General features: G+C 39.0%; 1 protein-coding gene across 2 annotated transcripts; it reads right to left on the reverse strand.

The window, feature by feature from the left end:
* Window positions 1-61,224: 61,224 nt before the first annotated feature.
* Window positions 61,225-101,593, reverse strand: SLC38A4 (solute carrier family 38 member 4). 2 transcript variants are annotated; one of them, XM_049625339.1, is made up of 16 exons: window positions 101,437-101,539; window positions 90,944-91,173; window positions 86,966-87,056; window positions 86,348-86,463; window positions 83,505-83,578; window positions 82,789-82,881; window positions 77,960-78,041; window positions 77,787-77,869; window positions 77,628-77,686; window positions 76,503-76,778; window positions 76,311-76,390; window positions 74,856-74,956; window positions 72,984-73,108; window positions 67,123-67,267; window positions 65,664-65,761; window positions 61,225-64,015 (listed from the first exon to the last, which is right to left on the reverse strand). In XM_049625339.1, exons 2-16 carry the CDS (start codon window positions 91,060-91,062, stop codon window positions 63,914-63,916), a joined length of 1,644 nt encoding a protein of 547 aa, XP_049481296.1. In that variant the 5' UTR covers window positions 91,063-91,173; window positions 101,437-101,539; the 3' UTR covers window positions 61,225-63,913. The 2 variants fall into 2 exon arrangements, with proteins under 2 accessions (XP_049481296.1, XP_049481297.1); XM_049625340.1 differs by lacking the exons at window positions 61,225-64,015; window positions 65,664-65,761; window positions 67,123-67,267; window positions 72,984-73,108 and adding an exon at window positions 73,116-74,351 and having other exon boundaries at window positions 99,594-101,593.
* Window positions 101,594-144,179: the final 42,586 nt, after the last annotated feature.

The raw sequence follows: 144,179 nt of genomic DNA on the forward strand, positions 1-144,179 counted from the left end.
TATTTGAATTGCCTACGTTTGGATTTATTTTGTAATTTTTTTTAATGTTTATTTATTTTTGAGAGAGAGAGACAGAGTGCAAGCAGGGGAGGGACAGAGACAGAGGGAGACACAGAATCTGAAGTAGGCCCGCGGCTCTGAGCTGTCAGCACAGAGCCTGATGTGGGGCTCGAACCCACGAATGGTGAGATCATGACCTGAGCTGAAGTCAGATGTTTAACTGACTGAGCCACCCAGGCGCCCCTGGATTTATTTTATTTTGTATTCATGATGTCTTCTGAACCTGATGACTTTTGTCTTTATCACTTATGGAAACATTTCACAATATTTTCTCTTCTCAAATCTCCCTGCCTTCTCTTCTTGGAACCTTTCCTGGACATACTTTGTATCTTCTCATGATCACTTTTATATCTCTAACTCCTCTCTTCTATTTTCCAACTTTTAATTTCTCTCTGGTGACTTCTTTTTTAATGTCTTTAGATTTATATTCTAGGTCATGAATCTTCTTGTCAGCTATAGCTAGTCTATTGTTTAATCCAGTCTCTGAATATTTTATCTGTTCCTACACTGTTTATTTCTATAAGTTCTATTTTAAAAGTCTAATATTATTATGGTATCTTGTACATTGCTTTTATTTTGATTCATCTCCTGTTTCTTTTTAACATAGATATTTTATAGTCTTTATCTAATAATTATCTTAGCTTTCCTGAGGTCTGCCTCCTGCTTCAAGATGGCTTTTTATGCTTGAGGTTTTTAAATGTTGGCTTGTGAGCTCATTTTTGACAAGGCTGTATTTGTGGGGCTTGTATGGCCAGGATTGCGAATGGCTCCCTTCTTGCATTTGTTTCTGCTCTCAGTCTCTTGGGTTTTATCAACCCAGGGCCAGTTTTACCTCCTTATTATGCCGTTCTTCAGATTTCATTTTGTTTTCAGTTCCTATGTCTTTCTCTAGTTTTCTTGTGAATTTATGCATTTAAAAGAACATTGGTAATATTTTATCTAATATTTCAAGGATTTCACTGTGGGAAGATCCTGTCTTTTTGTTTTTTTTTTTTTTTTTTTTTAATTTATTGTCTCCCAAATAGAAGCTCCAGGATAGCTCTTTTTCTTCTAATTTTATGTTTTAGAAATAAATTAAAATCTGGGTATAGTTTTAGTAAAACTTTAACCTAGAGTGTACTTGTTATTTCTGATCCCAATTACCAACTCTACAAATTCTGTTCCTTTGTTTTACTCAGGTACCATCTTAGTTTGGCTTCCACCAAAAGTAGCCCCTGAGGCAAGCATTTGGGTACAAGTGGTTTCAGAGGTGATACCAGGAAGTGTAGTGAGGCAGTGAGACAGGGAAGAGAAGAAAAGGTAGCAAGTATATTAACAAGTGAGCTCCCACCATGGACAGCCAGGGCGTCAGCTCAATGTATAGAACATACCTTACAGTTGTCTCACCAAAGGCCAAGGAAGCTGGGGTATCTATCCAGAAACTCCCACTCCTGTTCAGATGATGATTGCTGCTGGGAACATTAACTCCCTGGCACTTTCAGCCTGCCCTGCGCATGGGCAGAGTCTACTCCTCATGCTCCTGCCCCAGGAGATCCAGATGTTTGAGATAGGAAGTCATTGGCCTATACAGGGATTGTTACAGTGAAGTGGCATCTAACTTTGAGGTGGGCTGAGGGGGGTGTGGGTGGAGCACCCACAACATCTTCTAGATCTTCTTGCATTCCACATTAAATTCATTTGATTTTATAAGCTGCAGTTTTCCCCCAAGAGTGTAACTGATAATCATTATCACCCTCCTCTATCACCATTTGAGATTTCTTCATCTTTGGTCAGAATTCTGCTGACCTAGGGAACTTGCCCAATGGAATGATCCCAGATCTTCATCCCTGAGGGTCTTTGGTTACAGTGTCCTTATCAGGCCATCATTGCTATAGATATCATCATGCAGGGAAGCACTAAGAGATGCCCCAGTGAATATTCCTCCTGCACTCCTCTTTTTTTTTTTTTTTTTTTTTTTGTAGCAGCAATCTTAGTCACTCATGATGATTGGAGTCAGTTATTCTTTTTAGTATATTAACTTCTTTTTTTCTCACTACTGGTCTATCAGTATGAGGAACCCAAATTAAACAAATGGTAAATGTAATTTTAGGTTTGATGGAAACTTTACTATGTGCTTTGGTTAAGGCATCTCATTCCCACCTTTTCAAGGAAGCAGGACCTCTAATTCATCAGAGGGTAGTGTTTTAGGGACCAGAAACGTGTTTCCCAGGTAGGTCCCTGGAATTGACGGTTAAGAAAAAAAAATTGCCCTTGGTTTCCAGACCTATCTTCTAGCTATGGAGGACAGCACAATATGATGGCATTTGGCTGAACATAGATATATCATTATCACACATGAATACCACCAATCCAGAAAGGTGTTATCTTCAAGCCAGACGCCATGTCTATTTTCCATTAGGCCAGCAGCTTCCAGGTGAAGTGCTGTCTTATAGAATCAGTGGACACATGCTCATTCTTGTACCTTATTAACCATAAATTGGGTTCTTTGATGTGAGGAGGTAGTATATTGGCTCCTTTGTTGGTACCTCAGACATTCTTTGTGCCTTCAGATAATGGTACTGGCAGAGGTACTGTGTCCTGGGAAGGCAAGCCTATTCCTAGAATGAATTATCACTCTCATATAGGAAGAATTGCTGCCCTCTCCAGGATGGAAGGATTTGATGTAATCAACTTGCTGCCATGTGGCTTGTTGGTCTTCTTCATGGGGGTCCCTTGTCAGTTTTTGCTGCTGACAGGAGGAAGGTCAGTTCTGGCGAGAGGAGGTCTGTGTGGTTGATCCTATACATTAGCCACTATCTCTGCCACCAGAGCTACTCTGTTCATGGACCCATTCATTCTGCAAGCACTGGGGAGGCCAATGAAGAAGCTGGCTGATACCCACTGTGTGAGTCATCTGCCCAACAGATTGTTCTTTACCTCCTCTGAGGCAGATGGGCACTTGGTAGACACCGACACGAAAAAGAAAAGAGAAATCTGCACACTTTATGACTGCTGCTAATAGTCTATCCACATGCTTCTTCCCCAGACTTTCTGGTCTTCAGTGTTCTTGCTTTTTCCAGATCCCTAACCAATCAACCAAGTCATTTGCAACTGCCCATGAGTTTATCCTTCTCTCAGGCCATTTACCCCTTTACACAATGTCAGTGACCAAATTAAAAGCTCTGCATGCTGGGAAGATTTCCCGCCATGCCTATCTTTCAAGGCTACACTTGAATGTGACTAATGCAGCATCAGTTTCTTTTCTGCTCATACCATCATGCATATTGAGCTGACCTGCCTGTGAACCATGCCTGAGTATTTTCCTCTTCCCCTTATCTGGTTATAACCTCTTCCCCTTATCCCCTATCTCCAACAATGCCATAGGTGTGAGCTGAGAGAGAAGCATTGATGCAGCATGCAGGTCAAGGCCAGCTGTTAACGTTTCATACTTCTGCCCTGTGGACCTGCTGCTTACGCCTGATCCCAAATATACCTGTCTCATCCAACAATTGATTTATTTTGTGCATATCTAAATTTATGACTTTATGAATCTGATAATGCCCAGTCATGATTGGAAAGCTCTGGTTTAGAGTCATCTGATGTCCTGTGGCCAGGTAATCAGTCTACCCAGTAGCATGCCTAAAGCTGCCTTTTGAATGGAGAGCATTTATCTGCTGCAGACAGCATGGACTTGCTCCAGAATTCTGAGAGGGTCTGTGCTAAGAAGTTCCCACTGGGGTCTGGCAGAGGCTCCACACAGCATCCTTATCTTTCTTCTGTCTCATAGGATCTGCTGGGTCATGTGGCCTGGGTGGCAAGAGAGTTTATATTCCAGACTGAGTGTTTTGCAGAGCTCTTTATTGCTCTGGACACCACTCAAAACTAGAATCTTCTCTAATAAAAGTGTTGGAGCTGTATTTCCCAATATGACTGATGCTGTCTCCAAAATCCAAAGAGCCCTACGAAGGGCCACGTCTCTTTCATAGTGGTAGGAAGTATAAGGTGTAATAACTTATCTTTTAGCTTAGAAGAGGTTTTCCAAACATGCCTCCAGATAATGGGACCCCTCTTACTGATTTAAAAGGCCCCTCAGTGTTTGAGGGATTTATAACTCTCTACAACCTTTGACATAAATGTATCTTTCCCAAGCATAAAAAAGAGAATTTGCCGTTTCCTGCTCACCATGTCTAACATAATGTATAGGGAATCAGCATGATATCCATTTTCATTACACCTTCGGGGACAAGATGAGTGTGTGGGGTCACTGGATCTACTGTCAGGTACTTGGGCCCTTGTCAACTGACCTCCATATGCCTCTCTCTAACAGGAAGACCATGATGGCATTTTGCCCCTTATTAGTATCAGCTCAGTTTCTATAGATAATAGCTATTGAAAGATCTGGGTGTTACCCTCCAGAGGGCTCTTTGGGGAAATATTGGGGTATAATTATTGTATATATTTAAATGGTGGCATTGCAGAGTTGTTCGTCAAAGGGACAAAGCGCTCTGGACCTGAGCACTGACTCAGGTCTGCAAACTGGATGAGGGTTCATGATTTTCCATTACTGAAGGTTGCATAAGCTTTCTTCTCACCCAGTTTTGATCTCTTTTGATTACATAAGCCAAGCAATACTCTCAATGGCTGCCCATCTGTCTCACTTCATGCTTTTTTAAGTCATCGCCATAGAACTCTGTACATCAAGGCCTAAGTTGACATTCTGGTGTTTTTTGCCATTATGGAAATTGTGTCTTCCTTGGCCCTGATGGTTGTGTTCTTTCACTAGAACTCTGATATTCCAGAATCTTCTCATCCTGTTGCTATGGGGGAACCCAGTACAGCAGCTATAGCCCTGGTCTACAGAAGTTCTGAGCCTCTCAGTGATGGTGATGCTTTCTTCCCTGGTACGGTCTATACATTATTTTGGTGAAGGAAGTGCCCTTTAAGCTCTCTCAGGAAATATTTGAAGCTAGTAAGTTCTCCGGTCTTCTAACATAAATCCATTCTAACATGTCCACTCTCTGATTCTTCTGGCAGCTTTCTCAAGCTCTGCCAAGGAAGTTCTGGCATCTTTGCCTCATTTTACTGGTAAGAAATTCAAACAGTGTAATGAGGACTGGCACTGGGTGTCCTTGCCAAGATTTAGATCCTGAGTCATGGGAGAGGGCCCCTACAATCAGTCAGTTCTCCCCTATCCCACATATACTCCAGTCCCTCAATCCAACACCCTCAAGGTCTCTTCCAATGTATGGTATCTTGCTTTATTTGATACATGTCATCCAGGCCCATTTCCTCCCACAGCAGGGGCTGTACATTCTCACTTAGGTCATAATAAACTTGATACTAACTATTGGTGTAGGATAGTTGAGGAGAGGTGAGGTTTGAATTTTGAAGACAAGAATTATCTTGCAAGGATTCTACCTCATTGCTTTCTCCTGAATTCTTGGAGTCATCCTGGTAGTGAGTCTTCTCTCTCTCCTAGTGTCCTTGACAGGGAGGTAAATCTTATATTCCAAGGCAGCGCCATTAAGTCAAGTCAGTTTATATTTCTGACCTCCTAGATTAAGACCATTAGAAACTAATCTGGTGGTTACTCCCCCTGGCTCCTGCTGGTGGATGCTAGCTAATTCTTGCAGCTTTGGGGTGGGTAAGCTGTCTTCTTCTTTATCAAGCCCATCATGTCCCCAGATGGGCTATGTTGGGATTTAACCCTGTTTATTGGCCAAAGCCACAGAAAAAAGTAGAGGTAGCTTCTGATGGGGGAATCTGTTCCCTTGTGTGGGAGAGAATCCTATAGTATCTTCCTGCTTGGAAATGCTTCCAGCTTTTAACAGGGAAAGGCAGGCCACCGCTGTAGACTTTGAGGGTTAAGGAGACTTTAAAGAGCCATTGTAGCTCTTTTTTGTATCTTCAGGGATATTCAGCCAAATGTCTTATCCTGTGTTTCGGGTCCAAGATTTTCTCAACCAGGGCCCTAATCTTGGTATAACAGACCTGTCTTGACCGAACAATCTTTTTTGAAGCTCTTCAACATTAACTCTCAGATCCCGAGTTTTATCCCAGGCTGTGTTTGCTTTCCTACTGCAGGAAAATTATATATATATATATATATATATATATATATATATATATAATTACCCTTATTCTTCTGTAGGGGATCAATGTACCCTGGTGTAACCAGCCAGTCCCATTGTCTTATATGCATTGCTTTCTACATACTTTTTAAATGATTCAAATGTGTAAATCATTGAACTGGTGAAGGCTTTATCCCCAAGTCGCCATCAGTAAAATTTTTAGCTACTGAGCCATCATCTTGTGCCAAGGTTTGTATGAGCCTCACATACCCTGTTGTGATGGTTAGTTAGTAATCAACATGACTGGGCTAAGGGACACCCAGATAGCTGGTAAAACATTGCTTTGGAGAGTGTCTGTGAAAGTTTCTGGAAGAGACTAGTAATTGAATTGAGTAAAGATCTGCCCTCACCAGTGTGGGTGGGCATCATCCAATCCACTGAGAGCTGGAATAGAACAGAAAGGTGGAGGAGGGGTGAATTCTCTCTCTTTTCTTGAGCTAGGATATCTATCTTCTCCTGCCTTTCAACATTTAGAACTCCTGGTTTTCTGGCCAATGGATTCTGGGACTAATACTGGGCCTTCTGCTACCTTCTAGGCCTTCAGTCTTGGACAGAGAGTTATACCATCTATTCCCCTGGTTGTCAAGCCCTCTGACTGGTACAAATTATAACACTGGCTTTCCTGGCTCTCCAGCTTGCAGAGGGGTAGATTGGGGGACTTCTAGCCTCCATAAATATGAGAGCCAATTTCCAAAATACATCTCCTCTTATATATAACCTATTGGTTCTATTTCTCTGGAGAACCCTAATATATACACGAATGGGATATTCTTGACCAGCTGGGTAGACACGTGATTCAGTTCTTAAACCTCATCTTACCCCCTGCTGCCTCAGACCACTTTTGGCACCAATTGATTTAATTTGGATTCTCAAGCAGGCTTTGAGACAAGGATTTGGTGGCACTGGTTTATTTGAAGGATGATCCCCAGCTTGACAAGTGAATGAGGGAGTGAGAGAGGGACAGGAGGAAAGCCAGTAAAAAGTACAGATAATGAGCAGGTTATCACTCACGAGGTGACTGAGGCTGATCCCACTGATGACCCTGAGAGACTGTAGAAGGCACCTTGCAATTATCCCATTAAAAGCAAGGGAGCTGGCATATTTATCCACTAGCTGCCCCATTGTCTTGGGCTTGCTCCTAGGGGTGTTGACTTCCCTGCTTTTCTGACTGCCCTGCATGCAGGCACAGAAGACTCTTACCCAGTGAGACACAGGATCTTGAGGAGGAAGTCACCAGTGTGTATGGAAATTGTTCCCCAAAGCTGCACATGACTTTCAGAACAAGAACACTGACCGTTCTGCTACAGGTACAAGATTTCTGTTTATCTTATTTAAAAGCACTTAGCCTTGGGGCGCCTGGGTGGCTCAGTCGGTTGAGCGTCCGACTTCAGCTCAGGTCACGAAATCGCGGTCTGTGAGTTCGAGCCCCATGTCAGGCTCTGGGCTGATGGCTCAGAGCCTGGAGCCTGCTTCCGATTCTGTGTCTCCCTCTCTCTCTGCCCCTCCCCCGTTCATGCTCTGTCTCTCTCTGTCTCAAAAATAAATAAACGTTAAAAAAAATTTTTTTTTAAATAAATAAAAGCACTTAGCCTTGTCACTCTCTCTGAGAAGTTTTCATTATTCTTTCATTTATCCAATAAATACTTATATTGAGCTCCTACTATTAGACCATGAAGCTAGCTCAATGTTTTGACCTTCTTTTGGCTTCTTTAAAATATTTTATAAGGCAGGATTGTTCTTTTTCTTGTTCTTCTAAAAAAGAATTTTTTTAAACGTTTATTTATTTTTGAGAGAAAGAGACAGAGCATGAGTGGGAGAAGGGCAGAGAGAGAGAGAGAGACACAGAACTGGAAGCAGGCTCCAGGCTCTGAGCTTTCAGCACAGAGCCTGACGCGGGGCTCGAACTCATGAGCAGTGAGATCATAACCTGAGCCAAAGTCAGGTGCTTGACCGACTGAGCCACCCAGGTACCCCTTTCTTGTTCTTAGTCCTATGAATTGTCTTTCCAATCAGTACTAACTAACAAATGACCTTGAAAGTAGATACTTTGAATTCATGTAATATTTTTATTTTTACATCTCTCTTCTGCATTATAAAACAGTGAAAACCAGATCAATGTGTTTAGTTTCCAGGCAACAAAGAAAATACCAATGAATTTAGTCAGAACATTTTGTAAAGCTGATTCTTAAAACCACTGATTTTTAAAAAAATTGATAAATGGAACCAGTTTTTAAGCATTTGTTTTTCTTGGTATTGTTTTCTACTGTAGATAAGAGGTCTTAGGAATATAAAGCACTTAATAAAGAAGTTGGATCATCAATGTTGAAAAGTTATTGAGGAGAACTAAACATTTTCATCTTCTTTGTCTCTTCAAAAAATAAAACCAACTAAAAATGTGAATGTCATGAAAGTCAAAGATAGGCTAAGAATTCATTCCAAATGAAAAGAGACGAAGGAGGTATGTAAATTAAGTGCAGAGTGGGTCCTGAAGTAGATCCCGGACAAAGAAAAAAATGCTACAGAGGAAATGATTGGGACAATCAGAGAAATATGAGTAAGGACTGACGATTAGAAAATAGTATGGCATTATGTTAAATTTCCTCGTGTTCTTAGATAATATACTCTGAATATTTAGGGGCAAAGAGAGAGAGAGAGTGATAAAACAGTTGAGACAAATGGTCACACCTAAATAGCAAAATTTGGTGATGAATATCAAAGAAGTTCTTTGTAATAGTTCTGTGAAATTTTCTGTGAATCCTAAGGTATTTCAAAATAAAAAAGCAAAAGCAACAAAACATAACAAAGATTTAAGGGTGGTACCAGAAAGGAGTCCCTTGGTGGAACTCAGAACTCAGCTGTTAAGTAAAGCTTGTGTTTCACTCATCTACTCTTCTTATTGTGGATAAATATGTTACATTATCCTGGGCTTAATGTAGCATAAAAACTAATTTAGCTTTTTTATGGTTCATGGTGATTGTAAGTTTTAGAAGTTTAAATTTAATTAGGGTAACATGTGGAAGAGCCTGACACATATTAGACTTGCACTAAATCCTAGCAGCCTTTCCTTTCTTTTGAAGCAATTCTCGACTGGATGTTGGACACATAAATGTGGTATTATCAGTAGTGATGCCTGCAAGTGATGGAGGAGAATTATACATACTGTTCAGACCCAACTCAGAAGCAATTACACCAGTGTCTATGCCCATGAAAGTGTCTCATATATGAATCTGAGTCAAGGACAGAAAAATCTTGAGGATGGCTTTTCCACGATATTGATAAGCCTACCATCATATTTCTTTTTCTGGAATAATTTCATATTTATTCCACATCTTAGAGCTAGGAGTGAAGGAAACAAAATTGTTTCTAGTGACTCTAAATGGTTTTCTTTTATATTCTGTTTTCATTTCCTTTATTTTATTTACATATTTTTAAGCCTTTTCTGAAATATAGGTTAAAACTGAAAGAAAGCAGAATCAGTATTTTCTCTCAAGGTGGAAAATAGGTTATCTGAATAAAGTGGTCCTTGTTTTCTAAATAGAGAAGCAGGAGAAATGTCCTGACAATATGTTGTTTAAGAGATGGTCTAGGAGATAATATTCAAACTTTAAAATGTTGGGAGCTTGAGGGCATTTCAAAGGTATGGCAGGGGAGACAATGGGGAGACTTAGGTTTTGCCTAGAGAATTTGGGCTCTATTTACTTCATGTAACAAGTATTTCCTAAACAGAATTTACTTTCCTTCAGTGTATTCCCTTCATTATTTCTTTTAGTAGTATGGTAAAGGCAGTGATGACATATTTATATTTCAGTTGTGAAGAAACAATTTTATGTATTTGTTTAAAAGTTTCTTAAGGTCTATATAAATATTTCTTTAAATGTTATGATGTTATGCTTTAGCCCAGAATATTCTACTTCCAGTCTGCATCAGTGACAAATTTGAATCACATTCTATTAGTTGTATGTACTTAACAAATCATTTGGTGCAATTTAGAAATAACTCTAGATATTTTTTAAGGACAATATTTATGAAACAGAATATGTAGTGTTCTGACTGGAAATGGGCAGTTGCTTGATTTGTTGGTAGCATTGTAGAGGTGAGCTCTGATTCGGCAGGTCTGAGGGTGGAGTCACATAGAGTAGACCCCATTAATATTGTCTAACTAGCATGGTCACGAGTTTAGAAATACTCCCCAGAAGAGTCTAATTTTGAATTAAGTTTGGGTAACATGGGTATATACTACAGATCTTCATATCTTTCAAAATATTTTTTGGTTGCCATATTTATATAAGATACTATGTTAGACCTGATATTTGGGAACATTTTATTAATTTAGTTCAACAAACATTAAATATCTACACTGCTGGGAAGTTTAATGTAAGACATTATGATATTCAGTACAATTATGTTCACTGAAGGGAAATAAGTCTGAATAAATTCAAATAAGTTAAAATCATACTGAGTATGGTTTCTGACCGCAGTGCAATGAAATTAGAAATTAATAACAAAAATAACTAGGAAATTCACAAGTAATGTGTAAATTAGACAATACACTACCAAACAGCTAATGAGTTAGAGAAGATATTACAAGAAAACTTAGAACATACTTTGAGATGAATGAAAATGAAAACAATGTGCTAAAACTTATAGGGTATAGCTAAAGCAGTGAGAAGAGGGAAAGTATAACTGTAGATGCCATATTATAAAAGAAAAAGAAGAAGAAAAAATACCTTAACCTGCAAATTTAAGAAACTAAAAAGAGAAGAGTAAACTAAACCCACAATGAACAGAAGGAAAAACTAAAGTTTAGAGCAAAAATAAATGAAACAGAAGAACAATAGAGAAAGGGAACAAAATCAACAAAACTAAAAATTGCTTCTTTGAAAAGATGAACCAAATGGACAAATCTTTGTCTAGACTTGCCTACATAAAAAGAAGTAAGACTCTATAAATCAGTATCAAGGGGTGCCTGGGTGGCTCAGTCGGTTAAGCGTCTGACTCTTGGTTTCAGCTCAGGTCATGATCTCACAGTTTCGTGAGTTCGAGCCTTGTGTTGGGCACTGTGCTGACAGTGAAGAGCCTGCTTGGGATTCTCCCTCTCTCTCTGTCCCTCCTCACTATCAAAACAGGAACATTCCAACCAATGGAAATAAAAATTATTATAAGGGAATAATTACATGCCTATAAATTAGTTAACAGATGAAATCAACAGATTCTTAGATACAAACTGATTCAAGAGAAATAGAAAATCTGAATAAACCTTTATTAATTAAAAAGATTGAATTAATACGCAAAAACCTTCCTACAAAGAAACACTTGGGCTCAACTGACTTCACTAGTGAATTCTACCAAATGTTTAAAGACAGTTAACAGCAAACTTCCACGAACTCTTCCAAAAACTTGGCAAGGAGGGAAAACTTCTCAACTCATTCTATGATGCTTCTATTATTCTTGTACCAAAACCTAAGAAAAGAAAACAATAGACCAATGTTTCTTTTGAAATATTGAAAATACTAGCACATCAAACATAACAATGTATAAAATGGATTATACACCATGGCCAAGTGAAATTGATCCCAGGAATGGAGGAGTGGTTCAACATATGAAAATTGATCAATGTAATATACTGAATTAATAGAAAACAGGACAGAAAACACATGATCATCTCAACAAGTGCAGAAAAAGCATTCAACACAATCCAGTACTCATTCATGATATAGTCAACAGACTAGAACTAGAAAGGAACTTTCTTTGTTTCTTTTTTTAAAGTTTTTATTTAAATCCCAGTTAGTTAATACACAGTGTAATATTAGTTTCAGGTATACAATATAATAATTCAGGACTTCCGTACAGCACCCAGTGCTAATCACAAGTTCACTCTTTATTCCCCATCACCTATTAAACCCATCCTCCCCACCTCCATTCTGGTAATCATCAGTTTGTTCTTTGTAATTAAGAGTCTTTTTCTTGGTTTGCTTCTCTCTTTCTTTTTCCCCCCTTTGCTTATTTGTTTTGTTTCTTAAATTCCACATATGAGTGAAATCATATGGTATTTGTCTTCCTCTGACTTATTTCACTTAGCATAATACTCTTTACCTCCATCCATGTTGTTACAAATGGCAAGATTTCATTTTTTATGGCTGAGTAATATTCCATTTTGTGTGTGTGTGTGTGTGTGTGTGTGTGTGTGTGTAGCCATTCATCAGTTGATGGACATTTGGTCCCTTTTTATAATTTGGCTGTTGTAGATAATGCTGCTATAAATATGTACCCCTTTGAATTAGTGTTTTTATATCCTTTGGGTAAATACCTAGTAGTGTAATTGCTGGATTGTAAGATAGTTCCATTTTTAGCTTTTTGAGGAAACTCCATACTGTTTTTCACAGTGGCTGCAATAGTTTGCATTCCTACCAACAGTGCAAAAGTGTTCCCCTTTTACCACATCCTCACCAGCACCTGTTTTTTTCTTGTGTTGATGATTTTAGCCATCCTGAGAAGTGTGAGGTGATATCTCACTGTAGTTTTGATTTGCATTTCCCTGATGATCAGCATCTTTTCATGTGTTGGTTGGCAGTCTTGAATGTCATGAGAAAGGAACTTTCTTAACATGATAAAGGGCATGTACAAAAAAACCACAGCTAACATACTTAAAGGTGAAAGATTAAAAGCCTTCCCCCTAATACAGGAACAAAACAAAGATGTCTGCTTTCATTCCTTCTATTCAACATTGTACTGAATATTCTACCAAGCGCAATTATTCAAGAAAAAGAAATAAAGGGTTCCAGATTAGAAAGGAAGAAATAAAACTATTTCTTTTCACAGATGATATTTTCTTGTATATGTAAAATGCTTATAAATCCACAAGAAAACTATTAAAGATAATAAACAAGTTAAGTAAGATTGCAGAATACAAGATCAATGTACAAAAATAAGTTGTATTTCTATACAGTGACAATGAGCAATCTGAAAATAAAATTAAAACAATTCCATTTGCAATAGTATCAAAAAGAATAAAATATTTAAAATTTAACACAAGAAGTGCAAGACTTAAATACTGAAAACTACAAAATTGTGTTGAAATAAATTAAAGAAGACCTAAATAAATGGAAAGACATACCATCTTTATGGATCAAAATGCTTAATATTGTTAAGATAATAATACTTCCAAACTCATCTACAGATTCAATGTAATTTCTTTTTAAAAAATTTTTTAAATGTTTGTTTATTTTTGAGAGAGAGAAAGAGAGAGAGAAAGCATGGGAGGGCAGAAAGAGAGAGGGAGACACAGAATTTGAAGCAGGCTCCAGGCTCTGAGCTGTCAGCACAGAGCCCAATGTAGGGCTTGAACCCACAAACTGGGAAATCATGACCTGAGCCGAAGTCAGACACTTAACCAACTGAACCACCCAAGCGTCCGAATTCAATGTAATTTCTATCAAATTCCAGCCGTCTTTTTGTTCTGTTCTGTAGAAATTGACAAGTTGTAAAATTCATATGGAAAGGGACCAAGAATAGTCAAAACAACTTTGAAAAAGAACAAAGTTTTGAAAGCTCTCAATTTCAAAATTATTACAAAGCCACAATAATCAAGATAGTGTGGTATTTGTATAAGGTTAGACATATAGATCAGTGGAATGGAATTGAGATTCTATAAATAAACACTTACATTTATGGTTAATTAATTTTTGACAAGGACATCAAGACAATTCAGTGGGGAAGGGGTGGTATTTTAACAAATGGTTATGGGACAATTGAATAAGCACATGCAAAAGAATGAAGTTGGAACCCTACCTCATACCATATATAAAAATTAACTCAAAATGAGTCACATACCTAATTTAGTGACATAAAATTATAAAACTTTTAGAAGAAAACATAAAAATAAATTTTCATGCCTTTGATTAGGCCGTGGTTTCCTACATCTGATACCCAAAGCAGGAGCAATGAGAGAAAAATTGATAAACTGGACTTCATCAAAATTAAAAAACATATGTGTTTCAAAGAATATCATTAAGAAAGTAAAAACAAACTAGTCATAGAATTGCAAATTATATATCTGATAGGACTTACATCTAAAATGTATAAAGAACTCTTTCAATTTAATAAAAAGACAACCCAATTTTATTTTATTTAAAAAAATTTTTTTTACTGTTTATTTATTTTTGAGACAGAGAGAGACAGAACATGAACAGGGGAGGGTCAGAGAGAGAGGGAGACACAGAATCTGAAACAGGCTCCGGGCTCCGAGCTGTCAGCACAGAGCCCGATGCGGGGCTCGAACCCATGGACCGCGAGATCATGACCTGGGCCAAAGTCGGACGCTCAACCGACTGAGCCACCTAGGTGCCCCAAAAGACAACCCAATTTTAAAAAGTAAGCAAAAGATTTGAATAGACATTTCCCCAAAGAAGATATACAGTTTGTTAACAAGCACATGAAAAGATGTTCAACATCATTAGTCATTAGAGAAATGCATATCTAAATCCTATGAGATACTACATTATACACATTAGAATGGTTATAATATTTTTTGGAAAAAAAAAACCCAAACAATAAAATGGAAAGCAACAAGTGTTGATGAAGATTTGGAGTAATTGGAACCCTCGTACATTACTGATGGAATCATAAAATGATTCAGCTGCTTTGTTAAATAGTTGGACAGTTCTTTGAAATGTTAAACATTGAGTTACCTTATGTCTTAAACGTCAAGTTACCATATATCTTAAACATCAAGTTACCATATATCTTTGCAATTCCAATCCTAGTTATCTTCCCAAGAAAATTGAAAACATATATCCACACAAAACTTGTATATGAATGTACATATTGGCATTTTTCCTAATAGCCAAAAAGTAGAGACAAACTTAATGCACGTTAACTAATGAATGGATAAACAAAATGTGGCATTTCCATGTGATGAATTATTTACAATAAATGGAATGAATTCTTGATACATGCCAAAATGTGGATGGGCTGTAAAAATATGCTAAGTAAAGAAGTCAGACACAAAAGGCCACATATTATATGATTCCATTTATATGGAATGTCCAAAATAGGCAAAATCATAGGGCAGAAAGTGGTTGCCAGGGTTTGAGGGGGAAGAGGGAATGAAGAATAACTGGTAATAAGTATGAGGTTTGGGGGAAGTGATAAATATGTTCTGAAATTAGATAGTGGTGGTGGTTTCACAGCTTTATGAATATACTCAAAACTATTGAATTTTACACTTTAACAGGGTGAATTTATGGCATTTGAATTACATGTAATTTTTTTAAAGCGGTACCTAGATTTTTGTTTTATTTCCTAGGAATCTTGCCCAGCTGTATAGCTTCTGGGAGAATCATTTCCCTTTTGCATAGAGAACAGAGTTAGAATAACAAGACAAACATTACCAGAAGGAATATTTCATGTCAGTACCATTCAGTCATTCAAAAAAAAATACTTAGCGATGAATTCTCTCTTGCTAGACTCTAGGGATGTACTTTAAACAAGACAGAAATGCACACTTCTCTAAATGGGTATTCAGTCAGAGAACTTCCTTCATTTGGAGTTGCCCAATACAATGGTCTCCCTCTAGAGGAGGTAAAATGTCCTCCAATCACTGAGGTGGTCAAGTGGAGGCTGTTGGGATGTTGTAGATGGAGTTCAAGTCCTGATTAAGTGTCCAAGACCTTGAAGGCCCCATTAGATCTGAAATTCTAATCCTCTGACAATCCCCATTAATGGCCAGTGGGTGCTTCTGGATTTTGGTCTTACATTTAAAAATATTTAGTGCAGAATTGGAGGCATTAAAAAGGGAATGCAGCATATCTACTGCAATTACAGCTACCTACTTTTCTCTTTCTCAGACACTGCTTGTTCCCAGTCTGCTTAATCTATGTCTAGGTTTTATTGTTTTGCTTCTGCCTGTGTAATTTGCCTACTCTGTAATATTCATTGCAGTTGTCATTGTATAAGAAAGAGAGTGGTCAGGCTGCAAGGATCTCTTCCAATGGATGTTATTGGAAGGATGTTATTTTTGAAGAAGTTTGAAGTCCAATAGACTGGACTTTAAATCATGGCTCCTACTTTTAATAAGTGAATAATCTTCCTCAAGTTATTTTATTTCCTGAGTCTCAGTGTCTTCATCTGTAAAAATATTTAACTTGCAAGTCTGTTAAAAGTTTTAAAAATTATTCAAAATCCTGGCACACAAGAATGACAGCTAGTATCATTAACAAGATTATTTTGATAGCACAAAGGTGAATTAAAAACCAAGGGTGGTCTCTCTCTCCTTTTGTTTTTTTTTACAATATTTTTTATTCAAAACATGTATCTAATTTTGAGTATAAAAACCACTCAAATTATTTTTCCTAGAATAGAAAACTAAGCGTTCAAGTATAGAAAAGTTATGTCGGACATTAGGAAGAACATTGAATCTGAATTTGGAGATTTGAGTTTTCCCTCTAACTCTAATGTAATTAATAGTGTGATCTTAAATAAGAATTTTATATTTTTGAATATCAGCTATTTCATTTCTGTAATGCAGGGTCACCCTAGGTGAACATTTTCCAACCGGGTTCTTTAATTAAGTCAATTTGCGAAACACCGAGTTGAACAAAATTAACCTTAAAAAATATACTGCAATACTTTTCAGAGCCTTTTAATGCCAACATATATTGTGATTCTCAAGTAGGGAATATAATATGCTGTGTTTCTTAAATTTACTGGAGCACTCAACCACTTTTTATAGAGCATCTCACAAGATCAATGTAGCACAGGACATATACTGGGAAATACTGCCTTACATAATATCTAAGGAAGGCACTTCAAGCTCTAATATTCTGAGGTGAGCTGCCTCCTGTACCTATGAGTTTCTAACTCAAGGGAATCTTAACCTCTCTGAATTTCAGTTTTATGTGTATAAAATGGGGACAATTGCCATCTGCTTGCCTCACAGCTTGGTGGGAAGATTAAATAATGCACTTGAAAGTGCTTTACAAACTGTAAGACACTACACAAATGCAAAGATACCTTCATATTATTATAAGAGTCTTTACAACATGAAATTTTACTAAGAATATTCAAGAGACTATAAATTTTTTTTTAAATGTTTTTATTTATTTTTGAGACAGAGAGAGACAGAGCATGAACGGGGGAGGGTCACAGAGAGAGGGAGACACAGAATCGGAAGCAGGCTCCAGGCTCTGAGCTGTCAGCACAGAGCCTGACGCAGGGCTCGAACTCACGGACTGTGAGATCATGACCTGAGCCGAAGTCAGACACTCAACCGACCAAGCCACCCAGGCGCCCCAAGAATATTCAAGAGACTATAAACCACAGAGGTATGCACATGTTTATAACGAATTTAAGACAAAGAAGTATGCATACTTTCTTTCTCTCATACCAAGGGAATTTCCTGACTATTGTTTGGGTGTGAGTTTAATTAATATGATGCATTTCATAAGTATCTGTGATTTCCCCTACGCTCAAAATGTCAACTGGTATAATTAATTAACAAGTAATTAAATTGTGAAGGCGCACTGGGCTCTGTAATTGCTGAGGGACAGAATCTCTCACAGAGATTGTGTTTCTCATGTGCTGCATTTATAGAATTTGTATCTGGGAAATAGAATGCTTATGGAAGATTGGGGAGGGGGTAAAGATGTGATACAGATATGTGACAAAGTGGAAAGAATATGTTTGGAGCCAGAAGACTGGAGTGTGGTTCTAATTATTCCAGGCACTGGCTGGGTGATGGTTGGCAATAACCCTCTGAGAATCAGAGCTTTCTTCTATAAAATTGGCTTTTTGATAAAACATTGGATAGCTATTGTGAAGAAAAAAATGAGCAAATCCTTTGTAGTTCTAATTTGCTATAATAATATTAGCTTTATGGCTTTGATAAGGTATTTAAAGGCTTTGATAAGGTACTTCAAATATGCTGAATTGATGAACAAGAAACCACCAGAAAATTCTGATCACATAAGCCTCTACCAGTTTCTTTGACCCTTTTAGCATTAAAAAGCACATGAAAATATACACCATAATTACATAAAATATATATTATGTAGAAAATATAACTACTATGATATGCAATTCAACTCCATTTAGTCTATGGAAGACTTTATGTAAATCTGCTTTTTTATATTCTTAACAAATATTTTTTTAATGTGTATTTATAGAGAGTGAGAGTGCATGTGCACATGTGAGTGGGGGGAGGGTTAGAGAGAGAGGGAGAGAGAGAATCCCAAGCAGGTTCCCACTGTCAGCACAGAGCCCGATGCAGGGCTCCATCTCATGAACCATGAGATCATGACCTGAGCTGAGATCTAGAGTCAGACACCCAGGAGCCCCTGCTTTTTTATAGTCTTGATCTTCTAATATGGGCAATCCTTTAAGAGTGATTCTACTATAATACAGATATAAAAAGAGAACATTTAAAAACCCCTAAAATTTCTAGGTAATATTCCATGCACCTCTTCCTCCTCTACCTTTAAGACACTGTATATCCACAGACAAAATAAATACTAACTTAAAAATTATAAAGTATCATCATTAATGTTTATAATATGCTATATTTTCTCATAAGCTGTTTAATCTGATTGTTGTCCCCACAGAACTAGGATTGAACTTAGCTATTTTTCTGAAAAGGAATTGGTCACCCAATATTGTAATTGGCATTACAATAACCACTTATATAAAACTACATTAGCAATTCAGCCTTGTTGTAAACCATATAACATTCTTAATTTTGGACAACTTTTTAGTACAACAAACATGAAAGTAGAGAAGTGCCTTTATGAGGTAGAAGCAAGGGATCCATGATTGTATATTTTGTTCTTTTTTCTTATAGTGAATTTCAAGATCAGTTGTTGGACTTTGAAGGGTTTGGAATCAATTTTCTCTGCAATGATGAGTACAATACATGTGAAAAAGCCATTGTGTTAGGATAGAAGCTGGCGTGGACAAATAAGGTATGGTTGATATGGTTTGTTAAGAACTAGTGTGAGCTGCCTGCTGATTGGACAGAAATCTAGAACACGAAAACAGATAAGTCTCTAAAAATGTGAGAGCCTCAGTAGCAACTTGAAAAATAGATATGACTCATTATAATTTAGAATGGGCCTATGCATCTGGATCCCTGGGTAGAGCTTCTTGTGCAATTCCAGTATTGCTAAATTATATGATCAACTGCGGGGAGAACCTAAAGATATCAATAGATCAAATAAATATCTAAAGGGTGATATATACTGGAATCCTTTCTATAGTCTTAGGCTCCAAATGTGGAGGCAACACATCACCTTATATGTGAATCCAGAAAACTTGCCATGTGTTCCTAAAATGAGGGTGATTGCAATGCAGTTCCCAAAGTTCATTAATGGAAGAGAGCTGTTTTGTAATAACAGGAGCAAATCCCTTTGGAAGATGGGTTTCTTGATGTTTCGGCGAGATTTACTTTTGTGACTTCAGGATCATGTATGTATATGCTTTCTTATTTTTGTGAACACTGTATGTTTAGACACTTATAGGAACTCCATTTATTGTTTCTTATCCAAATGACATAGTTTTGCTCATCTAATCTTCCTTTTTAGAGCAGCCCTATAATTCTTTAACTTTCTTTATAATTCTTTTTAACTTTGTGAAATCTTTCCAGCTTACTTATAAATACTTAGTAATGCTTGGGATGTTCACCTCTTTGTAAAATAGAAGAAAAAAGAGGAAATGCCATTTGCTGTTATTTTTGTCATTTTTTTTATTAAAGTGACCACAAATCCTTCACTTCACTGCAGCCACATTCTTGTAATGTGACATTGCAGATTTTCCCTTTAAAGGGCTAGTCTCTGTCCTCACCCTTTGAATATGGGTTAGTCATGTGACTTGCTTTGGCCAATGGAATATTAGCAAACCTAATGTAAACACAGACTTGAAAAATACTTGCATACGAGGGCTTGCCTTCTTGCTGGGTTTAGAACCCTGAGAGCTAACCTGCTAAAACATGGAAAAGAAGTAGAGAGGCCTACACAATGGCCTGCCAACCATCAGATGCAAGTAAAGCCCTCTAAGATGATTCAGTCACCATCAAATACACCAGCTTATCCCAGATGCATGAGAAAGTCCAGTGATGATAAAATGAACTTGCCCAGTTCAAAAGAACTGCCCAGCTGACTCACAGATGATAACTAAATAGTAAAGATTTTAAAAAGTTCACATGCCATATGACTTCTGCTATATAATAAACCATCCCCAAGTTTAGCAGCTTAACACAACAAACCTCTGTTTTCCCACAGTTTCTGTAGGTCAGGAGCCGGGCACAGCTTATCTGGGTGCCTCTGACTTGATACTGAGGTCTAGGTGTTGGGCTGAGAGTGCAGTCATCTCAAAACTCCGCTAGGGAAGAATCCACTTCTAAGCTCACTCACTTGTCTTTTGGCAAACCTCAGGTCCTCACTGGCTGTTCATAGGAGCTATCAGTTTCTTGTCACATGGGCCTCTCAACAGAGCTGCTCACAACATGGCAGCTCAGTCCCCGCCAAGGTGAGACATCCAAGTGAAAGCAAGTGAAAGAAGACCCATAAGGCAGAAGCCATAGTGTTTTTTATAACCTAATCTTAGAATTGACATTGTATGACTTCTGCAACACTCTATTTGTTAGAAGTGAGTTACTAAATCCAGCCCACATTCTAGGCAAGGGAATTACACAAGGGCATGATAACAGGAGGCAGAGGTCATTGGAAGTTATTTTTGAGGTTTCCTACTTCACATACTCTTATAAAGAGAGCAATTTTTCTGTAACCGTGGAAACAGATATCTACCATACCAATTTTGAATCCATTTAATAGATCAACTACAACTTTCTCATTAAACATACTTTTGTAAGCCCAACCATTCAGTAGGAGCCTCTTATTCCTTTGGAAAAATCAGTCAGGAGTGAATTCACTCAAATAGGCACACCTCTGAGTGGGCCAGCTAATCAACAGAAGTCTTGTCAAAGTAACCATGATTCAACAAGTGATGTCAACTCACTTCTAACTCTGAAAATCAACCAAACTTTGAAATTCATGTATCCTCCAAGTCCTTTATAAGATCAGTAGTCTGCTGATCTTTTTGTTTATTTGATTATCTTTTTGTTTATTTGATTTATCATCCTCTGAAAATCTAGTAGATGTTTTTAAGCTAAGTTTGGGTAGTAAGTCATTAAGCAGCAAAGAAAGCTAACTTACACGCTTTGGCAAATAATAGTTCTATCACAAGTCATTCTGTTTTTCATCCTCAAAGGAGTAGGATCCTGGCTTATTTGACATGGAAGTTGGAGAGTGTAGAGATTGTCAATCATTAATGGAAATGCTGGCTTGTAAAAGTGCTTGAGAGTCAAAGTTATCATGGTCATGAATTCAGATTAATTTGTGATTCAGTACATTTTACTGTGTCACTTGTATTAAAGTCCAGAATGACAGATGTCTTAAATGTTTTTGCAGGAGTCTTTTCTACTTGGCTTTTAAATGCATTCAGGAGGCTTGATCTTTTCTCTTAAAATACTAAAGATGCTGGTGTTGATCTTGTGAAGGCACATACTGTCACATAACTGCAGAATGAATTCTGAGAAACTGGTATTTGGAAGGCACATTTTAAAAGCTCTGATTTATTATTATGGTGAAATAAAGATGAATTATTAAGAAATTCTTGGAAATGGGCTGTGACTAGATTTTTTTCCCCTGCCACATTTTACAGACTTTCATGTGAAGCTTCCTCAGTGCGATAATGGTCAAAACTCGCTCCATGGTATCTTGTGCTAATTTTCCTGAAAACCAGCATGTTAAAAAAAAAATCTGAGGTCTGTCACATGCTTCTCAACAACCAGATGATCAGTAAACCCTACAAAGGAGAAATATGGCAAGAAATAGTCTGAGAAGTAAAACTGTTTTCTCCAAAGCCAATTGCATTCAATACACATTTTTTTTTAATGCTAGGTTTGATGAAGAATGGAAAGATATGATAAGCCCAAGAGTATGAGCTGAGGGTAGCAAACTGGGGAAAGCTTAGCAAGGTCTGTTTGGATTCTTCTTAGTGTCCCTGTCTTGGACATAAGGATACTCCTTTCCTTTGGGTATAGGGAGGGCACCTCTCACATGAAGATCTTATGACCTACTTCAGCGGAGAAGGGTTAGGGGGGTGGTTAGAGAGACCTCCCTGCTTCTGCCTTTTACTCAGACTCCTTCAGCTTAAAATATTCACTATGCCAGAGTGCCATATTTGGGGGTAGTGTGTTCTGAACCCTGTTATTATCTACTTCCTCTAACTTAGAAATGGCTATAAAGTCCCAGAGGTAAACAATACCTCTAAAAGTTACTTAGTCTTTGTCAATCAGCCATCTCAGAAGCTGTGTTTAATGAGGGTAGGAAACTTGTATTTTATTTTATTTTATTTTATTTTATTTTATTTTATTTTATTTTATTTTTTTCAATATATGAAATTTATTGTCAAATTGGTTTCCATACAACACCCAGTGCTCATCCCAAAAGGTGACCTCCTCAATATCCATCACCCACCCCCCCTCCCTCCCACCCCCCATCTACCCTCAGTTTGTTCTCAGTTTTTAAGAGTCTCTTATGCTTTGGCTCTCTCCCTCTCTAACCTTTTTTTTTTTTCTTTCCTTCCCCTCCCCCCTGGACTTCTGTTAAGTTTCTCAGGATCCACATAAGAGTGAAAACATATGGTATCTGTCTTTCTCTGCCTGACTTACTTCACTTAGCATAACACTTTCCAGTCCAAGGGATACAGGAGTGCTGATGCATAGGGGCACTTGTACCCCAATGTTTATAGCATCAATACACATTTAACATCTTGATGTATATGAAGAACTGGGTTGAGGGATTGGAATTGGAAATAAAACCAAGAAAGTTGAGTCTTAAATGCCATTATAAATAATTGTAAGTATAGTGTTAAAGAACACAGGAGCTTTTGAAGTAGTTTAATACAGTAATGACATAATCAGAGCTATCTTTTAGAAATATCAATCTGGCATATGTGTAGGATTAATAGTATTAGGAAGATAATGGATGGAAGGAGGCCAGATGGGAAACCACCATAGGACTTCAGGTCATGGGTTCATGTCCCTGTTTTACCACTTACTGACCGTGTAAGATGACAACTAGCAGTTGCACCTCAAGCTCTTCATCAGTAAAATGAGCCAAGCTTGATCCATATGGTCTCTAAGGTCCTTTTTAGAACTTGAAAAACCAAAGCAAAACTCTAATTCTAGGGTTCTATGAAGCAAGATTAAAGCAATGGAAGAGCTTGGGTCATTGAAAGAGCAAAAACAGCCTTGGTGAGAGTTGGTCAAGGATAAACCTTCTTTGTTTACTTCAGCCATCTCCCATTACAGAAATCACATCTACACAATAGCTGACAGATGGCCCCCAGTCTGGGCTTTAATACCTCCAGTGATAGGGAACTCACTCTTCTGAAGGCCAATACTTCGATCTACTGCTGGGCAGCTCTCATTATGTTTTCATTTGCTTTTATGTTGAGGTAAAATTTACTCATTATTATCAGGAATTATACTAACTAAATCCACTTTTTCTTGTGTGTGACCATTAAACTTGAGCTTAGTCCCTCTTGGCCAAACGTTGCAAAGTATATTTAACTGTTTTCTGAGGATGTGAGGATATGGCTTTCGGACTCTTTGCCATCTCGAATATCCAGAGCAAAGTGGGTGCAGCTTATATGAGTGTCTGAATGATGCTGCGACAGCTGATGGATTCTCCTCCTCAATCTCCCTTTCCATTGCTGTTGGAATCAGAGCACAGCTTAGACTCTCCCTTCCTGATAAAAACTTGTTCTCCAGTGTGCGGGCTCCAGGGATGGGGCTTGTGGAATGACCTAGGAATTCTTTGTGGATTGTTAACGATGAATTGGCTGGGACTGAAGGCCCCTGTTTCCCAGTGGATAGGGATGCACCTGAACCCAGCTTGAAAAGGACATAGTGGTCTCTGGACTAGTGGTGTCTTTTCCACAGCAGGAGGGAGCTGCGAATTCCTATGGACCCTCAAGGTCTCCAGGTCCTGGATAGCTAGCATTTCTCAGTACTCCCCTTATCAGCAAACACTCAAGTTCAGGTGGCTCAGCATCAGAGTCTAAAAGTGTTTGTTCCCCTCACTAATAAGTCCACTTTTAAGCTTGTAACATTAGGAAGGCAGGGGTCTCCAAACTTCCTTGGATTACACATTTCTTCCCTAAGTCTTGTACCTTATGCCTATTTTGAACTTTTGGAATTCACTCTCATCTACTTCATTATGGTTATAGTGTAAACACACACACACACACACACACACACACACACACACACCCTGGTGCAAATGAGTGATTCCCCTTCTAATTTCTTCCTTTTGTTGAGGGATTAAGGGATTAGGTCCTGGTTTCTGTTGCTGTTGTTGTTTTAAAGTTTATCTTAGAGAGAGAGAGAGAGAGAGCAAGAGAGAGCAAGAGAGTGGGAGCAAGCGAAGGGTAGAGAGAGAGGGAGAGAGATAATCCCAAGCAGGCTCCATGTTGGCAGTGCAGAGCCCAACGCGGGACTTGATCTTATGAATCTTGAGATCATGACCTGAGCCAAAATCAAGAGTTGGAAGCTTAACCAACTGAGTCACCCAGGATCCCCAGGTCCTGGTTTTTGGATATAATTTCTCTTCTCAAAGCCATGTGGATTGAATTTTTCACTTACTAGGTTTTTTGAAGACAAAAGTATTAATTCCAACCACCTGTTCCTTACTCAAGAGGCAAGACATGTTCTTAGTCCAAAGGACACAATGCTACCCCACAAATATGCCTGCCAGCTAAAGATAAGGTCTGGGGGAGGGAGGCGCAGGGGCCACCCAGGGCTTTCAGAACATCCCTCTCTGGGTGGCTCCTCCATTCAGCCTCTGGAGCACAGCCACACAGAGATCAGGAGCTGGTGCTTGTCCAGGCTGGTCTCTAATCTCTGAACCCAGGGTTCCCTTAGTTTCTTTGTGAAGGTGAGGCTTTTACTTTCTCCAAACTTGATCGATCATTCCTCAAGCTAGCCACTGGCCACTTAGTCATCTTTCCATCCAGCATGGTGCTTCTGTCACCAGCAAGCAATAAGGGGACATGTTTTCTATTGGTAGGACATTCCAGCGGTGAGGGGCAGCTGTCTATCTCCCTACAGGAGTGGAATTAGGGAACCTCATGGAGTTGAGGAGCTACAGGTATCAGGTAAAGAATAGGAAATCCTAGGGGACAGTTCATACCTATTCTTTATCATTTGTTAAGAAACCTCTATATCACCTCAACCAGGTAAAAAGGCAGAGCTGTTTCTCAGATCAGAAAGGCCCATTTATCTTATAAAAACAGATTAAATTTCCTCTGCTTGGTTAGCACTTGTAGCATGCCTCCTGGCTATGACACTTCATGATGAATATTTCAGCCTGCTAATAATAAGAGCTAGTTAGTGCTTATTGGGTATTTATTATGTGCCAGGCACATTTCTGATTGTTTCACAAATTTTAACCCTTTTAATCCACAGAACAGGAATATGGCAAAAGCACTCGTATTAACTCCATTTTATAGGTGGAGGAACAGAGGCGCAGAGAGCTGATAGCTTGCCCCAGGTCACACAGTGAATAGGTGTGGCAGAGCCAGGACTGGAACTAAACAAATGTGGCTCCCAAACCCAGGCCTAACCACCGCACCACCCTGCCTCTCCAGGTATTGCTGCCCCTTCAGTAAGGCCCGAATTTCCCTTTCCAAGTCCATCTCTTTACTTCCCACGAGTAAAACTGGCGAACATTCACCGTTTTCTCAACAACATTAATTTCCCCCACCTCTGTGTCCTCTCACGATCTTTCCTGTGCCTAAAAAGCTTATCTACATGCCCCAACCCCTGCCTGTAAATCTCATACCCATTTAGGGGAGAATCTATCTCAAAGATACTGGCAAAGAAAAAGGGAACAACATTTGCTAAGTTCCTTCTATCTTTTGGGTGCTGCACTGAGGACAGTCACATAAAAGATGTTTAGTCCTCAATCTAAATTTTTGTCATGGGATAATAAGAAAAGGCTTTGAGTTGAGTTCTCTCCTCAGCTAGTGAAGGGCAGAGCTGTGCTGTCCCCAGCACTGTGCACAGCAGTGCTGCAGACACTAAGCCTGTCCTCTCTTTTCCTGTCCCTCCCACGGAGCACTTTGTGTGTTTCTCAGGACCCTTTGCCATACCTTACAGTACAGGTGTTTGTTTACTGCCCCTATAACAAGACTTCTTACAGCAGAAATTGTGTCCTGCTCCTTTTCCTTCTTGGGGTACCCAGCCTGATCCTTTGTACCGAAGTCAATTAATAAATATTTGTATAATTGAATGACATTGAATTGAAGATCAGGGAGGCAGTCTTCATGGGGAAGACAGGCTCATGCATGCCAACCCCAACACTTCTTCCAAGTTCTGAAATAATGAGCTGTCAGTTTCCTTGAGTTGCTAAGCCTTTTGGGAAGGAAGAAGTGAACTGAAACAAGCAAGTACCTGCCTCAGTCCACCAGAAAGAGGAAGCTCCTGCTTTCAGACATGACAAATTTCCAAAATATGCAGTGTTCACTCCAATAGCGTGCATCTAGCACAACTTGAGACTACACAGGCATGTGTGAACCAGCTCAGGAACAAAGAGACATCCTAACCCCAAAGGGGCCAGAATATATGAAAACACCACAACATCAACATTAACTTGAATATTACATGGTGTCTGCAAAAGAAAATAATTTGTTAATTTTCTTTTATCACATGCCATGTTTTTACTTAAGTATGTCTAATTAGCCTGGGTTTGTTGTGTGCCAGCTGTGTAAGTAATTAGATATGGAGCCCAAGGCACCATGTCTGTTCCACCATGGCTGGATCTTGATTTCAAAAAAATAAAAATAAATACTTCTCTCTTCAATTCCTGTTGCCTTTTATTCTCTATTTTGAAGCCGAAGGCTGAGTGCCATAACGATGATCCTGCCATTCAGGGGCTGCAAAAGAGCTTCAAGTTGCCAGCCCTCTTTGTCTTGTCCTAATTCCAGATGGCTGAAAATAGGAATGGCTTTAAAATGCATAAACCTGATGATACAATTGCCAATTAAGTATTGGAGGAAGAAAAGGAGGAGGTTAGCTTAACATTTTATCCTATACAGAAGAGCACGGGGAAGATAAGGCAGCATGATGTGGTAGAAGTTGGATTTGAGATTGATCAAAAAGGCTGCATGTGGGAGTGATCAGTTTCAAGAGGGTGAAGAAGTGGATGCAGCAGGACCAAGAGAAAACTATTGTGATCATTTTCTGAAAGATGATAAGGGCACCCTGAGTCAGCGTTACAAGGAATGATGAGGTGGTGACAAATCTGAGAAGTGTTTGGGATGTACTGGAAAATGTGGGTAATTGATGGAGGATTGGTGTGTGATCAAGGATGATTCCCCTTTCTGCAGGGTGGCTGGGTAGATAGTGTTGTCACCACCTGAAATGCAAACTATAGGAGCAGCAGGAGGTGTGAGGAGACGATGTAGATGTAGCAGCTTAAGCCTACTTGCTCCAATGTACTGGGTAAGGTAGGAAACACTTTTGAGGCAGGGAAGAACACAGGGTCTGTTAAATCAACCCCCTGGGTTCAAATGCCAACTCTGCGTGTAAAAAGTTGTGTGATCTTGGGCAAGTTACCTAACCCTCAACTGTAAAGTGGAAGTAAGGATTTTAGTTAGTTATACAGTTATTGTAAGAATTAAATAGGTTAATACACGTGAAGGGCTCAGAAAAACTGCCTGGTACATAGTAAGAACTCAATAAATATTGGTATTTTCTCATATATATTTAACCCAAATGTCATCATCCCAAAGAGTCATCTTGTTCTTGATATTAATATTAAAATGACCAAAGATCCTATCTTTAGCACCTCCCCCAGATTCATGTAGATTCCAGCAGCTCTTGCTTATTAAACCTTCACTTTCTTTCTCACCTCCTGTGCCTGTTCCTTTTTCTACCTGTGGGTCCAAATGTAGAACACAGCCCCTTGTCCTAGATTTCCCCAAAGTATCTCCATCACAAGGCAAGTTGGAAGAATTTTATCTGAGGCTTTGAGGATAGTAGAGTGAGGGCTTGTCGCACAGCCCCACAACTCACCACAGACTATCAGTCACCTCTGCTTTCAAAAGTCCGCTGGACATTCCCATTTCCAGGAACGTGTTCCTGCTTTGTCCTACTTGCCCGGTTCCTGAGCTCTTCCTCTCTTCGGGTTTCACCATCTTCGTCTCCCTTCCTTGTTAGTCTAGTCTCCTCCTGTTCTCTTTCCTGTGCTGCCAAAGGAACACCCTCTCTTTTTTCTTCATTATTCACAGCAATTAGCTTTTCTCTTTGTGTCACACCTCCACTTTCCAGAACCATGTCCTATCAGAGTGTTTTTCAAATAAAAAATGATATGCTTACTGGGAAAATGTGGCTATTGACTCTGAAATGATTTTTTTCATTAAAAGTACTTATGTTAACAATAAATGCCATATAGTGCTGTTCTACTATTAATGAATAATTCCTCTGTAGATCAATGATTCACAAACTCCAGTGAAAAGTCTCCTTTTATTCAATTTGCTAGTATTTTAGAGATGGAGAAGTTTTCCATCTTTGTTCCTGAGAGAGATTGATTTGCAGTTTTTTTTCTTTATTGTAACATTCTGGACAGTTTTTGGTGTCAAAGTTATCCTGGCCTCAGAAAATGAGTTGAGAATGCATATTCTTTTTCTCTTCTCTGGAATAGTTTGTCTAAAGGACTGTTATTTCTTCTATAATATTTGGAAGAGTTCACAGGTGGGAACATTGGACCTGGATTTTGTGTGTGTGTGTGTGTGTGTATGTGTGTGTGTGTGTGTGTGTGTGTGTGTGTGTGAAGGTTTATTTTTGGGAACTCAAATTGATTTTATCTTAATGTTTCTTATACATGCAAAAAAGAAGAACTAGTTACAAGAAGTACAAATGTGAAAACAAAATTTATATACTAAAAATCAACAAACCATAGATAAAAACCATAATAATCAAAATTAACAATATTATTTCAGTGTATTGGATAATTGTTTTCTTTGGCTAAGTTGCAGTTTGAAATGGGAATGCAGTGTTGTTTGGGTCTTCTGAGTTTGCTGTACCTAAGCTGTCTTGTGCCAAGGGATGACTCAAATCTCTCATCCCTTTTCTTCATCCAAAGTATGAAAAAGTTTTCTCATAAGGTACACAGTGACATCATTTGGCTTTCATTTAGCAGAAATGCCTCATCTATGCATTAAATCCTCAACTGCCGTTTTTTACAACTAGTCTTAATCTTTAGAATAGTCCATTATATTACTTGGTGGCAGGAGGTTGTTTCAAGTTGTCAAATCAATCTCATTATTAACTAATACGTGAAATCAAAATCGCATGCTATTGGAAAAATCTTTTAATTGAAAACTATCATTCAAAAGAGAACTTGCACATTCATAACTGGTAAAATAATTCACCGTGAGTGTAATTGAGAATAAGGGGTAGTCAGTCATTTCTGTTTTGATATTAGGACACCTAAGGTCTGGCTGTGTGGTCCCTTAAAGTGACTCCTTTGAGCTACTGTAAACACAAATGCAGGTGCTGGAGCTAAAATTGCATGGTAATATCATTTGAGGATAACATGGTTGTCTAGATGATTACTAATATGTTGATAGTATTTTTTATATTGATAGTATTTTTTAATAGTTACTCATTTTTGAAAGAGAGAGAGCGAGAGCGAGAGAGCGCAGGAGCAGGGGAGGAGGAGAGAGAGGGGGAGACAGAGGATTCAAAGCGGGCCGTGCGCTGACAGCAGAGTGCCCAATGTGGGGCTCAGACTCACAAACCGGGAGATCATAACCTGAGCCGAAGTCAGACGCTCAACCAACTGAGTCATCCAGGTGCCCCAAAGTTGATAGTATTTTTAAAGATTATTATCAAAAGGGAAATATAGACTTAAAAAATTTCTGCAGGGAACACATAGGCCATTGAAAATGTACTTACAGACCCCCATGAGTCCAGGGATCCTAGTTGAGAAACGCTGTTCTATATAAGGAATGAATTTTTAAAAATTCTGCTATTGTCTGGTGGCCTATTCATCATCCAGTTCTGTTGTTCTTTCCTGTGTGCACTCTACTGTACTCTACCAAAGCCAATGTTTACTTTTAACAGAGTTATTACTATTGAGCAGAAAGATTTTAGGCTCTGCATATGCACATGCAAAGTTTACTCCAAGTGTTGAGCTAAGAAGACTTTGCTGTCCTGTAACAAGTGCTGTAAAGGGAATGGCTGCCTACTATGGCAGGATCGTATTCGTCCATGTGGTTTTTGTTATTTAGGTTATTTGTTTATCCTGTGACATGCCCCTCTTGGGGCTGGACCACAGGCTTCCGTTGTCCTGAGCGGATGTCAGCCCAGCAGAGTCAGAGGATAAAAGCATTAAATCCTTGGTATTTAAGTGTCATAAAGCCTATCCTATTAAACCTGCGGACTCTGTTCATTAGCCCTTCTGCGCCCTACAGGGTGGGGTCTTAAGAGTTAGGGGAAAACTTAGAGTAGAAGCAGAGAGCAGGATGATGGTGAAGATCTCTAAACAAGTGTGGTATGCCCTGCTCCCCTGCCTTGTGGTTAGCTCTAACATGGGGGGAAAGACAAAAACTAGAACAACTCTCTAAAACATGAGAAGCCTTGAGTAGAGGGGACACATGCTCTGCTTCCTGTCTAGAACCCTGGGAACTATTTATTCAGGAGCATCCCATGACCATAAACTTAGGGACAGAAACATGGGGAGCAGGGTTGGACGGGTGTGAGGTAGCCCCAGTGGGTTTCCTGCAACCCATTGTATAAGACAAAAGAGTTAGAAGGAGAGCAGAATTTGTCTATAAAAAATAGGCACAAAAAATAGCTACAGGCCAACTGGCAGACCTAAAGTTGTTCTATCAGTTGCAAGGGGATGTCATCAAAAGACATCAAAGGATGGTATGTCTCCAAATCACTAAGAATGTGACTGCTTAGAAGCTTCCAGCAAGGAAGTGGGACAATGACCATGGTTGTGACTGGGCAGATGGCTGTGGACAGATGATTAAAGACTAGATGTCTACCCTCATGCCATGATGGTACATGAACCCCAATATAGATGCCATCTCAGCGAGAAGGAGGGGCAAGGGACAATCCCCAATAACTGAACCTAGGGGAACTACAAAGCTCTGAGATTGACTAATCATATTTTAATAAAAATTATTTTTCAGTATCTAAATCTGGCAAAACGTTCAGAAGAATCATAAAGTTAATTGACAAGTTCTGTCCTGTAAAAATATTCATCAAAGAAATAGATCCTGAAGGCAGGCCAAGAGATATTTTCTGAGAAAATATCTGGGCTTCTAAATTTGCATACTTCAATATAAAAGTATTGACTTAAGAGTATCCCAAATTTAGCAGAATTTGCTCTGAGCTTACCAGGTACCTCAGTAGAGAGAGATTTTATCAGGTAGAGAAAATATACAGAACAGGATTATTTTAAAGCATCAATAATTTAACACTGAATACCCATAAAATATAAATTTGAGGAAAATTGTAGGCATTTTAATTTTTGTAAACACCATAGTTAAAAAGATACATTCTAGAAAAAATAGCCAGACATGATGCTGAAAATAGGTAATGTTAAAAAACTGATTAAAGTTTGTGAATATATAGAAAATCAATAATTTTTATATATTTTATAAGGAAACACATTTAATTTTAAACGTGTTTAATTTAAACACATTTAATTTTAAATTTGAAATAACGGATCTATAAAGAAGCAAAATACTAAGTGTAGAGTTTATTGAATTTACATAAACTGTAATCAGCAACCAGATGAAAAAAACAGAACACTCCCAGGACTCCAGAAGCCCTCTCGCAGTGCCTGCCTACCCCTCTCAAGGCAACCAGTACCCTGGCTTCTATCAACATAGATTAGTTTTGCCTCATCTTGAATTCTATTAATGCATTCTTTTGTGTCTGGCTTCTTATGCTCAGTATTAAATTTGTGAGATTGATCTGTGAGTTTGTATGTAGTGGTAGGTTATTTATTCTCATTACTGTGCTCTTCCATTGTACAAATATACCACAGTTTTTTAGCCATTCTTCTGTTGATGGATATTTGTGATGTTTTTAGTCTGGGGCTTTGGTGAATGGTGCTGTAAATGGTAAAAGCGTATTTTTGTGAGAGTCTTTTGGTAAGTATATGTACACTTTTCTGTTGTATAGTCTTATGAGTGGAATTACTGGATCATATGGTGTATGTAGATTCAGCTTAAAAAGATGATGCCAGACAGTTTGCCAAAGCAGTTGTACTGATTTACATGCCCATCTGCAGTACCATCAGAGTTCCAGTTGCTGACGGCATCCATAACTTGTGCATTTCTTCTTCTCCCACTTCTTTCTCAGTCTTCGTGGTCTACTTTTCTTCCTCTTCCTCTTTCTTTTTCCTTCCCTTCCTCCTTCATTTTCCTTCTCTTCCCCTCCATCTTCCTCTTCCTCCTCCTTTCCCCTCCTTATCCTTCTTCTCCTTCTATATCTCCTCCCTCCTATCTCCTTTTCCTCCACCTCCTCCACCTTCTCCTCCTTCTTTAGCTCTTCTTTCTGATAGATATCTGCTGGTAACATATTGTGGATTTAATTTGTATTTCCTTGATGTCTAATAACTTGATCGTCCTTTCACGTGTACTGGCCATTTCAATATTCCCTATTGTGAAATGCCTGTTCGAGTCTTCTGCCCATTTTTAAAAGTTGGATTACATGCCTTTTCCTTATAGCTGTGGAGGTCATTATATATTCTGGATATGAGTTCTCTGTCAGATATGTGTATTTAAAATATATTCTCTGACTTGAAAATTATTACCATTAAGTATGATATATGCTATACAGTTTTTATAATCCTCTTTATCAGAAAATGAATTTCCTTTTGAGTCCTAATTTGCTAAAAGTTTATCATAGAAGAGTGTTGCATTTTATTAAGTGCTTTTCTGCATCTTTCAAGTTGATCACAAGCTGTTTCTATTTTTTTCTGTTAAAGTAAGTGAGACACATTGATTGAATCTGGAATGGTAAACCAACTTCCAATTCTTGGAACAAACTCAACTTGGTCATTATATATTTTCTTTTCCTTCACATTTCAGAATTTCATTAAAATTTTTTTTAATGTTTATTTATTTTTGAAGTAGAGAGAGAGCGCAGGCAGGGGAGGGGCAGAGAGAGAGGGAGACAGAATCTGAAGCAGGCTCCAGGCTCTGAGCTGTCAGCACAAAGCCCTAAGTGGGGCTTGAACTCATGAGCCGTGAGATCATCACCTGAGCCACAGTCAGACACCTAACTGACTGAGACACCCAGGCTCCCCAGAATTTCATTTCTTAATGTTTCATTCGAGGTTTTTGTATCTATATTATTGCAAAAATACTAATCCATAATTTCCCTTTCTTTTTATGTCCATACCCAGGTTTAATGTCCAGGTTATATGGTCCTATAATACAAGCTGGTAAATATTCTTTCTCTATGCTCTGAAAAACTACATAAAATCAATTGTTGTTGCTTCCTAAAATGTTTAGAAGAATTCATGAGTAAATCTATCTGGGTGGGGAGTTTCCTTGGTGGGATGGTTTTAAGTTACAGTTTCAACATCTTTAATAAACATAAAATTGTTTAAGTTTTCAGTATCGTTTTTCAAGGAATTGGTCTAATTCATCTACATTTTCAAATATATTAATATAAAGTTATTTAGAACTTTTCATTATCATTTCAATATCAGTAGGATCCATAGTGATGTTTCTTTTCCATTTCTGATATTGTATTTGCACTTTTTTTCTCTTTATATTTGATTAGTCTTCTTAGGAATTTATTCTTTTCATTAGTCTTTGCAAAGATCCACCTTTGAATTTCTTGAGTATTTCTATAATGTACCAGTTTTCTATCTTAACAATTTTTGCTTTTTATTCTTCTTCTTCTTTTTTACTTCCTTTAGGTATATCTGCATTTAACACAATAACTTTTCTTACAAGCACAGCTTTAGCAGTATCCCACATATTTTGATTTGCCATATTTTTATTGACCTTTAAATATTAAAAAATTATTAAAATATCAATAATTTATAATTAATAAATTATAAATTTATAAATAATTAAAAACATTAAAATTTTAAAAAGTTAAAATATTTTCATTTTCTACTTTTATACCTTCCTTGATTTGTAGTTAATTTCTGAGCAGTTGGGAGATTTTTAACTTCTATTTTTGTATTGTTTTTGAGCTTAATTCCACTGTGTTGAGAGCATACTTTGTATGGCTTCAATATTTAAAATTGTTTGAGGTCTGTGAGTAATTAAGGTAACTATTCCATAGACAATTGCAAAGTAGGTATATTCTGAAACTGTTGGTGCAGAGTTCTGTATGTGTAGATTAGGAAAAGTTTGTTAAGCATGTTATTCAAATTGTCTATATCCTTACAATTTTTTTTAATCATTATTTTTATTTTTTTCAATATATGAAATTTATTGTCAAATTGGTTTCCATATAACACCCAGTACTCATCCCAAAAGGTGCCCTCCTTAATACCCATCACCCACCCTCCCCTCCCTCCCACCCCCCCATCCTTACAATTTTTTAATGTGATTATTGTATCAGTTACTTGGAGATACATGCTAAATTCTTCCATTATATTTATGGATTATGTAAATTTTCTTTTAGTTTTATAAGTTTTTGCTGTATGTATTTTGAAGCTAAGTTATTAGATGATTACAGGTTTAGTATTTTATGTGTTACAGTCAATTAACCGCTTTGACATGAATAAATGCCCCTTTTATCTTTTGTAATGCTTGTTCTCTTAAATACTATCCTTCTGATAATAGTTAAGACTTACCAGTATTTTGGTTAGTGTTTGTATGGTTTATACTTTTCCATTCTGTTTAATCTTATTCTTTCTTTGTTCTTATATTTAAATTGTATTTCTTAGGGGCACCTGGGTGGTGTAGTCAGTTGATTTCGTCTCAGGTCATGATCCCAGGATCATGGGATCAAGCTCCACATCAGGCTCCAAACTGAGCATGGGGCCTGCTTGGGATTCTCTCTCTATTTCTCTCTCTCACTCTACCTCTCATCCCCACTGTGTTTTTTTCTCTCTCTCTCACTCTCTTTCTCTCTCTCTCAAAAAATGTATCTCCTATAACCAGCATGTATTTGTGGGTTTTTGAAATTGGGTCTGACAATTTTTGTCTTTTAGTCAAACTATTTGTTCTATTTATATTTATTATAATTACTAATATATTTAAGTTTATAATGACTGTCTTACTACTTGTGTTTATCTGACCCACCTGTTCTATTTTTCTCTACTTTTAACTTCCTTTGGATTAATCAAATTTTTTTTATTCCACTTTTCTGCTTGATTATTTTGTTAATTACATACTCTAATACTATTCTTCTACACCTTGCCCTAGAGATTACACCATGCGTTCTTGACTGACTGCAGACTAATATAACTTGTCACTTTTACTTTTTGGGTAATGCAAGAACCAGAGAACTGTTCAACTTTGTTCACCCTTCCTATCCTTTATGTTATTCCTGTATTTTTATTCTACACATATGCTAATCCCCTTAAGACAATATTATCAGTTTTTGTAGAAATAACATTGACTTAGATTTACTCCTAATACTCTTCATTCTTCATTTCTGTGCTTCCATCTTGGGTTATTTTTCTTCTGCTTAAAAAGTCTCTTAGTGTTTCTTCTAGTAAAGGGTCTACTGGCAACAAATGCTTTCAGTTTTTGTCTAAAAAATGTCTTTGTTTCAATTTCATTTTATAAAACAGTATTTTCTTCAGGTTGTGTGTAGTTTTTTAAAACAGTATTTTCTTCAGGTTGTGTGGCAGTTACTTATTTTCAACACTTTGAACATATTCTATCTTTGTCTTCTCAATTCCATTGTTTCTACTGGTAAATCAGCTCTCAGACTTATTGTTGTTCCTTTGAAGGTAATGTGTCTTTTATCCTGGCTGCTTTAAATTTGTTTTTCAGCAATCTGATTATGATGTGCCTAGGTGTGGTTTTCCTGGATTCATAGGATTTTAAAATATGTGATTTGATATCTTTGGTCAGTTTTAGAAAAATCTCAAATATTCCTTCTGCCCCATTCTTTTTCTGGGTTCCAATTATATGTGTCTTAGGCCCTTTCATCATATCCCATCTCTGTCTTACAAATATATTTTCTGTTTGTTTAAACCTTTTTTTCTCTCCTTGTGTTTTATTTATTTTAATGTTTATTTATTTTTGAGAGAGAGAGAGAGAGTGCAAGCGGGGGTGGGGGGCAGAGAGAGAGGGAGACAGAGAATCCCAGGCAGGCAACATGTTGTCAGTGCAGAGCCTGACATGGGGCTTGAACCCACAAACTGTGAGATCATGACCTGAGCTGAAATCAAGAGTTGGATGCTTAACCGAATGAGCCGCCCAGGTGCCCATCTTCTTATGTTTTAGTTGCTGCACTGCATCACACTCACCTTTCCCAGTTACGATTGATTGAGAGGCTTGTTTTCCCAGCTGCTGGGTATGACAATTCTCACGTGTTGGTTCTTTCCAGGAATTTAATTCAGCTGAAGCTAACCACCTCCCTGAAGTCCATGCCCTCATCCTGGGAACAGCCTATCAAATGACTGATCAATGCAGGAGTATAAAAGATGGGCCCAGTTGCCCCCTTGCTTGAGCGTTTCCCGTGAAATTGGCTGACTCTATTGAGATGCGATTTTTCTCTCTGCCCTTCACTTTCTTTACTTCCCTCCAAATGTTTATCCCAAAGAGTTCTCCCCTGAAAATTTCTGAATTCTACTCTCTGTTTTAGAGTCTGCTTCCTAAGGAATCTGACCTGCAATATTATGCTTCAGTTTGTAATTTTTCTCTTAATCTATCTTGTAGTTCACTAATCCTGTCTATTGCTATGACTAGCTGTGGTTAAAGAATTCTTGAATTTTTAAGTTTAGTTATTTAATTTACAGTTCCATTTCCTTTGTTTTTTTTTTTCTTTTAAATAGACTTCACTTATTTGGAGAAACTCCTCATCTTCTTAAAATATAACTTGATAATCACATCTAGATCATCTGTAGATTTGTTTCTGGGTTTTTTTTCTTGTTCCTTTCTGTTAACATGCCTAATAACTTTTTAAGTTGAATGTTGAACAATATGAAAAACCATGAAGATTTGGGATGAGGTCTTTTTTCCTCCCAAGAGAATTTAATTTTCTTCTGGCAGACAGAACAGGGTAGATTACCTCTATGCAGTCAAGTATAGATCTGACTTGAAGGTGGATTTCACCATTTGTAGAAACCTGTTTATTTCTGGTTCACTCTTGCTCCTACATTTAGCTGTATAATAGTCTACCTAGAAACATGAAGTTTATAACAGCCTCTTACTTTTGTGGGTCCTGAATTTTGTTCTTTCGACAAGTGAGACTCCTGAAAGCTGTTTGTCTTCTCAGACTGTTATCTGATGCTTTCTGCTCATTCCATGCTGCTTATGTGAAACAAATGCTCCAAAAGAAAAAGTATAGATCTACACCCTCTCTTGGTCTGCTCTAGCACCATCAGAATCCATTTCCTTATTTTTTGCCACCTTAGTTTGATTGTCACTTGTCACCGTAAACATATGGTAGTTTTAAAAAGGCCTACAAATTATTTGCCCCATTTCCATCAAGAAGTGGAATCTGGGGCACCTGGGTGGCTCAGTCGGTTAAGTGGCCAACTTCGGCTCAGGTCATGATCTCAGTTTGTGAGTTCAAGCCCCGCATCAGGCTCTGTGCTAACAGCTCAGAGCCTGGAGCCTGCTTCAGATTCTGTGTCTCCCTCTCTCTTTGCTGCTCCCCCACTCACGCTCTGTCCTCTCCCTCTCTCTCTCAAAAATAAACACTAAAAATTTTTTCTCAAAAAAGCGGAATCTATTTCTCCACTTCTTGACAGGCTTCTGACCAGCTTTAACCAAAAGAATGTGGAGAAGGCAACATTACTCAAGTTCTGAATTTGGGCTTCACGAAGGTTTGCAGCTTCTGCAAACCCAAGCAGTGGAAACCATCCCAAAACCTTTGGGCAAACCCAAGCAAGCCTGTTGGTGAATTAGAGACCATATGAACAGTGCACTGCCATCTACTTAAGATCCCAGACATGAGTGAACTCAGACATGAAGAGCTGATCCTGACCCAGATCAGAAGGACCACCCAGGTCTTCTCAGCCCCGCTTGATAACCAGACTCATGAGCTAGATAAAACTTTTGTTACTTTATGCTGCAAAGTTTTGGGTTGGTATGTTATGTAGCAATATGTAAAGCTAATTATGTAATTTTTTTGGCATTTGAGTGTTCTTCTCCTGGATTTGACTTTCTAATTGGTCTCCTGGGGAATGCTGGGCTATAATTAAAAGTCTGAAGGCAATGAGAGGTGGAATTGATGGAACCTGAGGAGACTTCAAGCAGGAACAACTTTCAGCAGTAACTCTGCTCTCACAGGGTGATTAATAGAGTTTGGATAACTCAGAATCCTTATTCCTCCCAAACGTTACCATTCTAATTCTCATGGTTCCACTCTTTCTCAGTCAGTGCTGTTTCACATAAAATACACTAGAAAATTTACTTCCCCACCCTGCACAATGACACTCTGATTTTTATCTGTTTATGGATCCATTTATGGACCAATCGATCTGCTAATGTAGTCTGCCAGTTGATCGATCTGTTGTATTCTGTCGATCGATGTGTTATATTTTATCCAGCTATGTCATTCATAAGATTTTTTTTTTTTTTAGAAAATGCAAGAAACTCCATGATTCTGTCTTTATCTAAAAGTTGACACTAAGCCTCAATTTTCTTTAAGTTCTGAAGCGTAGTTAAAAGCATTTAATGCCCAGCACTCCTCTATTTCTTGTGATTCTCCTACCGTGCTGTGGAGGTAGGCCCCATATGCCAAAATCTCTTTAATAGGCACTTTCTCCGTATGGCTAGGATGGCTTAAGTAGCTATTTTGCCACTGCCACATTATGAATTATAAGTATTCTATTCCTTAATGGCAAATGAATCTTCACTACTGTGTAACCCAACCAAATCAGATAACCGGTTCCAGTCAGCCAAGGCACCTCAATAAGGATCCAGTGGTAGACAACAGAATCCACTTGAGCCAGTTTAAGGAGAGCTTCAGTTGGGGGATTAGATGCTTATAAAACTTTCAAAGAGGAAGCAACAGGCTCCAGGCAAGCTCCCAAAATGGTACTGCAGAATTGGTCTACGAAGTGAGTGAGCTTATGCTCTGTCATTATTAGGAAGCTGGGGAACTCGGAAGCTGCCTCCACAACTGCCGGTTCTAGAAACCGTCTCGCTCCTGACTTCTGCCATGATGTGGACTGGGTGAATGAGTCCTCTGCTCCTTACCTCTCAACCCCGTAAAGCTACGGATACTCCAAAGAACCAGCTTCTTCTAAGTCTGATACCGAAATACCCTCGTGGCAGTGATTTCCAAAAGAAGTTAATAGAGCACAACTTCTATCTTTGTAGATACCCTAGAATTTGAAGCTTCCAAATTTTATGCAGGTGTATCTGCTTGGCCTAAGCTATATGACTGGCTAAACTATAAAGGAATCAGGGAAATGTAGTTTTTCACTTTTCATCTTCTATTTCCTGACTCACAGAGTGTATCTGTTGCCCAATGGCCTCAGCATCCTCTGTAAGGGAATAGAGATGAAGGAATTTATCTGCTAAAATGCACGTGATCTGCTTGGAAACGTGCCAGTAACATGGATAATGCTCAATTCACGCTGTTTTTATTGTTGGTCTGGCATTGCTCAACAATGGGGGAAAGGCAGACTCCAGGATGGGGGGAATCTGAGGCTGCTTCAGGCCAGAGTAGAAACGCACCTTTGTTTTCTTCCTGCTACCAGTGTGCTCTTACAAACGGCTTTCCCAAAATACCAGTGCTGGAAGGGGCTTGGTTTTCGATGAGCAACTTTGCACACTGTCTCTCTCATCGTTAACCCCTTCCATCAATTACCTCAATTTCCCAGTGAAAAATTCCACTTTCTTTCCTCATCTTTGTTAATTTCCTGGTTTCCTCTCTTTCTTGCTTTTCTCTTCCCTCTTTGTCTCCCTTGCCTGCCTTTAAAAATAAGGTTTTTTACATTATTAAAAGCACTTTATATTCTTAAAGTCTTTGACTTCACCATAATGAGTTAATATTTGTAAAGCATTTAAAACAATTCCAGGCACACAGTAAGCATTGTTTGAAATACTTTTATTTACTAACTAAAAAATGGACCTACCTTAGGCATACTTTGGGGCCCACTTTGCCTTATAGTGATGTTCTTTTAAAACTTCAGGAATTAAATCACTTTGGCTGCGATCCAAGATGGACCTATTTTATACTAAGTCTTGTTCTGGAGAGGAACACTAGAGGATAATTCAGTGTTACTATGGCAAAGTCCCAGCCCCCCACCCCCCATATATGCTGTAGAGAACAAGCTAATGCTGAGCATCAGGTCTAATTTCATGTGGTTCAACCTAAGTATTATAAATAAAAACAACCCGGTTGTACATGCTCAATTTTGGATTTCTCTTAACACGTTGTTTCACACTTGCTTGTACTTCTGCTTAATAAGATTGGATATTGGTGGTGCCTGGGTGGCTCAGTCGGTTAAGTGTCCAACAGTTGGTTTTGGCTCAGGTCATGATCTCATGGTTCATGGGTTTGAGCCCTGCATCAGATCCTGCTGAAGATTCTCTCTCTCTGCCCTTCCTCTGCTTGTGCATGCACCTGTGCTGTCTCTCAAAATAAACTTAAAAAAAAAAAAAGACTGGATACTGGCTTTCCAGAAGAATCCAGAAATAATTGAAAGGGAATTACACACCTATTCATCATATATGTTTATATTTTGGACAACTTTAATTTTATCTTAAATGTGTCTTTTTAAGGGCCTTGAAGACAGAAAGGGGTACACTGACATAGAACACTTTAAAATCTGAGAGGATGTACTGGAACCTGCATTCAGAGCCCCAATCCTGGGAAGACCATATCCGGGAAAGCCTTGCTTGTAAAGATGTTATTTAAGATTTGCAGGACGCAAGTCAGGAAACCCTGATTCTGGCTCACCTGGGGCCGTTACAGCTATTAGCTGCTTTGTTTTCCTGCACTTCAGGCAGGGTTTAATAAGGCTATTTGGTGGTCTTTTTGTCTACACACGCTTCCTTATATTTTCCTTCGCTATGACCAGCCCATATGGATACTGCAGAACTCTCCACCTCTGAGATAGCAATAATTATCTCTTAAGTCCCTTGAAAGGAGCATTTACAACTTCTGCCTGTCAGTTTTGGAATGTGAGGAAATGATTATTCAGAAATTGTGTTTAATATTCATTTTTGAGAGAGCATGAGCAGGGGAGGGGCAGAGAGAGAGGGAGACACAGCCTCCAAAGCAGGCTCCAGGCTCCAGGCTCCGAGCTGTTAGCACAGAGCCCGATGCAGGGCTTGAACCCACAAACTGCAAGATCATGACCTGAGCTGAAGTCGGGTGCTTAACCGATGGAGCCCCCCAGGCACCTCAGGAAATGATCATTTTAAACAAGGGTTGCAACAGACCTCAAATGTGGTGTCTTTTGTTAGATTTACTTTGGGAATAAACATTGTGGCAGAGCTTGATTCAAGAACAGATCCTGATGTTTGCAAACCGTCCCTTACATAGAATGCATAGGTTGGAATGCAAGTTCATCAACAACACTGATAAAAACCCATGATTTGCTGCCAAGCAAGGATCCAGCTGTTTTCTCCAACCTGAGCATACCCTATCCAGCCTAGTCAGTGTAACTGACCGATGACTACCTTACAGGTAGGATGACTATATATCTTCACTTTCCAGGACAGTCCTGCATATTGTGCTGCATTGAGCCAGTTCATAGTCCCGTTCAATCTCAAGCATATCTAGATTTGGATGATAAGCTTTATGGACAACTTATTCTTAAACAAGTAAGAGGTCAGGAAAAAGCTACACAGGATACACAGATCTGCTCTTGCCCTACAGAGTTCCTGGAGGCCTGATAAATAGTCGGCATTCATGCTAGTTGAATTGGGAACTTAATGGAATCTTCAGTGACAATGGGCTCCCCCTCCTTCCCACTAATCTATACCCTTCTAAGCACTGTATGCTCCCCTTCTAGCCTTCCCTTAAAACTGTTCAAGAGCATTGGCATCAATTAGCTCTTTTCTGCCCTCCCCAGTCTGCTCCATCTCCTACCTGCCGCTGCTGCTGCAACTATCGTTCCACATTGTTAAGTTACATTTTCTATCTTGGGACTCTTTGCTCAACAATTACAATACATATTACGGCCAATTACAAGAATTTATTTGTACCAATTATATGCTTTACTGGTTACTTGTTCAATTCTTCTATTCCTGTTCTATTTCTTGTGTCCTATCTCCTTCCCATTCTTGGATTACATTTTTATTTTGAGTAATATTTTCAGAAGGTTATGTGGGTGGCAAAATCTCTAAATTGCTTGCATGTTCAAAATTATCTTCATTTTGCCTTCATACTTGAATGCTAATTTGCCTGGGAAAAGTTTCCAAATCCTTTCCCCTCAGAATATTTTGGCAATTCCTTCATGATTTTCTAGCTTTTCAACTTGCTAGTCAGAAGTCTGGTGCCAGTTTCACTCTAAGTCCTTTGTAATTTTTCCTTCCCTTCTACCCTTTTTCTGGTTTTAAAAGTTTGTAACGTTTTTATCCTTGGAATTCATAAAAATCACCAAAACGTGTTTTTTAACATTTGCATAAAGCACACGGTGGGCCATTTCAATCTGAACGTACATGTCCTTCTTTAGCATATGGAAATTTCTTCCATTATTTCTTTTTTTTCCCCCTCCATGCTCTGTTCACTTATTGGGTAAATATTAGATGTCTGGATATAGCTCCATGTGTATTAACTCCTTTCATAGTTTTTCCTTATTTTTGAATGGTGTTCTTGGGGAAAGTCCTTAGCTCAAGCTTCCAGATTGCCTAAGACACCTCCCGTCGTCTGTAGTCTTCTATTTGGTCCTTCTACTCAACTTTCATTCTAGCAACCAGAATTTTAGCTTCTGAAAGTTATTTAGTGTTCTCATGCTTTAAATTTCCTACTGTTCCTTTCTCATTTAATGGCAATGATTTTCTTAAATTGTCAGACACTTCTATAAGTTTAAGATTTTAGTTTTCTTGCATTAATAGTGCTTTCCTTGAGGACAGTTCCTCTACTTGGTCCATTTATTGACTTTTTTTCTCCCCTCAAATACTGGGGCCTGAATCCATATTGGGTGGGTTTGTGTGAAGGCTGGAGAAGCCCATCTTTGGGGTTTGGGGCTCCATGTGCATGGAGGCTGGCAGTGATCTAGGACCTTACCCTACTTCTCTTTCCACCTCCAGGGCTCGTGCTAGGCATTCCCTAGAAGTAAACTCACTTATTTTGAGAGGTATTCTTAGGTCTACAGTCCTAAGAAGAGGCCCTAAGGGGCAAATGCCATAGGCAACTGTTTGGAAAGTAGATTCCTGCATACTGTTTGGTTTTGCCAGTAACCAAGCCCATTTGCTTTATATCATTCATACAGAAATTCCTTAGTATTTTGGTCTGCTAATGACATGGCCTCTGGTTTTCTAGTGCTTTTATGGATTTTTGTTCTGATATTTTGGAGACAGCAATAAGTAGTCCATCCATTTTGAGCTTTAAGGAATACCAATTCACCAACTACTCTAATCCCATGGAAGGTTTGCCGAGTCTGAACTGTATGGACTTCCTGGTTGATAAAATTGACCATAAAGCACCTCTTAAGGTGCTTCCACTTACCACTTTCTAATTGTCTTTTATAAGTCTTCTAATTCCTAATGCATGTTGAAAGACATCCTATCATATGCTACAACATGGATGAACCTTGAGGACATTAGGAGTGAAATAAGCCAGTCATAAAGATACATACTACATAATTCCTCTTACATCTGAAGTAGTATCTAAAGTATGAAATGCTTAAAAACAAAGTAGAATGGTGGTTGCTAAGGGACTGTGGGGAAGGGGAAAGGGTTGTTCAGTGGGTACAGAGTTTCAGTTTTGCAAGATGAGGTTCTAGAGATCTGTCCTACAACAAGGTGCTTATAGTGAAGGCTGTAATCTTAAAAAAATGGTTAAGATGGTAGATTTTGTTAGATTTCTTACCACAATAAAAAAATCAGAGCTTTAAATCTCAGTTTGACAGAAGCAGTGTGTGTAACTGCTCCAGGAAGAAGGAAACGATTGGCTTAAATTTAGCCATAGCTATAAATGACTAGAATCAGACCCTAGTTTAGCTGCAGGTTTTCACAGAAGCAAGGACGGCAGAGAGTTTTGCATCTTTGGGGCTTCTGACGGACAGGGTGAGCACATGTGATGCCAAGAGGCCAGATGCTAATTGTTACATCAGAATCATGTTCTGATGGTGAGGGGCACATTTAGAGATTCAGCAATACAAGTTTAATTGGTAGATCATATTCCTACAAAACTCTTTCAGGAAGTCAAAGAATGCATGGAAAACAAATTTCTTGTGGAATCCGGTATGTAGTTCATGAAATTACAAGTGTTTTGAAGGGTATATTGTATAGGTGAATGTGCTGTGAAAAGCTAAATATATACAAGGTAGGTATTAATCATGATGAAATCAACAAATTGTTTTGAACAAGTGTTGGTGAGGATGTGGAGAAAAAGGAACACTCATGCTCTGTTGGTGGGAATGCAAACTGGTACAGCTATTGTGGAAAACAGTATGGAGTTTCCTCAAAAAAAAAATTAAAAATAGAACTAACCATGATCCTGCAATTGCACTACTGGGTATTTACCCAAAGAATACAAAAATACTAATTCAAAGGGATACATGCAACACTATGTTTATTGCAGTCTTACTTATAATAACTGGATTTTGGAAGCACCCCAAGTGTCCATCAGTTGATGAATGGATAAAGAGGTGGTGCATATATACACAACGGAATATTATTCAGCCATAAAAAAGAATGAAATCTTGCCATTTGCTATGACTTGGATGGAGATACAGAGTATGATGCTAGGTAAAATACATCAGTCAAGAAACACACGTACCATATGATTTCACTCATACGTGGAATTTAAGGAACAACAAAGGAGCAAAGGGGAAAAAGAGACAAACCAAGAAACACTCGTAACTGTAGAGAACAAACTGATGGTTACCAGAGGGGAGGTGGATTGGGGATGGGCTAAATAGGTGATGGGGATTAAAGAGTACACTTGTGATAAGCCCTGGGTGTTGTATGGAAGTGTTGAGTCACTATATTGTACACCGGAAACTAATAATAAAACATTGTATGTTAACTAACTGGATTTAGAATGAAAACTTAAAAAAAAAAAAAAATGAACAGATGACTTGATCTTGCTATTTTTACATCTCCATTTTGACCCTGCTGTCTTGACTCCGACATTTTACTTTGGAGAACTTTGATCATGCACATGCAAAATTTGTTTTGATTCTGTGCTTAATAAACATTGAAATCAGAAAAAAATTTGCTTTGACCTGCTTTTCTTCCATCTGCAGTCACCTAACTTTTCTAAAAGCTAAACTTAGAAAAGCTCCATATTGCATGATAACTCTTTAGGCTCCTCTTCTCGGCATGTGCTTCCTATTTCATAGTAATAGCACCACACTAAGTATTAGGGAGAAATTATAAGATATCAAAATTCCAAATGAACTAACGTACGAAAATTTGGAAATACTGATGTTATCATTTGCGAGATAGTGAGAACAAAAACAATATACAAAATTTTAAGCTGCAATTTTCTTTGGAAGGGAGATTTTCCTTACATAATTTTTAAAATCTCAGGACAAACTATTTAAATAGTTAACATTTTGGGGTGCATGGGTGGCTCCATAGGCTAAGCATCCACCTTCAGCTCAAGTCATGATCTCGCAGTTTGTGGGTTCAAGCCCCACATCAGCCTCTGTGCTGACTGACAGCTCACAGCCTAGAGCCTGCTTTGGATTCAGTGTCTCTATTTCTCTGTCCCTCCCTCCTCTCACACTTCTGGCCTCTCTCTCAAAATAAACATTAAAAAAATAAGATGTTACTTTTTAAATTTTTATTTCAGAAGGGTGTTGCTTACATGGTTTTCTGTCCTATCTTCTCATTATTTTCTTAAATATATTCTCATTTGTAATCAAATCAGGTGACTAAATTACTACCTGTGTTAAGATACCTGCATTCAGAAGACTTTGTGCAAGTCATTTCTGTTAACTGTCAAAATCCTTATTTTAGTTACAACAAAGAAAATACAGATAGAATGGATTTTTAAATTAACAAAATCCTAGATTGCAATTATATATATACATACATATATATATATACACCACATCTTTCCATTCATCTCTTGATGGACACTTGGGCTGCTTCCATAATTCGGCTATTGTAAATAAGGCTGCCGTAAACATAAGGGAACATGTATCCCTTTGACTTAGTGTTTTTTCTATTTTGGGGGTAGATACCCAGTAATGCAACTACTGGATTGTAGAGTAGTTTTTTTTTTTTTTTAATATTCATTTATTTTGGGAGAAAGGGAGAGTGAGAACCCCAAGCAGGCCCTGCACTGTCAGTGCAGAGCCTGACATAGGGCTCTATGTTATGAAATGCAAGATCATGACCTGAGCTGATCAAGAGTTGGTCACTTAACCAACTGAGCCACCCAGATGCCCAGGGATTGTAGGGTAGTTCGATTTTTAATTTTTAAAGAAATTCCATACTGTTTTCCAGAGTAGCTGCACCAGTTTGCATTCTCACCAACAGTGCAAGACGGTTCCCCTTTATTCACATCCTTACCAATGCCTGTTGTTTAGCCATTCTGACAGGTGTGAGGTGATCTGTTTTTTTTTTTGTTTTGTTTTTTTGTTTTTTGCATTTCCCTTAGGATGAGTGATGATCATCTCTTCATATGTCTGCTGGAAATCTGGATGTTTTCTTGGGAGAAATGTCTGTTCATGTCCTCTGACCATTTTTCAATTGGATTTTTTTTTTGTATTGAAATGTTTCAGTTCTTTATATATTTTGCATGCTAACCCTTTATCAGATATGTCATTTGAAAATACCTTCTCCCATTCAGTAGGTTTCCTTTTAGTTTTGTAGATTGTTTCCTTTGCTGTGCAGAAGTTTTTTGATGTTGTCCCAATAGCTTATTTTTGTTATTTCTCTTGCCTCAGACATAACTAGAAACATGTTGGTACAGCCCATGACAAATATTACTGCCTATAATCTCTTCAAGAATTTTTATGGTTTCAGGTCTCAAATTTTTAGGTCTTTAATCCATTTTTGAGTTTATTTTTGTGTATGGTATAAGAAAGTGGTCCAGTTTTCATTATTTCACATGTGGCTGTTCAGTTTTCCACAACACCATTTGTTGAAGAGACTTTTTCCGATTGCATATTCTTGCCTCTTTTGTCAAAGATTAATTGACCATATAATTATGGGTTTATTTCTGGGTCTTCTATTCCACTGATCCGTGGGTTTATTTTTATGCCAGCCCCACACTGTTTTAATTACCAGCTCTTTGTAATAAATTTGAAATCTGGAATTGTGACACCTCCAGGTTTGCTTTCCTTTTTCAAGATTGCTCTGGCTAGTTGAGGTCTTTAGTGGTTCCATACAAAGTTTAGGGTTGTTTGTTCTAGTTTCATATTGGCATTTTAAGAGGGATTGCACTAAATCTGTAAATTGCTTTTGGGTGGTATAGACATTTTAACAGTATTCTTCCAATCCATGAATATGGAATGTCTTTCCATTTCTTTCTGTTGTCTTCAGTTTACTTCATCAGTGTTTTATAGTTCTCAGAGTATAGATCTTTCACTTTTTTGTTTAGGTTTATTCCTAGGTATCTTATTCTTGGTGCAATTGTAAATGGGGTTGATTGCTTATTTTCCCTTTCTGCTGCTTCATTCATTATTGGTGTATGATTTTTGTATCCTACAACTTTACTGAATTCGTGTATTAGTTTTAGCCATTTTTTTGGTGGAGTCTTTCAGGTTTTCTATATAGAGTATCATGTCATCTTCAAGTAGTGAGAGTTCTACTTCTTTCTTACAGATTTGGATGCTCTTTATTTCTTTAATTTTACCTCCTTGGTTAAGTTTATTCCTGAATGTTTTATTGTTTTTGGTGTATTTGTAAATGGTATTTTCTTAATTTCACTTTCTGCTCCTTCATTATTAGTGGATAGAAATGCAGCAGATTTCTGTACATTCATTTTGTATCCTGTGACTTTACTGAATTCTTCTATTCTAGTAGTTTTTTGGTGGAGTCTTTTGGGTTTTCTAATGTAGTATCATGTCATTTGAAAATACTGAGTTTTACTTCCTGACCAATTTGGGTGTCTTTTACTTCTTTTGTCTAATTGCTGTTGCTGGGACTTCCAGTACTATGTTGAATAAAAATGGTGAGAGAGGGCATCCTTGTCTTTTTCCTAACCTTAAAGGAAAAGCTCTGTTTTTCTCCATTGGGTATGATGCGGGCTGTGGATTTTTCACATGAGACCTTTATCATGTGAAAAGGTGTATTCCCTCCAGACCTACTTTGCAGAGGGTTTTTATCATGAATGGATATTGTACTTTGTCAAATGCCTTTGCCTCTATTGAAATGATCATGATTTTTATTCTTTCTCTTATTGATGTGACTTGTTATGTTCTGTGAATATTGAACCACCCTTGCATCCCAGGAATAAATTCCACTTGATCAAGGTGTCTTTTTTTTTTTTTTTTAATGTATCATTGGATTTGGTTTGATAATACTTTGTTGAGGATTTTTGCATCTATATTCATGAGAGATATTGTCCTATAGTGTTTTTGTTTTGTTTTTGTTTTTGCCTGTTTTCTTGTGGTGTCTTTATCTGGTTTTGGTATCAGGGTAATGCTGGCCTCATAGAACAAATCTGGAAGTTTTCTTTCCTCTTGTATTTTTTGTAATAATTTGAGAAGAATAGGTATTAACTCTTTAAATCGTTGGTAGAATTCCCCTGTGAAGATGTCTGGTCCTGGACTTTTGTTTTTTGGGAGTTTTTGATTCTGATTTCATTGCTGGTAATCAGTCTGTTCAAATTTTCTATTTCTTCCTGTTTCAGTTCTGACAGGTTATGATCAGGTCATTTTAAACTCACATCAGCACAGTGTGTATAAGAAACTGTTAATAGAGATTAATGGAAAAAATATTCTAATAGAAAAGGGTAAAGAACATAAGCAAATTTCCAGTGATGAAACAGTGGTTATAAACATATCTCTAAATATGTATAAAATTTGTTACTTAAAACAAAGTTCTGTATTTCCCCATCATAAAGACAACTATTAAATAATGACAGTATTAAGGAGTTATCAAATTATAAGGAGATGAATACTATAATATACTACCAGTGAGAGAATAAATTGATAGTTATTTTGGAGAATAATTTGACAGTTTGTATTAAAGTTGTATGTGATCTTTGGCCTGGCTTACGTATATCAATAATGAACTATGATCTACAGTATTTTTGGAATGACTAAATTACAAACAAATGACTGTGACTCCAGAAATAGTGTAATAAACATACTATATTAAGCAATGGAGTTACTGTAGTTAAGGCAATAAATTCAAATCTATATGAATCAACAAAAATTTTAAAAATTATGCTGGGGTGCCTGGGTGGCTCAGTCGGTGAAGTGATCGACTCCGGGTTTCAGTTCAGGTCATGATCTCCCAGTTCATGGGCTCGAGTCCTGCAGTGGGTTCCACGCTGACAGTGTGGGGCCTGCTTGGGATTCTCTCTCTCTCCCTCAGCCCCCTTCCATGCTCTCAATCTCTCTCTCTCAAAATAAATAAACTCTAAAAAAATATGCTAATAAAGTTATAGAACATAGTATATAAACTTATATTTAAAAATGACAAAACAATTTTATATTTTTATCCATGGTTAAAAAAAAATGCATGGGCAAAGTCTGGAAAGATACACAGCAAGCTCGTAATACCAACTCCCGCTGGGAATGTGAAAGTAGAAGCTTCCAGGCCTCTTAGAGAACAGGTATACGATCATTTCAACTACATGCTCTTGGTCAGAGCAAGTCTCAGGACCAGCCCAGATTCAAGAGAACCTCTTGAATGGGGCAAGTGGCAAGCATATGGGTAGAGTTGGTGGTGGTAGGATTTATGACAACCATCTTTGTAGACTGCACACCATTTCCCTTCCCTTGTTTTGGCCAATTAACATCCTTTGGCTCTCGGCTCCTTTTCCTGCTCCTATATCAAAGCTTACTTTTAAAGGAAAATTTTATAGGATTCTTCTACTTTAATTGAGAATTTAAAACAGATACAACATTCTAACAGGACAGTTATTTATATCTCTTTGGTCGTGGCAGGAAATAATTTATCTCTTAGGGCAAGTTCAGGCATTAATAAGTGGGAGAAGTGTTTTCCAGAGCCTTGCTTTTGAGTCTCACTTCATAGTTTTCTAAGTGCTGCACCTCTTCCACCCTCTTAAAAGCTGGCTGGGGATAAAAGGGTATTGTCACCCTGGAGGGACTGAGCTCTCCATTCACAGATGCTGCTCAGAGCCTGGCTCTGAGCTTCTGAAGAGGTGTTCATTGCCTGGAATAGAAGTGTCTTTAACCACATTCTTTTCTAGGCCACAGTTAGGTTATTGGCCATGTCAGATATACAGGAGGAGGGGAACAACAAGAAGTCATCCATTCCAAAATATTTGCTGACAACAGTGTAGCTGGATATTATGCAAGGTACTAGATGTACCAGTAGTGCGCAAGACGGGCAGAATCTGCCCTTATAGATGCTGTAGTCTGGTGGGTTGTAGAGACGAAGAACCGGCAAGTGTAAGATGTGTTAAATATGATAAAAGGAAGGTGCTACAGGAGGACTGCAGAGGGATCTAAAAAGTCGTGTGCTGCTAAGTGTTTATAAAGACTGGTTTTACCAATAAAACAAAACTGAACTAAAAGGAACCCCCTCCCCCTGACTTGCAGTATTTGCCAATTTTCATGGTGTAAAGATTTCCCATTAATGTCATGCTACCAACATGATCTCACCGAATGGAATTATAGAGATATGGCTCTTGAAGGCCATATTAGCCAATTGTGGTACATCCCTGGGTCTACTAAACAAGAAGGAGGAAAATACTTTCATAAAGCTCTACCAAATGGTGCTTCATTTCATAACATGATCTAATTAGAAAGTGAACCATGTGATGAATATCCTTCACAGGTGAATTGTTTGAAATAGTCCATTTTCTGTTCATTTTCTTGCACAGTGAGAGGACTGCCATCTCAGCAGCAGCTCTCCTCCTCTAGCAATGGCTGGCCCTCAGTGGCTGGCCAAGGTGTATACCTTTAGGAAAAGAGCTAAATGCAAAGCTGCAAGTGGTTTTAGTTCTCTTTGAATTGCATAGGTTGAAAGAAATGCTGATTAACCATCTGGGAACAGAAGTTTGGGCTGGAGACCAGGTTTAGACAATCTCTTACCAAGTAAAAACCTGGTGATCTTCCAAAATTTTAAGTTACAAAGCTGGCAGTAATAAAACAAATATGCCCATCACTATCTGGAGAACAGTCAAGTTTTCCTTTTGAGAAAGATAATACCAAGAACCTGACCGTAAAATAATCATTCTTGAATAGCTTATTCACAAATGACCCTGATAAAATGCTCTAGGATCCAGTGCCAGGGAGGCTGAGCCATGACGAACAGGGAAGAATCAGGTTTCTGTCTTTCTCCCTGAACCTCCCCGGGCTGGTGGGAAAACTCCAGCTTAGTGACACGTACACTTAATGTCAAACTAAGCATAAAGCTTGCTGTCTAGGAACCTTATTGTTAGAGCTACACGCTGCCTGAACCAGACCTGGGACTCAGACCAAGAAGGCCAGTTGCAATGTGGAGGTCATTTTGCTATTATCCTTCCATTCCTGGTCTCAATTTCCCTTTGGTAAAATAGCTATATTTTCCTATGAGTCCATTAAGCTACCCAGTTTGACCAAAATTAGGCTGATCTGGAAAAACGCAGATTACAGTTGAGTTCATGTTTTATTTGGTCACCTCTTGTAACCTTCGTCTGGTCTGGCCTGCACCCATCCAGACCACACGCATGCAGGCATACGTACGCACACAACCATTCTGGAACTAACGTGGCATGTGGTGATGGTAACCATAACACTCTGTACTACTATGGACAGAATCTCCAGATGGGGTGGGGGGGAACTGAACCCATCTCTTTGCATCAAAGAATGTTAATAAGGTTGTTGGGTTTTTTTTCCTTCACAGAAAGTATTAAAGATATTCTTACATTAAGATGCACCATTATTTCATGTACCAATAGAAGAGGAAAAATGCCAACTGAGACTTAATGCTTTCTTTTCTTAAATCTTCATCAGTCTTGGGGCGCCTGCGTGGCTCAGTCGGTTAAGCGTCCGACTTCGGCTCAGGTCGTGATCTCGCGGTCTGTGAGTTCAAGCCCTGCGTTGGGCTCTGTGCTGACAGCTCGGAGTCCGGACCCTGTTTCAGATTCTGTGTCTCCCCCTCTCTCTCTGACTCTCCCCCATTCATGCTCTGTCTCTCTCTGTCTCAAAAATAAATAAAAAGGTTAAAAAAAATTTAAAAAAAAATCTTCATCAGTCTTGCTAGCGGTTTATCAACTTGGAGTTTTCCAAAGAGCCCACTTTTGTTTCACTTTTTTCTTTTTCCCCTATTTTCCTGTTTTTGGTTTCATTTATGTTTATTAACTTCCTTCTGGGATGCCTAGGTGGCTCAGTTGTTTGGGCTCTGTGCTGACAGCTCGGAGCCTGGAGCCTGTTTCAGATTCTGTGTCTCCCTCTCTCTCTACCCCTCCCCCGTGCGTTCTCTCTCTCTCTCTCTCTCTCTCTCTCTCTCTCTCTTTCTCAAAAATAAAGATTAAAAAAAGTTTTAAGTAAATTCCTTTCGCTTCCATTTGGTTTATTTTGTTCTCTTTCTAGGTTTTTACCATGGGAACTTAGAGATTTGAGACCTCCCTTCATTTCTAATATAACTTAGCACTACAAATTTCTCTCAGCACCACCTTAGATGCATCCTACATATTTTGATATGTTTCTTTTAATTTTTATTCAGTTCTATGTACTTAATTCTCCTTTGATACTTTGACCCAAAGATTATACAGAAGTGTTATTTGACTTCCATACCTTTCTGCTAATAGTTGCTAGTTGATTCCATCATGGTCAGAAAATGCACTCTGTGTGATGTCACTTCTCTTTAATTTGAGGGTCTGTTTTATGACTCAGGATATGATCTGTGTTGGTAAATGTTTCATGCATACTTTGGAAAAAAAAACTGCAGTGTGCTGCTGCTGGTGGAGTGTTCTGTGTGCATCAGAACCTTTTGATTGTATTGTTTGGATTTTCTAGATCTTTGCTGATTTTCTGTCTAGTAGTTCTATCGATTTCTGAGAGATGGGTGGGGAAGTCTGCATCTGTAATTGTGGATTCATCTTTCTCTGGTCAGTTTTCACTTCATGTATTTTGAGGCTCTGTTCTTTGGTGTGTGTGTACAAATTTAGGATTGGTAGGTCTTCCTGCTGGATCGATCTTTTTATTATGTACGTGGCAGAGGCAAAGGAACACCTTTTTGTCTCTAATAACTTTTCTCTGAAGTCTGTTTTATCACATGAATATAGCCATGCCTACTTTTCTGGGTGATTTTTTTTTTTAATGTGTATCTTTTTACTCCTTTTTACTTCCAACTTACCTGTATCAATGAATTAGAAGTGAGTTTCTTAGCATGTAGTTGGGTCATGATTTTTACTCATTTATTATGTGTCTTAAGGTTATTTACTTGTCTTGAGAGCTCATGAGCAGGGGAGAGGCAGAGAGAGAGAGAGAGAGAGAGAGAGAGAATCCTAAGCAGGCTCTGTGCCGTCAGTGTAGAGCCTGACATGGGGCTTGATCTCACAAGCTGTGAAATCGTGATCTGAGCCAAAATCAAGAGTCCGATGCTTAACTGAGCCAAAATCAAGAGTCCGATGCTTAACTGACTGAGCCACCCAGGTGCCCCTATTCATTCTTTTAACATTTTTTTTTTGATTAATGTACTTCAACCACTTACATTTAAGGCATTTGTTGTTATTGCTTAAGTGTGCCATTTTATTGTCTTTTTTTTTTTTTTTCTGATTCTCATTCCTGTTTCTCTTTTCTTGGCTTCCAGTGGATTACTGAAATATTTTTGAGAAATTCACCTTTACTTATGGTGTTTCTGAGTGAATCTTTGTATAGTTCTTATAGCGGTTGCTCTGGCTATTGTAGCATGCATGAGTGACTTCTCACAGTCTACTGGTAACATTTTACCACCAGCAGCAAATTGTGAAAACCTCATTTCTGTTTAAGTCTTTTTTGGTTCTCCACTTAAAAAATCATTGCCTTGAGTATTAGATGATACGTTTTCTGATTGAAGTAAAAATTATTTATGAAGCTTGTGAAGAAAAGAATGGTCTACTGCATGTATCCATATTTCTGGTCTTTGCTCTTTCCTGATTCTCTAAATTTTTTTTTTTTATCACTTATTTTCCGTTTGAAGAACATTCTTTGCCGCATCTTTATGGGTAGGCCATTCACTTAATTTTCCTTTTTCTGAGAATGCTGTTTCCCCTTTCTTCCTGAAAGCTAGTTTTGCTTGATACAGAGTTTACGTTGAAACTTCTTTTCTGTCAGCACTTGAAAATGTGCCAGTTCTTTGTGACCTCCACATGTTTTGATAAGAAATCCTCAGACCTTAAATAAGTGTTCCCCTATAGGTAACGTGTTCCTCTCAGGATGCTTTCAAGCATTTGACAAGTATTTGCGGGGATTTCTTTGGATTTTCCTTTTGGGAATTCACTGAGGTTTTAAAGTATATAGCTTGGCATCTCTCACCAAATTTGGGAAGTCCCTCAGCCATTATTTCTTCGAATTGTCTTTTAGCTTTAATCTATCTCTTTTCTTTCTGGGACTCTGATAATACAAATGTTCTAGGACTCTGTTAATACAAAAATGTATGTGACATTTTTGTCACAGAGGTCAATAGCCCAGTTCTGTTCTATTGTTTCTTTTTCTAGTCTCCTTCCTCTTTTTTTTTTTTTTTTTTGTTCAAATTGGATGAATTCTATTTATATTTACTCAGGTACGCTGATTCTATTCTCTATCTCCATTCTACTGAGCACACCCAACGAATTTTTCTTTATTTAAAAAGAATTTTTTTAAATGTTTATTCACTTTTGAGAGCTAGAAAGAGCATAAGGGGGGAGGGGCAGAGAGAGAGAAGGAGACGCAGAATCTGAATCAGGCTGTAGGCTCTGAGCTGTCAGCCCAGAGCCGGACACAGGCCTCGAACTCAGACTGTGAGATCATGACCTGAGCGGAAGTCAGACTCCCAACTGGCTGAGCCACCCAGGCGCCCCTGAATTTTTCTTTAAATTTCTGTTATATTTTTCCATTTGTAATTTCTAATTATTTTTATAGACTTCAGTTTTTTTGCTGGAATGTTCTATTTTTTTGTTTTAAGAGAATTTATGATTAACATTGAAGTATTTTTAGAATGGCTACTTTAAAATTCTTGTTAGGAGGGCTGCTCGGGTGGCTCAGTAGGTTAAGCGTCAGACTTTGGCTCAGGTTGTGATTTTGTGGTTCATGAGTTCCAGCCCCGCATTGGGCTCTGCGCTGACAGCTCAGAGCCTAGAGCCTGCTTCAGGTTCTGTGTCTCCCTCTCTTTCTCTGCCCCTCCCCTGCTCATGCTCTGTCTTTCTGTCTCTCAAAAACAAACATTAAAAACAATTAAAAATTCTTGCTAGGTAATTTGAACATCTGATTCATCTCTGTGTTGGCATCAGTTCATCTTATTCAAGCTGTAATTTTCTTGGTTCTTGGTGTGGTGGGTGACTTTCAATTGCGTATCAAACATTCTATTAAAATCTTTTACTGTAGCAGGCAGCCACTCTGTTTAGATTTGACACACAGGTCTTGACCTACTTTGTGGCTGTAGTGCTTATCAGTTTAGTTTTAAGAATCTTTGTTTTACTTGGTCTGCTTGGTTTACTGATCCCTGCTGGAGCCACCTATAAGATGATAAAATGTGTTCTTTAAAGTCACTAAGACTATGGTAATTTGTTATAGCAGCAAAAGGAATCTAATACAGAGTATGTGGGAGGTGTATGCATACATGTGTCTGTGTGGAGTGGGGAGTCAATGGGAGCAATCATTTTTTTGTCTGTGCTGTTCTGCTTCTCATCTTTTATCTGATAACTTCAGTGTGTCCTTTAGGATTCAACTGCCAGGATTAACAGGCATCTGATGCCAGAAATCGGAGTACTCTTCACTCCCCAAGCTTGACTTGGGTACTCCCCTTAGAGACTCCATGGGATCATATGTATGTACATATACACACACACACACGTACACACACACACACATGTAATTAGTTTTACTTTTTTTTCTTCTAAGATTTTATTTAAATTCAAGTTAGTTAACACATAGTATCGTGTTGGTTTCAGGAGTAGAACTTAGTGATTCATCCACTATATACAACACCCAGTGTGCATTGCAACAAGTGCCCTCCTTAATGCCCATCACCCACTTAGCCCATCCCCTCTACCCTCCAAACCCCTCAGTTTGTTCTCTATCATTAAGAGTCTCTTATGACTCGTTCCTCTGTTTTTACCTTATTTTATGTTTCCTTCCCTTCCCCTATGTTCATCTGTTTTGTTTTTTAAATTCCATAGGCGTGAAATCATGTGGTATTTTTCTGACTTATTTCGCTTAGCATAATATACTCTAGTTCCATCCAGTATTTTCGATTTTATATTATAACTGTCTGCATACATGGGCCCCTTCCTCTATAAGCTCCTTAAAGACCAGGACTACTCTGTATTCTTGTGCCTAGGACAGTATCTGGTGCACGGTCTTCACTGAATAAGGGTTTGTCCATTAAATTATTCAGCCTGAGTGGCAAGGTGGAGTGTTCCCCGGGAGCAGTTGACTTAACCTAACTCCCACTTTCAGGACCCAGCTGCAGAAATCATTGCTGCAGGGTATGCTTTGGAGCACTTGGAGGATCCCTTCCTTATGGCTGACAAGTATGTGCACTAGAGATATAAGGACTTTCTGATACTCCCAATGATTCTAAGCTAAGTCATCTTGGGAATTGCATTATGTAGAAATTACACCAACAGAAATGAAAAAACTGAAGCTCAGTGAAATTGAATGACTTTCCCAAACCATGGATCTGGGACTGAAATCCTGGCCTACTGGCTCTGCTGTACTGTTTTCTTTATGTCCTTCCCATGCCTCCCCTCTGGCGAGGGTCTGCCCCATCCTTTCTACTTCTGCTTCAGTCATCCGTGACTGTTCCCCCAATCGTGAATTGTATTCTCCAATTCTGCCTTTAGATTCAGCTGAAAACATAAAAATTGGCAGCATGTTTTAGTTATTTCCAGAAAATCTAAATTGACAAAAAAATGTTTCTCTGAGTTTTTCATAACTGTAAAAGGAATGGTCTCCGTAGAAAATTTAGAAAATAACAAATCTAGGTTGAAGAATAACCTCACTTATCTTGTTATCTATCATATCTACTCTTAACGCTTATGTCTATTTCCGTTTTCCTATTTCTGTTCTATTCCATGCATTTTTAATATGTAAAATTGGTATAATGAAGCATGCATTCTTTTTTTTTTTCACTTTATACCATAGTTTCTCATTTTGTTGGTAATGATTCAAAAGCATTTTTAATGACTATGTCCTATTCCAGGCTGTGAAGCTACTAGAATTTATTAAATCATTCCACAATTTTGGACTTTTGGAGTGTTTCAAAAATGTAGCCCATTATATGTTGAAAGAATACATTAGTAGACAGAAGTCAATTCACTTCTCTGATTTCTTCCTCAGAATAGTTTCTTAGAAGAGTTAGTGGATCAAAAAACATGAACATTATTGTATTTCCTAGTTTCCTGTTGCTGTAACAAATTGTCACAAACTTAGCAACTTAAAACAAGCCTCATTTTACTATCTGCTAGATCTGTGGGTCAGAAGTCTGGCTAGCTAGGCAGAGTTCTGTGCTTGGGGTCTCACAAACTTCAAATCAAAGCATTGGTGCCCTGGGCTTCTATTTGGAGACTCAGGAGAACCATTTTCTTGGCTCATTTAAGTTGTTGGCAGAATTCATTTCCTTATGTTTCCACATGGTCTCTTCTGTCTTTAAGCAGCAGTGGCAGTTTGAGGTCCCTCTCATGCTTTGAATCTTTCTGATTTCAGCTGAAGAAAGTTCTCTGATTTTAAGGGCTCATGGGATTAGATCTTTTGGGGTCTGTCTGCCCACTACAAACATCCTTAGGGATCTTTAAGCGTTGCCAGCATGCTTTCCAGATAAGCCAAGCCAGGATTTCTGCCACCAGCATTGAACGAGTGTTCAACTCCCTGCACTCACCAGCACAAAGGATTAATTTTTCTTATTTTAGTAATGTGACAGACAAAACAATTATATTTGTGTTTTTACTTGTTTTTGACTCATAGGTCAAATGACTTACACTCATTCACCATTTTTCTTCTGTGATTTCATGTCCATTGCCCATTCTTCTATTAGATTCTTAGTTTCCTTTTTTTTTTTTTTTAAGTTTATTTTGAGAGAGAGAGCATGGCAGAGGAACAGAGAGAAAGGGAGAGCGAGAAAATCCCAAGCAGGCTTTGCTCTGTCAGTGCGGAGACCAATGCTAGGCTCGAACTCATGAACCACGAGATCATGACCTGAGCTGAAACCAAGAGTCGGGGCACTTAGCTAACTAAGCCACCTGGGTGCCCATCCTTGTTTTGTTTTTTTTTTTTATGTATTCATACATTAAGGGTATATTGGTTTGTATTTGATACTGGCTGGTATTTTTTTTTTTAATGTTGATTTATTTTTGAAAGAGAGCGCACAAGTGGGGAAGGACAGAGAGAGGGAGACAGAGCATCCAAAGAGGGCTCCGTGCTGACAGCAGCGAGCTTGATACGGGGCTGAAACTCACCAACTGTAAGATCATGACCTGAGCTGAAGTTGGTCACTTAACTGACTGAGCCACCCAGGCACCCCAGTAACTGGTGTTTTCTAAATTGCTCTTTAATGTACTACTGTATAGTCCCACGATCCATCATTGCCCTTGTAATTTCCTCCACTGTGTCTTACTTCCCTGGGCAGCTGTCAGGTCGTTCTTCCTAAAATGTCGCTGCTTAGGTTTTTGCCTTACTTACTGACTTTTTCCACTTTTGGTGTATGATGTGAAGGAAGGGTCTAAGCTAATTTTCTTTTTTCAATCAGTTTCTTCAATATGGTCTATTGGATAATTAGTACCCAATATTTTCTTGGGAAAAGACCATCACATGCCATAGAAGCAGACGCCCTGTGGACTGCTTCTGCACATGAAGTAATTTCTCCTGTTTCATCTGTATATGCCTGTAACAAGGACTGAGAAAGCTAATGAACTTGATTACAAGTAGCCAGGAAGGGTTTTTGATGTCCTGGGTCTATCTCAGTAGTACTGGGTCTCCTAACCTAGAGTCAAAGTGACTTAGCAATTAGTCAATTATCTATTAAAAAAAACTACATTAGTATACATTCAATAAAGCTCACTAGAAGGCAAGAAAACAGATTATGCTCTGCCTGAAAAAGAGAAGAAGACCTCCTCTCCAGATTTGAAAATCTAAATGTTAATTATAACAATACCATCCTAACTAACTTTATTCTAGTAAGACAGGAATTATTCTAGTAAGCTATACAGACATGGCCCCAGAAAGATATAATTAAGATACCTTTAGGTAAATGAGTAGGCTTGTCCTAGACTGAGAAAATACATTGCCATCTGACAAAGGACATGTGTCCAGAATATATAAAGAACTGACAAATCCACAATAAAAAGACAAACAACTTAACTCTTAAAATGGCCAAAAGATTTGAGCAGGCACTTCACAAAAGGAAACATGAATGGCCAGTGAACACATGAAAAATTTCCAACACTAGTCAGCAAGGGAATGGAAATGAGATACCATTTCATGGGGCACCTGGGTGGCTCAGTCAGTTAAGGGTATGACTCTTGATTTCAGCTCAGGTCCTGATCTCATGGTTTGTGAGTTCGAGTCCTGTGTCAGGCTCTGTGCTACCAGCATGGAACTGCTTGGGATCCTCTCTCTCAAAAATAAATAAACTTAAAAAAATACAATTCCACACCCACTTGAAAGGCTACAAAATACAATGCCAAATGTGGGCAAGACTGTAGAGCAACTGGGGCTTGTATATATACTTGATGAAAATGAAAATGGTGGAAACACCTTGGAGAACTATTTGGAAGTTTCTTAGAAAGTCCAGCACTCAACTTAGCGTTTGACCTGATATCCCAGCAATTGTCCATTTCTACCCAGTCTGCTGCACTCCCGTGTTGCTTTCCCTTCTCCAAACCTTCCATGTCTCTATTTTACTAATCTTCATATTTCTTTTATTCTTCTTCCATCACAAATGAATTCCTCCTGATCAACTATATAGAGACTCATTCTAGGAGATATGTATGTGATGACATAAATAAAAATGATTTAGGGGGTGCCTGGCTTCTCCAGTGGAAAGAGCGTGTGACTCTTGATCTCAGGATTGTGAGTTCAAGCCTTATGAGGAGTGTAGAGATTACTTAAATAAAAACTTAAAACAAACTTCAGGATTAGCTGTGTATTTTACCAAAATAAGATGGCAACTATGTTTTGACAGCTACAAATTTTAGTTATGTCAAGACTAACAATGAAAATGGAACATATACCAGTAGAAGACAATATTTAGACTTAAAAATTTTTTCTCATGTACAAATAATTTATAGCCTTCAACAGTAGAAAGAAAATCAAATCAGTCATTTGAAAAGTTCATTTATTATATACCAATATACACTTTCTGTAATAAAAAAAAGCCTCCCAGTACATTGAACCATCTTATAAATGAAATAAGAAAATAAAACTTTCATCTGTTTATAAATGGGGTTAAATTAACCAGTACAAGATACCATATGTAAGCCTGCCCTGCAGTCTATGTGAGCTCTAATCCTGAAAATTGCCATGAGAAAAAAATGGTGCTTTATTATTTGGCACTGTAGTATTGCTCTTGAATATCTGTATAATTACAGACGTTGATATTTTCAAGTTCGTAATTTCAAAGGTAAAGTATTCAGACTAATACAGATTGGATACTTCCCCAATTTTTGAATCAGTCTTCATCTTTATATTTAAATACATTCAGATTAAACCTTTAACACTCAGAAGGTACCTTTTTCCATTTTCTTATTTTGACACACTCTCTAGGTGACCGTTAATAGAAACCTATCTTGAAGATGCTATTTGGCAAGTATTTTCCGATAATAGTGACTCCAAAGTTATGATAGTGTCTAGTAATGCTCAGTTTCCATAACAAAGTGCACCATTTGACAGTATTATGTCTCTAGAAAATAATATATAAAACAAATGTACGTTTTCTTAAGGCACAATACAAAAAACCCTATTGAAATATGATTTAATATTATACTTAGCCGATACTTGTATTTCATACTTGGCTTGACTAAAATATAAAAATCTACAATAAATGTTCTTCCTACCGATTTAGGGGGGGAGGAAGTGGCAAAGTCTAGAAATTCTGGGCAGCAAGTGCTAGTTTTTAAATCCATTTTATGTGAGCATGTTGTTGAAGGGAGCAAGAGTACCAGTTTGCATCTCTGTAGTGTTAGCACTTTTATGGAGAACCATTCAACATTGCATTAAATGGCAAATGAATGTCAGACTCCTGTGCAAGCTAAAATGAACTAAATCCTATTTTAGACATGCGTAGTTAGAAGAACAACTTTGGTACTGACAATTATTTGCAAACAAGGAACTTATTTTCTTGTAGATGATTGTTGTTTTTGTAAACATTGAAGAGCATTACTGAACTATATATAACTTAGGTTTCAAATTTAAAATATCCCCAATAGGCAGATACATACAAATGGATTTTTGAGTTTATCAACATAATTCCCTGCCCCCACCCTCAATAACATAAACGTTTTGACTGTGAAGAGAGAAAACTACACATGTAAAAAATAAAAATCAAATGTACCATACATCAAAATTCTGATGACTACAGAATAAGATTATATACATACACATATAGCAATCACAGTTTCCTGCACTGAATGTTTATCAAATAAAAATGTATCAAACAATACTGGGTAATGTAGCTCCACATGAATCGTGGTCTATCTAAAAATTATGAATGACAATGGAAGACGAGAGGGAGAGCATTGTTCAGTGACAAAAAAGCATGACAAGAGGACTAGGAATAATATTGAAGAACAAATGCTTCCAGAACAGGCAGTTGAGCAATAAGCATTATTTTTGTTGTTGCTCTGTAATTTAAAGCCCCTCTCTCTGTTTAGAAGATGTTTTAACATTTATACATAAAAAAAATTGAACGAAGAAGGCACTCCAATGTCCCAAACAGAAGAGGCGAAACATTCCTTTACTGTTGACAATAAGGTGTACTGGTGTCTGATCTTTCATGTATGTACCTTTCAGGGACAGTTGATAAGACATGTAGGCATACCTCGGAGATATTGCAGGTTGGGTTCCAGACAATCCCAGTAAAGCGAGTATTACAATAAAGCAAGTCAGATAGATTTTTTGGCTTCCCAGCGTCTATAAAAGTTATGCTTATGCTATAGTGTACTAAGTGTGCAACAGTATTGTCTAAAAAAATGTACATACCTTAATTAAAAAATTGCTAAAAAGTGCTAACCGTATCTGAGCTTTCAGCAAGTCTTAATCACTGATCATAGATCACCATAACAAATATAATAATGAAAAAGTTTGAAATACTATGAGAATTACCAAAATGTGACAGAGGCACAAAGTGAGCAAATGCTGTTGGAAAAATGATGCTCCACGCAAGGTTGTCACGCACCAATTTGTAAAAAAACAAACAAACAAACAAAAAAAAAAAAAAAAAACCAACAGGAAAAAAAACCCGCAAAAAACCTCAGTGCTAAGCACAACAAAGCACAAGAAACGAGATATGCCTGTGTTTAATAAGATGTTTTTAACATTTACCAAAAATCTATTGAATGAAGAATTCATTAATTCAGTGTTACAAACAAAATGGGCAAATATTCCTTCACTGTTGACAATAAGATGTTCTAGCCGGCTGTCTGATCATTCATGTACCTTACGGGGACAGTTCCTAAGACATGGCTTTTGCCTCTGTTATTAAATAGACCTAGAGTATTTGGTGCTGGATTGGGGGAAGGCATTAAGCGGTGATAGCTTTGCCACCAGGGCATTTTTGTTGGATGTTCTGAGAATACAAGTATTTGGTAATTTGAGGGGGAGGGGAAAAGGTATTATCTGATGACCATTCCATGCAGCTACCCTTATTCTGCTTGTGCAACAGCAAAAATGCATCCTCTCACAGTTTTAGGAAAACCTGGGTAGAAATGTGCACCGCAGGTTTTAAACCTATAAACAGCCATTCTTGACAAAAATGATGCTTTTTTTTTCTTCCACAGGTGCCTGGTGATGTTACTATAAACATCTTTGGAATCTTCCCGTTATTTCCTATGAATAACATTCCAATCAATAGAACTCAAATGTCTTTTGCAGCATAATTTGCAACCATTTCCAATAGAAAAGGTATTTTTCTTTGGGTTAGTGATGCTTGGAATTTGGAGGGTTGTAAATCCAGTCAATTATAATGAGTGCCATGCTTCCAATCATGAAGATGATTCCAACCACAAGGAAAATTAAAGCCTGTAAATCAGAGAGCTTGTTAGGGAACACAGAAACCATATTTAGCACAGTTTGCTCTTAGAAATTGTTTACCCAAGACAGCAATCTGATTGGCATATTGAATTGTATTATTCTTATGGCTCAGATGTCTATGCCTAGCAGTTCAGTGAATTTAGAAGCCAAGTTGAGGAAAGAGGGTGAATACAGTGGAGAGATTTAATCTAAGTCTTCAAAATAGATAAATGGTTGATTTGTTACATCAAAATGATGGAATACTCTGTAATCATTAAAAAAAAACAAGTGACAGAAAAAGATACAATGACATTGAGTGTGCTCACAATCTTTTAGGTGAAGGGCATATTATAGTCTATAGGACAGGATTAAATTTACAATAAACAGATAAAAACAAAAGCCTAATCTATGTTACATATTCCTTTAAAAACGTGTGTGTGTGTGTGTGTGTGTGTGTGTGTGTGTGTGTGTAAAACACTAGAAGGGGCCTTATATATTATCATCACTGGGATCAACCACCTCATTCAATCTATGAGGAAGCAACAGGTGAAGTTTTTCACTAGAAAGGATCCAGGGGACAATTTTACTCATTTTTACATCAAACTTAGAATGGGTCACAAACAGGATAAATAATTTGTCATGGTCACCCTTCTGTAAAAGTCCAAGCAAAATAGACTGGAGAGGCTAGGAATTCGGGGGCGGGGGTGGGGAGGAGATGTTGGGAGGAGCTTTGGATACCAAACTGTCCTGAAGTCCCTGAACAGTCCTGAGGAGTGAATGACTCTCAGGCAACATTCAGCATAACTTAGTAAGAGGCACTGTTTTTAAGCCTTAAATGGAAGATATACTTAAATATTATCAATGACTATTTGATAATTAGAAAAACAAGGGGAGCCTGGGTGGCTCAGTGGGCTGAGCATCTGACTTTGGCTCAGGTCATGATCTTGCAGTTTGTGGGTTTGACCCCTGTGTCGGGCTCTGTGCTGATAGCCTGCTTCAGATTGTGTGTCTCCCTCTCTCTCTGCCCCTTCCCTGCTGACACTCTGTCTCTGTCTCTGTCTCTCTCTCTCTCAAAAATAAACATTAAAGAAATAATTAGAAAAACAATTCATTCTGGCGTGTGTTTCTATAACATCATTTTGGAAAAGAAATATGCTCTCGCTTAATAAAATTAAATTTTATATCTAAATAGGTTAACTGGAAAACAATGGTTTTGTTCTGGATCTCAGTCCACTCCAAGGTACTATGGAGGGGGAAACCAGGCAGCATCTTTTCTTTTGGCCTTCCTAACCTAAAAAAATATGACTAAAATGTTTCAATTATTTCATAACACTGTCAGGGAGCCTCATTCCTTCCCACATAATTTCCTATGGATAGTGCTACAATCTTGGTGGTGGAAACTGGTATCCATATATGCCTGTGGGAAAACTCTTAGTGTTTGATGGGTAGAAAGGACTTAACACAAGATTCTTGATTTATGACGGGAAGAAATCCTGGAATCATCTCAGTACCAGAGATCTACCCTCCTTTCTCTCCACTAAAGTTCCAGCCCATCTCTGATTTTCAGTTCTTGGTCAATCTTTTTGAATTGTATATTTTCGGTTTACTCTCAGTTAAAGAGCAACTTATAACGGGGGAGATTGCAAGCCTTACTTACCCCAACCTTTTGTGGTGACCTAAGAGGTTCTTTCTTGACAAGTTTAAGGTAAAACACTGCTGGAAGTATGAAGATCAGCATAGTGGCAGAAGAAGCCCCTGAGGGGATAAACACAGGACAGGTCAATGTCTTACTCAGCAAGGCAGAGACTCAAGGTCATGCACTTTAAAAGTCTAATGCTACCCTAATCTTAGCACTGAAAGTACTATAAACTTGTCTTGGTTGCTTATTCAAATGTTTATCAAGAAAATTAAAATATACCTAACATCATAGTTGTATCCTAAGTACACATAACATATAGTAAACAAAAAAAAGGCTGACTTAAAAATTTATAGGAAACTGACAATAGAAACACATACTAAGGAAGCTGAACTCATCATACATCCTTCTTATCCACCTCCAACTTTTCAAGTTGCTGACACCTAATCCAAAAAAATGTTATATTGTATTTAAAATTTGAGTAATCCCTCAAATCAGCAGATGAAAACTATATTAACGGGCCACACAGTTAAAGAAATCTGCTTTAAAAGACCAACCTTCTCCACCTCCAAAGATGGCCATCAGTGCTCAGCTGATACTGACAGACTCGAGAAAGCATCCTATAGGTAGACTGTGTCTTCCTTACTTTTTGATGCAGAGTTAAGACCTAAATTCAAATCCTGCAATAGTCCAAGATACAGGTATTCCCCACTTTGCAAAAGTTCATGTTATGCCACTTCACTTTTAGGAAGGACCTATGTTAGCACCTACCTTCCCTAACTGAAAGAAATCCAAAGAAGATTTCTGTCTTTATGGGGAAAAAAATTAAAAGGTGAAAGTTGCACCCAGAATTTGTTTTGCAGTGAACATTATGGAGGCAGCGCCCCCTGAGCAGCGAGAGAGGTGTCTCCAGGTCTCTTCCTTGGGAACTACACTCCATCTCAGCATTAAGTTGCCATGGCTTTTGAACCGTTGTGAATATCTGTGTTTTAGGTCGATTTATTTTCTGCATTTGTTAGCAATATTGTGTCGTAAGTTATCAGAAGAGTCCGAGAGTGGTTATCTTTTGTGTCTGGGATGCTCAAAAATGCTTCCATATGAATGAATCGTAGTTTCTTCGTAGCTTTATGCCATCAAGGCTTACAAAAGATTTCATATAATGTTCTACTTTTGGATGGAGGGGAAGTGGGGAACTGTATATGACTTGACTTCTGTGGGGCTCCATTTCCGTCAGAAAAGGCAGCTGGACTAGATGACCTATAAGGTAGCTTTTACTGTTGACATTTTCTGATCCTGTGATCAACTTCCAGAGTCACCTGGGAGGGAGGGGAGGTGACCAGGTGGCCCGGCTGGGCTCACAAGAATCCCATGAGTCAAAGATGGAGCAGGGATCCTTGACTTCCCCTCCACCAGCTCCCTGTCTGCCACTTAAGGAGGTATCCACTTGAGCTGATTAAATAAAAACCTTTCTCAAACTTACCTATGAATCCAAAGATATATTTTATAGTTGGTACAAGGATGACCAGAACATTATTAAGTGCAAGAAGTATGGCTGCAATCAAGAAATGTCTTATCCAACTGAAGGGTCTTTTGGGAAACAAGAGTGTGGTCACTGATGTACGAATCTGCAACAAGAAAGTTCAAAGGCAAGGTCACTAATTTGTTTTTGATTTTCGTCTACTATTTCAAATATTCTTGTCACTCTAAAGCACTTTGTGTTTTTCCTTTTTCTCCCAGAAAAGATCTTGATGCCGATTTGTTTTTCAAAATTTCATTAATGTGGTAAAATATTCATAATGTTAACTATCTTAACTATTTTTAAGTGTACAGTTCAGTTATTAACTATGTTGATATTGGGGCACCTTAGCCCCGACTTCAGCTCAGGTCATGATCTCATAGCTTGTGGGTTTGAGCTCTGCATCAGGCTCTCTGCTGTCAGTGCAGAGCCCATTTTGGATCCTCTGTCTCCCTCTCTTTCTGACCCTCCTCTGCTTGCACGCTCTCAAAACTAACCATTAAAGAAAAAAGGTATGTTGATATTGTTGTGCAGCCTTGATGCTGATATTTCTTTGAGATAGTTATTTTCCTTGTGCTCACTTTCTCAGCTTTCAGAATGTTTTCTTAAAAGTTATCTCAGAGAAAATAACAGGTAAGACAGAATTCAGGGACACAGTAAAACCCTTATTGATTTCTAAACATGTGTTGTCAAACAGGATTAAGTATTAAGGGCGAGCACTGAATTGATTTGCACTCCTTGTGATTTTTACAAATCTGGGTTTTTTAAAAATTTGGCATCGTATTTAGCATATAATGCTTATTTTGCCACATAATGTTTTTTAAAATGATACTCTTTGTATTTCTTTTTGCCCTTTTGCCCTCCGTTCCCAATTACAGATTATAAATGCACACAAAACGCAAAGAATAGGACCTGATAATTTTAGCATTCCTCAGAGTTTCTCGTTTGGTGTCTTGCACACAGCAGGCACTCAATACATGTTGAATTAAGTTGAACAGAATGAATCCCTTCCCACCCTTCGGGAGCCTTGACAGACTTCAGCCCTATTTCAGCAGCTACAATAAGTAGGTGAAGGGTCAAGAGAGGCTCCATTTGTAGCAGTCTTTCAAGTTACTGTACTATAACTGGATAATAAAAAGATCCTTGTGGGTGGAGGGAATGCCCTGCATGTTTGAACAGCTTAACAAAGTAGAAAATACTCTCATCTTTAGAATCTTTTAGAGGACACTTTTGACTCAGTGGCATTATTCTATTGGCTTTTCAATAAGGGAACACTCCAGTTAAGCTCGGACTTCACATTTTTAGAAATGCTGGCATTGATTTTTCCACTTAAAATTTTACTTCTGAAGTCTCTTACTGGTGGAGAGATGGGAACTCATGTAAAAGCAAAAATGTAAAATACATTTTTGAAACACATGTATGAACGACGAAAACTTTGAGCCGAATTGCTTGTAGTGTCTAATGTGACATTCCTTTCATACTGGTCCACCAAAATTAAAGCCATCTGTTTAGGTTTCAAAAGCAATTTCATTTCCAGAATGGCAAACCAGATAGTCTCTGGAAATGGTTTAAGAGTGACTTTGTAAAGGATTTTAAAAATTGGATTAGTGAAAATTATGAAATTCGCTCTGAAAGGTAGGCTGAAGAAAGCAAATGCCTTGATTACATTTTCCCCAGCTGTCCATTAATTCTACATTATGATCCACACTCCATGCTTATTGGATATTGTCCAAACCAGTCTTATTAGGCTTCAACATAAGCTTTCCATGGTACATCCTTATGGCTTAAAGATTTACTTGTCTGAAAGTGCGAAATTTACAGAATAAACAAGTAGAATACAGGTTATTTTCAGGCAGAGGACTTATATATGTGAGTTTTTTTTTGTTTGTTTTTTGTGTTTTTTGTTTTTGGTCTTTTGTTAAAGGAATACTGTATTCCATAAGCTGAGTTAGAGGTAAACCTCTAAGTGCAGGTCCCCTGAATGTGAATGTGGTTTCCTAAGGTCTCATGGCTCCCAGAAAGACTAAGATTTGGCTTGGTGATGTAAGAGTACAGAAGGTTTACAGGAATCATCATTGGAATAAATGGTGAAAGCTTGCTCCTCACAGCAAATAAAGAAAAACAAAATCCCAAACAGAACTGAAAGCATGTAGAATTGCCAATGCATTCCTAGAAAGGATCATAGGGCAAGCAGGGAGATAGTAGGGGGCTGGTGGTGGTGGAAAAGAATAGAAGAAAACTTGCCGGTCATTCTATGTTAAAATGCTGCTTTGAGAGGTGAGCCTGGATCAATAGGTCCTGAACAGTTCTATTTACCTATGTCAGGACTGAGGCAACTCTGGCGTGTTACCCACAAAGCACTGCCTGCTGTTCCACTTATCTAAGTGCCTTTTCTCCACTGACACAAACTGATAAGAACCTGGAAATGTGGGTCAGATGCTGTGGGTGGGGAAGTCCTTAGCAACAGCCATGCCCTCTGACCCAGAAGGATTCCAGGAAGGTCCTTTGCAGCTCTAGAGAAAACATCTGTTATTTCCAGAGAGTATTCAGAATAGGAGGTGCTATGTTCTAATCTGGGGACCCACTGGGAGGCAGAGTAAAAAGTGGGAACCTTAGGTCTGAACTCTTAAAAAAAATCAATCTTATTGTTTAGAAGCGAATCAGTTTCATTTTGTAAGACTGCTTAGGGTAGGAATGTTGGAAATATCTGTGGACCACTACTCTATTCCAGTTCACAGCAACATTTGCCATATTTCTATGCCTATATCTGCATATGATTCAGAACAGATCTCATGGCAACATATGTGGGGAAAAATGATTTCACCATCACAGAATAAAAGAGAAGTAGCTAGAAAATCTGAGATGTGATTTTTTTTTTTTTTTAAGGTATGGCAAATGGAATGTGAGTCTGTGTGTTCTTGATAAACTCCTTAGGATGATCTGGTTTTCTGTTTTTCATGTTAATGGGTGAACTTTACTGCATAAAGGGGAGTACAAGCTGAAAATGGAATTAATAGTCTTTGGGAAGGAGGTGTAGTCCCATAATAGACTACCCTCCCATAAAACCCCCACCCCCAACAATAGAAACAAATGTTGAGCTACTAGTAAAAAAGTAATTCACTTCATTTATTCATCTGTTCAATAATCATTTCTGCACTCAATATGTCTTTTATTATGGAAAAAACTAGCCTAACTGCAGAAAATAAGGTAATAGAGTAATCAAAGGAAAATCCATCTAGTCAACCAATAACAGCAATGCCCTTCCTTATTGTGTCTTCTTGGGCTCCTAAGAAAAAGAGCCTATTATCCTCTGTTGAAAGAAGTAGAATATACAATTATGCCTAAAATTGAGAGATTTTAATCCAGATTAGGTTTTGTTTGTTTTTGATTACTTGTATATGGGGATATCAAAGCAAAGTAAATAAGCATCTTATGGTCAAGAGTTTCTTAATTCAAAAAAACTACCGGGAGAACCCTGCTGTGCATGGCTCAGCGTTTGACATGTTGGAAATCATGGCTCTAAATCATAAGAAACAAACACATCACTAATAACTTCTCTCACTTTAGGGAGAAAGTGTCTGAAGGTAGTCTTGTGGGTTTGACTGGGACGAGGAGACATTTTTGTCCTCCATGTTTACTTTTATGTTCTGCATCATACCCATGGACACTTAATTCATTTAGCCCAGCTCCTGACCCAAACTAAAGTTCGTGGCAAATGTTGGCAGGGCAAACAAGCTTATGCTATTGCTAGAAAAAGCAGTTTACACATCTCAAAAGGCAAGATTCATTTGGAGACCATTTTTCTGGGCGATTGTTGTCAAACTTCTCCTGCACCAGTCACTGTGCACATTCCTAACCTTTAAGACTTTTAAACCAGGGGATAAGGTGGACACCTACGCAGATTATCTCAATGTAATAATGTTCTAGGGTCAAAGACAGAATTATGTGCAGCATGTTTCGTAAATGCTAACGTTGGGTACAAATACTTAAGGATGAGTTATGTTTTGAAATTTTGGTTCCCATGATCCATTTTGATTCTAAGGGACATCTAATGGGAGACATTTCCAAACCACTACTGTTCCTGATGGTCAAATTTATATCCATGCCCTGTCACAAGAGAAAGAACTTCTATGGGGAGATCTGGATTTTAAATGTCGAGGTAAAATGACCATCAGTGTGACTTCCACTTCCTTTATCTTGACCTCAGCCATCAGTGTCCTTCTGTGAGCGGTGCATTAATCAACTGTGACTAACTGCATGACCACAGGCAAGTCCATTAATCTCCCAAGACCATGACCTCAAAGTGCTATATTTAGGGCTTATGAATAAAGCAATACAGAGCCACATAACAAATTTCTTCTATAAAATGCTTTGACTCGATAATGATGTGAATACCTACTGTGTGCCAAAAATTAGCTCTTTACACACAAAAAGGGCTTTCAACTTTGGTTCCTCAGAGACACTGTTTGCTTAGAAATTTTACCTTATGGTACACTTTCTGTCAATAGCTATCTTCTGCCTCGTACCCATGATGGAGCTGATTTTAGGCTAAAGCTGTATGCATGTCATCTGAAATACTTTCAGACATGTGTGAGGCAAGATATTATTTAGGAGTAAAATATTAGCCCTCATAGTAATAAGGATCTGATTTCATGCACTCATGAAAAAGGAATGTGTTAAAAAATATTTCAGCACACAAGCTGCATTTAAAGTGACCACAGTGTCATTATATGAGTAGTCCTTATATGCTGGGCCCTGTATGGAACATTCTGTACAGTATGGTGCTGGTTACTAGGTCACTTATTTTCTCCCCTTAATGAATGAGTAAATTGAGTATTTATGAAAGGAGAAGAGCTGGCAGGAGAATGTGGACCTGTGTTTGTCCATAGGTGGTGGTTTTAACTCACGCAGCCCAAATCTCTTCAACCAGCCCTGCTCTGTGATCCTAGGACAAGTGATGCCAAAGGCAAATGCCAAGAAGGGGTGATCGCAGTATGAGTCTAGTCGAGGGCATGTATCAGTGTTAGGGATAGTAGAAAGGATATACAGTGGAAAATATAGCTATTTTTCAAGAGATTTAGTTCTAGTAAGTAATTTACTTAATAAAATTCCCCTTCTCATTGGTCTTCAAGGAATCAGATTAAATAAGGCAACATTTGAATGTGACTGCAACAAAACTGTAGGGGAAATTTGAATACCTTCAGAACTGGTGAAAATGCAACAAATTGAAAAGTAATGTAGTTTTTGCCTTTTAAGTTCCAGAAATTCTATGAACTCCTACTCATTTCTGCTAATCCACAAGATAGAAACCCAAGATCTTCTTTTTGAATTGAAGTTTAACAAAAAACTTTGACCTCAATAAAGTTGGAAAATAAATAGAAATTTTGTGATTATATTTTTCCTCCTATATTTTAAAAGTGTTTAACATTTGAGGCGCCTGGGTGCCTCAGTCGGTTAAGCATCTGACCCTTGATATCGGCTCAGGTCACAATGTCATGGTTCATGAGATCGAGCCCCGCATTGGGCTCTGTGCTGGTAGCATGGAGCCTGCTTGGGATTCTCTCTCTCTCTCTCTCTCTCTCTCTCTCTCTCTCTCTCTCCCTCTCCCCCAAAATAAAGACTTTTTAAAAGGTGTTTAACATCAAAAAATATTTGTTGAATCTACGTATTAAATTGTCCATCTTAAATGGCTCCAAAATGCTGTGTGAAAATAACGTCTTCAGGCATTGCAAGTGCAAACTCACATAATTAAATCCATGTCAAATTGGAACATATCTAGCTAGGAGATTAAGCAGGATTCTTCCATCAAAGCTTCAGGTACTTACTGGGAACAGGACAATGGGCACAGTTAGTGTCACTGCCACAAGGACTGCCAGGCGTACCATGAGGAGAGGGGTGTCAAATGTATATACTTTGCTATAAGCATGAAGTAATTCGTCTTCAACTTCTCCTACAAAGAAGAAGAGAATGGGTCCAGTTTGGTGTTTCCAAGTCAGTACTGATTACCAAAATCAACATTTTACAAAGGGAACACAGTACAACGGAAAAAAACACCCAGGTCTGGGAATCTAGACACCTGTTTTTATCCTATCTTTGAGCTTATTTATTATTTGTGTTGATCTTTCTTCAAATGGACAAGGGGGCCAGTGAAGCTTATGAAGTTAAAGAAGCTAGAATAAAATTGTGAAGATGCCTCTCTGGCTCATTTGCTTCGTGATAAGTCTATCTCAGTTTGTACAGAAGCCTCACAAGAGACGGGAAGCTGAGGTGCTCTGGTTGAAGGGGATGAAAGGTCCAAGCCCCCACCAGCCTGTCCCTTACATCCTGCCCACTCCCCCCTCTATTCCCACCTGCTAAGTGAGCCTTGATGCAGCTTCTCTGAATCTAGTATGGAAACCTTATGACAAACGATTTTTAATATTTTTTCAAGTTCAGTAATTATGACTCTATCATGATACCAATACAGATACTTCCGGGGATTTTTCAAGCTTATCTTATGAAACTCATTAGAATCAGTATAAGTAACATTCAAGGATGAATTAGCATGATTTTAACAGGGTCTCCCAATGAATACTGATCTAAGATTAAGATGCCATGCTCCTGGAAAGCTTATTCACTCAGAATTCCAGACACAAATGACATGGAGATGCTTATAGAATCAGATGTAGTTGGATTTTTTCCCTACGCCCCTCCAAATCAGATGAAACGGGGTAAAAATACCTTCAGTGGTATTGATCTAACTTTTATTAATTCACAACCAACAAGCAGTTAATGCCCAATCTAAAGTGAATGCTTGGTTAATAGCCAACTATTAGTCAAATAGAAAAAAAACCAAGTAAATGGTGCTCCCTCCCCAGTCTTTTCCTCCACAATTTGTCTAGTAATCAATTTAATTTAGTGAATCAGAAGAAAAAAACAACTAAAAAGTTAGAGAAGTTTAAACAAAAGGTTTATTTATGTTGATTACACTGATTAGTGGTAACAGGTCAATGTTTAAGTCCCTGAAATTTGTCTATTAGGCTATGCTTCAATGGAGTGCAATAACAATCCTACTTTGGTGTCCATTAAGATGCCATAGACAAATTGTTTTAGGCATAATCTAATGTGTCCATAGTAACTTTTTTTGTTTCTGGTAGTGCACTCCCAGATTGAGTGGAACTCTGTCATGTCGTCTTTTCTCAGGAAACTGTTCACTATAACAGAATAGAATGGGATAAGCCAGAAAATTTACCTAATGCTCCAAGCCCCCAGATCCCACTTGACTGGTAAACAAGAAGCAGGTTCCAACTCAAGGACTTTGCACTTTCCCTACCATTTGCTTAGTAGTTATTTATTCCACCAAGAAAGCTTTACAACATATGATTGGATTCACTGTGATTGCTTCTAGCATGAGATGGCCTAAGAAGTGTAAGTCAAGGAAATATAATCTATCCCGTAAGGAAAATAATGTAGATTTGAGGGCTGGTTTTTCATAAAACATGTATGAATTCACAAATTGTTGTAACTTGTTAGCTAGACTGGTTCAGGTCCCATTTTCTTAGGTCAAGTGACAAGGCTAAAATAGCATGTTAGTTGACTACATGGACTATAGATCATGCTGCTTATAGAGGGTAATTAAAAGAATTATACCTACCCGGGTTAATGATCAGTCCAACTAGGATTTGCACAAAGAGAATGACTTTGACAGAGTGACCTACCATAGAAGGTTAGGTAACCAAAGAGGGCAGCAAGCAGGTACATGATGAGCATTCCCGTGATGGAAATATTTGACACTGTTTGCATCTTCCTCCGGGACCGACTGAAATGAAAAAAAAAAAAAAAAAAAAAAAAAAAGCTCAGTGTTTTTTTTTTATCATTTTTTTAGTAAAAAAAATGTCTAAAATAGTGAAAGAATGTGTCTGTGTACTATTATAAAACCACATATCTCATACAGAAACATAGCTTCTTTAAACTTGTCCTAGAGAGCTGTGGGGGATTTGTTTCCATTTTTCTTAACTACTACTCTGTCAGTCTTAGAGACAACTATTTTCCTAGAAGAAGACTGGTTTATTTTGTGTTGATAAATATACTTGTCTACTGAGTACGCAAGAATGTAATTAACACAAAGATCAAACTGTCTGCTAATGTAGGAAGCTTTCATACTTCATAGTGAGATGGGATTCATATTTCATGTGGGAGGACACAAACCTACTAGAATCAGCAAAGCACAACTTGCATGAGTCCAGACCACAAGAGAGCCTAGAAGCGTCTGGAAACCATTCTGGAGGGCACCCAGCTGCTTAAAGTCAATTGCCGGGCTTCTGGAGTAACTGCTATCACTTCTTGGTCTTCGGTTAAGGTCAAGTGTAGAGTAAATGCTGCATGTGATTTTCCAAGTAAAGCGAAAATAATTGAAAGTGTTCCCCAAATTTTTTATAAGTTAAATCAGAATTTGTGAAGCAATTATTGCTATGTACTGAGAATAAAGAGTGAGGTTACTGATACCCGGATTAAATAAAGTGAGAATTACTATAGGCCACCTTTCTCTAAAGGTAAAGGGGAAAGCAGTGCTAGAGGGCTCAGACACACTACATACCTAAGTAGATGTCAACAGCCTCAAAGGGAAAAGACTACAAACGAATCCTAGAATTTCAGCTAGAAGAAACAAGATTGTCTAGCCATTGTCTCCATTGTACAGATAAAACAATGAAGGCCAGGTTTTGGCACATCCCTGTGGTGAATGTCTTCTAGACAAGGGTTAAAGACAGAGCACAAGTGACATCAATGGCTTAGCGAGGTCACCTTAGCCATAATTTTTGGTCTTCATGGGTGCGGTCATTTATAGCTGAGGTGACATCATTCCTAGCAAATTTCAAATTCAAATTTCTCATTCCTGCCAAAATTCTTCTAGCCATTGGCTCTTCCTCCCCCTGACCTAAATTCCTCTTGTGGACCATTAGGATGAAGAAATGGGAGAGAAGGAAGCAGATACGGTAGTGTAGGGAGGGGGCTAATTCATACCTTTTTGGTTAAAATACATTACTGATGAGTGGTATGTACCACAAACCTTCTCTGAAGAGAAAGCCATTAACCATGCTTTTGTATAAAGCACCTCTGAACATATGAGCACATTTTCAAAACAAGTTAGAATGTTAAAATGACGGCTGCCTTACTCTTTAAGTTCACTGTATATGGGAAGGACCTCAGGGTGGCACACAAAAGCAAATGCTAGGATGGGAATTGCGTAGGCCGTCTGAAAAACAAAGACAACAACGCATGTGTAGCTTTTCAACACAGATGGCAATCCCAAGCCATCTCAGCTTATAAAATGAAGACCCAGCCATTTTGGTAGGCTCATCACTTACCCGGGAGTTGAACACAAAGTATTTGGGTTGACACTTGTCATCACTGTGTGCTTCATACTCTACTCCACTGCCATGAAGAGAGCCCTTGGCCTGGTTCTCATCTAGCCCTGCAGGATTTTGGTGGGTGTAATCCATCATGAAGTTCACGCCATTAATCTCAGAGTTGTTAGGCAATATTACCATGTGCACTGGAAGTGTATTGTTGAATGTCAGATTTCCAACATTGTGATCCAGAACAGGCAGAGGGCAGGGTATTTGGAATTTCTTGTAAATCACCTAGGCCCAGCCATTAAAAAAAAAATCAGCTTTTTGAGGAGAACAGGGAAACAAAAATCCATTTATATAGCTTATGGGGTAGTGGTGAGGGGCCTCTGCTGAAGATTCCCTTTAGGCTAATAGACAATGGAGACTCTCTAGCCTCTGCTCTAAGGAAAGAGTTGGAAGGATGGTTGTCCCTGAGAATCAATAGGACAGTATTTTGCATGAATCTCTTCTAAGAATCATCCATATTCTTCTGTGATAAACATGATCATTTCCTTGCTATATTTCATATCTTTTATTTCTTCAAATTAATATGGATTATCAAAAAATTTCCCATCTTCTTTTGCCTTTTTTGGGGAAATGCTATATACATTTTGGCATCCAGGATATTACAAAAGTTTCCCTTTTTGGCAGGGAGTGGGGGCAATGGGGAGAAGGATCTCTTCTTTAATTCCACTGGGATTACCCTCTTTTCATGGGTGGAATGTGTAGGAGAAAATGGCTGACTGATGTAGACATGAATAATTCTATAGCTCACTGATTTCTGGGACTCTTCACATCTTCCTCCACCTTTCTAAATACTAGATCATTGTCATGTTACTGCTTGAAGGGTTCCTTTTGTCCAAATATATATCCAGTGTGCTTAGAACATACTATTAGCAATGGCCTTGACATTCTAACTCAACTATTTTTAAAATCATGACTGTTCTTTTCTCATTCCAAATTAGAATATAAGAAAATGGCTTGTGATGCAAGAAGTATTTCATGCTAGTGAATTGCTTGAACAAAAATGAGGACACTAATTCAGGGACTATGTGTCTCATGCTCACCAACCTACAAGGATCATGTCAATAAATCACTTACCACACTGACAAAAAACACCATGCAGGTAAGAGAAAATCCACTGGTGTAACCAAGGTAACCTAAAAGTTAGCAGAGAAATTCTGTAAGGTGAATACAGTATCTACAATTGACTTACCTATTGGAATAGGAAATGAAAATAAAAACTAAAGATGACTTTACCTAAATTTTTAAGAAGAGAAAGTGGAAGAATGATTCCAACAGACACAAATATGACGAGGTAGTTGCCATTGAGGTACCATTCTCTACAAGGGAAAGAGCGTCAAGAATGTTAGGAGCAGAAAAGACCAAGTAGAATCAGCCAAAGGATGTTGTAGAGAGAACATAAGACATACCCAGTATTTTCTTCAAGTCCCATGAATGCTCTGATTACTTCAGGTAGCTCATATTTAATGATAAAGAGGTAGCTTGACATTGCTAAAATGGAAAACGTGACAGCTTAGTGGTGCACATAGCACTAAAGTCACAGGCAAGTTGTGAGAAGTCCTGGCCTTTGGGACATTCAGTCTTCCCGTCAGATGTGCATCTGATCCCCTGAACAGAAAGAAAAGCCACCCAGTATATCTTGTACTGCTTCCACGTTCTTTTCAAAAACAGGTATTTGGCCCTCTGGCTCTTACACATGGACCTTTGCTGACAGTATCAATGCTGATTCTGTTTTTAATCCAGCTCTGAGGTTTTTAGTAAAGTTGTTCCATCAGTTAGACGTCATGATGGCCTGTACTAAGTGTGCCTGTTTTTGTGTCCATCATTTGGGCAGGGGCCTGGCAACAACAGGCATCAGCCAGAGGAGAGAGGGCAGAACTGTAGGGCGGTGCTGTGTAGATTATATGTCACTCTGGCTTCCCTGGGTGGGTGCTAGTCTAGTCCTCTGTAACCTCCCTGATGGGCACCCAAAGCCTCAGACCACTAATTGTCTAAACTGGAGGCTGACTGGATTGATAAAAGAATGAAAGAGATGATAGCTTTCCCACTTTTGTCAGTGAATTTTCTCTTCTCTATATCCCAGTCTCTTCTTGACCAAATAAGAAATTATACCAAGTGGCAAAAGCTCTTGAGCATCTTGACAAATGATCCACGTGTGATCATGTACTGTTCTGAAAATCTGATATAATCTATAAACCCTCTCCCTGGAAAAAGATGTATGTATACATATGCATAACATATAATCTTGCCAAAAGTTATAGGGATTTATGCAACATCTTTTCTAAGTCCATCCACTCCGTGAAGTAGAATGCTAATTTGACACATGGTCCAGTAAATTAAAAATAAACTACATTTTGGGGCACCTGGGTGGCTCAGTCCGTTAAGCATCTGGCTTCTGCTCAGGTCATGATCTCATGGTTCATGGTTCGAGCCCCACATCCAGCTCTGTGCTGACAGCTCAGAGCCTGGAGCCTGCTTCTGATTCTGTGTCTGCCTCTATCTCTGCCCCTCCCCTGCTCACACTCTGTCTCGCTTTCAAAAGTAAATAAACATTGAAAGCATTTAAAAATAAAAATACATTTTATTAACTTAAAAATAAAACTGACGGGTTTTGCATTGCTAAAAAAAAAAAAGTGTGTTCTCCATCTTTCTGGTGAAGTTTTGCTCACAGACACGTAAAGCAGATTTCTAGGTTGCAAATTGTGCTATTAGTAGTTTCAAAATACTTAACCTCGAACAAGTAATAATGGTGATAATAACTCCCTGTGTTGTTTAGTACTGCACTTCACTCCATTTGATCAGCTGAAAGCCTTGTAAATCAGCAAGATGTATGTTATCTTCATTCCACAGCTGAGGCCATAAAGGTTTGAAAGCTTAGATGACATATCCAAGATCACACAGATTGAAAACGACAGACCACATCCAAAATAGAAGATCCCTGATCCCCAGGCCAGTGTTTCTCCTCTATTGTGAAGTGAAATGATTTTTACAATACCTGATGTGTCTTCTGTAAATATTATTTGGTTAATCTTTACAAAGACCTTGGCTAAAGCTAAATCTTACGGTGCGTAAACAGAGGAGATATTTCTGATTAACTGGCTCAGTGAGGTACCATTCAATTTTAGAGCTATTAATTGCTGACTTTCAGTGATGTCACCACTGTTAATGTGTTTGGTCTTCGAAAATTTAGAATGATCCAGACCTGTCTGGGTAATGTCAACATTATTCTGCTAATGTTGAAACATCTGTGGTAAATGTTAATTTTTCAGGGGATTGAGAAAGTTAAATGTTCTAAATGTGGAGTTGCTAAATACAGAAATACAAGTGATTTCCCTTAGGCTAAAATAACTACTAATCACACAGAGTAACCAAAGTGAGAGCATTTTCAGGAATGGTATATGAAATTTTGTGTTAGCGCCTTAAAGCCATACTTCCTTCATGTGTGTGCATCTTGAGAGGCCATTTTATAGTTTATTCCATTACTTAGTAGCTACACTTTGAGCCACAGATGTTGTGGTTGTCCCCCAGCCCTTGGGGTTTAGGGCCAGATATGTGTCAGGGTATTTCAGTTATTCAAACAAATAAGTTAGATCAGCTATGAGGTGATACTATGAAATGCTTGATGTTTTAAGCCTTGAAAAGGCTAAAAATTTGAACCAAATGTAAAGCGGTCTATTTGGTGGGGATGGGGAGCTTCTATGCTTGTGGCCCAAACCCAGTAAAATGAATGAAACAATCCTGGAATTCCTGCCAAATTCTACCCGGAGCTGTGATCTTAATACATACAAATATGAAAAGAAATAAATACAAATCATGAAGGTATGCCTGGATTTTATTTATCTGCTTACTGACTGTCCTTTAGCAGGAGCAGTTAGAATTGGATAAAGGTTACTAAAGGAATTGCTGAATTTGGGAAATCCTAGATAACTCCAGTGACTTTATTATTTTTCTTTTAATGAAGAAAACATTTTAATGTTTATTTTTAAGAGAGAGACAGAGTGCAAGCAGGGGAGGGACAGATAGGGAGACACAGAATCTGAAGCAGGCTCCAGGCTCCAAGGTGTCAGCACAGAGCCCGATAAGGAGCTTGAACTCAGGCTTAACCAACTAAGCCACCCAGGCGCCCCTCCAGTGATTTTATTAAGAAGGGTTACCTCCTTGCAAGATTGCTGTGCAAATTTATTTATTGTAGCAATTGTTTGGATGGTTTCCAGTTTTTCACTATTACAATGTCAATAAGGGATTCAGTAAACCAATTATGGTACATTTGTACAATGGAAAATTCAAAGCCATTAAAAAGAATATGCAAATACATTCAAGGCATATTGTCAGGTAAAGAAAAAAGGAAGCTGCAAATCCGTATTATAAGATGATCCAATTCTAACAGTAACAATATACTTATTAAATTTTGCATAGAGAAATTATTGAAGTAGTTATTTCTAAGGGTGACTTGTATAAACATCTCTTTATAATTTACATATATCTTTATAATCTACATAAATTTATGTATTTATGTCATGTTCCAGTTTTTCACAGTTAGTATGTATTTGTCTTATAATTATGCCCATTTAAAAAAAAATCAGGAGGGCTCCAGGACATTGAATCTGAGAACTGGGGAGGAAAGGATGTACTGAACCCTCATTATGTGCCATATGTTGTCTGATTTCATCCTCAAAATGACCTTGTGAGATGGAATAATACTCCCATTCTCATAGATGGACAAATTAGACTCACTGGAGTAAAGTCACAGTGGCAGAAACAGACTCACATTTGAGTGCATCAGACTCTAAAAGCCTATTCTCTACTCAATGGTTTAAAAATATTTTTTAAAAACAATAACATATCAGATATATATAAATAGGGGTGCAAGGGAGCCCAGGGGAACTAGTATCTAATAATCTGGAGAAGTCATGGGAGCAAACAGAACGAGTGTGTGTGTGTGTGTGTGTGTGTGTGTGTGTGTTAGGGTGGCAGGCCTACAAAAGTAGGGGAACTGAATATGGTTTGTTATGGTATGACAGGACATATAGAAGCTAGGTAGCTAGGTAGATTTGGGGGTGATAGGAAAGGTATCAGAAAAATAGGCAGATGAAGACCCTTCTATGTCAGACCAAGGAGTTTAAACTCTACCCTGAAAATAATGAGGGCATGCTAAAGAATTTTATGTGTGTGAGAAGCAACAGTAGATTTGAATCTGATCTGGAGATCAGAGCAGGAGAAACTCAGGGCAGGAAGCCCAGTTAGAAGGCTAATGCAAGAGTCTGAGCAGAAACAATGATCACCTGAACTATGGGGGAGAGACCTGAAAGAGAGGAGAGCTTCACAAGGCAGGTAAGATAATAGACTGGACAGGAGGTGGTATTTGGACATTCAGGGTTAGGGAGAGAGGGAGAAGTTTAGGATGATATGTAAGATTCCTGGCTTAAGAAACTGGATGTTGCTGGTATTCATTGAGAGAAGAAAGAAAAGAATAGAATGGCAGGTTTGGGGACAGGAGAGGTGAGGAAAGAAGTGCTTCTGTGTGATGATAGCTTCCAGGCCAAGCAAGAGGACATAGACAGTAGGACATAGGAAACTGGGTCTGGATGCCTTCTGGGGGTCAAAGACTCCACGGGACCAGTGAAGCTGGTGGGCAAACATATCACCTGGAACACTATTACAAATGCGTATTTCTAGGCTCTGGAAATTATAATTTAGTAGGAATTATAAGAATCTGTAGAAGCAAGGATTTGTGGTTTTATCATAATGCTTCTGATGTCTAGCCGAATTTCTGCTTTGGCACAATTTCTCGGGACACACTCCAATGGGCTGGTTCTGTACAGGCTATCTGAAGGATACCCCATACTTGGATATACCCCTCAGATACTTAATTTTCAGTTTGACGAAATAAACCCCATCATACGTAGGAAACCTCAACTGTTCCAACAATGAAATAAGCACTAATGCTTTAATTTTTCTTAAGTAAAATTAAGGCCATGAGAGCATTTGACATCAAGAGGTTTTGTTCTATACTTCTAGAATACATTTGGTGGGATCTTATATAATATTTTCTTAGATATTGTTATTTTTGATTAAGGAACAGTAAATCTACTTAACAATCTTCTTGTCTTTTAAATTTCTGAATGTAAAGAAGCTGTTTTTCTGTATTTAAAGTGCTTGTTCATTGCTGTAAGAGTTTTCTTATTTATTGAACATTCTCTCGAAAGTGTAAGTGGTAGGGAAAGCTATATGCCCTTACCTCCAATGTTCTGCATTGTAATGGAAACAAAAGCTCCGATTTTCCCAGGCCATCCAAATGCCTTTTCCCCTAGTTTTTCATAAATTAAAGACCCTATAATAAAAAATAAAACACCTTTTAAAAGGATTGTTTGTTTGTTTGAGAGAGAGAGGAAGAGGGGCAGAAGGAGAGAGAGAGAATATTAAGCAGGTTCCATGCACAGGGCTCGATCTCATGAATCGTGAGATCATGACCTGAGCTGAAATCAAGAGTCAGACGCTTAACCGACTGAGCCACCCAGGCGCCCCTAAAAGGATTGTTTTAATGACTAAAATATTTCTATAATTGCACACTGGAGTCTCAAATGTGTACATAAACACCACACAGAAATTATAAACCCAAAAGATGCAATCTCAAAAGCCAATACCAAATATGTTACATGTTCTCCAGACAAGAAGCAATGGCTTCATTCATCTTAGCTCTGTGCAGCACGTCAGAACTGTTATTTCTGTCATCCATCAAGGCTCCTTTTTTCTATTTGGCTTAAACCTGAGCCAGTTGCCTTTCACTTCCCTGAGCTGCCCAAATTACTAAAAACATTGAGAGGCCGTGTCATTGGGGTCAGAGAAAATGCAATGGGAAATTAACTAAAATCATCCTCCAGTTCTAGAGCTATCGACTGAAATACCTTTAACAAGAATCAAAATAGGACGTCTTGGACTTAAGGGGTAGCATACCTCCTTCCTTGGCGGTCTTTAATAAAAGGTGAACTGAGTACAGGGATAATATTGCTACCGCAAGCAGCATGATTCTAGGAAGGGAATAGAGAGTAGAAAATAAATGTCTATAAGAAAGAAGACACAACTCATGTTAGATATTATAATAAATTATCACATGGGCCCTTTCAGTCATTAACCTTCCGAATGTATGTGGATTGGGGGGAAGCTGAGAAATTCTTTTCAGAACTCTACACATACCCTTTCCTGTCACACAACGGGAATTTGCTATATTTTATGTGCTAAAACGTACCACCAGAAGTTCCTAACCTTTCCAATAGTGGAATCTGGTTTACAACTTAGATGCTGAATGTATAGCAAAATTAGCAAACACTATGCCTACTTACTCAGCATATGGGTATATGTACATCAGGTGTGTGTGATAGTCTCAGCCACATTTATAATTTAAGGGCTATTTGACGGCCTGGCTAAATTTTAATGTAAAATCTAGAAATACAGACACCAAAGCATACAGAGTCTAGACTCCACTACTGATCCTGCATGTTAGATGGCAAGATACTTGTGAGCCACAGCTCAGGCAATTGCCTGTAAAATAGAAAAAAAGAGAAGGAAGTATAGGGTGCAGGAAAATGCCTTTACATGTGTTCAGAAAGAATCCTTTCTGGTTCAGACTCCTCCACATGTCCACAGGCATGTAGGGATTCTTGTACAGTGATCAGTGTTTCTCCAAAAACAAGATTTGGAAAGCAGAAATAAGAGCATAGATAGAAGCACCTATATAATAAATAAAGGAACAATACTAACCTTTACCTAAAACCTAAAGAACAAAACAACAACAACAACAACAACAACAACAACAACACCCTTATTCTTTATTTTACACAACAATAAACATTTTGCCACAATTGATCTAATTCTTTGGTAATTCCTGACGAAGTCAACTTTGCAAATGTACGTTTGGGCCACGAGTTTCAAGTGTTTCTAACTAGCTATATTGTGCTCTTGCTTTCCACAAAGTCTGTTTACCAGTACTGTAATCAATGACTTATTCGTAAATTTTTCCGTATGCCCTGTGAACTTCCCTGTTTTTAAAGATGCAATTCAGATGGCATAATTTTGTTTCCTGGAAAAATAATGAGCATTCCCTGTATTCTAAACATATACTTGCTTTGGCCAAAAATACTAAAAGTAAAACCAATGAAATCCTGTGTCACTTGTTGAGAATTAAGGGAGACGGCTGCATTCAGTCTGTGCCACTTGGATACACAGAACAGACCCCATCATGTATAACAGTTTAATTGCTCTGGACATCTTAATCTGTTAAATGTTGTTTAGGCCTGAAATGAGGCTGTCGGTTTTAAAAGTGAAATACTCTTCTTCCTTGAAAATAATCTTGTGGCCCTAGGATCGGGGGAAGAGTTTCTTATTTCTGTTCATCAGTAAGCGATGATAACTTCTGATTGTAATGGCATGTGTAATTAATAAGGAGAAGGCAGTCTTAGAGATAGCATACATTACAGAAGTATATGACTATGTATACGAACACATCTCTAAGCCATTAAGATTCAGAGAATTAAAAAAAAAAAACCCTTTATTTCAAACATGACATAAAGAGTGGTTGACATAAAAATCCATTCAGCTAAAAAATGTTATACCTAAAACAGGCCAAAGCACTAACACAATATAAATATTTATAGTCCTGCCTGATCCTTAGCCCTCAAATAGCTGTGTGATTAGATAATCACAAATGATGTTCAAAACATAAATAGCATATATTTATATATAATATAAGCATTGCATTCTTAGACAGTTATTTAACACCCTGGCATTGCATTAGGGGTGGCAATCTGCATTCACACGGATGCCTGACTAATATTAGACTTTATTCCTGTGAAGAATTTCACTACTGCCAACTGTGTCTTGGAAAATACCAGGCTGTACGTAAGGTACACAAACACCTGTGGCTGTCTGTCATAGATGATGTGATATCCATCCTCCAGGTCAGCTATGTGGCGCTGCTGTCCTTAGGCAGCATTTGACCAAGTACATAGGTCTAGGAATACATTTTGGCTACTCTGCAAATATTTCCATGTCAAGCACTATGCTGGGTCTTGGGGATACAGACATCTAGTGGGTGAAAACAGACATTGGCTCCATCCTCTGGAGATTATAGTCTAGCAAGGAAGAAGATAGACACTGACCAAATATATCAGACAACTGCACTAAAATATTAAAACTGTGGGGAGTGTTTGTCCCAGTCATGGAAGTCAGGGAAGGTATCGATGAGGGGGAGGGGGAGATGTGCTATGAGGAGTTAACTAGATGAGGAAGAAAGGGAAAAGGATACTAGGACCATGTGCAAAGGCCCTGTGGTGAGAAGGAATATGGCAACTTCTGGGATGGAGAGAAGGCCAGTGTGCCCATCGTTATCAGGCATTTAGGGGGCGTAGGGGATGGGGCACAAGAAGAGATCGGAGCACGCAGGGATCTGTAGGCCTGGATTGGAATGGGATCTTTCCTAAGAGTGTGATAAAGCCAGATCTGCTGCTGGGAAAGATCTTTTTACGGTGAATCACTTTGTGAATTGCTTTCTATGGACTGGTAGGGCTGTTCCAGCACTCTAGGTGGTTGAGCACATATACTTTCTGCCATTTGGTTAGGGGCAGTTGGTTGAACAAGCACCAGGATTGGTATGCTCTGATCATTCCTCAGGTTGCTGTTCTATCTATAAGCCCAAGAATATGCTAATACTTTCTCAGAGCATTATTGTTCACAAAGATCAGACTTGAGGTTGTTAACTGAAAGAACACCAGGTGTGCATGGGCTTTGAACCAAATACTTACATAAAAAGTATGATCCCCGTGTTGGCCATGGCGTAGGAAAGGCCCAAGATCCCACTTCCCATGATAGCATTACTCAGGTTGAATGAAGACATTCCAAAGGAGGTGGTTCCAGGATGCTTAAAGAAAAAGGGGCACGTCTGAAGCAAATATTTGCCAAAAGGGTGACCTTTTTCAAATTATTCTTATTCTCACATTATCTTTGCTGGAGGAGATTATGGTTCGAAATTGAAGACTAAGATAAAATCACAGTGAACAAAAGCTGTTACTTCAGTAAAAGCATGTAATTTTCAATGGAATGGAATGCTTGGTTTTAGCAGGGGTCTCAGTAAAAATAAAAAATACAGGCTGAGTAACATAAAGAAAGGAAAGCATGTATGATTGCAGACTACATTTGGCTTAGAATGATTTCTCCAAAAAACAAATGAATTTCATAAATGATTTATGTAGCCATATGGCGAACAGGAAAAACAAGTCCTTATTCCAGTAAGGGCCTGAATAAACAGAGAATGTGCTGATCAAGGCTTGGAAAATTTCAGTCACATTGTTTTCCCACAGAGACCTAGGTAGATCAGACACCCTCAAGTCCTGTTTACTGCCTGAAAGCAGAGATTCACTTACATGTTCATCATCGTAATCTGCCAGCTTCTTTTCCCCCAAAAATCCATTTGTCAGGAATTTCTGACTTTCAGCATCTTCGTTGGTAAATTGACTGAATGCACATAAAAAAAAGAAATAAAGTAAAAACATCTAAGTAAATGCTCTGAATTGTACTTGTTTCGGGTGACCTAAGTAACTGGATCAGGGAGGAAAAACAAGGCGCTGAAACCTTTTCCCCCCTTCTCTTCCTTCTCTTCCTTCCCCCCTTCTCTTCATATCAGTGGTCCTCCCAGACCAACAACTGCCCTCCACTTATGAATGTACTTTGGGAAGGAGAGACGAAGTTAGGAAAGGAGAAAATAGTTTTTCAGTTGGCACCTTTTTTTAAGCCACATTTCTTCTTCCCACATTAACTCTGCAAGAAAGAGAATGACAGCTAATGCGGTTTCCATTTAGGACCCTCACAAAGAGAGGGTACCGGAGCAGTGACTGAGTTTTCTCAACTCCTGCCCCACCATAATCAGATGATTCTCAATTCAGTAGATATTTGCTAAGGGCCTAGCCTTTGATCTTCAACTCAGTCGATGCTCGAATATCCCTGTGAGAGGAACTTTCACACCCCTACTCTGAGGATGAGGTGACCATGGCTCAGAAAAGGGAAGTACCATGCCTACACCCACTAGGCTCCAAGTCTAGGGTCTTCCATGGCGCCCTGCAGCCCCAGGCAGGGCCCTGTAGCTGGTATTTTTTCCTTTTTTTTTTTTTTTTTTTTTTGCTCCACCTGTGTATTCACCTATCCCGTGCTGGAATGTAGTTCAATGGTAGCTCTGTGTCGTGTTTGGTTTTTGTGTCTGAGTGTGAGGATTTTAACTGCTCTGGAAATACATTTGGCTTATTAGACGATGAGAAAGGAAGAAAAGCATTAAAGACACCCATGAAATTGGAAGAGCCGGGAAGGAAGCAGGACCTTAAAATGTCATGATCTGTGAACACCGTGGTGATTGTGGGCTACTTGGGCAGAGGCTGGCAACTGCACATTGCCTTCCTGTACAGGTCCCACAGTTGTCTGCCAGGCGTCTTGAGGATATAGATCTACTACCACCACGTTTCCAAAAGGCTTGACTAATAATTACAGGCGATCTGTACAAATTATCCTTTGTAATAGAAGCTAATCCTGAAAATATCTTGCGAGCAAGAGGGACAACCAGGTTCCTTTTTGAGAATGTGGAACAACGCAAAGTGTATGCAGGACCAGCTGACAAAATTACTAAGCTTTATGTGCTTTTCCAGATGCTTCCTGTGCACAAGTTAGGAACATTTCCTGGCATCCTCCTATTTCTTATAGGGAGCGTCGTGCCCTCAGATGCTGCTTTCTTTCATCCCTGCACTAACCCCCGCAACCCCCTGCTCCCTTTTGGTGCTTTATTTTAATCGTCGGTAGTTAATATACTTGCTGCGTGGAGACTGGTACATAATGCTCATAGTTGGAAACAGACAATAAGATGAAATGGAGCCTAAAGCAGGCCTAAGGATTATAAAGCAAAAGTGTCGTCTGGATTTAAACTCTGGAATGCCAACATTCTTTTTTTTTTTTTTTTTTAACCTTAATCAATACATTAGAATCCTTCAGTCCAGGAGTAGTTTTTAAAACGTAAAATGTAAAAGTAAGTTAGAGTTTCTTTCTTGAGTCATTCGTAAGTTTTTATTTTGGCATGTGATGAATTATAATAACACATGACAATATTGGATAAAATATATGAGAAATGTTTTGAACATCTTAAATGTTTTGATACTGAACCCAGCCTGTATTGAAAACATAAGTATAATGATTTCAAATAAATGAATTGTGAACTTTTGGGAAATTAAACATATTTAGGGGAACAATCCAAACCAAATGTAAGCAAAACCCATCTTTTAAGAGTGATTGTAAAATTGCAAAATGATGACCTGTGTTTGAGTCAGGAGTTAAAAGCTAAGGCACTGTAAGTGGCCCAGAACACTCGATACAGTTTTAACAAAAGCATTCCTGCTCTTTCCATTATGGCTTTCAGAGCCCAAATCGAATGACCCTGTAGGACTGTTCTTGGGAGGGCATCCCCTTCAGCTCGGCCACCTCTGCAGAGATCACATCTATGCTCATCTTTCTTAGAAACAAGAGCCATCAGAGTTGATCAGTTTACTAAGGGTGACGAAGTGGAGGACAAAGAAACAAGGTTTACTGAGTATCAGCGATCTTTTCAGGTATTCACTTCACCCCGAGAATGTTAGGTGCTGGTTTGTCATTCTGCATTTTTCACTGAGGCTTCCGGAAGATACATATCGTCTCCAAACTCAGATATCCACTCTACAGATTCCAGAGCCCTGTGTTCTGCCACATCGTGTGTTCTCAAGGGTTGCTCAACCTAGAAAACACCACGATTTGCATGTCTGTGGCCTCTCTGGTCCAACAGCATGAAAGTTTACTCCACTGGCTCCATGGAGGAAGAACAGTGCTTCCTCCTGCGGCCTTTCCTGGATGTTGTGAAATGAAATGAGCTGTCCTTGTCTAAGGATATTCTCTACCTCAGGCCGAGATTTGGTCAAAAATTTCCTTCTAAGTGTCTTAAGTCGTGCATCATTCATGTTATATACCATATGGTGAGGAGTTAGTTTACTTTATCAAATGGCTATTGTGCACGTATCACATTCCAGGCCGTGTGATTTGTGCTGGGGCCACAGAAGCCATTAGCCTGTTGTAGCAGTATAATGATGAGAGAGGGCACACAAAGGAGCCGGTGGTCACTTCCACCTCCGGACTTCATAAGAGTTCTGACTTTGAGCTGTGTCTTGAAGGATGAATGGTATCAATAGAGAGAAAGGGGCAGGTAGGTGGGTGATACTAAAAGAGGATATTCCAGGCAGATGGAGCAGAATGAGTGAAGGCACAGGGAACTGGGAGTGGCTCAACAAGGCTTCCCTACAAAAAGGGAGCAGAGCAAGAGATGAACAGGAGAGCTAGGCTAGGGACAGATCATTGCCAAGCAACGTGTAGCCCAATCTTTGTCTTATAGCTAATGGGGAGCCACTGAAAGGCCTTACCAAGGGATGGAACAGCAGTCCCTTGGCAACTGTAAAAGATGACTTTTGCAGGGATGTGAAGAGCTAGTTGGGGGAGAGCAAACTGTAAGACAGGGAGACCAACCAGCCTGTTTTAATAGGTGACAGATAGGACCTAAAGTAAGATGGCAGTAGAATGGGTACACAGAAGTGGGTGGATTTCAAGTATTCAAAGAGGTGGAACCAACTGACTACAATCAAACATTGGATGTGTGGTTCGGGGGAAGGGACAACTCAGGGTTGTTAATTGGGGTCTTCAGATTGTGTTGCTGTATGATAGTGGTGACTTTCACTGTGTTGGGGACTCCTGGGGGAGGAGCAGGTTTGGAAGAGAATTATAGGAGTTCAATATTAGACATTACAAGTTTGACTTTATACATGAGGCAGTTCTGACATGTGAGATACCCCGTACAGATGTGTAGCACACAGTTGGGTATAACGATCTGAAAGGAAGTGGAGATGTCTAACAGGCCCAAGACGTGGCACACGTTCAGTGGGTGAGACCGTGATAGTTGTGAATGAGCTTGCTCACAGGACACTTTTAGTGACCAAAGAATCCCTACAGAATTCTGGAGACGCAGCAGCATTTAAGGGGCAGTCAAAGGAAGAGGGATCAGAGAAAATAGTCCAAGAGGTAAAAGAAACGGTAGGCTAATATAACTCGAAGTATCCTATATTAATGGTACAAGAACGCTATAACTTCAATTCTAAATTAGTCACACACAGTCTAAATCAGAGACACAGAATAATGATGTAATAATGAATACTTTAGGATCAGAAAGTTGATGTGTTAACATCGATGTCATTGTTATCTCTCAAATAGGTGATGAATTGAAAAACATTGTTCTCACATCCACAAACCTCTCATTTTTCCATGGAACCTGGTCATCTTTAACCCCATACCTGCTCATTGCTGCCTTTTCTAAATTTCCCATCCCAGTGTAGCCATCTTGAACACTTTCTCCACTGATGCTCTCATCATCAGGTTCGATGTTGACATTTCTCAGTTCCATGGGATCCATTTCAGCTGTCAGCGCTTCTTGTCCACACACAAGCTCCTTCAGTGTAAACAGTAGGCTGTACCTTCAGCTTAAGGTTCTTCCTCTTTGGGCTGATGTTCAGAACACTCTGTTCTGTGAGCGGAACACAAAATAAACCATTGTAATTTTCTTTAAACTAGATAAATGAATATAGAATCACCTACTTTGTGTATGGTCTCTATAAAAACATGGAAAGAAAGTAAACTCCTGAAACTGTCATATAAATATGTCTGGCAAGTTTCCTTTACCCAATACAAAAAAGGGAAAATCAAAGAGAAGAAGGAAAATCATTAATAAATTGCTCAATCAGCAGATATTTATAGAGTGCCTATGTATATCAACATGGCAAGTGTTTTACTATTCACTGTGGGAAGAAAAAAAAATAACACCTGGCTGTGATCTTCAAGAAGCTTTTCTGTTTGTAAGCAAATTGCATGGTTTAAAAGAAAGGAAAAGTGAATTGTTGACAAAGACCTAACAAAGCAGAATCTAATGGTCTGCTTGAATTTGCTAATTGGGCATGAAAGAATTAACATCACTAAAATGCTTGATAACAGGCAACACAGGATAGGAGGATCATGCTAAGGGAGCTGCTTTCCAGGCACTTGGATCATGAAGCCAAGATCTTTGAGTAAGCATCAGTCAACATCCATATAAAAATTAAAATGCATTTTAACAACAAAGAGACTCAGCTTTTAGGTTCTACTCTGCCTTTAATTCTTTGAATCCCAGCACTTTTCTTTTTCTTTTTCTTTTTTTTTTTTACCTCATTTTCATAGTAACATAAAAAGGGGTGGACTGGCATTGTGTTTAAAAAAAAAAAAACAAAAAACTGAATCCATCATATGTTGTTGACACAATTTCTTAAGTTTTTACTATTAGAATCAGTCCATTCTTTAACTGTTTTTTTATTTTTATTTTTTATTTATTTATTTTTTAACGTTTATTTATTTTTGAGACAGAGAGAGACAGAGCATGAATGGGGGAGGGTCAGAGAGAGGGAGACACAGAATCTGAAACAGGCTCCAGGCTCTGAGCTGTCAGCACAGAGCCCGACGCGGGGCTCGAACTCACGGACCGTGAGATCATGACCTGAGCCGAAGTCGGACGCTTAACTGACTGAGCCACCCAGGCGCCCCCGTCCATTCTTTAACTGTTATAGTGGGAGAAATACTATCACTCTTGGGAGGTGTTCTCAAATGTGCACTACCTATTTGGTAAGAAAATCCTGAGCACAGAAACTAACATAAAAATTGCTCGAACTCATAAAATCCATAAGTCCCCTGACAGATATAAAACAACCACATGGAAATGCCTCTGCAATCCAGTACGCTAGTAGCACATCTGTGGAAGGAACACTTGACGAGTTCACAACCCTAAATTACAAAAGCCACATGAAAACTCAGTAAGCATGAGATATAAGATTCATACTTAAGTAACTAGAGATGGCAAAGCAATTTACTTATTTCTTTTTTAATTAAAAAAATTGTTTTTCATGTTTATTTTTGAGAGAGAAAGAGAGATAGAGCACGAGCAGGGAAGGGACAGAGAGAGAAGGAGACACAGAATCTGAAGCAGGCTCCAGGCTCTGAGCTGTCAGCACAGAGCCCGATGCGGGGCTCAAACTCACGGACCGTGAGATCATGACCTGAGCCGAAAGTCGGACGCTCAACTGACTGAGCCACCCAGGCACCCCTGAGATGGCAAAGCAACTTAAAAGAGACTTTAGAACATAATAAAAAGTAATAGGAAGATTCAAAATAAGAAACAAAATTCATAAAATAAGAACATCGTAAAAGATCAGGCTTATTTGAAAAAGAGCCCAAAAAGAAATTAAAAAAAAAAAAAAAAAAAAAAAAAGTCATTGAAATAAAGAGAACTCAGCTGAAGGGAGAGTCATGAAACTGGAAGATAGGTCCATGGAAATCACTCAAATTATATCACAAATAGGTAAAGAAAGACAAACACAAAGTTAAGAGACATGGTGGGGGGAAGCAAGAATAAGAAATTTAACATATTCTTTTTTTTTTTAATTTTTTTTCAACGTTTATTTATTTTTGAGACAGAGAGAGACAGAACATGAATGGGGGGAGGGTCAGAGAGAGAGGGAGACACAGAATCAGAAGCAGGCTCCAGGTTCTGAGCTGTCAGCACAGAGCCCGACGCGGGGCTCAAACTCACGGACCGTGAGATCATGACCTGAGCAGAAGTCAGACGCTCAACCGACTGAGCCACCCAGGTGCCCCGAAATTTAACATATTCTAATAGCTCTCCTAATATGAGAAACATGTAAGGCCAGGGAGAAACAAAATAGAAAGACATAATGGCAGAGAATTGTCCAGAACCAAAAAAAAGATAGTAGCTCTCAGGATTAAGAAAAAAAACAAAACAAAACACATAGTGTATGTATTTTAAGTAGAAGGAAGAAAAATGAATATATTCATGAACATGAGGTAGTGTGTGTGTGTGTGTGTGTGTGTGTGTGTATAATAACAAATGAAAAATTATAAAATCTATAAAAGTCAAAGAAAGAAGGGAAGACATGCGTATGGTTAAAGAAAAAAATAGAAACTTGTATTAAATGAGTAAAAAAGTTTCTCACCCATCACACAGACCAGTTTCGCTTGAGAGCAAGAACCATTAATGACCGTTTCTATTTTTAGTTCTTTATATAAAGTTAGTCCTTCTAAATTATTCACTAAAACCTCTGAGATGGTTTATCAATTCTAGACTCGTGCATATGACAGATGAGGAAATTAGCGTACTTCTTTCTATCCATCCTCTCACGCACTTCTAATTGTTGTGGTTAATGAAATGCTTTTTATAATATTGAGACTCATAATATTTTCATATTATTCTGTAAAACAACGAAGTCTCGTAATTTTCTGTAGGTTGTTTTGAACACTAAAAACCAACAATCAGCATTTACAACATTATGATTGTGTTAATACTATGCTCCAAAGAACCAGTGGTATATTTGACAGCATAATAAATGATATAGAAGTCGTCTGTGATTAAAACTTTGAAAGCGAATTTTTCATCATTGTTACTTTCTGAATGGTCTCCTCCTCCACACTCTGGGTCTCACTGAGCTGCCAATGTCCTCTGAACACCATTCTATCTTCTTTCTTCAGTTCATTTTGCATCGTGCTGGAATCCACCTTGATTTACTCCTCTTACACAGTGTGTCCATGTTTGTAAACAGAATTTCTGAGTTGTTTCACATTGGAAAAATGACTTGGCTTTGCCCTCAGACTTGGTCTGAAGAAGTATTAAGTACAAAAACAGTTTATTTTGTTAAGTTTTTATTTAAATTCCAGTGAGTTAACCTACAATGTAAATATTAGTTTCAGGTGCAGAATTTAGTGATTCAGCACTTCCATACAATACTTGGTGCTCATCACAAGTGCACTCCTTCATCCCCATCACCTGTTTCACCCATGCCCCCACCACTTCTCCTCTGATAACCATCAGTTTGTTCTCTATAGTTAAGTCTGTTTCTTGGTTTGCTTTCTTCTTTTTCCTCCTTTGCTCGTTTGTTTGTTTCTTAAATTCCACATATGAGTGAAATCATGTGACTTTCTCTGACTGACTTATTTCTCTTAGCATGATACTCCCTAGCTCCCTCCATGTCCTTGCAAATGACAAGATTTCATTCTTTTTATGGCTGAGTAGTATTCTATTATATAACACACATTACTTTTAAGCTATATCTATTTTATTTATTTTTAATTTAATTTTTTAATGTTTATTTTGAGAGAGAGCCAGACAGATAGAGTGCAAGTAGGTAAGGGGCAGAGAGAGGAGACACAGAATCTGAAGCAGGCTCCAGGCTCCAAGGTGTCAGCACAGAGCCCAATGCAGGGCTCGAACCCACAAACTGTGAGATCATGACCTGAGCCAAAGTCAGATGCCCAACCGACTGAGCCACCCAGGTGCCCCCTATTTTACTTTTTGACCTATCCACTAACTATTTTTCACAGTCATGTTTTGAGTTTATAATAACTTGGTTTTGAACTTCTCCCTCTTTTTTTCATCCTATCTTTTTATGTTTGTTTTACAGGTGCAATATTTCCTCAAATCTTTCTAAGGACATTGATTGGAAGTTTTCAAAAGCTTCTTTTGCTCCTTAAATTTATGTATTTTTTTTTCTGGAGTTAATTCTGTTTGTTCAACTTGGCCCTTCTCTTGCTTGCTGGTTTTCCTTAAATTCTTAGTGACCTTAGGTTGTCTATCTTTGTGAATGAAGGGGACGTGGGTTAACTTAGGTAGTACTTGAGGTTGCTCTTAAATCTTGCAGGTTTCATTGATGGGTTGCTCTCTTGTAGGTCCTGTAAGTGGCTTCTCTGCAGATGTCTGTGTATGGAGCATCCCCTGAGAACCCCACTCCCAGCCACGGGGGGCACTCTAGGAGAGGTTTCTGTGGGAGCAAAATGCTGTCATGTGTTTTCCTCGTGGATGGAGCTTCCATTCCTGCTTGTAACTCCTCTCTGTCTGCTGTGGAGGCCCTAGTGTCTTCTGTAAAGGCCCTAGATCACAGCCTTATCCTTTGAGCGAAGGCGGCAGCCCAAACGGGCTAAAATGTCCAGATCGAGGTTCCTTGGTGACCCCCTGGTCAGTGGTTGCCAGTGATCCACACCTTCTCTTCCTATACGTTGATTTAACTTGGAGCTGCTGCCAGGCTTATTCTGGGGAAAAAAAAGCCCACTTACCCTGGTTTACCCTGGCTTCCTTCTCTCTTTCACAGACTTTTCCAGTGAAAAATATCTGCTCTCTGCCTTCGAAGAATGCTTCCAAACTTATGTTTATTAATGACACTGATATTTTTTGGAACTTCTTGGTTTTTTCTTTTAAAAAGTATTTTGCTTAACACTTCGTTGCTTAAATTTCTCAACATTAGGTCCTAAACCCCCCAGTCTTCCAATCTACTCCCAAGACTTCATATCCCAAGGACTGCTCAAGTGACATCCTTATCCAGGCCTCTCTTCTCCTCTCCAGCTGCACATGTCCAGTGTCCTAACTGATGTATATACTTGGATATCTCAAAGGCAGTTTAAATTCCATGTGACCCAAATCTAACTTGTAACAGTGTCCTCTTCTTCCGATGTTTCCTAACCGGAGAATATCATTACCATTTATCAAGTTACTCAAACCGGAAGCATGAGTCTTCTCTTAAAAGTTTTCCTACCTTACCCCCCACATCCAGTCCTTTTTAAAGTCTGGTTGATTTTACACCTAGTCAGAGTATTTCTCAAGTTAGTCTACTACTCTCTATCTCTGCCTCCATCAGTCGTGTCCAAGCTACCATCATTTCTTCTGCTGTCAACTGTAACAGTCCTAATCCCTGTCCTTGAACCCTCTCTTGCCTCTCCTCTCCGGCAATTTGCTTTTCACACAAAAACGAGAGTGACCTTTTAAAAACAAAATCTGGATCATATTTATTTGCTTAAAACCCTTTCCTGTCCTCCCCTTGTTCTTAGGAGAAAATCTAAATTCTCAACATGGTTCTGCAGGGTTCACTCTCTTTTCTGGTTCCCTCTCCTCCCTACCTCAGTGTTCTAGCTTCATCAGCCCTGGTGCAGTTGCAGGAACTCAACAGGTTCTCTACCGCCTCAGGCCGTTTGCACAGCTGAGTCACGGTACCTGGAATGCACTGTATTCTGTGCTTTAGTCAACCCCTCTAGGGGGTTCCCAGAATATATGTGGCAGTAGGCCTGGGGGCTTCAGTTAAATTCCATTTCATTGCATATTTATTCAAAGGAACCTCACTGATTTTATTCGTATTAAGCTAACCTGATATAAAAAAGTATATAAAATGCGGCAGTACTTACCACATGCCGACACTGTTATAGAGCTTCATATCTATTAACAAGGAACAGAAACTCTGGCTCTGATGATAAATATAACCGGGCATAAGTCTTGGCCGAATTAACTAACTTCTGACATTTCCATCTTCCCGTATGTGAAATGAGGGTAATATTATTTACCACAAAGCAGTGCTATCAGGATTTAGGAGATATCATGCTCCTCAAAGTTTGGCACGGAGTAGTAGTAAATTCCTGTTCTTTCTTTTAATAATCAGAATTTAATTGCTATTTTTATCAGCATGCCAACATATATAGCATCTTACATGTATATCTACAGTTTTCATAAAAGAGGACTTTAGAGTTCTCCAAACTCAGAAAAAATGTAAGCAAGGTAGGTATCCTTAAAAATATGGGAATCGAGACTTAATCTCATGCTGTTTCTACCATATATAAATCATTACATTCTCTTTTGAAGATGAGATAATATAGCCCATGAAGTATGAATTAGTGGTTTAAGATTTTGGTCCCTAATCCTGATTTTGGTCCTGGCGAAGGGATATCTTCTCATAAAAGCTGGAACACATCTTCCTATCTCATATCTTTAGCTCTAAAGATTGTATGACTGGCCACTCAAGGAAACAGCCAAGAGCAAAATTTAAAAAGAATTAGAACATGAGAAACTAAATATTCTGCATCATGTGCCTGTAGCAGAAAGTACATACTTTGAAACACTCAGTGCATAATTATTAAAGTTTACTAACATGATTATACTTCAGTGTGGAAGTATTTTACAGATGGTATTTATTCATTCAACAAATATTGAGAATGAAATGTGGGCCAGAAACTCTGAAAGATAAAGCACGACTAAGACAGAATTGCTGTAGCTGATGAACTGTTTAGTAGAAAAAACAGATTTTGAACTATTAAAACATAATTTACATTTTCACTTTTTCTCTAAATAGCTACTTCTCGAACAATCAATGAATCATTGCATGGGCAGACCAGAAAAGAATGATGTTGGCATATACCTTGATTGAAAAATATAATATATGTAATATACTATATACGGTACATTATATGTGACATCAAAATAGAATAAAATGTTCATAGACACACATTCTCCTGCCCCCATCTCAGTACACAGCACTGTCATTAACCCAATTGCTCACAAGAAGAATCTGGCTATAACAGGTATTGACACCTCTCATTCTCTATCCTGAATCTTTCTATCCATGTCCAATCTATCACCAAGTCCTATCAATCCTTCTTTCAAAATTAAAAAAAAAAAAAAACGATTTTTTTCATTACCCTTTAGAATCAAGTCAAATTTCCTACTACGTTACAGAGATCTGCCTACTTGAACACACATGTTGCTCTTTAGGCCCAAATTGAACGACACCTCCCTTCACTCCCTGGGCCTTTTTCATTTCTCCTTGCCACCTCGGGACCTTTTAACATGCTGTTCTTTCCACCTGGAATGTTCTTTCCCACATTCTTAAACCCAGGTGTCTGCCAAAGTTAAAAGAATCTGGAAATCTTTAAATGTGGTCAGAGAGGCCTGCCATCTAAACTAGATCCCTGTTATACGCTCTTGTGGTAGGTTCTCCTTTCCTTCACCTACTTATCACACTTTGCACTTAACGTTTTATGTGATTCTTTGATAAAGAACCATCTGTTCCACTAAGTGGCGAGCTTCATGAAAGTGGGAACAGCGTGGGGAACCTACGTATTCCCAGCACATGTGGCACCGTGCCTCGTATTATATCCTCCTAAGGCCATTGCAACCGTATATGCTCTCCTTCATAGTTACAAGTATGCATTCTTGCTACCCCTTTACAGGTTAATATTGCAAAGTGGCATGGAAGTGTTTCCCTCTGGTCATCACGAGAAAGAACAGCATCGTTGCACAAAGAATGTTCAAAATTATTCTAAAAGAAAAATCAAATTTGGTTTGACAGAACTTTCTGTAGTCTAGCTTTGCTCCTCAATGAAGGGAAGTTTCTCTGTGATACAGAGACCTTGCAGAAATGGACTAAACATTCCGGGGGGGGGCGGGGGGGTGGTCATCTGCATTGTTGCTTCACTCATTCGTGAAGATACAAAATCAGAACTTGAAACGAAGGTATTTAGGATACTATTACTATTAGAAGGCTTTGTTTTTTCACATTTATTAAGTGCTATCTTAAATGTCATCATAGCTGATTCCTTATATCCAAATTCTAGTTACTAAACATTGTGCCTTGTTTGAATAGGTGCCCAAAAAATGCAGGCTGGAAGATTCTCAGAAAAGCAAACGTGTGTGTTACTTATGTAGTTCAACGTCAGAGAAAGACCTCAAATCTGGGAAGCCAAACTGTCCTTGAGTCAAGAGGCAAAAGTTATGACCTTTCCTAGTGACTGTAAACATTTATTTTACCTGATAAGGGAAAGGGAAAAGGAAGCTAGCACTGGCAGAGCATTTCCCACCATCCAGTCTGTCTAGTCTTTCATGCCAAGTTCTGATGAATCTACCCTGAAATCTAGGTTTAGGTAGCAGATAGCCTGACATCTCATTTACCCTTTGGTTGAGCAAGTGGGAAGTAGCTGGTCATACAACTTCTAAGAGCCAAATGATCTTTGCATCCAAGCAATGGACTTAAATCCACACCCCAAATGTACCTCAGGTAAATGAATACAGCGTTAACAATGGAGTCAATCTAACATTACCTTTATATTAGATTCTTTTAAACAGTTTCCCCAACGGTGTCTTTCTGGTCACATATTGACAGTCAGATGGCTTGTTAGTCTGTGGCATGATTTTTCACAGAAATTAGCTTCCACAAAAGCATTTGGTATCATTCAGTCTGAGGTACCTCTTAGAAAAGAAACTGCCAATGACAGCAAAACTGTTTACTTGACTACTTCTATTGCTGGTGCTAATATTTTAACATTTCCATTCCTTTCCCCTACTCAGCCATAGCTTAGAAATAGTACCTGGGGAGAACTAGAAAAGTTAAAAGAAATAACCCTATGTTGAGATCTTTTCCTTTTGTAAGAAGATTAAATGCTTGCTGATATAAGCATAAAGCAGTCATTTGAATCATATAAAGGACAATTCATAAAATCTGAATGTTAAATGTTATTTTCTTTTATAAGCAAAATAGCATTTCTAGCTCTGTTCTTAGATGGTAACAGAGGTTCTCTATCATCTTAAACATGAAGAAGCCTCTTATATTCGTGCATAAGTTTCAGTTCCTATTTCCTCAAACAGTAGTTTCCAGGAATGTAGAAAGATCTGTCCCATATGATATATCAGAGTGAATTCTGTATGCTTCATGTATTAAAGCATGATATTTCAGAACCTGAATTGTGGATGCAATAAATTCTAAAATGTCAACATCCTTCATAATAGATACTAGATCACCCTCAGAGGTACTGTTTTAAAATAATTTATTTTACTTTTTGTAAAGCAACTCATATTAAAACATGGTTATAGAAAACTCAAGAATTTAGTCCTCAAAACTGCATTTCTCAGTACTTAAATCTTACTGATATACTTCATAGGAGTAGAAAAATAAAGACTTTCAAGAAAATCCAAAAACATTATCTAAATATAAATCTGAACAACTGGAGGGTCTTGGCCTATAAAATAAATGGTAGTCTTTTCTAGAAAACACACCTAAATTTCTTCAGTGTGTCAAAAATCAAACTTTCAGCCAACTGACCATGAATGTGATATATATCATCAGTTTAAATACTTTTTTCAATGAGTTAGGAAACACTCTTTGCTATCACCTGGGAATTTAGGTGAGACCCTTACTTGATGTTCAGCAAGATACCCAAAATATGCAGATACTTAAATCCATGGAGAATTTCCCCCATCTGATTGATAAATTTGGGGAATATAGCTTTATTTTTAGATCATTGATTCTAGTCCTTCAAAATCTAAAGCTATGTTTCTATTCTTATTCTCATATATATTCTTATATTCTATTCACTTTTCCAGTTTCTTTTAGTAAATTTGCTCTAAAAATACTCCTTCATTAAAATGGACACATAAGAAGCAAGGTAAAACACAACTGTGTTTTTTGCATTTACCAATGGTGCAGCCCAAACTCTTAGCCATTGATACCTGCTGCAGTCATGGGATGTTCCTCCTTTCATTGGTTTTTGTGGGCATTTTTGTTTTCAAGACAAGGAAAATCTTTAATGTTATAGCATTTGGAATGTTCTTCTAAAACCTTATAATTTTACTAAGACAAATTATGTCAACTCTTTACTCAGTGGTTAACCAGGAGATGTAAATAACTAAATACTTGTTACCTAACCCTTTTTTCTCTTTTCTATTATCCACTGTCCTAATTTTATGCTCAAACCTAAAATTATCTGCAAAAGAAAGCTGCAGTCAAGATGTGGGTAAATAATTCCAATTTTATCTTTTTTAAATGAGAAAAGAATTGCCCAAGTACTATTTTCAAACATCTGATTTGTAATAAATAATCAACACCATAAAAAGAAGAAGGGAAGCATTATCTTAACACTGCAACTATTCATGTAAAAAGAACTTTACCTTAATTATTTATCCAGTCCTGTGCGATCTTTCTGGAATTGTTTGAAATGGCAGACCCCTGCGACAGTGTTGACTTATATGAACCTTTGGGGCTCTAGACAATGATTTAAAGACCAGTGGGCGTGAATGAGACAGGCCAATCAGACCACCACCACCTTGCCCCAACGTCTCCCTCTGTCCAACTTGCGTCAGCTCTCAAAAAAAAAAAAAAAAAAAAAAAAAAGAGGCAGCTAACTCAGTTGACTGTTGTACATTTGGATTAAACATCAGTTACACCAATTTCTATTTGTTTGTAGAATTTTGGCTTTTATACAGCAAAATACTCATTTACTGAAAGTTTTATCTTGACTGCTCTCATTCTGTATGAAGATCATATAAGTTGGTTGATAAAGCTTTTGGAAAATTGATGTTTCTAGGTGTATGAACTGAAGCCAAAGCATAATGATACAATAATAATAGTTATGGAGTCTGATTGTTGACTGAAGCATTATAATCAGAATGCATAGAAAATATTAGGTATAGGGGATATATATTCAAATATATTTGAATTTCTGGCTTATTTGGAGGAAATTCTATAGAATGACAGACACTTCCAAATGGCACCAACTTACTTAAGGCACCGCAAGATTGAAAATCGTAAGCTCTGTCTACCACTGTTACCATTCCAAAGGCACTGTGCTGAATAAGCACAATGCTATCTGGAGTTTTTTATTTAAAAAAAATTTTTAGAGAGAACACGAGTGGGAGAGAGGGGCAGAAGGAGAGCGAGAAAGAGAATCTTAAGCAGGCTCCTCCGACCCTGAGATCATGATCTGAGCAGAAATCAAGAGTTGGATGCTCAACCAAATAAGTTCTCCAGGCACCCCTGTTTGGAGTTTGTAAAGAACTTCTAAATGAGCATTTCCTCCTTTTCAAAGAAATCTATTTGGCTTTCCACAAATTAGAGAAAGTCAAAGTGTGTTGGCATATAATTTGTTCTGTTATGAAAATGTATCAATTACACATATCAGAGTGAGGTGAAAAAAAGATTAAAAATCAATCCAGAATTCAGGGTTCTTTGCCTTTTAAATATTTATGACATGAGTGAACAATCTGATGACCAATCAGAAGAAATGTTAGATTACAACACATGGGTCAGCTCTCTATTTCTATAAAAACACAACTAAGCATTGTTCTTTGAGTAAGAAATTCTTAATAGTGCCCTGCAGCAGCTTAAGTAAAATGTCCATTCACCCCTTTCTAATTTCCTTTTCAAATGTGCCCATTTGGTCTATTAACTTTAATATGGTATCTTGGCTTGTATTTGTGTCTTACTTAGCTTGTTCTTTATTTTTCAAAATCACTCTGTAGATTTGTTTTTTTGTGAAAATTATTATGGTCTAGGGAAAAATTATAACAAATATATTAATTTTAACTTCAGAAAAATTTAAAGACTATTCCTTTTCAAAGCACTTCCATTGTTTAAACTGTGATCTTTCCAACTTAAGATTTTTCTTTTTGCAAAGTTACCAGATGAGTATAAGATTAAACAAGCAAAAACCTGCACTAATTGTTAGAAGATTAAATATCTGTATTCTAGTAACATTCCATTTCATAGTGGGTCAGCTGAAAAAAAATCTAATATGTGAATTTCATTCCATGGTATCTTCATATTAAAAAGGATAGAGATAAATGTATAAATAACTAAAGTTTACCTCTCTTAAAATTTTAGTTTAGATTTCATTTATAATTCAGATCTTCTTCAAATACGCTAAATTATAGTAAACTAGCATATTAGATTAAAATAAAAAACACATAAGAGAGGTCTATATTTCTTCTGAATCTATTCTAATTGCAAAATTCTTATCACAAACTTTGCTAACACTGACTTAAAACTCAAATATATACATATGAAAATTAATTTGATAAAAGTTAGCTGAATTAAAACAGCTTGGGAGCTTGTTTGACTATTTTCTTCCCTCAATTTTTGACATGTTTAGGTATTTCAATTAATGAAAAAACATATAGTCTGCTTTTGATGAAACTCATTGTAACTTGCCTTTCATCAGGAAAACAGACTTAACGCTATAGTTTCATGTTCTACATATTTCTTAAAATCATTCGTGATGTAATTTTATATACATTTGGTAATAGGTCTTTGCTCTTTTGATTTTTAAAGCATGGCAAATGCAACATATTCATTTAGTCTCTGATTTGGCTCCAGTACCACTCTAGGAAGAGGTAATGAACCAGAATATGTACCGACTTTAAAAAGTGAATACAATGAAAAATCTGTGGGTAGTGAAAAATGAAGCAAGTCTGGGCAAGAAGATGACAAACACTTTAACTGATCCTTCATAAAAGGAATTCATATAAGTGTTACCAGGAGCAGATATAGGAGACTTGGTACGTGGGTTAAGGGGAAAGGGGACCCAAGGGATAAGATATGTCCACATAAAGGGATACCTGACTTCCCAGACTATAACACAGTTAATGTCAGCATAATTGCACAGGACTCCGGAAGATAAAGAGTCCCCTGGGACTGAAACCATCCAAGAAGGAGTTATGGAGCCCATGGACTTTGAGGAGGACCTTCAAAGTCCACATGAGATCCCAATAGGTAGAAAGAAAAAGGAAAGGCATCCTGGGTGAAAACTGTAAACAGACTAAAGCGTGTTCTGGCAAAAAAAAAAAAAAAAAAAAAAAAAGGCATAGAATGGAATAGTCCAGACTGTAAAAGAAGCTCAGAATTTTAATGATAAGGATCTCTTGAAGGCTTCTGAAAAAAAAAATTATAAAATCAGCAGGAAGGGGAGGCAGGTAGGAAGAAGGAGGAGACGGAGGCAGGGACACGGAGGTCAGTGAGGAGGCTGAATGATAGTTTGGCTTTGGTGATATTTACCTATCTGAGGATAATGGCAGAAGAAAAGGCAAATGGAAAGGATTTAAACCAAGGTCACTGGTGGTTTGACTCTTTCTTATACTACTGTTCCGATTTATCACTCTTACTAGCTCACCATACATGCCATGAATTTTATGTGACTATCCTATGAAAAACAAGAAACTTGCAATACAATCTTCATTTTTCTTTATATACAGGAAGACACTACATGGTGATAATGCATCCATTTTGGCACCTCATCCATCCATCTATGGCTATCATTTTCAGATAGTACAGAGAAGGTCTTAGAGCGTATATCCCAATATGTTATCTATTCAAAGTACAAAATTGTTGGCTCAAAATAAGTTCAGATCCTACCTATACATTGAATTAAAATTTTTCTTGCTTATATTTAAAATCACTGATTATCTTGTTTAAAATTTCCACTTTCAGTGCTGTCCTCAGAAAGTTCCAGCTGGATCAAGTCAAAATGAGTCAACAATTAAAAAAAAATGCCTTAGCCAGACCATCATGGCATTTTGCAATGACACTGAGAAAGATAACCTCTTGTTCTCATCAGAACTGCACCCAAATTTCTAATTTTAGTCATGGGACAAAATAATACTTGGAAATATGATCTGATTATAGCCAAACTGGCAGAAGAGGGTAGAAACAGTATTGACTAAGAAGAAACCAAATTACCTAATTTTTAATAATTTTGTATCATGTCTGTACCTGCATTCCCTTCCTTTTCTTTTCTCCTGTTTTAACTTCTCTTTAGGTCACCTACCTTTTTCTCATCTTTCTTTTTATCCTTGCTAAAAAAGTGACACTCTTTTAGAGCAGAAAAGAACTACGTTCTTTTTGTGATGCCTTATTTTCCAAGAAGTTACTTTTTTTTTTTTTATCATTTTCAGCCTTTAGCTCCATAAACTCAAACTCTAATAAAGTAGATCAAGTCCCGAGACTATATGTCCATCATCCTACAGTCAATATTAGTGCTTCCAAATATGGGCACTTACATTAATCCAACTATTTCCTATCGTATTGTGGGTAAATGTCTACCTGATTTACCAAGTCATTCTTAAAAATAGATACTAGGACAACTGCAGTCAGAAACAAGATCTTGATTATTTCTTTTTGATGGAGTTTTTACCCTCTGGATTTTCATTTTCAGGCTTACAGTGTTGAAGAGAATTTGTGATTTTTTTTTTTTTGACGTCATGCTTTGGCGCTCCAAATTCTTCATTTTATCTCTCAATATGGACACAAGAAAAAAATGAAAGAAAAAAAATTCCGTACAGAAATGTTACAGAAATCTTCCTAAATAATTCAAATAACAGAATTCTATGATCCCGAAGGTGAGTTGACTGTGTATATACTTGAGCTACAATAGTCTTTGTATCACTTGCAGAATGATGAAAGCTTAGGTATTGCTGTAGGTGTCTTTTTCTATGGTTTTATAGTTATTAACCTCAACTCACAGAATAAAAAATACAGAATAAAGGCAGATAAAACTGAATACCCCCAAAGAGCCACATGCCAAATTAATTGCAGATGCAGAGCTAAAGATTAAGGGGCGCCTGGGTGGCTCAGTCGGTTAAGCATCCGACTCCTAATTTAGGTTCAGGTCATGATCTCATGGTTTGTGAGTTCAAGCCCCACATCGGGCTCTGCACTGACAGCTTGGAGCCTGCTTGGGGTTCTCTCTCTCTCCATCTCTCTGGCCCTCTCTTCCTCACTCACTCTCTCTCTGAAAAATAAATAAATAAACTTAAAAAAAAAAAAAGAACTAAAGATTAATGTTTGTCTAATCCTCCTTCAGCACAGCCTGTCAGATATCCATCGAATCTTAGGCCACTTCCATTTTTTAAGGCTCCAAATATATTTAAAAATTTACTTAAAGCCCAAAACAGGCTTATTAAATGTAGTACATTATCAACGTGTCTATTTAGCAAATTAACACCTAAACCCACATACAATACAAACGACTTTCAATAGCCTCATTTGGGGATACCTTCAGAAACTCGAAACACTCTCAAATAAGAGACCTCAAAGGACTTCCCAGCCCAGGCCCCTGGAAGAGACCTTGCTTTTCTGCTCTAAAAACTCCCTGACCAAGAAAAATGCAATGACCCATGCATTCTGAGAAAGTGACTTAGTTGATGGCCTGCCCCTCTTTTCAACCCAGCCTACAGCACCTTTACAGTTATACAATGGAATGTTTTGGAAATGTTTGCATAGTCAACTACTATGTTGCAAAATTAGCAAACAAGTTTGGAGCAGGTTGACAAATTTAAGAGACTTTGCCACAGACCTAAATAGAAGATTCCTTTTAGCCTCAGCTGACCAAAAAACAAAAACAAAAACCAAAAAACAAAATGAAACAAACAAAAAACAAAAATAAAAAAACAAACCCAAAAAACAAAAACAAAAAAACAAAAAATCTAATTAGAAGACAGCTCATGTTGTTATTTTTGCTCTCTGCTATTTGTCTTTTCAGCAACTCAAATTCTTGTCAATCTTTATTTTTTGATCCCACATTGAAATGATGCAAAGAAAACAGTATCAAAAGTTCATTCCAACTTCTGCCTGAGCAGATCTGTCGGGGTAAAAGATAACAAGGTCTGTGAGGCTATGGCTGGTTACGATTTAAAATAATATACCGAAATTCTAAATGCTAAATTAGAGCTTTTAAAAGTTTGCTTTGAAGAATGAGTCCTACCCTTTACAATGCCTGCTTGAGGAGTCAGCCCTGGGAAGGAAGGTGATGTAGAACTATAATGATAACAACACTTCCAGCTAAATCACCTTGTTCATCTCAGTTCTTTGTACAGAATGCAGTATTAACACAATGGGAGCTTGAGTTGACTGCCTTTCTAATGAAGAGCAATTGAGGGTTTAAAAACTATTCTTTGGGGGCCACAGCACAGTAAGTTCCATTGCTCTCCTTTATATTCCCATCCATCCCTTTCCTTTAAAAGCAAATTCTCTACCACAACATTTTCTAGACATTTTGATTTTGTAATTTTATCATTGATTGGAGATTGTAAACCTGGTGCCATCTTGCCTGAACTTGGACTCCCAACAGTATCTTGAGCTGTGACCCAATAGGCTGTAAGGAGGCAGAAGAACACTCAATGGGATCTTTAATGGGAAGGGGGCTCCCAAAAGGTGAGGACATGAACTTGTGCTGTAAAGGAATCAGTGTCCCTGTTAACAAGCGATATGGTCAGGCTGGCCTCAATGTTGAAATAAAGTGTGCATGTCTACCACAAACTGTTTTTCAAAGGAATCTGAGCAGAGTGAGATCTGTCACAGTTGACAATGACAGTTCTCACGGACCTGAGTTTCTCACGGAGGATTTCCTGCGTCAGGTCTGTGCAGTAAATGAGGTGCAGGTTTCTGCCAGGAATGTTCATCTCTCTTGCTGGGCTGTCAGCAACTCCAGGGCAGGGCCACAGGCTCAGAGCTCTTTGCAGGGCGCTTACAGACTGATACACTCATCCTCTCTGCTACAAGGGTTACCAGTGCCCAGCGGCAGTAAGACTACCTGAGTTTTTTTGTACTTTGTGGGTGGCTTGAACGAGGAATTATAATTCCTGGAAAGCTGGGTGTAAAGTTGGTAGCATCAATCTTTCTTTAAATATAGGAAAACTGACTCAGGTAAAGTAAATGTCTTGACCTTACTTAGCAGGACAGCAGCAGAGGGAGGACATTCAGTCAGATGGTTTAGGAGGTTTGGGGATGGATTCAAGTATGTCTAGACAGCCAATTTAGTTGTAAACGATTTCTTTTGCTTGCTTACCTTGATTAATTTTAGCCTATGCTTGGGTTATAATAGGCACTGTATAAATGTTGAATTAATGAAAGTCTCTGTTAAGGACAATGATTTCAATCTGTGCATCCAAAACCTTTCTTTGGAACTTATATATGAGGTTGCAACAGGAAACATTGTAATAATTATTTCAATTGATGGATCCTGTGATATGTTAAAATGCAATAGTTCCTGAGTTGTTCTTCTCAGAGACAATGGTAAGGTGGGGTAAAGCGAATGCTCATATTACATGCATTAGTCCTTTTATAGAGAACTGCCTTCCCAGAATATAAAGCAATAATTACCAGTCATGTGTTCAAAGAATATTCGAGGAATAATAAAGGTATGCAAAAATTGTAACTATAGGTTTTAAAAGCAAATCACAAAATCTAATAGTAATATGATCCCTGTGTTTTTAAACTTACATATATGTACACAAACAGATTCAAAGGAAAAATGCCTGAAAGAACACCTATCAAAATACGAATAGTGGTTATCTCCCAGTTGGGGAAACATGGATAATCTCTTTCTCATCAATATTTGCAAATAATCTTTAAAAATTAGGGATTACTTTCACCATAAGAAAAACAATAAACGTGTATTAAAGACAAAAACAATATAAAGAGTTCCTCTCCTAGGTTTTGTAACAATTCTTTATCCCGGATAAATGTCTATTTCTGGTGAGAGTATTTTCGGTGCTTGACCAGCAATAATCAACCCTCTTGAAAAATCTTCGATTCTGAATGGGCACTTATGAGTTATTTAGAGTCAAGACAAAGTTATACATGTCCAGTTTGTTTGAAAGGAGGGATTGCTTTTTCCCCACCAGCAGGAGGTATGCTAATAGATCTCAAAATATTGTGGAGAAAAATGGACATCACTATTTCTAGCATAATGCTGTGAGATAGTCAATTTCTATTACAGTGGAAGGAGTTATCTTCATCTACTCACTCATTATTGAACACCTATGAACCAGACTTTGTGGGAGGGGCTAAGGCAATAGAGACAATAAAAAATGAAGATCCAGTCTCTGAAGCCCTGGACTCTCAAGGGAATCCACTGCTTATGTAGGTCAGGCCACTGTAAGGTAGTAGGTGAGATGCCTGTAAGAACTGAGGGGAAGGATAAGTGTGGCACCCAACTCAGTTTGAGAAAGATGGACAGGACTTCCTGGAGATGACAGCTGGGCTCAGACTAAAAGAATAAACAGGAGCTGGCCAGGATCCGAGGGATGGGGAGCAGACCACCAGCGCAGGGACAGCATGAGCAAAGGCAAAGGAGGCAAGAAGCAGCAAGCTTGGAGGCAAGCGATGGGAGAGGTAGCAGGTGGGAAGTGGGATCTCACCAGGCTTTGGGTGCCTTGTCTTTCTGTTGTTGTTTTGTTCAAATGAGCTTATAAAAAAGAGCAGCCGAACAGTGCGAACACTTCAGATACGTGAAGAAAATGTGTTAGAAATTGTGATAATAAAGATTGCAAACAGGAAACACACACACACACACACACACACACACACACACACACACACACCACTAGGGTAGCCTGGGGCAATTCTTGCCTGCATTACATTCTTGGAGAAAGTGTTCAGGTGGGCTGGGGCCTCTGCTTTGTGTTTAGACCATCAGGATTGTTACCATATAATTTGGCTAAGAACAGAAAAGTTTAGGTTTATAGGTATTTTGCTTCATATCAGGTAAAATACATGAGAAAAGAGCTAATTACAAGTCTTACAGAAATTGAAGTTTTAACTATAGAAATCTTGACTCTTTCTATTCTTTCCTAGCTATTTGAAGGTTATTTTTAATTTTAGAATCTAAGGTTCAACATATCTAAACTTAATTATTTTAAAATACATCTAAGTAAAGATTGATGCATAATTATGAGTAATTTATCCAGTAATATTGGTATCTTAATTTGTAAGCATCTATATTCAAATTCCTTTTTATAGCATCTAGAGTAGTATGATAAATAACAGCTTAAAGACTGATACTTCTTAATTATGGGTGATCTGATATTTACATGTGCATAAGATAATCACATAGATTCAAATAATTGTGCTTGTGCTCTTAAGTTTTAAAGCTGATGGCACTTCCTTTGAATCTTGCATAAGACTTTTAACATTAGTTTTTTCATAGGAGGCCTGAAAAGAGCTTCACATTTTTGTCTTGAAAGGATCCCTATTCATCCCTTGCAGTCTACCTGGAGAAAGTTTTTGATACCCAAAAGGATCTGAATGGCTGAACAAGTTCTTCCTTTGTTATGCTAGCACTTGACATTTGCAATTCGGGAAATCTGGGTTCAAGTTCTAATTCCATCATTCACTAGCTATGGGAACTATCAACAAATTGGTAAACTCTCTGGGTCTTCATTTTCTCATTTATAAAAAGTATATAATTCTTGGGATAATAACAGGACCATTGGGAAGAGCAAATGAACTTCACATTATCATTTATTGGGGACCTACTATGTGCCAAAAATACACTTACAAATACAACTACTATGTACCAAAAATACACTTACAAGTACACTTACAAACTGGCCAAATATTTATTTCCTGTGGAGTTCTTTTTGCCACTGTTTGGACTACAAAACGTAGAAATGTAAATAGTTGGTAGCCACGCTTATACAGTGGTCAAAGAAATATCAAAATGGTTGTCCAATAGAGACCTGTTCATCATAAAATTGGTATGTTGACATGAAATCCTGATTCTAAATGTTTCAATTTACCTAATTCTCATCAAAATTTTCAGCAAGGTTAAAAGGTGAGCAACAGAATGCATCATCTCTAGTCTTTTTTCTTTTTCTTGCTTGTTTTCAGTAAATCAATCAGTCAGCCAGTAATCGCTGAATATCTATTATATGCCCAGAATGATGCTCATCACTGTCTCCATGTCTTTAGGCCTTTCTCCTACTTTCGAGTAGAATATCTGTTGTTGTTGTTTTTTTCTGACTGACTGCAAGCCTTAGAATAACTGAGGAATTTTGCAGTTGATTTGATATACTTGAGAGTTCTGCTGGTATCTACATATATATTAAATTATGTGTTATATGTATTATACATGTATGTATTACACAGATGATGAGAGGGAGATCTGTATACCTGTATCTTATATCTGTTAGGAACCACAGTGCTTTCTTTTTCCTATTTAGAGAAGCATGGTCTTTATCCTTTGGTTCACATGCTATGTTCCTATAAGCGCATTGCTTTCTTATTGTCATTCTAAACCCTTTTATCAAATATGGGCCTGCCCTATGAAATGGACAGCACACAGACTCTGGAGTCCAAATTCATGGATTTGGATCTGATTCCCATTCTGCCGCCTGCCAGCTGAGAGCTTCTGGACAAGTTAGAGTTAATCATCCCTCCTCCGCGCCCTCTGCTTCCTGAGAACTGTACTGACACATTTGTCTACATGTCTGCCCTTTTAGACTTTGAAAGTCCTTGGGAGCAGATGCTGTGCCTTATTCAGCATAGCACAGGGTCAACTAGTATAGATTCTGGGGCTTGAATGCCTGGATTTAAATCCAATTTCTGTCACTTATTAGCTGTCGGACTTGGGGCAAGTTGGCCACTTCCCTCCTCAGGCCCTTCATCTGTAAAGAGGAGGTTATGATAGTGCCTGCCCTACACCGCTGTTATGAGGAATAACTAAGTTCATATTTGTAGAGAATTTAGAAGAGTGGCACATGGTAAACATTATGTGAGTATTTGTGTCTTTAAAGAATTGTCTCTGACTTCAAAACCCAGTATCACCCACTTAATACATCTTTGTTGAATAAGCAGATAAAGTCACGTAAATATTCTGGAATTCAATTTTCTCTTTCAAACTGGTCTAACAGAAACCATTATCCCAGGTTACTTTGAGAGGTAAATGAGATAATGGATATTTAATCATTATAAATGTAAAAGGTAGGTGTGTTTTTTTCTTTTTTGCTGTTTATAAGGGCAATAGGACATTAGCAAAATTGATTGATCATAAAATAGTTTCGACACCTTTGCTTTGGAAGTGTATTGTCACTGTTTAATTAGACCGTTATTCCACTTGTTACACTATTGATTAGCCCTGTCGAAAAGCTAGAAAATGGCAGGTTTTGACCCTGACCCGTGGAATCTCAGAAAACAACCTCGTAATAAGACATGATTTGCAATATGTGTTTGTTTAACATTAACCAACCTGTGAAGCTGAACAGCCCCATGGTACGTATTTACCCCTGAACCTGTCCTCAGAGCCAGTGTTTAAACATGTAAATGTACTGGTAGATTTGGGTGAGGGAGAGGGTTGGCTTGGCTTGGCTTTGGGTTATTTATTTATTTTTTATTTCTTTGGTGACACTAACAAAACATGAAGACCCACAGATATACCGAGAACACATTTTCCAAATGCCAAAGGAAGTGACCTACATTTTGCTTATACTCTGGGATTTGAGATCTTGCTGGGCATTTTTACTAATTCTGATACTAATACTAATTCTAATACCTATTTAATACTAATACTAGTATTAGTTTTAATACTAATTGCTACGAATTCTCAACTATAATTTCTACTCTCCTCAGCTACAATTCTGATCCAATCGTTGTCACTTGATTCAGCTGCAAGATCCTTTTCATCATTATCAATCAGTGCATGGCTAAGCAAGCAGGCAACATGAAGGGCTCTCTGAGGCAGCTTCTTGATCAAACAGGACCCCATCACTTCCATCTTTACATCTCTTCATCTCTTCAACACGAACAAGTCTTACGAGCATGCACATAGGCTCCTTCTCGTTAATTTGAGGCTCACCTGGATACAACTGCTTAGAATTTGAACTGAAGTCTTTGAGACTGTGCTGTCAAATCCTGTATGAGTTCCAGTTTAATTCGGTCTTTGTTAGAAATGGGAAAGCATACATGCAGGTGTTTTCATACAGAATGCTTTATAGACATTAAAAATAACATTTGATTACAATCTTTAGTGTTCTTATAAAATATTCTTAACACTATTTGGGAAACATACCAGGTTTTTTTGTTGTTGATTTTTTTTGTTTTTGTTTTTTTACCCATTAGGTGGTATGGGTACGAATGTGAATGACCGTGTGCTGCTGATGGAAGTTGGTGATGTGTACGCTGGTATTTTACTTCCTTTCTACCTCTTCCCCTTTCAGATAGTTAGTTGCTCTTTGGGCGCCTGGGTGGCTTAGTCAGTTAAACGTCCGACTTCAGCTCAGGGCATGATTTCATGCTTTGTGAGTTCGAGCCCCGCATCGGGCTGTCAGCGCAGAGCCCACTTCAGATCCTCTATCTCCCTCTCTCTCTGCCCCTCCCCCCCTTTCTTTCTCAAAAATAAGTAAACATTAAAAAAAACAACAACAGACAGTTGCTCTTCCAGTTGCTGACATACTGAGCTGTTTCCACACCAGTGTGAATATACTGACATGAACAAGTACCTGTTGTCCTCCAAAACAGTAATATTGAAGTATATTTATTACATGACTATAGATATCTTTAGGCATCGTTAGGTGTCATTATGGTAGTACCTACCCAGACTACTAAGATTCATGGTCTCAACAACCCAGTTTAAATGTCATAAGGGAGGCACCTGGGGGGCTCAGTCGGTTAAGCGTCCGACTTCGGCTCAGGTCATGATCTCACGGTTCACGAGTTCGAGCCCCACATCAGGCTCTGTGCTGACAGCTCAGAGCCTGGAGCCTGCTTCAGATTCTGTTGCCTCCCTCGCTCTCTGCCTCTCCCGGGCTCATGCTTAGCCTCTCTTGCTTTCAAAAATAAATAAACATTAAAAAAAACAACAAAAAAAAAAGTTTTAAGGTAAAAGGTAAATTTAGTTAAAAAAAAGAGTCAGCCCCACTATTTGGTGGTAGGATAACAAAACGAATCTGCTGAATTAGTTACAGCCCAATGTATACGCTGGTTTGCCTGGGGCAATTGTTAAGTACACAATGTTTGTATCACTCCCATGCGCCATTGTCACTGCCAATGCCCCTTTAAGAAGAGAAACAATAGGAGCAAGAGCTAAGTAATGAAAGAGAAGAGAAAATGAGGAGGCCAGAGTGAATTGTTGAAAGACTCCCTAGGATTGTACTCAAGTGTGTTCTGGTCAGGTTTTGGATCACAAGAAACATTATTTAAATATTTCTTAAATATCCGACACAACTTATTTTTATTACACTAATATAAGGATTGAGAAATATGTGGCAAAAAGATGAAACACATTTTCAGATGTCTTAGAGAAATCTCCTCATGATGACCTCAATAAGCTGAATCATTCCAGCTGGAGTGAAAAACTGAGGGCTCTGTTTATTCTTTTTCCTGGGATTTCAGCAAATAAAAGCACTCAGTTTTTATTATATACGTGGTCACAGATGTCTTGATATCCCCAAGAGGAATATTTAGGTGTATAAACAGATTCACTTTTAGTATGCAGAAAAAGAGGAGGTCGTATGGCTTTGTGGCACATGCATTCTCACCTAAAATGTTTAGGAAAGGATTTTCTTTTAAAGCACTGCATTATCTCATCTAACCACCATCAGTTATTCCATGTTGTGGTCACTGAAATCATTTGAAGATAATTGGCACAACTGATACATAAGAGAGGATGCCTGCATTGACTAGATGGGGGAAGAAAACAGTTTTTCAAGGGTTCTTGGTGTTCAGAGGGCATCTGTCTCCCCCTCTGACTCTGTGAATCTTATGGAGATGCCCTCACTTTATGTCTTAGGTAGATGGGTAAATTAAGACCTCTTTTTATTTTTTAGTTCCTTCCTTATTTTTGCACAGAACAGTAACTGATTAAAGAAGGCATACGTATGCTTTATGTTTCCCCAAGTAAGATAATAACATGTAAGGAGCTGAGAATAGGACCTGAGATACAGTAAGGACTAAATAAATATTATTTATTGTTGGTGGTGGTTGTATATTTTTAAATCAGTGAACCACATAAAATAGCCTAGGTCCTTAAAATTTTTATGAGAACCTACTCTTAAGCAGGAGATTATTTTTGATTCAGAAGAATAATGGTCATGTACAAACCGCAATTGAAAAATTTTAGTCCATATTCTTGGCTGAAAACCAGTTGGCAAGTTGAATTTCTAGGCCTACTGGCCATTTCAGGAATGGTCTCCAAACTTTTGTTATTTATAATATTCACAGATCTCCAGAAGAAATGGCTTCATTTTCTTTCCTATTTTAGGGCCCCTTAAAACATTCAGCCATTTGGGCAATAGCATTTGTTGTCTTGTGTTAACCTTGTTACAGAGTTAACATTTCACATGTAGGAAACCCTGAAAAAATATATATTTATAACAGACATGCTGACAAGGTCTTGATGCCCCTAGCACCACCTCTGTTGCAATGTCTGTTTGCTCTGGTCTGGTATTTAATAAAATATACAGACTTGTCATAGCAACCACTGCAACACAAAGCGTATATGTGTTTCTACGATAAGGAGAGCTTTTTTTTTTTTTTTTTTTTTTTTTTATTAAAGGAACATTCAAAAAAGTATGTTAGATGTACAGATAGTTTAGATATTTGGAAAAATGGAAATGTATGCAGTGATATTTTCATAGGAGACCATGATAATCCTGAGAAATACTTAGAATATTCCTAAGTACTTTTCATTACTTTTTTTTTCCTCAAAAAGAATCTTAAAGGTTTAGTATATTGGGCTGCATAATAGGGACTCTGGCAAAGAAGACACAACCACAGCAGTGTAAGAGTTTGGGCTAATGACTATCATTTTATTAAACGCATGACATATAAATATGCCTTATTTTTATTTTGTCTGATAGTTTCTATACAAGTTTGAGTTTGTTAAAAGTGAAACCCACAGAATCCAAAAAGAACCCCAAACAATTTCTAAGGAGCAAATGTAAAACATTTCTTTATTTATTGTGAGAAAATTATTTGTTTTATGGCTGATGGGCAAATGACTGGGCCTTCTTTTGGCCTCAATTAGTGTATTTGGTGACCAAAGTCCCGTGGAATTTGAAGCCCATCCCACTTGACTATTTCTGTCCTGTCCCTACTCAAAAGTGTGCTTCCTAATTTATTTTTCTCAACTAATTTTGGTGGAGAATAAAGGAGTAATAACAATGTACTCACATGGGCTACTGAATTGTTTTCCTAAATCTTTTGCCAAACTTAAAATGTTTACAAATCTGCAAATTCAGAAATGGATACATAAATAATAATTTTGCTGGATGAATTATGATTGGCTTTTTATTTCAATTCTGATTAAAAATGTTTCAAAAAGTGACTATGTAAGAAGTAACAGCTCAGAGGCATTGGGGGATCTGAGTGCAGAATAACCTCTCACCCGCTGAGAGGATCAAATTCTTAGTCTGTGACAGGAGAATTCCAGGTCGGGTAACTTAATAGCTTACAGAGAAGATATAGTTTGGGATTAGGGTCAAGCCAAGCCCGTGTGACTCTGTATAATATTTTTATACTCATAAAAGTAAAAGTGTTACCAATGATATTATTGCGTATTTTAAATTGGTAATCATGAGGATAATTAAATTTAGACTTGTCACCTTTTGTTCATGAAAATGTCTCTAGGGCCTCTCCCAGAGTTCCAACAATTGCAAACTCCCACTGCTTTGTTGTATATAAATCTACATATACCAGGGTACGTTTTCAGTGTATGACCTCATTCTAATAAAATGTCTAATGTCTTTCTGATCTTACGGATTAGAGGCATTGTCTCCTGCTTGCTATCTCTCAGTGTGGGCCCAGAAACAGGATTAACACAGACGCTTGAGATGGAGAAACTTCTGGAAGCCTTTCAGTAACATACCAGGCCTAGAGGAGTAGATATTTCTGAAGCCTATTCCTCTGTCTCTCGAAGCAGGTATTTCTAACCTGAGACATGAACACACGCTGCCAGCCCCCCTTCACGCTGCTTGTAGCTCCCTCCCCTCAAAGTGAGAACCCAGCAAGCCTTACCCTAGGACCTATGTTCCACTTATGTGTTCCAAAGCCTTCACACAAAAGCATTTCTTCTTACTGTGCATCCGTTTTCCTTTCCTTTCCACTTTCAGCCTCAGTTCTTACTCTTTCCCTTAATTATTCTCAACTGGACTGACTGGGAATTCGTATATACCGTATGGGATTAAATTCATGCAACTTCAGAAAAGATGTAATGAAGCAGGTCCCTATATACGAGAGTTTTGTAGTTGCATGGCTGATTACAGTTAAAAATTACCCTTGGATGTAAGTTTAAAAAAATAATAAATGCCATCATAAATTATTTCACTTGTATTACATTTAGTTAACAGAAAATTATTGATAAAGGCTATATGCCCTTTAAAAGGCATTTCCTAGTATATATGACTAATGTAAGCATAAGGTGCTAAGTTCTCTTTTCAACAATTGAACAAAATAAAGAGAAATCCGACTAAAGTTAAAAGCTGATAGGTTTTTGAAAAAGTTTGTGTTTGACTTTTCACCTTGGAAAATAGGACCTGCACGTTCCTCTAGCATAGTAGCAGGGAGAGGTAGTGTGACCTTCATAATCTATCCTAGAATCTTTTTTTATGGGATAATCAAATAGGTTGGTTCACTCCTCTTCTGGGAGTCTTTCGTTAGCTATTAGTAGGCTCCAGGGGCACGTCAGTGAGTTCTACCACACCAGAGTCTTAAGACAGACCACAAAACCTATGAAGCACCTCTGCATGAGTCCTGTTTCAAATCATTCCAAACCATGTCCCCATTTTATTTAAATATTACTTATCTGATGATTTCATTTTACTTTAAAACTGATTTGTTTTTAGGCAAACCAGACTTCCGGAATAGGATAAGCAAGTGCATGTTCCTTAGGCACAATTTTTTTTAATGTTATTTATTTTGAGAGAGAGAAAGAGAGAAAGGAGGTGAAGGGCAAAGGGGGAGAGAATCCCAAGCAGGCTCCATGTGCAGCATGAGCCTGATGTAGGACTTGAACTCACGACTGTGAGATCATGACCTGAGCGGATATCAAGAGTTGAACGCTTTACTGACTGAGCCACCCAGGAGCCCCCTTAGGCATGATTTTTTTGATGATTTTTAGCAAAGGTGTCACAACATAGGCCCCTAAAATGTTTCATTATTTAGCTTGGGTAATATAGTATATGTCATTTATTATGGAAAACCTCAAATTTATACAAATGTCGATAGGATAATGTAGTGAAACGTCACAGATGCACTATCTAGCTTGAACAGTTATCAACTGTGGCAGTCTTCCTGAATCCAAATCACCACTCTTACTCCCCTATGATTTTAAAGCAAATCCCAAATACATAATTTCCTAGTAAATATACTTGTATATGTCGTAATCAAAAAGGACTTTTTAAAAAGCAGTCATGTGGCATGATTTTTTTTTATATTATTTAACTTCTTTTTTTTTTATTTTTTAATATATGAAATTTACTGTCAAATTGGTTTCCATACAACACCCAGTGCTCATCCCAAAAGGTGCCCTCCTCAATACCCATCACCCACCCTGCCCTCCCTCCCACCCCCCATCAACCCTCAGTTTGTTCTCAGTTTTTAACAGTCTCTTATGCTTTGGCTCTCTCCCACTCTAACCTCTTTTTTTTTTTTTCCTTCCCCTCCCCCATGGGTTTCTGTTACGTTTCTCAGGATCCATGTGGCACGATTTTTAAATTCAAAGCAACCTAGTGTTTACTGGTGATGTCTTGAGACAATACAGAGAAAGCTGAGTAAGCACCTGGGTGAGGAGGCCAGTACACATTTTGAAATCTGACCTAAGGGCATTCCAGGTTGGACAGGTTCTATCAGGAAGAAGTGTTAGGTAAATCATAGGCATTAAAATGAAGGATATTTGGACAAAATTAGGCAAAATGTAGGCTGGAGGATCCTCAAAGAAACAGGCAAAGAATGACAAGGTATAATTTTTCTTTAAAAGAGAAGCAATTTAGGGGTGCCTGGGTGACTCAGTTGGTTGAGCATCCAACTCTTGATTTCAGCTCAGGTCATGATCTCGCTCTTCATGATTTTGAGTCCTGTGTTGGGCTCTGTGCTGACAGTGCTGTGGAGGCTGCTTGGGATTCTCTCTCTCCCTCTCTCTGTCCCCCCCACCCCGCTCACTCTCTCTCTCTCTCTCTCTCTCAAAATAAATAAACATTTTAAAAGAGAGAGAAGCAATTTTATGAGGGTTAGATTTAAAGAAGGCAGACTATTAAAACTTGAGGATGACATTTTAAAAGTTTGGAAATCAACAAAATTCAGAGTATGGGAAATTTCATAGGACAATTGGTTTCACTGTCCAATAAATTGCAAGTGAGAAAAGAGATGAGGATTGGCTGAACTTATGTCTGTCTCTTAAACCTCTTTTAATCCATATCAACCAAAGAGTGTGTGAAGCCCATTTCGATTCTGATTCAAACAAACTAGGAGTAAAATAAAGAGATAATCAGACATATATGAACACTGCTTGGAAATTTGGTAATATTAAGAAAATGGCTTATTTAAGGTGTGATGATTTGGTTATTCTTTTAAAATTTTTTTTTCAACGTTTTTTATTTATTTTTGGGACAGAGAGAGGCAGAGCATGAACGGGGGAGGGGCAGAGAGAGAGGGAGACACAGAATCGGAAACAGGCTCCAGGCTCCGAGCCATCAGCCCAGAGCCTGACGCGGGGCTCGAACTCACGGACCGCGAGATCGTGACCTGGCTGAAGTCGGACGCTCAACCGACTGCGCCACCCAGGCGCCCCTGGTTATTCTTCAAGACTTATCTTTGTGAGATACATATTGAATCATGTATGGATCAAATTATTTGGTGACTTGGATTCTCTTGGAAATAATGTAGTAATGGTTGTGGTAAGGGTAGCAGGGAGGAAAGATATGGGTATGGATGAAATATAACAGACAAGTATTAATTACTGTTGAAGTTTTGCAAAGATGCAGTATCATTGTCTATATTCTACTTCGGAATATGTTAGAAACCATATTAAAAAGGTTTACGTTTCCTAGTTTAGAACTTTTCCATATGTTTTTCTTGGTATTCCTACCAAAAGGTTGAAAGCAGAAGGAAGATACTCTAAATTCCTTCAACTAACCAGAAATTCCTATTACCTAGCATTTTTGAGTTTTGCCATTATTGATGATGTCAACAAAAGATTAAATCATGTTGAGTAAAATTCTAATTTTAAAATGGATCTTGCTGTATTCTGATTTTTTGAAAATTGACAATCCATGATAGGTATAACTTCCTCTGAACCAGAACACTGCGCTAATTATGTAAGAGTTTTTCTATCTCCTTAGCTAAACAAATGAAACTTGTTTTTATATTTATTTCTTTTGAGAGAGAGAGAGCAAGTGGGGAGAGAGGGAGAGACAGAATCGCTAGGTGGGACGATCTCACAGACCATGAGATCATGACTTAGCTGAAATCAATCAAGAGTTGGATGCTCAACCGGTTGAGCTACACAGGCACCCCAACAAATGAGACTTTTGAACAGAATTTTTCTCTTCTACGCCTGTGAAATTTATAAATATCCATGTGTACATGTGCACCTCACCAAATTTTTGTGGACATCTTCGGGGTTGGGGGGTTGTTATTTGCAATACTTGTACACATAGAGTTTCTATCACTTGGCAAAAAGTAGTATTTAAGGTATGGCCCCAAGATCAACATAAAATCAGAATCTGTATGTGACTCTCCCCCCAACCCCATCCCAAACTAATCTACTTTGCTATTTATTTAAAGTATCCCCATTCTGTTTGTAATTGCATGCTGTGGACTGAACCCATCATTTTTAGATCTGTAATTCAAGACACAAAAAGGGTTTGTTTAGAAACCCGTGAACACAGAGTGCACTAATGATTATGCCCTTGATTGGACTGAACCTACGCTTCAGTGAAATATCAACCAGTTTGTAAGGGAATATCAGAAAACCTACTAATTTGGCATTATGCAGGTTCAACAACCGGTTAATTCATCGAACTTTTCACTTTTCTAAGGCTACAGATTGTATTGGTAATAGCTTCGAGGATGGATGACTACTTTCATTACTCTTTGAAGTCAACATCTAGTATTTGTTCCCTTCATAGAAATGTACTCATCATTTGATCACTTCTTACTAAAAATAAAATCGATGCCAAGCTGCACATATTTATGTTAGATCTAAGAAGGAAAGAATCTCTCTGCTTCACTCTGAGTTCCATCTTAGTGGGCGGGGATTAGAGATTGCCTTCCTTGATAGGCATAAAGGGACCCTGTCCCTTCCTATGACAGCAGGTAGGGTTGAGAGACACAGAGAAGCCTGAACTACCAAGTTTTCTAGTCTGCATCCTCCACTCAGACCATAAGCCTGTTAATTTTGTAAAGTCTGAAATCTCATTTTTAAAGTTCTCATTAGTAACCATATACATGACAGCCAGCCCTATGCTAAGCATGTTACATGTATCAAATCAGTAATACCCTAACCTTTGAGGTAGGTAGTATTATTATCCCCATTTTACATGTAAGGCAACCGATGCTCAAGAAGACTGAGTAATTTACCCAGAGACCAAAGCTGGTGAACAGGTGACTGAGCCGGGACTCACCCCCACCCCCCACATCTGACTGCAGAGCCCAGCTCCTGACAACATTCCATCACTACTGGGTACCTACTTTTTTGTTGGACACTATTCATAACAGGATACCTGTCTTCAAGACCTGGAACTGAACTGGAGGGCTCCGCATGGGAACTGGGACAAATGGAACAGGTTTCATAGAGGAATAATGGTATGACGTCAGAGAGAGGAGGGTGGTTCCAGGCAGGAGAAATGGGATCAGAAGTTTGGCCCCAGTAATACCAAGACAATTGGAGTCTACTGCAGCTCACATGGAGTGTTTGTGTAGAGTCTGGCTGAGGTTGACCTTGACGGCCACGTTAAGGAGTTTGAACTTTATGGAATTCTGGTATAAAGAATAATGTAAACCATTATATTTGGTGTCATTCTGTAAAGTGTGGATACTGCCCTAGCATTACAAAATTGTTCAAAAGTAATTGTACAGCTGTTTGGGTTTTGTCTACACTGATATAGTACATGAGGCATTTCTATTTTTCTTTCAGAAAAGCTCTGGGTTTTTTTTCGCTTTAAAGAAAGAGTTTAAGAAACAAACAAACCCCCTCAGTTATCCCTTAAAAAACCCAAAATCCGCAATGTTGGGAACCGTAGCCTATGTCTGCATTTCGCATCACACCCTTGGAATGACTGTCATCATTAGTTAAATAGGTAATACCGGGGCGCCTGGGTGGCTCAGTCGGTTGAGCGTCCGACTTCAGCTCAGGTCATGATCTCACGGCTCATGAGTTCGAGCCCCGCGTCGGGCTCTGTGCTGACAGCTCAGAGCCTGGAGCCTGTTTCAGATTCTGTGTCTCGCTCTCTCTCTCTGACCCTCCCCCCGTTCATGCTCTGTCTCTCTCTGTCTCAAAAGTAAATAAACGTTAAAAAAAATTAAAAAAAAAAATAAGTAATAGCATAATAGCAAGAGAGGTGAACAAAATTCAGCAAGCCTTTTGTTCAGTCTCCTGACTTACAACAGAGTGTTCACTCCCTCAAGATTGCTAGGCTGCATTCTGTCCTACCACAGGCTGTGGGACCTTAGGGTCCCCATAAAGGAGATGTAACCCAGCAGAACAGCCTGCAAAGCGATGTGAGGTATCTAACATTCACACAAAATAAAATAAATTACATAGATGGTACAAAGATTCTGCCCCATTTTGAAAGATTCAGGAGAGCAGATGTGCCTATAAAAGGAGTTCTAAATTATTTTAGCTATGACAGTCCATCTATGTTTATGCTTTGGAACCAGCATCCTGTACCTACCCTCTATCCTCTGGCAGAGTTTGGAATAAGGAATATGTTTCTGGTAACAGAAATCATTAAATTGGTGACTTAGCATGATGCCTTCAGTTAGACTTGGATCTAGTCAGGGCTCTAGACTGTTATTTTGTGAAATGACAATATGTCTGTGAAAAGTGTGAAATTCTAAAAACACAAATGGGTATTTATACTTTCAGATACTGGTAGATAATTTGTTCCCTCCACTGTTTGGGGAGGACAGGGTGGGGGGAGAGAACTTTAGGTGCCAACGAAAGGGGGGGTGGTGTAAGCCTAACTCTTCTAAGTACTATTCAGAAGTGCTGCACTTCTCTGAGCTAGTTACAGCTGTTGGAGTCCAGGTTCCCGATGCTTCTGGGTGTTCAGGTGCAGAAGAACATCCTTGTTTCAAAACCTGACTTAGAGGGGCACCTGGGTGGCTCAGTGGTTGAATGTCCTACTTCTGCTCTTGTCATGATCTCGCAGTTTGTGGGTTCAAGCCCAGTGTCGGGCTCTGTGCTGACAGTTCAGAGCCTGGAGCCTGCTTTGGATTGTGTCTCCCTCTCTCTCTCTCTGACCCTCTCCCACTTGTGCTCTCTCATTCTCTCTCTCTCTCTCCCTCTCTCTCTCTCTGTCAAAAATAAAAGAAACATTAAAAAACAAACAAAAAAAAAAAACCAAAAACACCTGACTTAAGTGAACTCTGGGAGATGCTCCCCCCACTGATAGATGGGGTGAATGCCCAGAAGAGTATAATGCTGACAATCTCAGGACCCTTGATAGATGCCCTGGGGCTAAAGATGCTATTTTGACTCTCAGTGACCCCTGTCAAACTGGAGAGCCACTCAGTCATTTCCAGCCATGCCCCCTGAGTTATCAGCTATGTGACTGAGCACAGACTGGCAGGGAAATCCCTACTGCAGAAGCATTTTTAAAATTAGCTTCAAGAAACCAGAGTTATCCTAACTAATGATAAAGGCACAGAACACATAATCCTATCGGTGTAGAAATCTTAAAAAGTGCCATGTTTTATATCTTATTGTCTAAATTCATAGTTTTTTTTCTGCCATATTCCTTTTCTCCTTTCCAGTTGGCCAGTCATCCCTGTTTCACATAAAAATGTAGTTTATACATCTTTTTGCCCTGTAACACACACGTGTCATTTTGAAGTTAAAAACTTATCCAAATTTGTCCTCACACTTTCCCCAAGTACCCTCAGTATCCCTTTAATCCAACTGGCGTTCTAGACAAGTCCATCATTTGAGAAGAAAACTCACCACCAAATATGGCGAAGCAGCCGGAATACTACTTCACAACGAAAAGGACGCAACTATTGACACAACAACTTGAATAGATCTCAGGAATGGTATGCTGAATGAAAAAAAAAAAATCAACTGCAAAAAGATCACATATCCTATGATTCTGCTTATGTAACATTCTCAAAACAATGAAAATAGGGAGATGGGAAACCTCTCATTGTCAGGGAAAGGGAGAGGGAGGTGAGTGTGGCTATGAAGGAATCACACAAGGGAGGTCATCCGGGTCATGGAAGTTCTAGGTTTTGTTTCTGGCGGTGGCTGCACAAATCTGTCCACATGATAAAATGACACGGAAACTATACATATTGTACACACATATTGTACCAACATCGATTTCCTGGTTTTGATATTGCCCGGAAGTTGTCAGATGTAACCATTGGAGGAAACTGGGTCAAAGGTGTATGGGGCCTCCCTGTGCTACCTTTACAGCTTCCTGTGACTCTATAATGACTTCAAAACAAGAAGCTTAAATGTATGGAAGTCCACCAACAGCACGGACTCCTCTGTACAGCAAGTATAATGACATACAGCGTCGTGACACATGCCAAAAAAAGTGTCAGATTTTTTTCAAATGTGCTGTTTCTAAAGAATTGCTTCAAAAACCACAAAGGAGTAACACAGTGATGAAATGTGTTCTCTGGACTATAATGAAATCGCTCCATTTATGTCGTGCTGTGAAGCATAGGATTGCTTTTCAGGCATTCATGAAGCAAGGTTGGAAACACGAATGTTTTTAGTTAGACCACTTTAACAATCAAGATCAGTTTGATCATACAGTTCATAAGAACATTCGGCATCTATGTACCACATTCCTCCCATTTGGAGAAATTCCAGAAAATAAGACTATAGCATGGGTAGCCCCATGTCGCATGCAGGAAACCTTTCTTAAAAACCAGAAAGGGCTGCCCTCCCTCTCCCCTCCTTTTTCAGTTTTTTTTTTCTACTTCTCTTTCCAAGTCCATCTCCCTCACTCGCCTGGTTTCTCTAGTGAAGTCTCAGCAAAAGCAGGCAAAGTCGTGAGCAGCGCCTGTCCCTGACGTGGTGGCCTCCCGCAGTCCTCCCTGGCGCCGCGACCCAGCTCATGCTCCCAGCGCGCAAACGGGGGGTGGCTGAGCAGGACGCGCGTCGCCCATAAGCCACCGGCCACTGCCAGAGATGCTCTGGACAGCACACTCCGCACTCCGAGTAGCAACACTGAAGACACAGCGGTGGCCAAAGTTGCCTCTTGGGGGGATTACATCTTTTTTTTTTTCTTTTTTTTCTTTAACATTTTTATAGTGCCATGAGTGTACCCAGTGGTATGAAATTATGCCAAAACAAAGAGCAAAGTCCTTGTCCTGAGGAGTATGCAGTGTGAAAAGCGCATGAATGACGCAAGGCAAAATGACAGGACAAACACAGGGTGGGTGGGGAGGAAAAGTTACCCTGAAACAGAAGGCAGAATCAATATGATTTTCAATGGACCAAAAAATGGAAAAGCCACGTCAGGGCCCCAACTCCTCATAGCAGAAACATAGAAATAAGGATTTGCTGGGGCGCCTGGGTGGCGCAGTCGGTTAAGCGTCTGACTTCAGCCAGGTCACGATCTCGCGGTCTGTGAGTTCGAGCCCCGCGTCAGGCTCTGGGCTGATGGCTCGGAGCCTGTTTCCGATTCTGTGTCTCCCTCTCTCTCTGCCCCTCCCCCGTTCATGCTCTGTCTCTCTCTGTCCCAAAAAAAAAAAAAAAAAAAAAAAAGAAATAAGGATTTGCCATAATAGCAATAGTCATGGTAACATTACCATTTATAATGTGCCGTGCAGTATCATCACCCGAATTCTATAAGGCTGGTATTAGTATTACATCGAATTCGAAAACTAGTCTCTTTAGCTGCTTAACAAACACTCCTAAATTTCACCATGTGCCACGTATAATTGTTTTATCCTCATGAAATCGTTACGAAGTGGGAAACGTTTCCCTCATTTTATAGAGGAAGAGAATGAAGCCGTGAGGTTAAGTAACTAGCTCTATCTGGGCCACTCAGGTAGAAAGCGGGAGAGCCAAACTGGAAGCCAGCACATCCAGATGATAGAACCAAGACCTGAATCCAGGAAGCCCAGCTGTATGATGGAGCAGGGATTCCTGTCCACACGCCCTGATTCCCTGCCTGCATGCTTAATGGTGTGCAATAATGCACACTGAATAAGTAATTTATTTAAAAAGGTTTACATTGATGGTCAGTAAGGCACAAATTCACTTTGCAAAAGCCTTTAATATTTCAGTGAAAACATGCTTGCTTGAAGAATAAGTTGTTTTGAGGTGCTTGGGTGGCTCAGTCAGTTAAGCGGCCGACTTTGGCTTAGGTCATGATCTCACGGTTCCTGAGTTCGAACCCCGCTTCGGGCTCTGTGCTGACAGTTCAGAGTCTGGAGCCTGCTTCCAATTCTGTGTCTCCCTCTCTTCCTGTTCCTCCCCTGCTCACACTCTGTCTCTCTCTCAAAACTGAATAAATGTTAAAAAAAATTTTTTAAAGAATTAAATACTGTTTTTTTTTTAAAAAAACAACAGGTTTTCCTTCCTTCCTTTCTTCAGCAGACATGCATGAGTATTTGTTTGTGCCAGGCACTGTGTGAGGCACCATGGAGACAAAAATAAGAGAAAACAAGGGAATTGGAGATGATGTTCATTTTGATGACGGATACACACGAGATTTATCAGGAGAAATAAGGGCAAATAGCCAACAGGAAATAAGGGAACATTTCAATCTTATTATGCAGGGAGTGATGTTATTCTGGGCTGGACCATCCTGTTTATTATTTATCCCTTTTTTCATTTCCTCTCTTCTGCTTCCTTCATTTTAGTTATGACAGAGGAAAACACATGGTCAAAGAACATATAGACATTTGTTAGCATTTCAAATAATGCTTTGGGTGGCAGAATAAATAACATTAACAATAATAGCAATCCCATATTGAGTGCTCACTATGAGTCAGGCATTAGTCTAAGCATTTTACATGTGTTAACTCATTTAATCCTCATAACAATCCCATGAGGTAGGTGCTATTATGATCTCAATTTTGTAGTTGTAGAGAAGCTCAAAAAGATTAAAAAAATTGCCCAGGGATATAATGCTAAAAAGTCGAGGATTTAATGTATTAACTGAAATTAGATTTTGGATTATTTGTAGATTTCATTTACCCTTTGAGTTCCCTTCCAAATAAGAAGAGTTTGAGTAACAGTATTTTACAAGTGTGGAAATGGTGAAGAGGCAGGCAGACCTCTGAGCCTGGGATGAAAAACTGGCATAAAAGATCCCTAACAAAACAAGAGACTGTGGGAGTTAAATTCTCCAAGTCTGTTATCAAAAGCCAGAATCTAAACTGGCATAAACATCTACTTTGGAGCTAGGAGGTTGACATCATTACTGTCACTCCGTTCCCTATCTCACTTTGGGTTTTTTTTGTTTTTTTTTGTTTTAAATACATTTTTCCTTCCAGACTCTTCTGCAACACAGTAAAATAAATAAAACCACTAAAAACTAAAATAAGGAGACAAATCCTCCCCAGCTACCCCTCCCCGTCAGAAAAACACAGAAAAGCATTTGTTTGGAAATAGTTTTTTGTGATTGTGTAAATTGTATCTTTGTTAAAATGGAATATCCCCTCAAGAACTAGAAAAATAATTGATTTTCCCATACAGAGGACACCAAAGTCTGGTCTTTCCATTTGAGCACAGTGTTTCAAACCCTAACATTATAAGGAGTCTAAAAAATTATAGTTCTCTATTATATGACCATAATCAAATGATAAAATAATAAAATGTGTTGCCAATTCCTGTATTCAGTCATTTTGTTCCTTGTTGGTACAGTTCACTTCTGAAATGCAAGGGCAAGGCAGAGCTTTGGGACCCCTGCAGACAGAATGAGTGAGGACCTCACAGGACACTCCTCCCTCCCAGCCTCTTCCCTTACATGTTCCACTTCCCAGTACTGAACTCCTAAGCTCCCTAAGTGGCTCACACTTTCTCCTTTCTCCCTTCAGGCTGGTCTCTGTTGAGAATCTTCTCCCACTTCCTTCACTTCTTTGCCTGCCTAACTTTTATTTCTACTTCATAACCTAGCTCAGGTGTTACCTAGTCTTGAAATGTTCTCTGGCCCCCTCCCTAAGCCGGCTTCAGTGGTGCCATACTCCAGTCTGAATTTTTCCTGGCCATCAGCATGCTGTTAGTGTGACTGTTCGCTTGCTTATTCTTTCCTTGACTAGACTAATTCATTTATTCAACAAACATCTCTTGGGCACATTTGCCCAGGACAGTGGTAGGTGTTAGGGAAACAGGGATAAAAGAAACTCCTTAACAGGGTTCCTGGAAGGTAATGATACTCAGTGACTGTGGAATGAATGAATTGATTTAAGTCACTACAAAAATAGGAGAAGGAGGACCAGAAGAAGGTTAGCAGTCATACAAAAGGGAATTGGCAGTTCATTTCTCCCATCGTGCATATCCTACCCTATTGTGCAACATCTTTCTAAACCTCTTTTTTCCTTAAGTTTTGGTTTTCCTAGTCCTCTTTCTTTGTGCTGGCTCAAATGGAGGCAGGAACTCAGGCACAAAAGGGACTTAGTTCTGATGCCAGCACTGTCACTTACCAGCTGGGTGACCCTTGGCTCTTTCCTCCATTTCTATGAGCTTCAGTTTCCTCCTCTGTAAACTGGAGATAACAAACACCTATACCATGGAAGTCTGTGTGAAGATTAAAGGTGATTCACATTTGGAACATAAGGACTTAGCTATAAAAGTCTGGCTCTTAACAGAGTTCTCTCCTTTCTTTCTCTCTCCCCTACTCCCGCCCCTTACCCTTCCTACAAGATGTCCCCAGGGCAGTTGTGGCAAGGAGGATAACTTCAGGTGATACATGAAGCACATTCAAAAAAAAAAAACAAAAAAACAAACTGTACTATTTTGATAGATATCAAAAATATATAAGTAGCCATAAACCCCATTATTCCTTTGATTTTTTTTTTCATAGAAGTCATTGCTTTGGAGAGTAAAAATTAAATTAAGCCCTTCTTGGTGTTTTTTTGTTTAAAAAAATTTTTTTTAACGTTTATTTATTTTTGAGACAGAGAGAGACAAAGCATGAATGGGGGAGGGTCAGAGAGAGGGAGACACAAAATCTGAAACAGGCTCCAGGCTCTGAGCGGTCAGCACAGAGCCCGACACGGGGCTTGAACTCACGGACCGCGAGATCATGACCTGAGCTGAAGTCGGCCACTTAACCGACTGAGCCACCCAGGCACCCCTTGTTTTTAACAATAGTTAGAAAATATTAGTAAGTCAGTACAAAAGATAAGGGGGAAGAAAAAGAAATAGATGCCTGAAAAACACTGAGGAAATAAACAGTGGCAATGACATGAAAGAAGAAAAACATTTAACACACAAGTCCACAGCAGCTGTATTTATCATGCTCGTCCTCAGCATTTGATAAACTGACAGGTAACCACAGGCATACTATGCATTTCTCAAACGTCACTTATTGAAAAAATCTAGTTCTGGGCCTGTGAAGATTCAGTCTGTAGCTGTATGATCATGCCTTGGCTTTCTTAGCATCGGTTTGGTCTGTAACAGGCCAAACAGCCAGCTTTGGGTCCCTGAAAGTCACCTGTCCAGTTCTGCCCCTGATAAAGTCCAAAGTGAAAGAGAACTGTTCGTTTAGATTTAAGAACAAGTAATTGCCCAAATAGGACTTCCAAAGAGGTTCTATGTTCCCTGCACTGTATATGTCCCAATCTTGCTCTGTAAAATGAGTATAATAATAGAGTCTATTTCCTAAGGTGGTTATGAGGACTTCACATAAAAGAAGCAAAACAGAATAAATATAATAACGGATATATATGTGTAAGTCATTGTCATCACTAATCCAGTACAGACTAGCCTCCTTGGAGCACCTTGCATTACATACTCACCCATCCCTGCAGCCTTGAAAACTATTTGTCCCCTTACACCAGTCTCCCTTCGTTTTAGTGTTTTGTGACAGAATCAGCCCAATAAAAGCTTTCTGTCTCTGAACACATGGCATTCAATAATTTGGCAAAGTTCACATAGTCTTCAGTTTCTCTGTCCTTAACAAACTTCTACCCAGACTGTGGATTTTCTGTAGATTTCATGTGTTAGCATTTGCGAAGCTACATACACATGTGCACACGCACGTGCACGCACACACACTTCTTGTGTTCCAAGTGAGAGAGTCTACCAACCTCGATGACTCCTTAGGGACTTGTTTGCAGTGGGGCTTATCCCCCCCACTTCACCCCCAAATTAAGTTCTATAAAAGGCTATAACCGAAGTTGAACCAAACCCAAAGTAGAGCCCTAGCTACCGGCCCTGGAGATTGTGATCCAGGCATAGCGTGTTCTTTTTACAATGTAAGACAATTCAGTCATAATGACTGTGTCTGCACTGCCGGGAAGCAAATACGAATATAAGAAAGCAGTAAACTGGGAAACGGGCCAACTCTCCTTCCTTCCCCAGGGGTGAGAAGCTGCACCGCTCCCAAATGCATAACAAAGAAAGCCGGCCCAGAGCCGGGGGTGGGGGGAGGAGTGGGGAGGGGCCCCTGGCGAATAGGTGTCTGTGGGACGCGCCTGGGCGGCCAGGGTCTGCTTATACCTTCAGGGCCACAGCTACCCCTTTGCCTCTTTTCTCAGGGTGTAAGATGCCCGGAGACAGGTAGAGATGCACTTTTGCCCTGAGAAATTGACATCCAGACACACTCCGTCCTCTGGTGAAACCAGGACCAGGTCTCTAAACACTCGGCTTAGAACAGAGGCTCGGGATCTCTAGGTCCTCGCCGAGTCTCTCAAGGACCCAACTACTGCACCGTCACTGCCCGGTGCCACCCTGGCACACCAGCCACCAAGCCTCCCAGGCTGGGCTTCCTAGTTTATCGCTTTCTCTGACCAAGTCAGCAGGCGGGTACGCATCTCCTGCGCCGTCCTGGTGCTCACGGCACCGGAGGGGCGTTCTCCCTACCTGTCCTTGCTGGATCGCTAAGAGAAGCTGGGGGCCCCGAGGGGTGCACCGCGTGCCTCGGCGCCTCCACCCCTGCCAGCGGCCAGGGCGCAGCGCCCACCGGTGCCACTGCCTGTGAAAAGCCACTCCCCGTGCCGCTCCCAGCACACAGCCCGCTCGTCCCCCCGGTCACCTCTCTCCTCTCTCGGACTCCGGACTCCGAGGCTCCCAGGTCACCCCCAGGAGCTCCCTGCGTGTGCGCTCCCTTCGCTCTTCTCATTCATTCTCTTTTCTCCATTTTCCCTCCAACCCTCACGCTCTCCGGGGCTCTGGCCTCTTATCGCCTCTCGCCTTCACCCCTCTCTCTGATGTCCCCTCGACGTCCCCTCGATTCTACTCGCCTTTCCCGCTCCGCGTTTCTGCACCTCTCCTCCCTTCTCTCCTGTGCGCCCCGGGCTCTCCGGTCCCCTGGAGCGGGCGCTGGACACCTCCGTCGGAACTTCGGCCTCAGTGTTCGAACCCGCTGCTGCCGCCCGCAGTCAGGGCCCCCAGACCCAGCAAGGCTCTCGCCTTCCTCCTCCCCTCAAGCAGACACTCTCGGGACTCCTCCTGGGGCCACAGCCCCCCACCAGGGGAACCGTGCTGGCCTGGCCCAAGCAGCCCAGCTGTCAGGGACAACGGGTCTATTTTAGGTCCAGCACCCAATGTCCCCGCCCTGAGGACACCGGCCCCGGCCCCGCGACTTGGGTAGCACTTGCCAGCACTGATCGCAAGCTGACCCGACTCGAGCGAGGCTGGTGGCAGGGCCACCGCTGTGCAAGGCGGTCGCTGGACACCCAACTGGAAATCCCAAGGGCCTAGGAAATCCGGGGCGGGGGGGGGGGAGGGCAAGCCCCAGCCACCCCCTCCCGCCTCCTGGGAATGGGCTACCTTGGAACCGCCACCTCTCTTGCAAAGAGAGCCACACACGAGCCTTCCCAGCTAGTTCCCTTTACTTCTGTATGCCCTGGTTTACTTAATTTCTAGTCAATCGGTCATTAGCCTGCAATAACCCACCCAAAGCATGATCCTTTAGAAAATCTAAGAAGAATTAGGGTCAATCAACAAACAAGTTACGAAGAGCCGCAATGCCTAACCTAAGCCCCAGAAGGTTGAGCAAACGGACCGCACACGCGTGCGTGTCCCTGTGCGCGCAATCACACACGCGCACCCACACCAACACCGGCCGGGATCCAGCCACCAGTTCGCACACTGACAAGTCTCTAAGTCTAGCAGAGATTAGAAAAGTGTCACTCACCTGTGTCGTTTTCTACTTCTGCCGATTGGGATCCGGGGGAAGTATAGGAAAAGGGTGGATTGAGAGACCCTCCTTTCTTTTCTTTTCGCCTTTCTAAAGAGTGGAAATTTCCATCATGTGATAGGGGGCAGCATCCCCAGTGTCGCCTTTCCTGAGGACCCTCCCTTCCAGCCCAGCCACCAATCGCCAGGCGGCAACCTGAGATGTAAACAGAAGCATCCTCCCAGGTGGGCTGAGTTGCCCAGCTGTCCCGCAAGAGTGAAGCCTGAGGAGCCGCCGGCCCCTGCTCCCTCCTCTCTGGGTCCCCGACAGCGGAGAATACCTTGGTGTGAGTTCGGGTTTTCGCGGTTGTTGTTTGGTTGTTTGTGGTTTTGTAATGAAGTCTCCTCAATAGTCAAGGTTGCATTTGTTGAGTCTGCCCTACATGCAGAAATGCATGTTGATCTTCCCTTCGAAGTCAGGAAAAAAGTCTTTCGGGTAGGTATCCCTAAACTGCCTCCAGGTTTGGGGATGTCGAACCTGAGCCTGACGTAAAAGGGGGGAAAAATGGAGGAAGGGGTATAAATGAAAAACCCGTCAGTCACCATTAAAGCCCCTTCATGCATCAGTGAAGCTGGGGGTGGCTTGGTAGCATTTAACTATGAGTGGCGATCTTCGCGGCAATTTCTTTTCTGGGATTTCAATTTAAGCATAACCCTCAGTATGTATGGAGAAGGAATTAGGATATGATAAATAGCACTATAATTTTAATTCTCTTCACTAAAGGCATTAACCTGCCATTTCAAGGAAAACCGTTCATGTCAAAGCCATTTTCTGATGGTAAGCAAAATTCTTATTTCAAAGAAGGCCTCTATAACCCATTTGTTCATAGCCCTGTGTTTATTTTCGTACTCATGTGTCGTTCTTTGGGGAAAAAGATACTCTCCAATGGCGATCTGACTCCACAGTGCAGCAAACTCACCAGGCAACACAAATTGCTTTCTGACCTGGCCAGACACATCGAATTGTACTAAAACCGCGCAACAATGCAAATTCAATAGAAGGATGATGCAGCAAATACCTTCACTGGGGTTGCCGTGTTGGACACGAAACATACATAAAAATCAGTATCTAGAAAAATCCTTGTTTTATGAAAGCTGATGATCGCCCACCTGACCGCCCACCTAGTATACCTCCTTAGTTTGTCATAACAAGAAATTTCCATTCCGAGAAATTCGACTACATCAGAATAATTTTCAGGTCCCTTTAAACTTGTTGAAACTACATTATCTTTATACTACCACACTTTCCGCTGATTCTTATTTAATAAACATAAGCATATTTTGTAAAGCTACTGAACTGTCAAAATTGGTAGGCTTGAGAGAGGGTTAGTGGGAGATCAAGACGGACGTACATTTCTCTCTGCCTAATGCTTACTAAAGACAAAACCCAGGGGGCGCCTGGGTGGCTCAGTCGGTTAAGTGTCCGACTTCGGCTCAGGTCACGATCTCGCAGTCCGTGAGTTCGAGCCCCGGGTCAGGCTCTGTGCTGACAGCTCAGAGCCTGGAGCCTATTTCAGATTCTGTGTCTCCCTCTCTCTCTGACCCTCCCCCGTTCATGGTCTGTCTCTCTCTGTCTCAAAAATAAATAAACGTTAAAAAAAATTAAAAAAAAAGACAAAACCCAGGTTTCTAAAATGACAGGCCTTTTCAGAGACAACCAGATGAAGATGACATCACGCAATTGTAAGGCAGATACTAGTTAACTGTGCCACTGCTCAACTTTGTAATGAACAGCTTCTTATTCAGTTCTTGGCATCCATATCTCAGTACAGAAAAGATAAAAAATGGTGTTTCATTGCCGAATTTGCTGGAGTCCTGTGGGTTACCCACCTATATAAACTCTTAATGTCAGGTGTGGGTTGAGGTGAAACAGGCTGCCTTCATCTGTGAATCGGTGCCGTGCTGAACAAGGTCCAAGCGTGTCGTCCCTTGGAGCTACGGTCCATCATCAGAGTCTACAAAGAGCTCAGAGCGACTTCTGGATGGTACAAGACAACTGACAACGCTTTATCTTCCCTGATACAATCCAAACCTTGAGCCGTTGACGGCTCTGTTGAATCTTCCTGCCAATCTTCCGAGGTCTGTTCTCAACCAGTCTTGGAAACAATGAGAAGCAGCCCTCGCCAGCGACATGAATACACCTGCAGGACCACAGTGTAAAACACATTCTGATTTGTTGTCAAATCATTCACTGGCTCTGGAGCAGTTAGCTTAGGTTTAAATCTCAGAGCCACCGCCTACCAGCTATGTGACCTTGGCCAAGTCACTTAAGTTCTTGGTGACTCAGTCTCCTGAAAAATGGAGAACATTTCTTGGCACATTGTTTTCCTGACTTGTTATTTTCAGACAACACTAAAAACTCACCTAGGGATGGAGACAAATGAAATGTTTGCAATCAAGAAAAACTTACGCGGCAGATAGCATTTAGTACCATTTGGACAAAGCTCACTCGATGGAAACTCTCTGCTCTGAAATTATATTGACCTAAGAATGTTATTGGTTTAGTTGGGAATTCTTTCATTTTTAAGAAAAGTCTATATGGGGAAATACTCCCCAAATATATTCTTTTGAACCAAAATTAATACTTGAAAACAGAGTTCTCTGCTCCCATAAGTTTGGAAAACATTGTGGTGAAAGTTCTTGTGGGATTCCTCAGAAGTTTTAATCAGTCTCTCTAGGTTGGGATGGAGCACGCAGTATTTTTTCATGACTAGAGCCCTTTGGGGGGAATATCTCTCAGGTCTGATGATCCAGAGTATACCCATTGCCAAATTTTAGCACGCATGAATGCCTGAAGAAGGAAATAGAACACAGTTATTATCCAAACACCCCGTGGCAAGACTCTAAATTTCCTTGGTTTATAGACTATTGTTGAGAAGTTTGATAGCAGTGACTTTAGCAGACGCGTATAAACTTTTTTCTTTGATAGTAGACTTTTAATATGGATTGTTTTTCCAATTAATAATTATTATAAAAATTTTTTTAATAAGTTTATTTATTTTTGAGACAGAGAGAGACAGAGCATGAATGGGGGAGGGTCAGAGAAAGAGGGAGACACAGAATCGGAAGCAGGCTCCAGGCTCTGAGCCATCAGCCCAGAGCCCGACGCGGGGCTCGAACTCACGGACCGTGAGATCGTGACCTGAGCCAAAGTCGGACGCTCAACTGACTGAGCCACCCAGGCGCCCCAATTAATAATTATTATGATTCTAAACTGACTTTAGGTTATGAAGCACCTTAATGTATATTATGGCACTTGGTACTAAAATAAGCTAAGTATTATTTTCCCCATTCAGCGAGAAAGGGAAATGAGGTTAAGTGATTTGTCCAAAGACACAGAGCTAATAATTGACAGACTGGAATATGAACCACTGGCTTCAAATTCAATATCTCCCACAGCTCACCTCCCTTTACTTCTGAGCATTTTCTTTTCTAAGACTGATAACTGTTTTCCTGCCTACAATGTAGTCAACCCTAAATGGCATGCTTAGCGAAACTATTATGATTTTTAAAATAATTACTATAAAAGCAATGATCTCTTTAGCATAATTGCATGAGCCTTTGTAAATTCTAATGTCTTTATAATGACATTATTTTATATGAATCTGAATTTGATTTATGTGAAACACTGAGTAATACCAGGAATTATATTTGTGGTTGAATTTCTTTTTAGTGTTATGCTCTCTAAATGAGCTACTATTTCTTACTGGCTCTAGGAAGAAGATACCTGAATAGATCACTTACCATCTCAGTTTCACACCTGATGAAACAACTAGCATCTGGATCTAAAAATGAAATATCAAACTAGATCTAGGATCCTAGAAGATCCAAGTCTAGTGGCCAATATTGGGATGTTAGGGACCAGACTCAAGGTCCCATCCAGGAGGTGACAGGGAGAGCAGAGCCCATATGTTGCACATGGGCAGCTCAGAGAGGAGAATTGTGCATTGTGTGGTCAGCATTCAACCCCAGCCCCAGGGAAGTCAGCCTTTGGAAATGGCATTACAGGCGGACACCCGACCAGTTGTATTTACCAAACACAGCACCTTCCTTTTCCAACTTGACACTCAAAGCACCAATCAACTATACCTGTCTACACAGCCCTGATTCTAAACCACTTACTGCCCCCCACCCCCCAGCACCAATACCATGGTTTTCCATGCCTTAGAGCTTTTGAGTGCGCTATGCCCACTTTCTGGAATCCCTTGCCACTGGCTCTGCCTGTCAACTTCACCTTTTACTCACTGTTCAATGTTGCCACTTAAGTGAATGAAAGAAACCCTTCTCAACTCCTCCAGTTCTCTTTTTTCTTGGTAGGTTGGGGCCATGGGGTGGGAGTGGGATAGAGTTCTAAGAAGGGTAGAAAAAGAGAACCAGCATGTTTGGGCATGGCATTTAGTACTTACAACCACCCTGTGAGGTGGATGTTTTTATCCCCACTTTTCAGATGAGAAAACTCTCTGACTGAGTCTGAGTTAAGTGGCTTGCGAGAGGCAGAATCTGAATTAGGACTCAGGTATACGTGACTCCAAAGCTCTCCTCATTCTGTCCCATGATTAAACTTGCCCTCATCTGGGCTCCAGAGATAGATCATAATACATTATTTGGCCCCATTAGACTTTGAGCTCCTCAGCAGCCAATCTCATTCTTATCTGTGTTCATGGCATTTCCATTGCATCGGATACCTAGGTACTCAGTCGCTAGAGGTCGAACGAGTGAGAGAATGAATGAAGGATGCCCTGTGATTTGCATATTGTAACAAACACTGTCTATTTCAGAGTTATTAAGTAAAATCACCTGTTGTTTGTCCCTACTGATAATTTGTATCTTTTCTGTTTGTTTTTTTCTCCAAAGTCGAGAGGCACGATGATTAGGTGTCCAACTATAATTTTGGTGCTCAGAGAGACAATGATTAAGTCTGCCAGGCTACCAGCGATGCTGACATGTTTTGCACAACTGGTGTTTGAGCAGAGATCGACATTGATTTGATGTCGCCAGGTAACACAGTAGAATGACGGCTTTGAGAAAATGATATCAAATTACTCTAGAAGCAAATTTTACCCTTTGTGACATTCCTCCAAGAGTTAGTAACTTAGTCATGTCAGTCTTCACTTCGTATTTGCTTTATCTGGGAAAATCAGATGAGAGGACTTATCACCAAAACCCAGACATGTCTAATGAGACTTACCACATTAAATACATTTATATGTACAAATATATGTACAAAAGTCCAATATACACATGTACAAAAATATATGCACAAATTCCAAATTTAAAAGAGACAGAACATGTAAAGTTAAACAAATTAAACACTTGTTGTTGTTGTTGTTGTTGTTGTTGTTGTTTTTAAGTTTATTCTGAGAGAGAGAGTGCAGGAGGGGCAGAGAGAGAGAGAGAGAGGGAGAGGGAGAATCCCAAACAGCCTCCATGCTGTTGGTGCAGAGCCTGATGTGGGACTCAGACTCATGAAACAGTGAGATCATGACCTGGGCCCAAATCAAGAGTCAGACGCTTAACCAACTGAGCCACCCAGGTGCCCCAAACACTTGGTGTCTGATTTCTGGAACCAGATACCCTAGGTTTGAATTCCAGCTCTGACACTTACTAGCTAATAACTAGTTATTAGTTGTACGATAATTAGGCAAGTTATCAGCCTCTCTATCCTTCAGTTTTCTCATCTGTGATTGGGGATAACACTTTGTACCTATTCATAGAGTTATTTTAAAAAGTTTAATTAAGTCACACCACATACCCCTTTTCAAATGGAAAATGCTGATAACAGTCATATCATTTGTCAGTGAAGAATTCTTATAATTACCCCAGAATTTTATTCTATTCCCCTGGGCCTGTTTGCTCATCCCTAGTACAAAAGGGCAGACTATTTGATCCTCTCGTCCTGTGTGATCTACATTCTACAAACGAATAGCTTGTGGGTGTTCTTTTATTCCCTTGTCTCCACAACAAAACTCCAGTGTCCTATTTGCCTTCTGAAGAGATGGATGGCAGGAAACTATTATTAATCTACTTCCTAATTCTCAGAAGACTGAATCTGAAATAAAACAAAACTTGCAAAGTTCCATGAAAGCATTGAACTTGTGGTGCTCAAATGGAGGAGAGAGATGGTGTGAAAGAGGTCAGAATTATGTGCTGATTTCCGCATTGGCCTCTAGCATCTGGCCATCCCAATGCTGTAGTAGTGCTTCATTCTTTCTCATTGAAGAATAGGTTGTTTGCACGGTTCCTCTTGAGACTGTAAGTTCTGTAGCTGTTTTTGTCAAGATGTATTTGCTGAATAAATAAATGAACGGAGGGGTAAATCCATTGATGCTTCCCTTGTTTTTGTTTTCGAGAAGTTGAAAAGTTGAGTAATAATTTACTGAAAGAATGGGCTTTTATCAAAAAGCATTTCCAATTAAAATACCACCATGAAGATGACTTTGGAAATTATTGGTCTTAAAATTTGGTGCTACTGAGGACCTATCTTATGTCATTCTGGAAGGAGGATATTCCTGACCTATATGGGACATTAAGACTCAATATTGAGATCATCTTCTGTGTCACTGCATGTAAGGCCACTGGCCAAGGGGGGTTCTTCCTTCCATTCTTCCCAGTGGGGCAGTGCCCTTCCAGTCCCTTCTCTGATGAGACTCTCAGCAAAGTAGGAGGTCTGGGCCTTTCCCTTTGAGGCAGCCCTACCTGGCCAGCTCTCAACAGCCATAAACACAGGACTATGTAGATATGTTAAATTCTGAAGAGTGAGGCACATCCCAGAAGAGTATTCCGAAGTGGAAGTTTGAAGGCTGAAGTTTTGACAAATTTGACTGTACAGAAGAAGGCCCTGACACAAAGCTTCTCCACTGCTGCCTTCACTGGAGACTCTCCTCCCCTCTGGCTTCTGCCTGCGCACAAAGAGCCCTCCATTCAATCCTGGTGACTCCGTCTCCTCCCTCAGAAAACCCAGTCCTGTCTGTATCTGCTCATCTTCTGATTTAGTGGACATTTATTGGGTGCCCCCCTTGGTGCTGGGTGCTAGGGACAGAACTGTGAGCCAAACAGACATAATCCCTGTGGAGTTTATAATTTGGCAAGAGAAAACGTTTTACTCAACATGCGACACAAATAAATATAAAACGACAGAGACTGCACTGGTGGCAGGGAAAGACTTCCCTGAGGAAATGACTCTTGAGGATGAGTGTGAGGAAAGTTTTTGTTTCTTAAGACAGTAGTCACTTTACCATATTTGTATGCCCATGCGAAGCCCATGCCCGCGTTTGAACTGGTGCGCTTGAGAGAGCGGAGGGGCAGATCCATCTCGGGTAGCTAGAAGGACTCCTCTCCAGAGGCAGACAAGCTCCTCTCTCCAAAATGAGATAATGTGGGATTCTGATTCCAGTTCTGTCTCCCTGCCAGTAAGAGCCATGGGCTGGCCGGTCTGTTTCTTGGTCCCCTGTGAAGCAACACGTCTCAGAGACGTGCTTTACTCACCTAGGGATGACCAGAGTTACTTTTCCTTTTGCTTGATTCTTTAGGAAGAATAGAAAATCTCATCCCACCCGCAATACGGTGCTTTTGATTCAGCCGCATTGCAGTAAACCTCATAGTACGTTAGTTGTCAGTGGCCTCTCCCTTTGCTGTCTGGAAGGAATGATCAAGCTTTATGGAATCTTTTTGATACAGGACCCTCTGCTAATGATTGAGGCAGGAGAGGGAGGGATCTGTTAGTTCAACTTGCCACGAAGAGTTCACGAGGAAAAAAGGTTCTGGTTCTTGTAAAACGTCTGACTATAAACTGGAGGGGGCATCTGAGTGAGTCAGTAAGGAACAAACCCCAAACATGGGACATTGAGTACCTCCATTTACAGAAAGAAAAACAGGGGTTCCTTTACACCTTAAACAAGAATGGTAAAGTCAGTTTGGAAGTGAGATTTACAGTCATTCCCTGCATTTCTGCTTCAACGTATGTTGACATATTGCAGCATGTAGTATGTTAGGAAAGATGTGTTGCAATATTCTGCAATATTGAATGTGTAAAGGACAAAGTCACACCTCAATCCCAGGTTCTGAGCTCTGTGGAGTGTTTTGTTTTTTACTCCATCACCCCATCACCTACCTAATCCCACTCATTTCCCCTCTGGTGGTCATAAGTTTGTTCTCTATAATTAAGAGTCTATTTCTTTCTTCTTCTTTTTAAATGTTTGTTTATTTATTTTGAGAGAGAGTGAGAGAGAGAGTGAGAGAGAGAGACCAGGGGAGAGGCGGAGAGAGAGGGAAAGAGAATCCCAAGCAGGCTCTGTGCTGCCAGTGCGGAGCCTGATGTGAGGTTCGAACCCATGAACTATGAGATCATGACCTGAGCCGAAAGCAAGAGTTGGATGCTTAAACAACTGTGCCACCTAGGCACCCCAAGAGTCTGTTTCTTAATTTGTCTTTCCTTTATTTTTTCCATTTGCTTGTTTGTTTTTTTTCATATATATATATATATATATATATATATATATATAATGTATGTTATAAATTTCTTTATCCATTCATCAATCGATGGATACTTCGGCTGCTTCCATACCTTGGCTATTGTAAATAATGCTGATACTATAAATAAAGGGGTGCATGTATCCCTTTGAATTAGTATTTTTGTATTCTTTGGGTAAATGCCCAGTAGTGTGATTGCTGGATTGTAGGGTAGTTCTATTTTTAACTTTTTGATGAACCTCCATTCTGTTTTCCACAGTGGCTGTACCAGTTTGCATTCCTACCGACAGTGAAAGAGAGTTCCCCTTTCCCCACATCCTCACCAACACCTGTTGTTTCCTGTGTTATTGGTTTTAGCCATTCTGACAGGTGTGAGGTGGTATCTCATTGTAGTTTTGATTTGCATTTCCCTGATGATGAGTGATGTTGAGCATCTTTTCATGTGTCTGTTAGCCATCTGGATGTCTTCTTTGGGAAAATGTCTATTCATGTCTTCTGCCCACTTTTAATTGGATTGTGTGTGTGTGTGTGTGTGTGTGCGCGCGCGCTGAGTTTTATAAGTTCTTTGTATATTTTGGATACTAACCCTTTTTGGATATGTCATTTGCAAATATCTTCTCCCCTTCCATAGGTTGCCTTTTAGTTTTGTTGATAGTCTCCTTCACTGTGCAGAAGTTTTTTATTTTGATGTAGTCCCAATAGTTTAAGTTTCTTTTTGCTTTTATTTCCCTTGCCTCAGGACACATCTAGGAAGAAGTTGCTATGGCTGATATCAAAGAGATTGCTGCCTGTGTTCTCCTCTAGAATTTTTATGGTTTCAGGTCTCACATTTAGGCCTTTTATCCATTTTAAATTTATTTTTGTGTATGGTGTAAGAAAGTGGTCCAGTTTCATTCTTTTGCATGTAGCTGACCATTTTTTCTGACATGACTTGTTGAAGAGACTGTCTTTTTCCCATTGGCTATTCTTTCTTGCTTGCCACAGATTAATTGACCCTATAATTAGGGGTTTATTTCTGGATTTTCTATTCTGTTCTATTGATCTATATGTCAATTTTTGTGCCAGTGCCATGCTATTTTGATGATTACAGCTTTGTAACTATTACTTGAAATCCAGAATTGTGATGCTCCCAGCTTTGCTTCTCTTTTTCAATATTGCTTTGCCTATTTGGGATAGCCAAATATGAACATTATGATTGTTTGTTCTAGCTTTGTGAAAAATGCTGTTGGTATTTTGACAGGGGTTGCATTAATTGTGTACCAAGGATCACTTTGGGTAGTACAGACATTTTAACAATATTTGTTCTTCCAATCCATGAACATGGAATGTCTTTCCATTTCTTTGTGTCACCTTCAGTTTCTTTCATCAGTGACTTATAGTTTTCAGAGTATAGATCTTTCATTTCTTTGGTTAGGATTATTCCTGTATTTTATTTTTTGTGCAATTGGGATTGATTCCTTGCTTTCCCTTTCTGCTGCTTCATTATTGGTGTATAGAAATGCAACAGATTTCTGTACATTGATTTTGTATCCTGCAACTTTGCTGAATTCGTGTATCAGTTCTAACCATTTTTTGGTGGAGTCTTTGGGGTTTTCTATATATAGTATCATATCACCTACAAATAGTGAGAGTTTTACTTCTTCCTTACTGATTTGGATGCCTTTTATTTCTTTTTACTGGCTAATTGCTGTGTCTAGGACTTTCTAGTACTACGTTGAATAAAAGTGGGGAGAGTGGATATCTTTGCCTTGTTCCTGACCATAAAGGAAATGCTCTCAGGTTTTCCCATTGAGGATGAGATTAGCTGTGTGGGTTTTTCATATATAGCCTTTACTATGTTGAGGTATGTTCCCTCTAAACTTACTTTGTCGAGGGTTTTTACATGAATGGGTGTTGTACTTTATCAAATACTTTTCTCCGTCTCTATTGAAATGATCATATGGTTCTTATTCTTTCTCTTATTGATATGATGCATCACACCGATTGATTTGCGAATAATGGACCACACTTGTATCCTGGGAATAAATCCCACTTGATCATGGCGAGTGATATTTTTAACGTATTGGTGAATTCAGCTTGCTAGTATGTTGTTGAGAATTGTTGCATCCATGTTCATCAGGGATATTGGCCTGTAGTTCTCACTTTTAGTGGTGTCTTTACCTGGTTTTGGTATCAGGGCAATGCTGGCCTCATAGAATGAATTTGTAAGTTCTTCTTCCTCTTGTATGTTTTGGAATAGTTTGATAAGGATAGGTATTAACTCTTTTATTTTCTCCTGTGCTGAAACATATCCCAAGCATGGGTTCAGCAGTTGATAAAGTCATGCTTTGGGCTTGGTTGCTATCAGGCTGGAAGCTTCCAGGTCCCAGCTCCTTCTCCCATCCTGCCCCTTGTCCCATTTCCTGCCATTAACATGTATGTGTGTGGAGGGGAGGCTTTTATGGCCTGAGCGCTAGAGGCTGAGCTAGAGGAGGAGGAGGACAGGGGGGCTGGTGTGGTCTCTGTTCCTGCCCAGGGCCCAAGGAACAGAGAAGTCCCTTCTTTCCACCACTGCCCCTGCAAATCTGGGCCCTGAGAGACACTGGTATTCATTCCACACTGTGAATGTGGGCCAGGATGTCCTCTGAGCTTTCCAAATGGCTCCTTGAACACGTATGGTGGAGTGGGTACCAGGGGAGGAAAGGAGGAACAGGATGTTGACTGAGGCAGACCACAGTGATTGGTCTGTGGAAACGTGTGAGGTGTCCCCTTGGACCTACTTGGAAGTGACTGGGGCACTTTAAAAGAAAGGAACCAGCTCCTTCTGTTACTTTGATAGATTGCATTTACACATATATACATATATATGTACATATGTATATAATATGTAACACATATGTATAAATGTATATGTGTGTATATATGTATATATCATGTAAATAACATAATATACATTATGTAACAAATGCTATAACATTTTATGTATTACATTACATGTCGTAAATTGTATCATATCTGATAATATTATTTGTCCTCTATTCAATTTAGGCTTATATGGTGGTACATCCAACACTGTATCTTAGGATAAATTGGCAATAAATATTTACGAACATTTATGAATGAAAAACCATAATTTTTAGGATGTTAAGTTCTGTCTAATGACTTTATGTATTA

Source organism: Panthera uncia, chromosome B4, assembly GCF_023721935.1.
Source record: "Panthera uncia isolate 11264 chromosome B4, Puncia_PCG_1.0, whole genome shotgun sequence".
In the NCBI taxonomy this organism is placed as follows: Eukaryota; Metazoa; Chordata; class Mammalia; order Carnivora; family Felidae; genus Panthera; species Panthera uncia.

Bases quoted from the DNA above. Each gene is read 5' to 3' on its own strand.
- SLC38A4 (XM_049625339.1), bottom strand. From the start codon at position 91,062: ATGGATCCCATGGAACTGAGAAATGTCAACATCGAACCTGATGATGAG. The intron at 73,109-74,855 runs GTAGGTCACTCT...TCTTCTTTGTAG, and splicing joins TGGTTACCTAACCTTCTATG to GAGAAGTTGAAGACGAATTA. The intron at 67,268-72,983 runs GTAAGTACCTGA...TTCTTGTTGCAG, and splicing joins TGCCCATTGTCCTGTTCCCA to ATTCGTACATCAGTGACCAC.